The 144,179-nt window shown below is 25.6% G+C and overlaps 17 protein-coding genes across 29 annotated transcripts; 7 read left to right on the forward strand and 10 right to left on the reverse strand.

Moving 5' to 3' along the window:
- Positions 1-1,931: 1,931 nt before the first annotated feature.
- LOC122720487 (39S ribosomal protein L52, mitochondrial) lies at positions 1,932-2,583 on the forward strand (the record flags this gene model as incomplete). The annotated part of the gene is made up of 3 exons (XM_043947245.1): positions 1,932-1,996; positions 2,092-2,224; positions 2,293-2,583. Coding segments are annotated over 3 exons (342 nt in total), but the record flags the coding sequence as incomplete, so codon positions are not given.
- LOC122720486 (39S ribosomal protein L13, mitochondrial) lies at positions 2,513-3,901 on the reverse strand. Its single transcript, XM_043947244.1, has 4 exons — positions 3,766-3,901; positions 3,205-3,328; positions 2,881-3,035; positions 2,513-2,790 (listed from the first exon to the last, which is right to left on the reverse strand). The coding sequence occupies exons 1-4, from the start codon at positions 3,787-3,789 to the stop codon at positions 2,557-2,559; spliced, it is 537 nt and encodes a 178-aa protein (XP_043803179.1). The 5' UTR covers positions 3,790-3,901; the 3' UTR covers positions 2,513-2,556.
- Positions 3,902-5,856: 1,955 nt separating this feature from the next.
- LOC122720413 (rho guanine nucleotide exchange factor 11) lies at positions 5,857-43,059 on the reverse strand. 7 transcript variants are annotated; one of them, XM_043947133.1, is made up of 28 exons: positions 42,999-43,041; positions 42,656-42,893; positions 38,151-38,386; positions 37,123-37,172; positions 36,816-36,873; positions 31,844-32,076; positions 31,029-31,250; positions 30,154-30,402; positions 29,145-29,426; positions 28,985-29,074; positions 28,761-28,874; positions 28,575-28,673; positions 28,400-28,492; positions 28,122-28,315; positions 27,710-27,999; positions 27,418-27,597; positions 26,875-26,931; positions 20,015-20,150; positions 19,528-19,609; positions 19,257-19,309; positions 10,293-10,564; positions 8,822-10,114; positions 8,431-8,547; positions 8,130-8,306; positions 7,771-7,991; positions 7,511-7,661; positions 7,354-7,400; positions 5,857-7,139 (listed from the first exon to the last, which is right to left on the reverse strand). In XM_043947133.1, the coding sequence occupies exons 3-28, from the start codon at positions 38,320-38,322 to the stop codon at positions 7,035-7,037; spliced, it is 5,037 nt and encodes a 1,678-aa protein (XP_043803068.1). In that variant the 5' UTR covers positions 38,323-38,386; positions 42,656-42,893; positions 42,999-43,041; the 3' UTR covers positions 5,857-7,034. The 7 variants fall into 7 exon arrangements, 6 of the variants coding, with proteins under 6 accessions (XP_043803068.1, XP_043803069.1, XP_043803067.1 ...); XM_043947134.1 differs by lacking the exon at positions 42,656-42,893 and having other exon boundaries at positions 42,999-43,059; XM_043947132.1 differs by having other exon boundaries at positions 42,656-43,046.
- Positions 43,060-46,129: 3,070 nt separating this feature from the next.
- On the reverse strand, positions 46,130-46,975 carry LOC122720500 (B9 domain-containing protein 2). The gene is made up of 3 exons (XM_043947262.1): positions 46,777-46,975; positions 46,433-46,693; positions 46,130-46,358 (listed from the first exon to the last, which is right to left on the reverse strand). The coding sequence occupies exons 1-3, from the start codon at positions 46,862-46,864 to the stop codon at positions 46,180-46,182; spliced, it is 528 nt and encodes a 175-aa protein (XP_043803197.1). The 5' UTR covers positions 46,865-46,975; the 3' UTR covers positions 46,130-46,179.
- Positions 46,976-47,599: 624 nt separating this feature from the next.
- On the forward strand, positions 47,600-50,055 carry LOC122720430 (trafficking protein particle complex subunit 13). The gene is given in 10 exon segments (XM_043947157.1): positions 47,600-47,754; positions 47,878-48,046; positions 48,305-48,415; positions 48,493-48,594; positions 48,673-48,796; positions 48,886-48,982; positions 49,064-49,290; positions 49,363-49,463; positions 49,598-49,745; positions 49,841-50,055. Coding segments are annotated over 10 exon segments (1,215 nt in total). The 5' UTR covers positions 47,600-47,711; the 3' UTR covers positions 49,934-50,055.
- Positions 49,983-51,325, reverse strand: LOC122720428 (GPN-loop GTPase 2). The gene is made up of 5 exons (XM_043947155.1): positions 51,190-51,325; positions 50,898-51,103; positions 50,712-50,826; positions 50,433-50,628; positions 49,983-50,328 (listed from the first exon to the last, which is right to left on the reverse strand). Exons 1-5 carry the CDS (start codon positions 51,308-51,310, stop codon positions 50,091-50,093), a joined length of 876 nt encoding a protein of 291 aa, XP_043803090.1. The 5' UTR covers positions 51,311-51,325; the 3' UTR covers positions 49,983-50,090.
- An 11-nt stretch (positions 51,326-51,336) lies between these two features.
- Positions 51,337-52,011, reverse strand: LOC122720429 (proteasome assembly chaperone 3-like). The gene is made up of 4 exons (XM_043947156.1): positions 52,008-52,011; positions 51,837-51,915; positions 51,571-51,678; positions 51,337-51,499 (listed from the first exon to the last, which is right to left on the reverse strand). The coding sequence occupies exons 2-4, from the start codon at positions 51,899-51,901 to the stop codon at positions 51,337-51,339; spliced, it is 336 nt and encodes a 111-aa protein (XP_043803091.1). The 5' UTR covers positions 51,902-51,915; positions 52,008-52,011.
- Positions 52,012-52,349: 338 nt separating this feature from the next.
- Positions 52,350-59,785, forward strand: LOC122720434 (PAX3- and PAX7-binding protein 1). The gene is made up of 17 exons (XM_043947164.1): positions 52,350-52,462; positions 52,667-52,845; positions 53,429-53,607; positions 54,311-54,470; positions 54,976-55,075; positions 55,199-55,356; positions 55,428-55,510; positions 55,679-55,878; positions 56,040-56,229; positions 57,271-57,394; positions 57,640-57,828; positions 57,996-58,195; positions 58,269-58,419; positions 58,530-58,725; positions 58,827-59,025; positions 59,177-59,295; positions 59,484-59,785. Exons 1-17 carry the CDS (start codon positions 52,359-52,361, stop codon positions 59,533-59,535), a joined length of 2,583 nt encoding a protein of 860 aa, XP_043803099.1. The 5' UTR covers positions 52,350-52,358; the 3' UTR covers positions 59,536-59,785.
- Positions 59,786-60,463: 678 nt separating this feature from the next.
- Positions 60,464-67,107, forward strand: LOC122720422. 2 transcript variants are annotated; one of them, XM_043947148.1, is made up of 22 exons: positions 60,464-60,528; positions 60,887-61,122; positions 61,254-61,499; positions 61,612-61,770; positions 61,935-62,077; positions 62,190-62,337; positions 62,428-62,612; positions 62,692-63,011; positions 63,109-63,284; positions 63,352-63,569; positions 63,672-63,888; positions 63,969-64,170; positions 64,254-64,470; positions 64,557-64,714; positions 64,793-64,935; positions 65,001-65,134; positions 65,234-65,360; positions 65,450-65,632; positions 65,702-66,031; positions 66,173-66,428; positions 66,567-66,846; positions 66,912-67,107. In XM_043947148.1, the coding sequence occupies exons 1-22, from the start codon at positions 60,516-60,518 to the stop codon at positions 67,081-67,083; spliced, it is 4,263 nt and encodes a 1,420-aa protein (XP_043803083.1). In that variant the 5' UTR covers positions 60,464-60,515; the 3' UTR covers positions 67,084-67,107. The 2 variants fall into 2 exon arrangements, with proteins under 2 accessions (XP_043803083.1, XP_043803084.1); XM_043947149.1 differs by lacking the exon at positions 66,912-67,107 and having other exon boundaries at positions 66,534-66,709.
- Positions 67,108-67,610: 503 nt separating this feature from the next.
- LOC122720501 (DNA-dependent metalloprotease dvc-1) lies at positions 67,611-70,086 on the reverse strand. The gene is made up of 5 exons (XM_043947263.1): positions 69,893-70,086; positions 69,625-69,785; positions 69,409-69,517; positions 69,189-69,308; positions 67,611-69,102 (listed from the first exon to the last, which is right to left on the reverse strand). The coding sequence occupies exons 1-5, from the start codon at positions 69,995-69,997 to the stop codon at positions 67,669-67,671; spliced, it is 1,929 nt and encodes a 642-aa protein (XP_043803198.1). The 5' UTR covers positions 69,998-70,086; the 3' UTR covers positions 67,611-67,668.
- A 665-nt stretch (positions 70,087-70,751) lies between these two features.
- On the forward strand, positions 70,752-74,163 carry LOC122720442 (coatomer subunit delta). Its single transcript, XM_043947179.1, has 8 exons — positions 70,752-71,084; positions 71,263-71,302; positions 71,720-71,943; positions 72,085-72,473; positions 72,551-72,721; positions 72,864-73,177; positions 73,294-73,610; positions 73,729-74,163. The coding sequence occupies exons 1-8, from the start codon at positions 71,082-71,084 to the stop codon at positions 73,816-73,818; spliced, it is 1,548 nt and encodes a 515-aa protein (XP_043803114.1). The 5' UTR covers positions 70,752-71,081; the 3' UTR covers positions 73,819-74,163.
- A 641-nt stretch (positions 74,164-74,804) lies between these two features.
- Positions 74,805-76,395, reverse strand: LOC122720525 (DNA-binding protein RFXANK). The gene is made up of 6 exons (XM_043947291.1): positions 76,368-76,395; positions 75,896-76,157; positions 75,677-75,809; positions 75,356-75,576; positions 75,151-75,298; positions 74,805-75,070 (listed from the first exon to the last, which is right to left on the reverse strand). The coding sequence occupies exons 2-6, from the start codon at positions 76,148-76,150 to the stop codon at positions 75,003-75,005; spliced, it is 825 nt and encodes a 274-aa protein (XP_043803226.1). The 5' UTR covers positions 76,151-76,157; positions 76,368-76,395; the 3' UTR covers positions 74,805-75,002.
- Positions 76,396-76,789: 394 nt separating this feature from the next.
- Positions 76,790-79,151, forward strand: LOC122720617 (probable arginine--tRNA ligase, mitochondrial). The gene is made up of 5 exons (XM_043947414.1): positions 76,790-76,825; positions 77,133-78,288; positions 78,427-78,554; positions 78,637-78,860; positions 78,959-79,151. The coding sequence occupies exons 1-5, from the start codon at positions 76,790-76,792 to the stop codon at positions 79,107-79,109; spliced, it is 1,695 nt and encodes a 564-aa protein (XP_043803349.1). The 3' UTR covers positions 79,110-79,151.
- Positions 79,152-79,297: 146 nt separating this feature from the next.
- On the reverse strand, positions 79,298-101,747 carry LOC122720627 (transient receptor potential channel pyrexia-like). Of its 4 annotated transcripts, XM_043947435.1 has the most exons (13): positions 101,368-101,747; positions 101,059-101,210; positions 99,177-100,912; positions 96,740-96,866; positions 96,473-96,576; positions 96,157-96,330; positions 95,997-96,082; positions 95,825-95,900; positions 95,625-95,750; positions 95,483-95,525; positions 95,178-95,293; positions 80,593-80,755; positions 79,298-79,508 (listed from the first exon to the last, which is right to left on the reverse strand). In XM_043947435.1, exons 1-13 carry the CDS (start codon positions 101,532-101,534, stop codon positions 79,417-79,419), a joined length of 3,162 nt encoding a protein of 1,053 aa, XP_043803370.1. In that variant the 5' UTR covers positions 101,535-101,747; the 3' UTR covers positions 79,298-79,416. The 4 variants fall into 4 exon arrangements, with proteins under 4 accessions (XP_043803370.1, XP_043803367.1, XP_043803368.1 ...); XM_043947432.1 differs by lacking the exons at positions 79,298-79,508; positions 80,593-80,755; positions 95,483-95,525; ... (7 more) ...; positions 101,059-101,210; positions 101,368-101,747 and adding an exon at positions 88,222-91,624; XM_043947433.1 differs by lacking the exons at positions 79,298-79,508; positions 80,593-80,755; positions 95,178-95,293; ... (8 more) ...; positions 101,059-101,210; positions 101,368-101,747 and adding exons at positions 88,222-91,624; positions 93,199-93,478.
- On the reverse strand, positions 81,314-85,205 carry LOC122720626 (transient receptor potential channel pyrexia-like). Its single transcript, XM_043947430.1, has one exon. The coding sequence runs from the start codon at positions 84,565-84,567 to the stop codon at positions 81,580-81,582; it is 2,988 nt and encodes a 995-aa protein (XP_043803365.1). The 5' UTR covers positions 84,568-85,205; the 3' UTR covers positions 81,314-81,579.
- A 1,779-nt stretch (positions 101,748-103,526) lies between the features above and the next one.
- LOC122720502 (serine/threonine-protein kinase VRK1-like) lies at positions 103,527-108,040 on the reverse strand. The gene is made up of 10 exons (XM_043947264.1): positions 107,872-108,040; positions 106,501-106,671; positions 106,089-106,214; positions 105,811-106,007; positions 105,486-105,723; positions 105,190-105,390; positions 104,779-105,002; positions 104,464-104,714; positions 104,237-104,370; positions 103,527-104,129 (listed from the first exon to the last, which is right to left on the reverse strand). The coding sequence occupies exons 2-10, from the start codon at positions 106,664-106,666 to the stop codon at positions 104,056-104,058; spliced, it is 1,611 nt and encodes a 536-aa protein (XP_043803199.1). The 5' UTR covers positions 106,667-106,671; positions 107,872-108,040; the 3' UTR covers positions 103,527-104,055.
- A 1,003-nt stretch (positions 108,041-109,043) lies between these two features.
- LOC122720357 (RNA-binding protein 25) lies at positions 109,044-118,603 on the forward strand. Of its 3 annotated transcripts, none has more exons than XM_043947001.1 (12): positions 109,044-109,190; positions 109,822-109,964; positions 110,849-111,203; positions 111,542-111,736; positions 111,843-111,958; positions 115,658-115,869; positions 116,152-116,770; positions 116,988-117,405; positions 117,481-117,702; positions 117,797-117,972; positions 118,069-118,215; positions 118,284-118,603. In XM_043947001.1, exons 2-12 carry the CDS (start codon positions 109,857-109,859, stop codon positions 118,374-118,376), a joined length of 2,661 nt encoding a protein of 886 aa, XP_043802936.1. In that variant the 5' UTR covers positions 109,044-109,190; positions 109,822-109,856; the 3' UTR covers positions 118,377-118,603. The 3 variants fall into 3 exon arrangements, with proteins under 3 accessions (XP_043802936.1, XP_043802937.1, XP_043802938.1); XM_043947002.1 differs by having other exon boundaries at positions 111,846-111,958; XM_043947003.1 differs by having other exon boundaries at positions 110,879-111,203.
- Positions 118,604-144,179: the final 25,576 nt, after the last annotated feature.

Below are 144,179 nucleotides of genomic sequence, written 5' to 3' on the forward strand. Positions count from 1 at the left end.
GCCATCTTTAAAAAGAATTACAAATAAAATTATAAACTATAACATAATTATAATTATAAAATATAAACAAGGAAAACAAATAATCAGAGAAGGACAGAAATAGTGTAAAAATATTGAAATCAGCGCCATCTTCAGAGTGCCGCAAATGAAACTCACGAAAAAAGAACAGAAGATAGTAGAAAAAGGATAGAGATAGAATAAGAATTGGTCAATGGTGCCATCTCTTAGATACGAAAGATATCTTTCTCATTTTTAGAGTAAGGAACATTCAAGAGATGTCACTATATTTGATTTCTACTCAACTTTATCTTTGTAAAATTTTAATCAAAATTCTATTAAAAATAAAGATATTTAAGTTTTTAATTAATGTTAATTTTGTTTCGATTCAGAATTATTGAAATAGAATGTTTCAAACCATATATTATATTATATTTAATTAATATTTATATTTATAATATTTATATTAAATTTTTTTTTAATATCGCATTTATTTTTTACGATCATACATTAACAGCTTATTATGTTTTTCAATGGAAAATAAAGAATATTGTTACAATTGCTTTCATATTTTAATTAATAAAATAAATAAAATTTCAGTCAAAAATAAAGCTCTATTAAAAATAGACATTCAATCAATAGGTTAGACGAAGAGAGGAAATAGATAGAGAAGGACAGAGATAGGATAAAAATATTGAAATCAGCGCCATCTTCAGAGTGCCGCAAATGAAACTCACAAAAAAAGAACAGGAGATAATGGGAAAAAGATAGAGATAGAATTAGAATTGATCAATGGTACCATCTTTCGAGTATTTCGAAAACTTTTATTCAAAGTTCTTTTAATACTCAAAAGATGACGCTGAATTTCGATTCCTAGTCTACTTTATCCTCTCTTTTGAAAAAGTGTCTTTGGTGCCTGAGAGATGGCGCTTGCAATCAATTCTTATTTTCTATCCTTTTCCCATTATCTTCTATCCTTTTTATTTGTGTTTAATTTGCGGCACTCTGAAGATGGCGTTGATTCCCGAATTTTTATTATATCTCTGTCTTTATTCTATTATTTGCTTTCCTTGTCTATATTAATTTCTATAATATTCTAGAGATGGCGCTGCTTTTAACTCATTTCTATCTTTCTTTTACTATTTACTCTCCTTGTCTTACTTTTGGCAAATAATGTTTTTGGTGCATTTACAATATTAATGATAATCATATTTTTTTTAAAATTATAATGTCTTAATTTTTAAAAAATATAAATATTATATTCTCAATATCTTCTTTAAAACAATGATTTTGCAAAATATAATATATCTTGATATATAATTATATGATGATATATTTTAATGCAAATATTTAGTTATAACATTTAGTTAGTGAAATTTAAATTTTATAATAAAATATTCTGTTTCTTATTTGTAATTTTACATTGAAAATATTTTCAATTCTAACTATTATTAATATTGCAATATAAGATATGATTCTAAATTTCTAACTAAATCGGTAATATTGAGAATAATACTAAAATGATTAGAATGTAATATCCACGAAGTACAGAAAAATGTATTGAATTGTATTTAATCTATATTGTATATTATCTATGGTATTACTTTTATAAAATATTATAAATATTTGTTAAATATTTGAAATAATATGTTATTGTTTAAGATTAAAACAATATTTCAAATAAATCGGCCTACAAGTTAGTATATCATAATGTTTTAATTTTTATAAATTAATTTAAAATATATAACTATAAAAAATTGATTTTTATCCATTAAAATTTATTTAAATATAAAAAAATAATAAAAAATTGTAATAATATTATTTGTATTTTATTAGAAATTTTAAGTTTATTTTACATCATTGAAATATTTACAATATTTATAATATTTACAATATTTAAATATATTCTTAAAGCATTATATTTTTTAGATTTGACTGTGTTTATTAATAAATTTCATACATCTTTTATAATATATTTAAATCAAAACTGGAGAAAAATGTAAGAAAAAATTTTATATATAAAATATAGATTTATAAATTGTAATTTGTGTGTAATGTTCTAAATGAGATATAAAATGATTCTAATAATTATAGGAAAGGTTTATCAGCAAATCCAAATAATAATGGTTTATTGGCAAATTCAAGTGATTACTCTTTTAAAAATAACGAACCTGTTCCATATGGTTCAGGACAATTTAAACGTATAAAAAAACATCAAGATTTTATGGTACTTTTAAATAAGTTTTTATATTTAAATTTTAAAATAATATAATTAATAAAATATTTAATTTACAGAGAAGAATTATTAAACTAGTTGGTGAAATTGATTATGCAGTTGAACGACATGCTAACTTAATCAAAGAAAAGAAAGCTCAAGAACAAAAAATTTTGGAAAGTAGATTGAAACCTAAAGGTCAATTATCAATAAATAATGAATAATTATAAACAATTTTATTCATTTTTCAATACTTTTTTCATAGTTTAATTTGATAATTTATTAAATTGCAAAAACAAATTTTTTAAAATATCAATTATTTTATTTTAAATTCATAACTACAACTATTTGAGCTGATAATCAATAGGATATTTTATGAGTCGTGGAATTTTATCTCTTTCCTCTTGTGAAATATCACATAATTTAACAGGGACAGGTCTTAATTGCTTGATCTGATTGGTAACATTTTGTAACATGTCTTCAGGAACATTTTCATCAGGAAAAATGTGTAATCTTTCCATAGTATATCTTCTTTGTAAATTTCCATCCATTGCAGAATAAATTGCTTTCTTAATAATCTATATATTATCATAAATGAAATATAGATAATAATAAAACATACTATAATCTTTTAATATATTTATATTTTATAAAAATTTGATAATTACCAAAGTAGGATCTTTACTATGTAATTCCCAAGCAAGTGTCCAAGAAGCACCACCAATGTATGTAGTATGATGAAAATACACCCGTTTTTGCCATTCATCTCCTCGTAATGCAATATTTTTACTATTTATTATTATTACATGATCACCACATTTATCTATATAAAAATATAGAAATATTTTATTTATAAATGAAAAATATAACATTCTATTTCAAAATATCATATAAGTTAAATTTATTTATTATTTATACTATAGTAATATATTTGATATATATGTGTTACGTAGATGAATATATATAATGTAAATATATGTAATTTTACTTACTCAATGGATGATATATAGGTTTGTATAATCCCATAAGATATTTTTTAATTAAAGGTGCACTTTGAAATGGATCTTGCCAAGTTGCATCAAATATATGCCAAATAATAGAAAAAGTACCCCAATGCTATATGTAATATAAATGGACCATAAGAATTAAATAAAGTCATACATAAAAAATTTAAATCATTTTAAATTATTATAATTATATACTATATAACTATAATTATCAAATTATTTAAAATTATTTATTATTATTAATTAATCAATATTATAATCAAAATTATTTATTATTATTATTAATCAAAATTATAATGTTAAAAAGGAATCTCTATAAAAATATTTTAAATGTTTTTACTAAAATTTTTTTAAAAAATATGAAGAATATTCATTAACCTAAAATTTTTTGCAAAACATAATAAAACTTAAATTATTTATTTTATGTAATGAATTTTTATAAAAATAAAGTAAATTAAAAAAAGTAAAAAAGTGCATTATGATATAATATCCAAAATATATAAAACAATGTTGTAAAAAATAAATAAATTATTTAAAATAATATACCTGTCCTTTGCGAAGAAGAGACATTGTAATTCTTATTCAAAATTCAATTTAACGTGTAAATAATAATATATTTTTTTAAAATAAAACTAAACATTATATATTTATAATATTAAATTCTTATATCAAATCTATGAGATTCTGATAACGAAAATAATATTGGTAACACTGTTTGATAATACCAAAAGTCATTAATCTTTCTCAAGTAAATACGCGCGCGAACATAATTTTTAAGTTATTTTTTTTATATGTTTAATATCATATACATTTTAAATTAAATTATAACAAATATTAAATTAAATTTAAATTAAAAGGAATTACTTAATAATGATAATGAAACTATATTTGAAAAGTTGAATTAGTTTATTAGCATAGACGAAATATATAATATATAAATTGTTAAAAGTAATTTGCATAAAATATTTAAATATAAAAAAAGTTAAAGCCATAACAAATTAAATTATTTAAATCTTCGCTTCGTATGTTTTTATGCATACTTTAGTGTAAATTTTTAAAATGTAAACTTATAATAATATATATCGAAAAATTTTAAATTGTAGCAAAATTAAAAATATTAGGATCTGTTCGTGCAGGTATACTTCAAAAGAATATAAAAAATTACAAGATAATTTACAATTTAATAAGTATTTTAATGTAATAATATTATAATAATAATATCAACTAATAATGTTATTAAATACTTTATACATATACATAGTAATGTATTTATAATTATTCGCATTTTATTATTAGAGAATTATTAGTATTTAATAATAGCAAAGATTTTATGTAAACAGATAAGTCTTTTTTGCACGATCAGTCCTTTGTTATAAAGTATAGTACATGTTGTTATTCCAACTGTGTTTTCTAATTAATAAAAAATTTTATTAACATATCAACACTAGTATTAATTAAACAGTGGTAAACTATTTTTTACGGTATATTATCTATGCGTGATTGTACATATTTATCTATCATAAATTTATTTTGTAAAAATGTTTTATATATATTATTATTTTTTCTTATTTGTGAATATTAATAATTTTGAAGTTACCAGTCATGTTCAGGATTCTATAAATAGTATATAAATTTTTGATTTCTTATTTCTATTTTTAAATTCCATTATATTCAAAAGAGGAACTTGATTGTTCATTTAGGCAAGTATAGCACCAAGAGGCAAAGATTGTTTTTTTAAAGCAAATGCCGTTAATTATTAATTAAAAAAGTTAATAAGATAAATATAAAATTATTATTTCATTCAGTAATTACATTAATTATACAATGATGTTTATTACATTTAATTTAATGTGTGTAAATTTTAATGTATTATTTCAACAATATTAATTTTTCATAATTATGAATAAAAAACATTATTATTGAATGTAGAAATAATATAAACATTAACTTTCGAATTTTTTAATCTTTCTATAACCAATAAATTTTATTTTATAAATTAATCTTCATTAAAAGTGTACAAATTTTCTTGTAAAAACAATAATAAAAGAAATTCTTTTTTTTTTTTCCTTGAGAGATTCAAATCATAAACATGAAATTTATAAATAATTTTCATAAATATATATTCATAATTCTTTATATTTTTTAATGAATTAAATACTTGAATTTTATTTAAATTATTATTTAAAAAAAAAAATCGGATAAATCAGGAATTGAATAAGAAAATATTAAAAAACAACGAAATAAAATTATAACTAATAACTTGCATTAATATATTGTACAAGAATGATAATAAAGCATATTGCACAATATTAATACACTATATAAAAATTTTAATCATTTAATTGTTTTTTTTTTAAATTAAATGTACTTTTTAATTTAAAGATAGTTACATTGTTTTTAATACGCTAATATAAATTATATTAATAAAAGTATAGAATTGAATAATTTTTAATATTCTATGAGATTCAATTATTTTATTTTATTTTCAATAATTTCTTTTAGATTTTAATTGGTTTTTATATTACGGTTGTTATATTGTAATTACTGAATTGATATATGAAATTATTAAATTAAGAAAATAATACTTAAAGGCAGCAACAATTTTAATTATAATAATCATAGTCATGATGATAATAATAAATATTAGATTTCTATTTTATATAATATGAGAGAGAGAGAGAGAGAGAGAGAGAGAGAGAGAGAGAGAGAGAGAGAGAGAGAGAATATATATTATGTAAAAAGTTTCTTCTTTAATTCATGTAGTCGGCATTTGCATTTTTGGATTGAATATCCTGAACATATGGTCATGAAATATAAGGAAAGTATATCTAAAAGCGTATTATTTAATAATAATGCATCAAAAATCATTATTCTGCATTAATATATGCTTCGCATTTCTTTACATATATTGAAATATCGACGCATCTTCTGATTAAATATCTTTATATATATATATATAAATGCAAATTATGTTTCATGACTATTGAATTATTATAATGACACAGTTGGTTTCAAATATATCATAGCAGATCACAAAAGTTATGTTTCTTGGGATGAACGACTAAATTGTTCTAAACGCGTATAACATATTTATGTAAATGTTTTTGTATAAAATGCATAATAAGTATTTCAAAGTAATTTCGATAAAATCGACTTCAATTTTTTTAAAAAATATCTTAAGGAAAAATTTTCGATATACAAATTGATGTATATAAAACAATATTATAGAAATCGATGTCATTCCAGACATGATATAACAATTTTTATACAGTAATACCTATTATAAGAGTACTACAGTGTAGATTTCAAAATAATCTACAGTAAAAAAATTGTTCTATATGCATATAAAACTTTCATTTAATTTATTAATTTGTATATTTATGTATCCGTATATTTATTTGTATAGAGAAAAAAAGAGAAATATTAAATAAAAATAAATTTAGTAATCTATTTGGAATTCTCTTTACTTCTTTCAAAAAAATTTCCTTCACCATATTATTTCAGAAACTGTATCGTTATATTATTAGCAATAAAAAATTTATGTAATTTCCAGTCATTGATATAATATGATGTATACGCGTATTCGCTGTTACATCATGTAAATCCAGTTACATAAAATCTTTGGCAAAGGTATGATTAATCATCGACCCATGATTCTGTAAATATGTATCTAATATTATTGTATTCCATAAACAGCTACTCGCCATTTGTCATTTTTTACATAATTTTGATTTCTTCCAGTATGAGCATTCGGAAACGATCTTGCTCGTGAAATGCATCTAGTTGACAATATTTAATGCGTTATCTTGCATCTTTCAACCGACACTATCTCCCATTCTTCCCACTTCTGTTTCTGTTTCGTGTTCTGTATATTCCAATTCTTCGTTTGCCTCAGATTCACCACGTGCATCTACAAATTCCTGTAAAATAATATTAAATTTATAATACGAAAATAATATAAGAAAGAGAAAATAAAAGTTAATATATTATAATTTATGAATATATGAATATATATATAATATATATATGAATATAACAAAATATATTTGTAAGAAAATTAATTAAAGTATCTTATTATATTTGTATCTTAAAAAATTAATCAAGTTAATTTCGTAGTAAATTAGAAACTCTTACATCACGAGTGGGATCGTCAATACTGCTATCCTTATTTAAAAGTTCACCTGAAAATCATAAAAACAAAATTAATTATCATATTTATGTAAAGATGTACTGATTATGTACATCAATAAATGTACATCAACCTACATTCTAAAAAAATTGAAAAACTAACTGGGTTCTGTTTGTGTTTGACTTGATGCGGTGCATGTTTCTGAAAATTCACGACGTTGTATATCTGCATCAAGGGCATGAAGACGTTCTCTACTTCTGCGTAATTCTTTTCTTAATGTCTCTCGTTCTTCTTCTCTCTCTTTTATAATTTCCTAAAATTTATAAAATATTTAAAACAATTTTTATTAAAATTATTTATTTAAAAATTATTTCTTTGAATATAATTATAGAAATTAATTTATGAAAAAAATAGAGTCTTACCAATAATTGTGACAATTGAGAAGTTAAAGAATGACAAATTGGTTGTAAACTTGCAATTGATATTGCTGGTTGTTGTGGATGAAGATGCATTCGTGGTGATGGACAACCAGTTGCCTCACAACTTGGCGGTGTTGCTAATATCGATGCTCCACGTGATGCAAGAATAGTTTCCGTTTCACTTACATTTAATGCAGAATTTAACATTCCAACCAATTGATTCGCTATAATAATAAAATAAAATATAAAATTTTTATAAAAATATAAATATTTTTTTTTAAACATTTTAAAAATTATATTTGTACATTTAAAAATTTTGTAATAATAAAATAAATAAAAATATGGTCTATTAATAGAAATACCTTGACTAATAGCAGCAAGTATAAGTTCAGCAGGTTCTTTTTCTATACTTGATGGTTCAGATGCCATGTCAGCCACATGTTCGAAATCTTCTTTTGGAATATTTAGTATATCTGCTACCAATAATTGTTTCTCGATCAGTGCTTGCTTAATAATCTCATCCTTTCTTCTAAGACACTCTGCAAAATAAAATAATCAATCGTTTATGAACTATTTATTTATGATCTATTTAAAAAAATATATACATTACATTACAAAATAATAAAATATAATATAATAAACATTAATAAATAAATAATATACCTATTGGTGTAAGCACTGGTTCTGCAACATGTACAGGTGGTACTTCTACATGAACTTCAAGCGGATCAATTAATGATGCTTGTGTACAAGTAATCAATCGTAATGGTTCTCCTGTACCTAATTAAAAAAATGTAGTACATTGAAATTTATATTTAAATAATATTTATAAAATTATACGATTATTTTTTAATTTGGGAAATATATGAAAAAATTATTTATCTAAGAAATGTTCCATGATATAATAACAAAACTATTTTTCGTTAAAATAAAAATATACTTCTTGAAATTTTATAGAAATTTCAAAATTTATCATAATTTTAATTTCATTTGTTAACAAATATAAAATTATTTTATATTTCTAATTTTTCATTTACAACAAAGTATGTATTACCTGTGTTTGAAGGTTCGGATGAGTGTTGTGGCTGTTGCTGTTTCGTTTGTTCAATCCTTGAGATCTCAGGTCCAGAAATATTAGGTGTTTCTCCTTCTTGTTCCATGCTAGTGTCTTGCGTAGATTCCTTTGTTTCTGATTCTTGTTCTTGCTCCTGATCTGTTTTATTAGGAATATTGTCATGTTCTGTCGAAGAAGAATCTTCGATCGTAGGTCCAGGTTCTTCTGGCAGTGTAGTAGGTGGAGTAGGTCTTCTACCTTGTTTATCACGAGCCTTATATGCTTCAGCTGCTTCAGAGATGTGTTTAAACCATTGTTTTCGTTCTGCAGGCGAGGCTGCTACTAAATCATAGATCTGCGCTCCATTTTGCGATGTATTAACCAGATAGAGAGAATTTTTATCTACGGCATTATGCCTGACAAGAACAGTAGATACTTTTACAATAGGACTCAATACAGAGTTCGCTTGATTTGGATTGATAAATTTTAACAGGTACTTTTCATCTTGTCGATGCAACAGGAGTATCGTATCGTCGAGCAATACCACGTGTAGATCGACCGGTTTTGCTCTATTCTGTTCGGTTCTACGCCATTGTAACGGACCTTCATAGATCAATTTACGTTTCGTGATGTCTAGATTCTTGAATTCCTGAACAGTTGGATGATCAAATTTATCAAATGCAGATCTATCGATGGTACGTTGGATCTCTGCCAATCTCTGATAATCTTCTGCCTCGCGTACCGCTTGATTAACACAACTAAGAATTTCCTTACTTCGATCGAGACTTCGCAAAACCGCAGCTCTTTCCTTTTCGTTACTTTCAGGCGTGTATTTTGCCAAATTTTCAAAGAGCAAAGGATATTTTGTCAATCGGAGCATCCCCGTCAATATATGATCTTTGAGCTGTAACCTTCGACAAAGAGGATTAGCCTCAATTTCATTTAAGAAAGAGTTCAATTTCGGATCCTTCCGACGACGATCTCGCAAAGCATCCAGAGCCACTTGCTGTTTCGCACAGTAAGTAGATGCAGCTCTCTCAAAGGTTTCTCCATTCTCGCCATCGAACATGTCTAAAAGAAGATCTCCGACATCGCCCACGCATGGATTCTCCTTCTTCTTGCGCTTCATCGCTTGATTGAAGCGCGAATGAATTGTTACCATCTCATCTAGATTGGAAAATAATAATTGTATTTGGTCTAACGGAAGTACTTGTGATTCGAGGAGCGGCTTGTGGAAGACGTGTGATAGCACTCTCAACGCCCGCACGTGAGATCGCTCCGTGTGAAAGAGTTCTGAAAAATTAAAATTATTTTCGATTATAGATATATCTGATATTAAAATAAATATTCTGTTTTCTGTTTCATTAAAAAAAAAATTTTTAAAAAAAGAATTTAAAAAGAAATTTAAAAAAAATAGCGAATAAAATATTTTTAATCGATTATGAAATAAGGACAAAAGAGAACTACCAACCATTGATAACTTCTTGTCGTTTTTTCTCCGCATTGCTGAGCCGAGCGAGGACATCCTCGGCAACGCCTTGACTCCAATCAGGAGGATCCGGTTCAACATCAACATCGCTGTCCCACGAGGTCGATGTGTTGGCCGCGGAGGTAGCTGGATGTACCTGCTCCAGGCTGGTACTCGGACTGTCCAGACTTCTCGTCGATAAGCTGCTGTTCGACGAACTGCCCGCTGAATTTCCGGGAAATGTCCCGGCCGGTTCAGAATCACTGAAACCAGCCCTATAGTCAATCGTTAGCGAATGAAGAATTGTACATTTAAATAATACCGGCTACTGCAGCCATTTTCAATACCTATACATAAATTTGTTGATGTCATCAATAATACTTGCTAAGATTCCCTTGGAAATTAGACTATGTTAAAGATGACAAAGGATATCTATTTTTAAGATTTTACACTTTGTTTTTGTTTTATTGGGATATTTCATAAGTTTTGCTTAACATGATTTTAGAAGGAAAAAGTTAATATTAAATTTGTAAAAATTATCTGAATAACAAGAATTAAATTTACAATAGGATGTTTTGATAGCTATTTTAAAAGAGAAATATAAAATTTATAATTTGTAAAAAAGTAATAAATAATTTAAAGTAAAGGGAAATATTACTAATTACTATTTGTTTATTTGTATTTAATATATGCATCGAAAAAATTGAATTATTAATAGAATGACTTAATATGTGTAACATAATTAAAACAGGAAATACATCACACTCTTATCGATATTGAATCATTGTAGCTAGTGAAGTAATGTATTGTACAGCTTCAAACCATATAATGAATAAAGTTCACATTTTTCAATCACTTATTTGAAATAATTCTCAATATTCTTCGAAATTCAAAAAGTTTAAAGTTCTCGAACTTCTCGAAAACTTTTTGCCATTTTTACCATTCGAAATTTTCAAAACCCAATAAAGATTAATAAAGATTAATTTAATATAAATAACTTACAATGACATAAATTTATTTTTATTTAAATTGATAAATCCGAATGAATTTATTAAACTTAAATTTATTTTAGTTTCGAGACTATTACAAGAAGATTTTAGATTTGAATTTTACGAATTTAAAAATTAAGTTTCTATCTAAAAATATCGTAACTGAAGAATTGTACCTCTCAGACCTCGTACGACGCTCATTAACACCGCGTCTCTCGTGAGTGGGGGTGTCGGAAGCGATGGGTAGTTCCGAAAGACGTTCCTCCACGTTCGAGCACCCCGATGAAATATCGTTCGACTGATCAAAGAAGGAAGACGGTTCCGTGGTGGATATCGGACTAGTTAAGTTTTCGTTGCCGCGAGAATTAGGTCGAGGACGGACACGTCGAGAACCGCGTTGTCTCATCTTTTATATCTCCTTAGCCCTAAAGGGCTTCCTCGACGTAGTAAAGCTGGCAGGCATGTGCCGTCTCAGCTGCAAACGTAACGTTACGTATTGCCTTTGCGAGGATTTCCTCAACCAACGAATATTGTATTATAGAGACGAATAATTCCACTGATTTTTATCTTTTTCTTTTTCATTTAACGAGATGTGTGCGATTTAAATCTTAAATTTAAAGAAGTCCTTAATATATTCACACGTAATTTTATTGAAATTCTGAAGCAATGTGAAATGTATTAATATACTTTTAAAAGGATAGTATTAATAATTCTATTCTGGCGCCTTTTTATAATCGTTCTGAATCTTGATGGAAAGGGTGCAAGCGAAATAATAACTGTGACAATCTAGTTAAAATGCCAACGTACTGTTAGTCGATTATTTCTGTGAGAAGAACGAGTAACCTTTAAGCAAGTAGAAGTATTTTAATATAATAATTTTAACATTTTTCTAACAATCAATTTATGAAATTATTATATATATTTATTTTCCCTCTTGAATTTTAAATAAAAACTGTTTAAAAATGTACTTTAAAACTTCAATCATTGTTAATGATTCGTTAGTAAATTTTGAGACAAGAAAATTGATATTAGATTTTAAAATGATTCAAATCTCTTTTGATTATCAATAATTCAATAACAATTTTCATCGGATTTCCCAGATTTTTCTTTTATTTAAAATAATACGCCCAGCAAGGTTCTAACTATAAACGAGAACTTAATCGATGTCGATCAAGCTAAACCTTATCGAAGCCGCTCCTTCATCACTTTAATCAACCCTCTAGATATAGAAGAGACATCGACTTGCGGCTGATACACTGCCTTGTGCATACAGTTGTACGTAACCATCAATGATACCTGTATTCTTCCTTTGAAGAGTAAAAAAATCGACGTACTTCTTTGTCTCGTTCGCTGACACCTCCTTTAACAAACGTTTGCTCAATGAAATTTTCTACAAACAGATCCATGAAACTGAACTTCTCCGTCAACACAACAAATTTTTATGAATTAGATTTAGATTTTTTAAATAAATTTTTCATATTGATTATAATATTATATTAACATTCTATTATAGATGAAATTTCGTCACAGCGAATTTTATTCTAAAATGATTTGACGATATTTTTTAATATTAAATAAAATTTGTAAATATGTATCAAGGATTATTAAGCAAATTTTTATAAAATACACGAAAAATTGACGCGTGTGTAGAATTGGCCAACGACAAGGAGGCTGGAAAAGAAGCTGAGCCTATGGCCGGTGTATTGATTCGAAAGTATCGATTGCTTCAAAAATAAAGGGCAAGACATCTATCTGTAGTCTGATATCGCTTTGGTCCTCGTTTACACCCGTGTACACGTACTATAAACCGGATCGATACAAAACGGATCGGTTTCTTTTTCCTCCCCATTTACATGCATCGATCTTTTTAAAACCAGATGCATTAGCCGGCTAATTCATGCGAATCGTACTAATAGCAGTGAGGTATTAACGATTACACTAAAAATGTACACGTGGCGTAAAGAGAATAAATTCTCTATTACGTTGCATTTATCTTTAACCCTTTAGAAATAACAAGTTTCCATATATACAAAATATATAATTTCCTTCACTTCTATTTTTTTTTCTTAATCAAAATAAAAACTATGAGATTATAATTGCTTAAGAAATTTATCATTATAAAAGATAAATTAATATTTATTATAATAAGATAAATGATTAAAATTAGCATATTTTATACAAAAAATATTCTAAATTCTTTGAAAGATAATGCAAAGTAAAATGTAAAATAATATGTAAAATTTTTAAATTCAAAATTGTTTTGGGCAAGGAAATAAGAAAATTTGTCAATACCACGTATATTTTTTAATCGTTTTATTTTCTAATCTAATCTGTCGATTGATTTTAATTGCAATGAATGTAGATCGCACATTTATTCCCAGAAATCTAAAGCTTTCATTATACGAATAACCTTCTTGTTAAGATAATTTTTAATGAATTAATTGCCCTCAAATCGATTCATCGTGCATCATTAAATGAATGAATGAAAATTTTCTTTTTTAAAATTTCTTTTTTAAATTAATAAAAATATAATAAAGATAAAATTTTGAGAAGAAATGTAAAATTTATATAATATAATGCAATAAAATTGTCATTTTTTTATAACTAATAAATATCAAATTTTTTAGCATTATTTGATTAAGTAATTATAATAAAAAAAAAATTTACGATATATTCGATTTAAAATTCTATTTAATATAAGAATAATAACTATAAGCGCATAATTTTTCCCAATGTTTGATGAATATAATTAAATGTTTCGATAAAAAAAAGTCAACGAAGAAAGCTATGATAAAAAAACAAAAGGAGTCGCACCGTTGTTTGCGGTAAAAAAAACCGTAAAAGAATAATTAATTATAATATAATATTATATACGATGAAATTAAGATTGAATGCATTCATCTGCATATTCTATCGAACAATCATAAAAGATCGTTTGTTTCTATTATTTAGCACTTAAACAATACCGTCGAATCATCTTCAAATATTATTTCAACAGTAGAATTGATCAAAATTCTTTAAATTTTCCACTGAACTGGATTTCTTCATATTTAATTTGATTAAAAAATTTAAGAAAAAGGAAAAATTGATCACATCATTTGGAACTATTGCATATTAATAAAAAAAAAAAATTATTCATTAATAATAAATAAATCCTTGCAAACATTTAATCTAATGACTTTGAGTACAATTTTACTACTATAAATCCACAGAATATTCACCATAATTTTTATACTTGCGAGAATTCAATTAAATTTCAACATTTTATCGTTTAAGAAAAAAGGACACTGACCGGTGATCTAAAAACATTGGGAAAAATAAAAGTTAAAGTCCTCCTTTAAAAATTATGAGAAGAGAAATAAAGAGATTTTCATCTTTTTTCTCTCGAGAGAAGATTTATAACATTTTTATTCCCAACGCATGCTTACATGGTGTTTTACGTCTCTCACGCTCGAGATCATTAAATCACCAATACATTAGCCGCGAATCTTGCTACACGTGTATTTTTATCAAGAAGAACGAATACATGCCGCAGCTTGATTATTAATGATATCACGAAATTACTATCGTTCACGTTTCTCCAGAAATAAACGCACGACAATGACGAAGTTACCACCATGGGTTATTTATTTATCGAACCCCGGGCTTAAAGAGTCACAATGCAGTTTCATGCTTCATCGAGTAAAAGTGAACTTTGCAGTTTCTCAATGAGGTCAATAATCCCGTATAATTTAAAAAAAGAAATGCAATAAAAAAAGGAACAAAGAAAAGAAAAATCGAAAATATATCAACATTCAAGGAGATTAACGAAATTTGTAAGTATAATTCGTTACGAGATCAATCTCTGATTCATTGGATTCGAATTTAAAGCATTAGTCATTCTTCCATCTTTTTGCTGAAAATTGTTACAGACTTTATTGGTATTAGAAAATTACCGTTCACGAGAGATACTGTCGTTGCAATTTTGAATCAATATGAGAGATTCTATTTATATTTTTGTTTATATTACTTATATACATTCATATTTCTGCATAATAAATATCGCATTCCAATAAAATTTTATTTCAATCATTCTATATTCTGCATTTGTATTTGTTTATGTGTTATTCTATTTAAAAATAATATTAAAAATAATATTAATTATATTATAATATTAATTGGGACGAAAGTAACAATTAAATTTTTATCTTTGCCAATTACCAAATTGAAGAATTATAAATCAACGAAATATTGAAAGTATTATTGGCATGCATAATTTTAAATATTGAACATTTTTTCACTGAAGAAATTCGATGAAAGCTGAATACCGATGAAAGAATAAACACAGTTCTTCTGTTATTTTCTTTAATACATTTTTTGTTGATGGAAAAATAATTTTGAATAAATAAATTTTAAATCTAATTTAAAAAAGTTTGACTAAGATGTTTAAAAATAGTAAATTCCAAATATTTTGATCTGTATTTACGTGGAATATCTTTAAGAAAAAATCTTTCATGAAAGATTCACTTTTGTCGATTATCATTAACCACTCTGATAATCCATCCGTAAATCCTGCCATTAATGACATATCATAGATATTAAAATGAAATGTTTTTATCAATCAAAAAAACATGTTTATAATGTTTCATCATCACCCAAACTACATGAATTCAAAAATTCTAAAAAAAAACAAAAATTAGATTTAATTACAATTGGTCTAAGTTATGCGATGATTACAAACATTTTCAATCATTTTATATTTTTTATATAAATAATATATTAAATATTAAATAGCTATAATAATAATTAATGATAAAAATAATTTATATATATTTAAATATATTAAATGTAGTGTAGATATATAAAACCCTTCCACTGTTTAATATACATTTATTTTTATTTATGAACAAATTAAAATGCATCTTAAACGCATTATCACGTTCATTGATGTAGCATCACTGATGTGAAATTACTATATCCTTCGTGTGCACCTATTCTTATTCACAGATAGTTGATAGATTGTCGAATAACCCGCGACAAACAATTTAACTCGTTTAGATTGCTTTTTTGCAAAAGATAGGATGAATAGATTTGTATTCTGAATAAACGAACTATAATATGGAAAGAAGAAAAGTTCAGCTAATTATAAGATAATAATTCCAATGATACTATCGTTAGAAAAATAATAAGTTTTAAAAATTTGAGACTATAATAAAGACAATATGATAAAATGAACGAATTCGATGAATTATTAATATACATTTAATGTGATAATATAAAATAAATTCTATTTTATTTATAAATGATTGTGAAAAGTTGGTATAATTTATTCCTGTATTTTAATATTGCAATTTTATTATAATAAAATTTTTCCAATTTTTAAACTGATTATTTCTCTTATAATATTATACTTTATTTATAGATATTTTAAAAATTTAATTTTTTGTAAATATTTCAATATTATTGAAATTACGATTGAAAAATTTAAAATACAATGTATCGAGCAAGTGATATAATATTATGCACAGTTAAAACTAGTGGCATCCAGATGCGGAGAATACGAATAATTTCAGCTTCCTTTAATTTTGTTAATTTACATATTTTTAGTCCATCGAATTAATGATCTCTACAATTACGACCATACATGTTTCATTTTTTAAATTTAATCATCTAAAAGTTAAACATAAATTCAATTTTCACTTTATAACATAATAAACATACGATAAACTTATCACATAACGATAAATTTAGAACTAATCGTTTAAAAGATTTCAATATTCATTGTCCGAACAAAAGGCATTGAAATCACTGGAAAATGAACTTTAATTTTCTAAATTTAATCATTATCTTCTTGTTGAAATTAGATTTTAGTGTAAGTTTTAAAATTTTCTATAAAACTTTTTTATCTTTCAATTTGCCAATTAACTTTTTCACTATTTATTCTTGAATTATCAATAAATCAAATTCGATATCCTAAACGATCAAGTTTAACAAAAAACCCGCAGCGAAACCCACAATAATTACAAAATTATATAAATTCCTCTGCGCATTTAAATATTGCCAACGTTTCACAATCATCATGTTTATTCTCCAATTAATGAAAAACCTTTTCTCGTTCCCTCCAATATTCCAATGTCAGTGGTTGTTACTGTTTAATTACTGCCGACTAAAGTTCCAATTAAAGCGATCATAATTCCCATTAAGCGCCAACAATTGTAACAATGATATTAACGAAATCGTAACCACTTCTTCTTCTAACACACGAGTTTAAGGATAATGGAAAATTGAAAATTCGTCCCGCATAAAAGAGGCGAATCCTCGATCGATAGACACGAGGATCGAGAAATCGACACGCTGACACGCTTCAGATGCCGGTTCTTCGCGGGAAATACGAGTGATCGATCCAACCGGAAGTCGTGCCGGCGTCAACAGGAAGAAATCGCGAAACGAGACGGTCGGATCGGTGTTCGATGTGTTTCGGGTGAACGCGTGGGTGTTTCGCACTGTCGAAGCGACGCAATATCCATCCGCGGAATTGAACGTTTAACGTCAGACTGAAGGCCTTCTGGCTGGCATACACACCTTTGCCAGAGGAAGAGGAACGAGTCGAGTCTGCGCCGTTTGCACGTGTACGGGGATCTAGAGCGTCAAGAAGCGAAAAGTCACCGGTTAAGAAGCGTAGGACCCTGCCAAAAATCTATACACGGTGTGTCGGAAAAATTCCAGGGCCGAGTGAAACGCCGGGAATAGACGTTCCAGCTGATCTCTTGAACCGCGGCCGGATCGGTTACAACAATTGCAAGTTGGTCGGGTTGGTCTGATACACATAGTGAGCGAATCGGAGGAGAAGAAGATGGATTTACCAATAAAATCGGATTTTATTAGATTTTTCGAGAGATTTGAGCGTGTTGAAATTTTTTGTTTAAAAGAGCAGCCTTGAAAATGATTAGAAATTATTACTAAAATAATATAAAAGGAAGTACTCGTGGCTTTATTTTTTATACGAGATGTAGATTGTATGATAGTGTTATATAGTATTTTAATAAGTGGATTTTAATATTATATTAAAGTGAAATGTATTAAAAAATGTATCAAAATTTACAGGTAAAGAACTTTTCTTTTATGATCCTTCATAAATTTTGATATAAAGATTAAAAATTAGTTTAAGAAGTCTTAAAAATCTTGAGTTAGTTTTAAAAATATTTAAAATAAATCTTTAACAATTCAATTATAATAATATTATTGAATTTCATTCTATTATTTAAAATTGTAAATTATATTATTAATATCTTAATATTGTTATTTCAAAAATATTGAAAAATATTTCTTAATATTTTTAAATAACAGATTTAAAAATTACACTTAATAATACACTCTATAATAGAATTCAAGGGTAAAGAATTCATTATAATGCATTAATTAAAACTATCGCTTTATGAATTTATAAAAAGTTTTTGCGAAATGAAATCTTGTACATCGAATCCATATTTTTCGGCAATTATTCATCGCGATATGTAAGCATCAATGTGAAATCCAAATTCGTTTGAAAATAGTGCCGATCTTCGTAATGTTTCTATTTTGGCAATTATACAATTGCGTAATATAGAAGCAGTGACAGTTTGACAGAGCAGTTGAAAACAGTTTGAAAAATAGTTTATTATTTCGCATCGACATAAGAGTGTGAGTGTATTTCGTTAAGAAAATTTTTTTATTGAATTTTTTAAAATAAGTCATATCTACGCTTTATCAATAATGAAAAATTAAAGTTTAGAATAATATTTTATTAGCTATTGATTGATTAATTAATTAATAAATTAAAATAAATAAGGAAAAATAAAAATTCCCTCACTTTTGAAAATCATAAGCTACTTCAATTTTTCTGGATAAAAGTATTTTTATAATAAATATCTTCATAGGATACTTAGGAAACTTAGACAGTTTATATAACTATATATACTTATCAATTATCATGCATATATCAAATAAAATATCTACTCACTTCGTTTTAGAGAGATTTGGGTCGCTGGTCTTTCTCTTCTCTCGTAGCTGTCGCTGCAATGAAAACAGTTACAGTGATACTAAAAGATGCATACTATAGTGAATGCTAAATTAAGTTATCCGACATGAAACCTCGTTTCATTGAAATTTATTTAAAAATAAATTTCGCGAAACTCGACCGATATCTCGCGTGTCTCGAAATTTTAATTCGTTCGTTGAATCATCAGTTTACGCTAGAGAAATTTTGGAATAGAAATTTTTAGAATTCTTACCTTGTGATGTATCCGCTCCTTGTAACTTTCAGACCTGTTTATGTTTGACGTCTTTGGCTTACTGGAAATATTTTGCTGCACCCTAAGTAATCGTAATTAATGAAGCGTAAATTAATATCTATAACAGAAATCAGCTAAGCAACTGCGATAAATGAAATGAAAATAACGCATAAATATCAAATATACTTTGGGAAAAAGATATGACGTTCGTAGTAGAACAATTTTTTTTAATCGATGATAAATGTGTATTAAATTAAACCAATCTTACTGTAGAAATAAATAAAAAAATCACACGAAATAATCATCAAGATAAAAAAAATTGCTGTGATAAAACACGGATAAAAAAGAAAATAATAATTTCTAAAAAAAACTCTTAAAAGATGCGTATATTTTTTACTACGATTAAAAAAAAGAAAAAAGTTGACGAAATGATTAAAAAAAAAAAAATATTCCTCTTAGCGATTTCATGCAAATACGAAAAACATACATTTCTGAAATATCTTCCCGCGAGGAAGGATTGTCCATACTATCGCCGTGATCGGAGACTCCGCTGTAAGCGGAAATGCGTCCTCTTTCGCTACTACTACGCGCGTTTCCGGCTATGACGCCCCCGCGATGTTCTCCTGAAAACACGAAACAAATTAATGCATTCAATTATTGTTTCAATACATACATTACTCTAAACACTTCATTAATTAGTAAATATTAATATATAATTAATTTTTATAGGAACAAATGAAAATTAAGATATAATTTGAGTATCAGGTATAGAGTTAATCATATTTCTCTTTTTTCTTGTGTTTTGTATTGTTTAAAATTTTTTCCATATAATTTTCAAACAGAATATCGATAATTTATTTTACATTATATTGGAATATTAAAATACATTTTAGGGATTTCAATAAACTTTCGATATAGCGTTAAAAGAATTGCTTTCAATGTGGATTTATTATTATTCCATTTTTATTGAAGAAATGAAAAATTCTAACAAAGTAGAAAAAAAAATTACCGTAATAAAATCTGTGACATAGTGCAGTTAAATTATTTTGATTCACACGAATACTTTACAAAAAGGCCATCACAGGTGTGTTACAAGCGAACCTATCGATTTTCGATATTATACTTTCGATATTATACTTTTGCTTACTTTCCCTCCTTGGTCAGAATGTTCTTTAGAAATGCATGAAATTTATAAAGAGTGGTTTGGAAAATGTAAACGAATTCCAACAAATATACGAACAACGTGTTACCGATATACTTCAATCTTAAAATAAAAGGTAGAATTCCACGTTAAAAATAATGAAAAAAATATTTTCAAAAAGGATTCAAAAACAAGTTATAACTTTTATAAACAGAGAAACGAAACTTCTAATGATATAAAAATATTGGAATTTGACACAAAAAATTTGCTACTAATATTAATTATTAAATCTTAATGCTAGAAATAACAATGATATTTTTTCTATTTCTATTGGAAGTTATAAAATTATATGTAATTTTGAAAATTAAATAAGAACATTCTTCTTCGCCTTAGCCATAAATTATAAAATAATTATAATTACAAGATATATATCTGATACAAATATATAAATTTTATTTAAAAATTACACGTAATAATACGAAAGAACTAGTTTATCTCAATGATAATGGAAATGAAACGAATATTTCGATTTAACTATTTGATGCGAGCGGGCATCGAATTAACACGGGCCACGATGTCTGGCATTTCTCCAACTATCCAGTCTTATGTGGAGGCTTATCAGGTAAGGAATGCGGCTCAGGGTAAAAGCAGATCATGAGAGTGTGTGCAGAGAGGGTAGTAACATTTTAATCTCAAGCTAAGCAAACATACAAATCAAAATCGATTTATTACATCAAAAATAGGTCGTAAATCTATCAAAGAAATTATATTTTTGCGTTCTCTAACAACAAAAAAATAAATTAAATTGGCAAAATTAATATTTTTATGACCAATATATATTGCACGACAATTTTACATTCATCCGTGATTGTCAGTTTGAAATTGATCGAAGAAAATTTCGCGACCATTCGGTTGTGCGAAGAAAAATAACCGATTATTCGATAATAAGTAAATTGTTTTGCCAACAGCTGTAGGGGCTAAAAGGCTATCACTTGCTAAATTAACATTCGACAATATAAATTCAGCCGATTATTGTAATATTTCTTTTTTTATCAATCTTTCTTAAATCAACGAGAAGGAACGAATTTAATGGACCGATATTAATATCATGAATTAATCACAGTTAATCGAGCAAAATTTAAAAATTCGATCGATAAAGCAGATAAATTGGAGCGAAACTGTCAGTGATATCATCAAAGGCCACGAATGTCAGCATTTCACTAACTGGGGGAAAACTTAAATGGCTGAATAAATATCCAATGAAGGTTCGTAACACCTAAAAATACCATCGTAAAAAAGTTGGTGCTCTTGAACCCCGTAAGCAGACAGATAGTTATAGATCAGCAGGGGTAGGTATGCTGAGGGGATGCAACGAAGGAAAAGCCTAAAGTCTCGAGTATTTTTAGATAGGGCGATGTAGGCGCGTGTCGCAGAGGCCGGAAACCGTTTTGTGGACCCCTCCTTCCCGTTTTCTTCTTCGTTGTCGTTGTCGTTGCCGTCTGCGCTCGTGCCGCGCGAGATCTATCTTATTTTCCTTCCTTTCATTCCAATGCATACTTGGCATATAGTTACAGCAACGACAACCATCATTCGTCAAATAAAGTTACCTAGCCAGAAAAGAAAGCCCGACGATTGAATTATTGGAAAAACTTTTTCGATACAATCCTTCCCTTCTTATTTTTCTATGTAATTTAAAAATCTATATCTTAATATGCGGATAGAAAGAAAAAGAAAAAGAAAGAGAGAGAGAGAGAGGATTTTATCTCGTGCATTTAATCAAAAATATTACGATTTGATATTTGAAATAAAATAATAAATAATAAATGTTAATAACATCATGCAGGATTTTTATATATATATATATATATATATATTTTATTATCACTGTATTGTATCGATACAGGACCAAAAAATTTTATAAGTGGAGTAAGAAAATTTAAAATTTAAAATATATTTTCATAATGCAAAAGATCCATTCCTAAAAAGAAAAAACACGACGGAACACAACTTACAATTCATTTATATAGACACGTACGATTTCCAATAGATCCTGATCTAATTTTGTCTAGATATATACTATTTGTACAATCGCAAGATTCTGTTTATGAGATATCTGTCGGATGAACGCCAAAAATGCAAAGAGAATGATCATCAATAAACTGTACGAAGAGACGGCATATAACTGTATAGATATAAGGAAAATTTATGAACATATCTGGCAAAATATAACACTGACAGCAAAAAATTTCCATTGGCTTGTCAAATCTTCAGATTCAATTTTTTTTCTGTCATTCTATCGAAACTTTCTTTCATACAGAAGAAACATCTGAAGAAAGTTCGAAACTTTTGACGTTATTAATAAAAATTCGATCAATCAGTTTACCAATGTCCAATCAATCGAAACTTTTAAAATGTATTTAATTTTAAAGAAATTTTAAAGATTGACGCATAATCTAACAAACTTTTCAAAAATATTATTACTCAAACTTGTAATAGACATAAGATCTAACGAAACTTGATTTCGAAATTATTTTTAATCTTTCAAAATGCAAATCAAAGTCCTATATTTTTATACGATTAAATAATATGAAATGTAATATTACTTTGTATCATTTCATTTATCAAATGGAGAAATGAGAGAATTGTTAAAAACAAACCTGTTTCTTTTTCTATTCCACTAATTTCCTTCGTACCGGTATTTTCAGACTTGCTCGAAACATCAATCTCATTATAGAATGCACTGTCGTTCAAGTTTTCACAACACGTCGATACATTGAGACGATCTAAACCGACTATCAAAGCTGTCTCTATGATGTCGTTTGATTCGCGTGTCTTTCTTACAGCGGCAAAAGTCTCCCAAACTTTGACGGCGGCTTTGCTCATGTGTGGCACACAAGTTCTCTGTTTGATCGTCTTCAGTTTCGTTTTCTTCGCAACTTTATCCTTGCTGACTTTCTCGAGTACCACAGTTGAACCTAATTCGATAGATAGATTTTTTTTCTACCGTTTCTCGCGATTAAATATTTATAATCCACTTTAAATTCGAAGAATCTCTATCGCATTTAATAAAAAAAAAAAAAAAATCAAATAAAATTTATTTCAATTATTTTATTCTGAAAATTTTCGTAATATTTTTCTATCGCTTCATTTTTACGAATCATAAAATAAAGCATAAGCTTATTTTCATTTATGATTGGATTAAATTATTCAAATCTAAAGAATTTTCCATTCTAAAACTAATTTATCTTTATCTTTTGTCTTCGCAAACAATTAATACATAAGAATACACAAATTTCTTAAGCATAATTGGTTGTTTCAACTATCTTCGTATTTCTCTATAAACGTTGCGATAACGCGATATCAAAACGACGATAACGAATATTCGGTGAAGAATATTTAACCACTAGTATCACATAATTGCCCCAAAAATAAAAAAAAAATAAAAAAAAATCGTCTAAACCGTTTTGAAATAAAACGCGTCTACAGGAGCTTCTTCGATCCAAGCAGATTATTAGATATTCACGCGATCTTTACCGTCACCCTTCAGCTTCCGATTGAATCTGTTCCTGCATCTCTCCGAGGAAAGCCTGAAGCTAGCAAACCCGGAGATCAGGGGTGAGGGGTTAGTGGTCGTTGGGTAAGGGTTGCAATCCGGTTCCCCCTCCAAGGGATCACGCAACTGTTGCACCTCGACCATGTGCACACCTCGATGTTTCACTATCGAGAAAATGATAATCGACACGGTGTTTCTATACTTCTCGCGGCAACAACCGAGCTGATACTAATTTCCCTCGAACCCGCGCTCGCTTCTTTTCCGCGGAGACTGCCGTTGGTTTCCGGTTAAAACCCCACCAGAATGATCCCCCGCTCGTTTCACAACCACGTTCAACCGCGTTCGTATATTCACAAATGTATGCGGTATGCGTGTGATTCTGATTTTCGAAGGCCCTCCGATTTAACCCTCGGAGAACATCAAGGACGATCTTCGCGTTCAAGATATTGATGTACTTAAAGTCATTCTTAAAGGGTAACTCTCCCTTTACAACACGAGGAGGTGTTACTTGTCAGATTCTTGATTTCTTCTGTTTGTTCTATATTGATTCGATGGCCGTAGAAATTCTGACGAGGAGAGTAATTATCGAGGAATCCTTGCTGATTTTTTTGTTAAATCTCTTTTTTCAAACGTTTTAATATGTATGCTCGTTAGTTTTATGAATGGAAATTTTTATAAAATTCGCGTATTTAATAGATTGCGCTAACAATATTATATATGTAAAAACTTTCTAAAGTATTAAAAAATTTTGAAATATATTATAAAATTTGTAAAAATTAAAGTTAAAAGTTATAATATGAAAGAAATAAATGTCAATGTAAGTCGATTTTTATGCACAAGTAAGAAATTTTACATTAGAAAATAATGAAATTATATTATATAGATATTTAAATTTACATTATATTTAATATGAATATGATAACAAATTATTAATATATTCTGTGAATATGAATCTATGTAAAATATCTATATAAGTGAGATTCTAAGTTTGTTTCGTGGTTTCCTCTCCTCTATTCTTCCTTCCTCTTCTCTTTTATAAATTCATTAGCACAGCCAACACACTCGTTTTGCGAAACTTCCTTATCGAAGAACGCGATTATTGTAACAATAGTGCTTGATAAAAACCACCTACACTCTGCTTCAAGCACATAAACTATTGATTATGTATTTCAACATTGACACTGTTCCCTTTAATCTTTCGATTTAAACAATGAAATAAATATTGAAAAACGCGAAAATATCCTTCATTAATATTTATAATTTCAAATAATTTAATTACTACTTGTAGTGAAATTCGTAATGCATGTAGCCATTACAAATTGAAATGAAATTCTCAATATTTTTGTAATGAATCGATATATATTCTTCAAAACATATATATTTTCACGAACAAAGTCTTATCAAATTAGCATACTAATAGTTTAAAAGACTGAAAAGAGAATGTCGATAAAGAACCATTGAAAACCATGACAAGCAACTTTTCTCCAATATTTTAAATTATAATTTTTACTAAGATGTATACACTTTCTTCACCACTATAATTGTTTTGATTTATTTTTTTTTATTTATTAAAAAAAAATGAGATTCACTATTGATTTAAAACAAATATTAAATGCTTCCAACAAGACAAACAATTGTAACAATGGCTGACAAGTGACCTACGTTCATCAAAGAACGCCTCGATCGAAATGAAGACAGTAAACTTTGAGATAATGGATAACGAAAAGAAGAAAAAAAATATACGACTGTACTTACATAGTTATACAAGCATGCGTAATTGCGAGTTGTTATGATAAAGTACAATATAATAAAAAAATATTGCAAATGGATATGGATATTGTCGCATCAAGAAAACTTATATTTAACAAGAAATTGAATATGTATTCTCATATATTATATGAGAGAGTATATAAGAGAAAATTGATTTCAGACTAATGAAATTTGAATAAATGAATAATTTAAGTTTTTTTAATATTGTAATATTATATTATTTTTGATAATTAATTTCTATTTGATTAAATTTTTGAGATAATGCATAATTTTAATATAATATAAATAGTAAAGTATAAATTTTAATATAATAGTAAATATTTACAATTTAAAATTATTTATGATACATCATGCATAAAATTAGTAAATTTTGTTTTGAAAAATATATTATAATTAACGACGCTTAATAAATTATGTAGAACAAATAAACTGATTAATATGGATAATATGGATATATTTTTATCATATATAAAAAAAAATTTTTATTACTTATTTTTCATAAATTAATAAATTATAAAATTATCAATACTTTTATTTAAAAAGTAAAAATTTTAAAATAACTTCAGAATATATTTAAAAACAAAATAATAAATTTTATACTATGAGATACAAAATTTATATTCTGTGAATTTGATTTTAAAATTATAAAATTATAATGTGTTAAAATATGAAACATAGGACTGCTTATATTTTATATATGACACAAATTATTTAATAAAAATTGCATAAGTAATAAATAATAATTTTAATATAATATGTGTAATTAAAATTTTCACATATTAATTATATGATATATAAAATAAAAAAATGAATAAAAATATTTTATTTAAAAATATTATTTCTAATGTTATTTGATTTAATAATTTAAAAATAAATAACTTACCATTTTCACCATCTGTCAATGCACCAGTATCTTCTTCACTTCTTTTAATTTTATCAACTGTAACATTAAATATTAAGAAAATAAATTATGTAGAAAAAATATGTTTATAAGTTTCATTTATAATATATGTATATATAAAAGGAAAGAAAAAAAAATATTTCTAAAATGATAATGTTCTAAATTTATAGTTCACAGATCCTGGAGATTCACTAAGTTTTTATATATTAAATGAGAAAAAATGTAATATTCATCATTTTTTTTATTTATATATATATAAAATATATATATATAATATATTTATATATATTATATATAATTTATATATATATATAAAACATATTTATAAATATAAAACATATTTTTTTCTTTAAATTTAAAAACTGTTAACAATCAATTTAAATATTTATATTCGATATTATAAATTTAAATTTTTAAAGATTAACAATAATAAAAAATTATTTAGTTCATGATAAAAAATATTTTAAGCTATTTTAATTAATTAATTATATTACATATAGAATATATTACATCTGAATTACTCACCATGAAGCATGTGATTTTGAGAATGATGATGATGATGTGATGATGGTGGTTTTCTTTCAGGTCTGATACGTTCCATCAATTTGCTTATACGATCATTGCCTCTTTCTTTTCTAACTAATGGTCCTGGACAATTTTCTTCTACTACACGAACACATTGACGATGAACACTTAGAGAACAATCTGTAATAAGAAGAAATAAGAATAAAGAAGAAATTTTTTAAATTCTATTCATGCCTATAATGTATATATTAAATTAATATTTTTTAATTTATGAATATAAAACTTTATTTACCACTACATAAGTATCCTTGAGGTCCAATTCCACCAATGATAAGTTGACAATGATTACAATAGGTAATAGTGAAGTATTGATGAGCTACAAAATGATGACCTCTGATTGATATTTTTCTTGTTTTTCCCGTAAGTAAACGCGCTTTGAGATTTGACTTATCTTTTGCGACAAAAGTAGGTACTCGGTCAAGTGATAGTGGTCGGACTTGAAAAATTTTTGTTAATATTGTTGCCAGACCAGCTGCTGTTGTAAATTGTCGCAAATCTACATGTTCTTTTTCAATATCTTCTCTGAAACATTATTTAAAAAGTAAGTAACATTGAAACTAATAAGTATAAAATAATATAAAGTAAATGAAAACATTATTGAAACACTAAAAATAATAAATAAAATTCTTTATAAATAAACTTACAAATAAGGCTCCATTTTAGGTAAGAGGTATGTTTCTATAATTTTTGTTTCTCGTGTCTTATCAGATGCACTTTCATCCAATTGAGCATCACTTGGACCAAATAATGTACCTAATCCAGCAGTTCTCTTTTGTTGAAAATCTGTTAATTGTTCATTTAATTCTTCTTTTGCACGTGTACGTGCTTTCCAAAAAATCTAACAAAAATGTAATATTTTATATATATATATATATATATATGTATTGTATTAAATAAATATCATGTATAATGAAATACATACTTTTCGTAAAATTTCTTCCTTATCAGATTCTTTCAAAAGAACATCATCTATTTCATGTGCTACATTTTCGTCTACATTATGCAGACGAAGAGGCTATATAAAAAATAGTTTCGAATTAAATATATATTGCTCATATAAAAAAATATTTATATTATATTTTTATCAAATTACTTACTGCACCAGGTACTAAAAAACTAGAATGAATTTCATATGCCCATTTCCTCATTTCTTTTGCATTACCTTCTTTGTACAGATCCGTTACTAAATAGAACAACTAAAATAATATAAATCATTTTAAATAAATTTATATGATGAAAATAAATATTTAGAAAAGCTCTTAATGTATGTATACAATATTTACCAGACTGGAGGGATCACTATTTGATAAAACATAATTAATAAATACAGCAAGATGTGCATGATGTCCCCATAATCGGGATAAAGATTTGAATGGACCATGATCTTCTAATTGCCCCTAAAATGCCAATTAATTATAATAAAGTAATCATAAACTACTATACTTGAAATCAAAAAGAAATATATATGAATATATAAATATAAGAAATATATGAACATAAAACTCACAACTTCTTGATCACTCATATCATCATCTTCCATTGACATGATTGGCTGCTGTAATGTTGGCAATCCAGGAATACTTTCATTTAATATTGTCTAAAACAGGAAAGCATATGGATAATTAATATAGATTATTTAAATATGTCATTTATGATAAAAATCTTACATCATTGATAGTAGAGCCAGAAGTATCATTTCCTGGACTAGCAACTGGATATGGTGGAGGTGGAGTTCCCGGAGGAGTGATATGAGGTAATTCATCTATGTCAATATCACTATGCCTTACATGCCTTGGAGGAGAAAGATCGTTCATTGATTCTGATGCTATTAAACGTCTACTAGCTTCTGATGGAGAAATAGTTGTGGTTCCCAGTTGTTCTGGACTGGATTTTGTTCGTTGGTGCTTATTAAGTGAATTTGAGGAACCCAAATTTGCACCCTGTGAAAGCTATAAGAAAATCAAATATATATTTATTAAATAATAGATGGAATTTTATCAACAGTAATAAATATAAAAAATGGAATAAATATTTAATTCATTATGCAAGAATAAACAATAAAATATACTACATAGATTTCATTACATACTTAATTTTACATATATAATATAAAAAAAATTGCTAAAAATACTGCAATCATAATAATTTAAATAAAACATATGCTTATTAAATAACATTATTAAACAAATATTTAAAGATACATACTACATGAACATTCATTTTTATAAAATCACAAACTATAATATTCAATACATATCGCAAACATATTTAAAAAACATTATTTAATGAATTACTTAAAATTATTCTAGCAACACTTTGGTAAATAAGCACAGCTTCTGAAATATAATATTTATCATGAATGAATGAATTTTTAATATAATTACACATAAAATAAAGATATTTGCAAATGAAGCATAATAAAGTATTAACGTAACATACATATAATATTTATTTATCATTTATTACAATTATCATTAAATATATTAAATGAAATAAGAAATTTGATAAAATTGATAAAACATCTTTAAATGTATAAGAATATAAAAAAAATAATTGTTCAATAAATGAATAAGAGTTATTTGTAGAAGTATACATTTCGCGATTATGTGATACTTCCATTTTACCATGCATTTATATAAATTATTTATTTAATGACTTAGCGATTAGACTACTTACAGAGTTAGGTATGCCATGACTGGTGGTTGAGGGCGTTAAATGAGTCAACAGTTGACGCTCCAGCTCCAACTGGGCTACGTGGTGCATATTTGTAGTAGGCGGAGGTCTGGGAGGCAATGGTGGCGGAGACAGGCTTTGCATGGACAAGGATTTACGAGATGGTAGAGGCGGTGGTACATCACCACTGCAACTACTCAAGGGTGAATAATAACCCGGGGAACACGAGGTGTTTGTTACCAACGAGCAAAGCTGTAAGACACAACAAAAGCTGGTTAGATAAAGTTAGCAAAAGCTTAAATACATCCCTATATGACTGCATTTGAAAATTTCAATCATAATACAAGCACATATTATATAAAAATTGTATTCATACAATTTAAAAAAGTACACATAACTTACAGAAGCAGAATATAGGTTTTTTCATTTTTTGTTGTTTAACTATATTTTTTTTTATATTGTAAACAATTAATATAAATCAAAAGTTATTGAATTAATTGATATTCAATTAAAAAACTTATATTCGTACTTTTATCATTATGCTTTTATTCATAAAAATAAATATTTCAATAATATCATGCTGAGCAACTATTAAATACACTGAACAGCATAAACTGTAATTGTCGAACATTGACATAAAAGCAAGGCACAATAAAATATATAAGGATATAAATGTTAATAAATATAGCATTAAAACTAATTCAAATATTCATGAATAAGATTATGAATAATAACATAATATTTATGATATAATATATGCATGAACAACTATAATTTACTGATATAAAATCGATGCAGGATATTAGTGCAATAAATAGAAATTTTCAAAATAATTTGAGCATATTATTAAAGCACGCTATAAAGGAAAAATATCATACCTGTTCATTGGTAGTTATTGCAGCTAGTTGTTCCTGCATGGTGCGCACCCTTCTTTCAGCACCCGCCAATTCTGTTTGTAGTGATACAACATTAACATTACCACTACCAGTGCTGGCTTTCGCAAGTTCACTACGAAGCTTATCAACGTAACTTTGTTCTTTCTCCAACATAAGCTGGAATGTATGAACGCGCTGAGTTTCCATTTGCCGCTTTTTCTCGTGCTAAAACAAGTAAAAAAATATATAAAATTAATATATTTATTTATAAAAATTTAAATTATTAAATGTATATTAAATTTATAATAAAACATTTATAATAAAAATTTACATTAATATTTACAATTAGCATTTTTTCTTTTTTTTTTTTCAATTATAGTTTTTCAAAAAAACTAAAAAAACGTAGATATATAGAAATATATATATAGAATAATATATATATAGAAATATATATATATATTATATATATAGAATATATATAGAAATATTATTTCTTTTAAAAATTAAATATTGAATATTAAATACACAAATAAAGAAAATAAGTATAATTAATACATTTCATATATACATAATAATGATATATTAAACTATTTATTATTATATATATCATATCATTTTAGATAATCAAATAGATGATAAAAAGTAAGAATTAATAAATTAAAAAAAAATATATTAAAAAATTTATTTTTTCAAAATACATTATTATACAGAGTAAAAAACTCTCATTTAAGTATTATATTATAAAAATATCAAAATATTATTTATAAATTAATGTATGAAAAGATTTTTCCTTCTTTTTATAAAAAATTTTAACTTACATCAACGGGTTGAGGTCCTGTGATACGTGCATTACACGGTGCGCCTGGAGCAGTCGACGCCCTATGTAAAGAAGTCGCTGGTTGCGAGGGTGATACCATTGTGGTGCCGGCTGATAAACTAACTGGTCTCTGATGTCCACCCGCAAGACCAACTTGTAACCCTGTGGCCGTCGTCGCCGCGCTGCTCGTTGCAACTGGCTTCTGCTGTACCGTCAGTACCACCTGCGTCGAAGCTGCAACAAGAGTTCAAGGACGATGATTAGTCACCTTTCGCATACCTTTGCCGGTCCTTCCCCCGCGTTTGACCCTCCACCTTTCTTTTAAGAGTTGCTCGAACGGTTACAACTTGTATTTTCTTTTAAGATTTAGTCTTCTCTCGATTTCTATACATGTTCTATCTCTGATCTATGCCTCTTAGAAATATTTTATACTTTTTGATTTTTAAGTTTTATATTATCTTAAAATTTAAAAAAAAATTAAATTTTTTTAATTAAATTAAAATCTTTTTATATATTTCTATGTATAATAAAAATTATATGTATATGTTTTTTCCTTTTTAATTATTTTTACGTATTCGATAAATGATGATTCGATTTGAAGAATATGAATTTTTACTGTACACTGTTGTATTAATACAATTAAGAAATTATAAAATTATAAAACAAATTTATCATCATCGTATTAAATTTTGATCATTTTTATAATTTAAATTTTTTATATAGAAATATATAGAAATATAATATAATAGAATATAAAAAATCAAATATCGATAACGAATTATTTATTTTAAACTACATATTTAAATATATATCGTGTGAAATTCCTTATTTGATCTCATCAAATAAAAAAAAAGAAAACATCAGACCATTCTCTCACTCAGATCACAATCACGAATAAAAGTACAAGTACTTTTAATAAAGTATAATTGTCATTCGAGTAGAATAATGTTTACATGCTATAGCTATACGATAATTGCAAATCTAGTTTCTCCTTACACTACCAATGACTCATTCCTACTGTTAGTTAAGACATATGACGTCATCTTCTTTTTCTAATTCTGGAAATCCATGTTTGTGCCAAAAAATTAATTAACCAAATTTTAAAGATGAATACGCAATTCGGATTTCGAAAACTGAAATGTATATCTTCCTCATATTTGCTTAAACGAGCACTCTGAAAATATGCAAAACTTCCCAAATATTTGTATTTTTGGAGAACAAGGAAATATAAATATTATTCGAGGAACACTGCGATTCCACACAATTCGTAACAGATACAATTTTGTATTTTTCTTTTATAAGAAATTATGAAAAATAATCGTTCGAAAAGAAATAAAATTCCAATGAACAATAATCTGTCTCTTAACGATAAAATTATATAATTGTGAACATGAAATATTTAAGCTGCAGCTGAAAATACCAGAATATGCTTTTGCACGAGCTTTCTTCCAAGCTTGCCTCAGGTCGTACGTGGTTCGCCTCTTCATATAGATACACAGATCGATGAGGACAAACACATCCGAATTGGTAATAATCAATTCGAATAAATTTTCGTATCAGAGATTCAAGGATTTAGAATTTCCTCGGCGACATATACCACAAGCATTGAGAGCTGTGTCGTACATGAAACTGCGTAAAACGATCGGTGACGACCGAGGCGATCCAAGGAACAGTAAAGACATTCGTACCGAGAAACTTGGCCCCAGGTGCGTGTATTAATATGAATGACGAGATTCTTATGTTTACACGCGCGTGTACGACTAATCTCCGATATATGACCAGGCCTCTCGTCATTTGACGATACATTGCAATAACATAGTAAATCCATTCTAATATTATCATTTTTTTTAGATTTTACAAGATTTCGATTAGACGAATTACTAAGAAATGGAGGTACTTCTATTGTTTTTAATTTTCCTATTGTAATACATACACGAGATCTCTTTTGTATTCATATTTCTTGGCAAAGCATATCTCTTTATATTAATTTTTGTTGTGTATATTATGCAATCATAATTAAGAATTAATAATTATTTAAATAAATTATTTAAAAGAAAAAAAATTTATGCATTTATTGTTCATATCCTGGACTTCAACTTTTTGATTGCAAAATTTGCAAAATTATAAACGATTATTTTTATAAAAACTTTTATTACAAATGAAAGAAATAATAAGACATAAGTAAATTTTATAATAAAATAATTTGTGAAAAATAGTTAAATAGCTAAATATTTAAAACATTTATAATTTAGAATAATGACTTTGGAAAATCCCGAACGAAGAATTGACTCAGCTGTAAATGACTGTGATTTAACGATCAGCTGCGAATCTTCTCGTATTCTGCATATGTACGCTTTTCCTCATAAAAACTTTTTTTATTTATTTTTACAAGATAAAATTTACTTTAGCAAGTAAGATGTTCTAACATGGTTCATATCTATTAAAACCTATTCCAGTAAAAGCTTATACCATCTTATTTCCTACATTATATTTCCTACATCCTTATTTTATACATTTGTTCTTAATATTTTCACATCGAAATTTTTTATTTTTATATATCTTTATATATCTATATATCTCACATATATAAATTATAATTTTAAAATATAATTTAGCATAGATATGAGATCTTTATTGTTTACACTTATTGAAAAATCTTTGTAAAACTATTAGAAATATATAGAACTTCGTAAAACTGATTTCAAATATTCATAAATCCAACAAAATCTGAATACAAATTTTTGTTATGAAGTAATTATAAATATAACAATTAGTACACTTTAAAAAATTATAAATTTAGATAAAAATATAATAAAATTATTTCAAAGAAAAGAAAAATTAGAACCTTAATCACTATAAAACTTTTTCTTACAAGAAACTAAATATTGTAATCTATAAAAACTTCAAAAATACTATTTTTATAAAAAAAATGTTTTTTTATTAAAGTTATATATTTAATTTATATAATTTATATATATATAATAAATGTTTATATTACAATTATATTACAATTTATATGTTTATTTAATATATACCCAATATATACCCAATATGATAAACATTTTACTATGAGAAAAATATGATTTTAATAATATATGTATATATATATATATATATATATATATATATATACACACATATTTTTCTCTTAAATTTTTTTATGAGTTTGCCATACATTCTATACATTTTGCTATACATTCTAATACTTTTTAATTAACGTTTAATAATGATAATTAAAGAATAAAAAAACATAGAATATAAAATCGAAACTATTTGCTTTTTAGATAAAGAAAATTATTTATTATTTTACTTCATCTCGAGAAATCAATCAAAACAAAAGACAAAAGAAAAGAGATAACGACTTAGAATAACTCTCTCATCTCGTATTCTCTATATACTTAAAATGTAACAAAATTTTATGAATTATAATATAATTTTAGTGCAATGAAAGAAATAATCATTGTGTTATACCTGAATTGTTAGAAGAAAGAAGATAACTCTATAAACGATCATCGCTATAAACTCACATGCTTACATCACTGAAAACATCATCATAGAAGCTACATTTATGTTGGTGTATCTAATATAAAACCATTGATAATCATTCAATCTTTATAAATGTATTTTTTTGCAAATATAACAAAGAAACAAAAATTCTACATTTTTTTTTTCCATTTTATAATGTATATAGTATATTAGTTATATGTTGTTATATTTATATATTTTTTTGATTTACCAGAAAAAAAAGAAAGATTAATCAATAAAATTTAAATATCATGCTTATTTAAACATCAACAATCTTTAATTACATATAGAATTTCTTTTCTTCTTTGAAAATTTCTTTTTTTAAGTTAGATACAATGATACAGCTTCAAATTAAATTGCATTGTCTAAATCGATCAGCTTTACGGCTCAATTTCGATAAAAGCTTTCCAGACGTGGACATTACTTCGACAATATTTGATTAAGCAATTTGTGCATGAAAAAATAAAAAAATTGTAAAGCAATATGATTCTATTTTTATTCGATTTCGCTTAATTCAAGAAATTTTTGTAAGAACTAAATGAATTATAATTTAATTATCAAATAATTATCAAAATATAATTTAATTCAATTAGAAAATCATTAATTTAAATAAAATACTAACTTAATAATTCATAATTAAAATGCTGTTAATGTAGTTTCATTAAATATACAATAGTTTGTTCAATTTACTAATTTTTGTTTCTTTCCATATTTAATTAATTTTTTAAATTTTTATTATTTTTATTATTTTTATTATTTTAATATATATTATTCATAAAATATTTTTATTATTATAACAAAAATATCTATTTTATTATTCTTTTTTATTTAATTACTTTATAAACTTTTTAATACATAACATTCTTAATTTATTTATTTTTATAAAATACAGGTTAATGGCCTATAGTATGCTAGATTGAATTACACCCTTTGCATCCCTTGTGATTATCAATGACACATAAGAGTAGTTTGCAAAGTATTAAGCATCCTATGTGTACATATATTATAAGCTTACTAGAGAGACTATGTGTACAAAAAAGCTCAATCGATAGGAAAATCCTGTCATGGAGAAAAAATTGCTTCCACTTTGTATTTATTAATATATGAAAGAATTATTATAAAAAAATTAGAATAAAAAATAATACGAATAAAATATTAAATAATAAAATTCTATAATTACATTGAATAGTAAATATTATCAATAAACTGAAATATTCAAAATTACTAAAAAGTAATCTTTATACAATGAAACTACATTTTTTTTATAAGAAAGAAAAAGGATACTTTTAAATATTTTAAAATTTACACAGCGTTCCATTCTATGTCGGTTTCTTTGTATAAGAATATTTATTCCGTCTCGTTGCCAAATAACATGTCTATATCTTGGAAATAAAAGAGAAAAGAACAAAAAAGAGGCCGTAGAAAAGAAAGAAAGTATGTAAACTTACACTTTATGAGCTGTACAACATCCGTATGCGTGGACTGCATTACATTCACGCCGTTAACCTGAAAATACCAATCATGGTTATAAATAGTGAAAATATAACGTGGCAAATATATGTTTTGTAAACGCGAATAATTTAAATTCATATGAGCTATATATATTTGATTATTTAAATTTAAAAATTACATTTATAATTTAAATTTAATCAATAATTTCATGGGGATTAAATTTAATCAATAATTTTATATATCTTATTATTACTTTATATCTTGGTATTACTTTACAATAATGTAAATTCGAAACAAACTCACCTTGATGATTTTATCGCCCGCGTGAAGGCCTGCTCTTGCGGCTGCACCACCTACAATATATTATTATTATATAATTCTTTTTTTAATAAATTAATAATGATAATAATTGTCGTTTTGTATAAAATTTAGTAACAAAAATATGTTGATTTATATTTATTAATAATTATTATAAATTATTATTATAAATTTTATTTTTAATACATCTAAAATATATATTTACTATGAGAAATAAGATTTATTATTATGAAAAAATATAGATCATAATCTGAATCACATTATAATTTTCAAAAATATAATAATATATAAAATATAAAAATATAATTTTGTTATTATTTAAATAAATATTAATGTAAATAAAATTGTTTTAAAATCTTATTAAAATTAAATGCAATATATTTAGTAATCAATGTGTTAAATATTTAAAAGTTACACAATGAAATGTTATAACTTTATATTATTTAGAACAATTAGTTATATTATTTAGAACAACTATTTTAAGTAGTAATAAATATATCATTATAAAATGTTATTCGAAGAAAAAAACTAAAAATTTTGAAATTTGATTATAAATTTATAAAAAATATTATGAACTTATAAAATGCAAAGTAAAAAAGTAGAAAATAAAATAAAATTTTTAAAATATAATAATAAAAAATATATATATATTCAACAGAAAAATATACATATGAAATCTAATTCTTATATAATTTATTAAAATTTTTATAAAAATATGAAAAATAAAAAATCATACAAATATAATCACATACTAATAGCTATATTAATTCCTTATAATTACAACTCAAAATATATAACAAAAATATATTTAATTTTGTGATTATTTATTAAAAAGCAGAATACATTTACACTTTTAATTTTTTAAAAGATTTAAATGCCTAGAATAATCAATTGATCTAATCAAGAGGATTTTCACATTTATCTCGATTAATGTATTATCACAATTTTATGTTATGTTTTATAGCAAAAAGAAAAGAGAAAGATGTTAAAACACTGTTAACACAATAACACACCTTCCTTCACAGATTGAACATAGACGGGATTATCACCGGAGACTTTCATCCCATATCCGGCCTCGTCTTTGTAGACGACGAGGGTGGCGACGGGTGCTGGTTCAACGGTTCCACCCCCGGCGGCGCCTCCGCCACCCCCGACGCTGCGTCGCAACGCCGCCGTTCCATTCATCCCTTCTTCGATCTCCGCCTGGCCTCCCCTCACCTCTGCCCCGGTTGCAACGCAATTGTATGACCTGCAAGCAAAACGAAATAACAATACGTTGAAATTCAAATAATTGTTAATCGATAGACAATTATTTTTCTTTTCTTTCTTTTTTTCTTTTTAATTTGAATATTCTTTTTAATCATTATGGAGAAAATAAAGCTTCTGCGCGAAAACAGAAAATATAGTTCTGACGAGAAACATCGATTTTATAGACCTTTATCAAGAGTCTTTTCGGAAATAATAATATAAGTTTTACAATTTTTTAAGAAATTTAATTAATTTTAAGAAAGTTTATCAAATAAAATCATCAAATAAACATAATATTTTAAAGATAGATCTCAAAGAATTATATGCTTCACCAAGAAACAAATCATGAGATGTTAAATATTTATAAGATGTAATTTAAAAAAGATAATTCAAATTAATAATAACTTAATTTGTAATTAGTTGAAAAATCAATATTGATTTAGAAGAATAATAAAAGATTTTTTAAATATTTAGAAAATTAAAAAGTTTTGAATTGATGAATAAATAAATTATCGAAATATAAAAAAAGATTAAAATGATTGTAAATTTTTAAATAAATTTTTTTAATATCGAAAATACAAAGAATATTCAACTTTTTTTCTAAAATCTATAATTTTCTCTTTGAACTTTTTTTTTGTTAATATTAATATTGTAATAGTTTATCGAATTATGAACTTTTAATTTTATTTTACTTGTAATATTATTTCAATGCAAAAATGATGGAATACGAAAATCATTTAATATATTAAGTATTATTGATGTTTATCTAATTAAACTATAATGTTATTTGATATACATAAATAAAATAAAATTTCTAAAAAAATTAGTAATAATGATAAAATATAATAAAAATTATTTTCGTTTTTGTTCTATATTTTTTTAAATGTATAACATTTTAATTTAATGAACGGATAATTTAAAAGATAAAAATGAATCTCAATTAAAACAACTGTTATGTTAAGAATAATTACTTTTTAACGAATGCAGGATGTTTGATCATTCACCGCGTATGAAGCTAATAAATAATTATGTCCCCCTTATCAAAGGAATTATGTCTGTCATTGCTATGTACTTTTACAAGCTTATAATCATATATAATTTACATTGGTATTTAATTATTATTTACTGTAATGTTTTTCATCAATATCTCGAATTTATAAATCACGTGACTTTTAATTATTTATTATTTATAAAAAAAAATTATTTATAAAACAAAAACAATCTTTTTCTTAAAAATTCTTATTAATTAAATAATACAATCAAAAAAAAAATCATTATTAATTCTTTAATATCAAGATTTTTTTTATATTTTAAATTTTAAAAGTATTAGAAATATATCTAAAAAGATAAGATTCAAAATTTTCATTAGACAAAAATTCGTATTTCTTATATAATAAATTATCTAAACTTGTATTAACTATTTTATATAAGTACGTATCATTGCAAAATATTCGAAATCTACATTTCGATAGCTATTCTAATTGTAAAATTATACTATATTTTAATTATAAAACCATACAACTATAAAAGCTTATCGAAACATTGATAAAACATGATTAAAAAAAGTTAACGATTTGCATTATGTATATCGTAATGCTACAAAAAAACCTTGATATTGAGATATTTATTGCACTCATATTTTTACAGATGAAATCCTAACATCCAAAATTTAATTGTCTTTTTTTCCTTTTTTTCCTTTCTTTTTAAAGAAAACATTTTTATATAAAAAATTATATTAAGATATATTCAATTCATTTATATTCAATTATATTTATATATATAACATAAGATCTAAATGCATATTTAATTCTTATCCCAGTAAAATATTTTAAGAATATATCCAATTGAAATTTATTCAGTGAACAAATGAAATAAATCATATAAAATATTTCAATTTTTACAGAAAACATTTTATTTTTTTAAATATGAAACGCATATAATTATTTAATTTCTTAAAAAATTCAATATGATATGTATATAAATTTGAAAATTGTTTAAAGTTTTTATATTTTATATTTTATATTATAAATTATATAATAGTTTTCATATAAGATAGTTGAGTATAAATTTTCAATTATATTCCATAAATTAGATATTTCTTATTTATATACATATATTATATATTTCTTATTATTATATAATTTCAACAAAATAATAAATATAAATGATCCAATAACAATTATTTTTATATTACTATTTATTAAATCAAATTTTTATTTTTTATTTCGTAATTGCAATAAAAATATAAATAAATCATAATAAAATTGATAAATTATATTACCATAAAAATTGTTTCAATTTTTTGTTAGAATTCAAATTTATATGTTAGAATTCAAAATTTTTTTTAGTTATACTTTAAAAAAAATTTTTTTTTATTCATAATATTTATGAATGAATAAATAATAATAGTATATGATATTTAAAATATTTAAAGATTATTTGATTAAAAATAACATTTTGTTAAATAAATAGTAAAACAAAAATTAAATGATAATTAATTCTATACAAATGTAGACTATGTTCATAGTTAATATACTTGCTGCTTAGTTTCATCAAGGACAGTTAATAAGTTATAATATGCAAATAGTAATAATAAACTATTTATCTATTTAAATTCAATTAATTTTATTTTAAAGTTACATATTTCATTTTTATACAAAAAAAATGAAAGCATAAAATAAAGATTTATTCTTTATTATTATTCTCTACTATGTTATTCTCTACATCTCGATTTATTTGTTTTAATAATGTTTATAACAATAATAATTACAATGAATAATTAATTTAATAATGCGAAAAATAAAAATAAAAATAAAATTATTTTCTTCTGCAGTAATACTCCGAATTAAATCAAAATTTCATGGAAAATTAATATAAAATTCTATGATTCTTTCATTAAACAATTTAATAAAAATAATAAAAATTAATAAAAAAAATAAAATGCGAAGAATAATATTTTAGAAATTATTCCGACGAAAATAAAAATAATATATTAATTTCATAAACGAAATAAAATTTTTACGAAACTTTACGAGATTGTTTTACTTTGTTTAAAGTCTACAGCCATTTTTATATCTCAAGAATATTTTAAAAGTATTTGTCGTAAGTAACAAATATGCCCATAAAAAAATTTAATTTTATTTAAAATTTATTTTAAAATATCATCATTTTATTGATTTAATATTTTGGAGATAATTTCAATATCACATTTGTGATTTACATACTTCGTGTCAGATGTGAACTGTGAATTATCTTACAGCAAATTTTGAACAAATCATATACAATAATATTAACATTTTAATCAATTTTTTTTAATTTGTTAATGTATTTTTTGTTAATATATTTAAAATGATATTAATATTATTGATTTATTACATTTTTCTTTTAAAACAAAAATATTACAATTTTTAAATACGCACTTGAAATAATAGATTTTTAAACTTAAATAAATTTAAGTTATAGATTTATAAGTTATGAATATATTAGAAGTAATAAAACAATATTTAATTAAATATAATATTTTTTTTAAGATCATATGAATATTTAATATTAATATTTCTAATATACTACTATTCAATTTATTATAAATTTATTAATATATTTATTATAACTGTTACTTCTCAAGAAAATATTTCATCTAATCAATATTTCTATTAAATTATATATAATTTAAAATTGCACAAATAATTTTATTTAATATAAATTGTATACTTAATCAATAGTATTTTAAAATTTCTCTCATTTTTTTCAAAAAACATTGAAAATAAGTAAAATTTTAGAGAAATCAGATTAAAATAAAATATCATTTCTTAACACGCTATGATTAAATTTCATTACCAATGTTACTGCCATGTTTAGTTTGCTTATTCTTGTGCCTAACTTACTATAAAACTTTTTTCATAAATATATTATAAACAATAAAATTTAAATGAATAATTTAATTATATTAAACTAATGTTAAAAGTTATGTATTTATTTTAATTACTCGTCGATAGTTATTAAGAAACATATATCTAGAAATTGTTCAATTCTAAGAAATTGTAAAACAATGACAGCGACTAAAATTCAAAGAATATGTCAGAGAAAAACTAAGAAACCATACATGACATCATGTTAATCGATATAACAGGTTAATAGGTCAATCGGTTCTTATACTTTGTAAGCATGAGGAAATAAAAAAAAGACAATCGAAAAAAAGAGAAAATACACGGATATAAGATTTCAAGAATGTCTCGTGAATAGGCGTACCGAAGATAGAGTAAATACATACCTTTCATTTAATCTATTTCGTAGTGAAACGAATCTTGTACAAAACACCAATAACGGATTAGAAGAATAACAAAGTGAAATATCACTTCACCTTGGCACTATATTTCACAGGAATAATACATATCACAATTGTCATAACAAAAGAACACATATGAATATGGCTGGTGACGGATAATTATTCTGTCTCTAGCACTTTCACGGTACATTTTGATGACTCCTGATAATGCATGATAAGAGAACTATTTGATAAAAAAAGAAAGACCACTTCTTTACTACTTGTACAAACATACACACACAATACGTGCATGAATACGAAGGCACTGATTTTTTTATAAAATACTTACACATTCGATAAAACGAAAATACACTACTAACAAGTGTCAGCCATCTTGTATTGGAGCGAAGCACAACCCAACGTCCCATAGTGCATCACGACAGCTGCAGAAACTCGTACCAAGTTTATAATGGTAAGATTTTAAAGAAGAAATGAAACACTTTTGATTGGTGAGCGATTTAAATAGATTGTTCCTATTGGTTAGATTATATTAGTGAATTTTCTTCCATATATGATTCTTTTGAAATATATTTAATGCAATTTTTAACCAATCATTTACTATTATTCTGAAATATTACTGAATATTTTACGTTATAATTTTTATAATAATGCATAAATAAAAATAAAAGTTAAATTTAAATAAGTGATAAAACTTCATGTAATTAAACTTTTTCAAATTAATAATATTAAATAAAATTATAGTCATATAAATTTAAAGATAATAATTTTAAAATGAAAGTATCTTTTCACAAAAAAAGTAAAATTTATTATTGCATATTTTCTATTTATTTATTTTTAAACACAAAATAAATTATGAATAAAATAAATTATAAATATATTATGAATATTTATATTTTTAAATTTATGAAATTTATAATTTATTTATAAATATAAAATTATTTTCACTTCATTTATTATACATAGTTTATATTATTAAATAAATATTTTAATAAAATATATAATTTAATGCTATGTAATACAGTAATGCATGTAATAAACCGTTATATATAATTATGTTATTTGAAATCAATAAAAAAATTATGCAAAGTTATATTCAATATTATACTAATTAAAAATATACTTGATTTAATACAAGTTGAACTATTTAAAAAAGGATAAAAAAAATCATATGGTAAAGTAATATCTAAGTTTGGTCCTCCTACAAAATAATATTTGGATGGTTTTGATATATCATGAAATGTAACATAACTAACAACATCTATTTTTAATATATCTATACACTTTTCAGATGTACACTTTGACCAAGATATATTAGATCCTGCTGAAAATATAATACTAATACCTATTACCTTATAATTTTTTAATGTTTCAGGTTTTGTTAAAGCAGAATACAAAATATTTAAATGTATAGATGTTATTAAGTCTGAACAATATAAACGATTATTAATAAGCCATCCTACTATAATATTTTGTGGTATTCTATCCAATAAAATTTTTGTCCAATTAGTAGTATCATTATTAGAAAAGTTACCTAACTTGGCAACATAAATATTATATTGATTTATCTGTGTAACATTAAATAAAGTATCTTTAAATAAAAAATGCATAATAAGATTTTGTAATTCTATACAAGATGCTGTACTAAAATTATTAGTACGTACAGATACAGAGCACTTCAATTTAATATTTTCTCCAAAAGCAAGAGCATACCTATTAATTTCATTACATTCACCAGTTTTTGTAGCTATAGGTAATGTCAAAAAACTATTAGTTTTATTAAAATTGATGTATTTAGTTTCTATATTATTAGTCTTATTTATTTTTAAAGTACCTATAATTAATGGTTTTCCAATAATATAACCAGGATTACCACTGAGAGAAAAACTTTTTTCTTTATCTAATTCTGCCCATTCATATGTTACTATAAACTGCTGATAAAAATTTTGAGAAACATTACCTATATTAAAATATACATCAATATTATTAATTCCCATGGAGCCATTGTGAACAATTAAATATTTTACACCTGTTACAATATTGTAACATGTGCCATTAGAACAAGATCCTAGTATAGTATTATTACTGCATGTTTTCCAATAATGTTTACAATAATAACTATTTAAAGTTAAACATACATTTTTAGGACAAATCTGCAAATTATAAAATTAAATGTAATTTTTTTTAATGTAAAAGAATATTACATACACATATTACATATTATTTTAAAAACTATTATTATTTTTTATATACCTGATCCAGTATCTGAATATAAGTTTCATTTAACAAATGAGGAGATACTATAATTGTAAAATTATTAAATGTTGCAGGAAACAAAAATTTATTTGTGTCAATTAATTCAGTTTGCAAACATTGTTCTTTCCATTCACGAAGATATTTTAAAGTTTTCTTAAAGGAGCATAGTTCAGTAAATCCAGATTGTAATATTTCTAAATTTATAAAAAAATCAGTTAGATAAAATATTAAATATGCTAATAAATATAACATAATATATAAATACCAAAGGGTTGAATATAATTATTATATACTATCCATATAACATCACCATCTTGATAAGGATTAGAAGTATTATATTCAAGTTGATAAAATTGATCATTCCATTTCCATGTCAATCTGTTTAAATTTATTGTTTTTCTTAAATCTTCTTCAGTTTTTATATCCTATGTGAAATTAAATATATAAAATGATTAATGATCTTATATAAAGAATATAATTTATAAATAATGTTAATCTTACCAATTCATTGTTAATACTGTAAGTAGGTGGAAGATTATCATATAAAATACAAAAAAGATTATTTGCCAATTTTTCAAGTATAAATGGAGTATTATTTCGTTGTATAAAATTTCTGTTATAACAATAACGTTTATCAAATAATTCAGGTTGATAATTTTCACAATATGAAAAAACAGTTAAATGAAAATCATTACAATCTTTGTCACAACAACAATTAATATCGCAAGATGACATCTATATAATTTAAATAAGAAACTTTGAATTAATCTAAAATTATATAGTTTTTAACATATTAAATATAAAATGTGATAAAAATTTACCATTAAGTCACATTCACATATATCAGAATGGATTTTATGTACATTTTGATTTCGTGATTTTTTATTGTATTTAATTTTCTGAGGCATTTGTTTGGTAGCTATTTGAAATTTTGTAGATTGAGTTGAATATATTGAATTGATAGTAGTATTAGTTATATTATAAATATTTTCAATTGTAGTACTTAAAGTTTCTTCTAAAATATCTTTCTCTATTAATTCATCACATTCTGTTTCATTTACACATGTAAATATCTCTTCAAGTTTCTTAGCATATATTATTTTATTTAATATAAGATAAAATAATATTAATATAAACTTTATTATAAACATGTTGATAGTTTTATATATATATATATATTTTATAATTTAGGATATATTTATTTTTAATCTATATTGCAATGTATTAACATAAAATATAATATATTGCAATAATATTTATATATGACATCCATATTTTTCAAAATTTCGGGTAAGTATATACAATTCAATTTTAATTGTACCCATACTTTCTGTAAGTAATTCAAATCTATCCAAAGAATTAACCAAAATATTTGGTGATTTTAATTGTAAACTTATTCCCAAAAACTTATCTCTTAATCTATCTTTCCAATTACCTATGGATTAAGAATAAAATATATTGAATAAAATAAATTTATGCCAATAATTTTTTAGAAAAAATTTAAGTTACCAATTGGTTTCCACGTGTGACACTTTATAGAATGCAATCCAGGAGATAAAGGAATATTACAAATACCATAGGATCCAAATAATATTCTTCCATGTGTATCTCTATGAAATATTTGTAATAAAATTTTTGGTGAATTTTGAATAGTTTGTGTTGTATAATGTAAATCTATGGGATGATCCCAAACTGGTTCATTAGTATATAAATCACAACTTTCTTGAGTTTGTCCTTCTTCATAACCATTTAATACTTTCCATCCTCTACCTATAAAAAAAAATTGAAAATATATATATGATAAAAAAATAATAAATTTTTTATCATAATTTTAATGATAAATATTTCATTACCGGCATGAAAACTCCACTTGCATAAAAGATGTGGTTGTTTAAAATCTTTCGCAGACGAAATTCGACCTACAATATGCAATTCGGCCATTCCACAAAATCATATCATTTTATTGAATAATGTATTAATTGAAGTTCTTTCTCTTTCTATGAATGAATTAAAATATATTAGGATTAAATAATGTTTGTATTTTATGATAAAAATTATGATATAATTATTATGATGACATTGTGTTAAAAATTAATATATATTATCCTTTTATTTGTTGAATTAATTATTTGAATATGAAAATTACAAATGACGAATTGAAAATATTAACTTGAATGAAAAATATTTAAGAGATATTAATTAAAATATATCACAATTTTTATTGTAATTTAATCAAACAATTGATAAATATAAACAATCTTTATGCTATAAACATATTACAATATGTATGTCAACTGTTGACTCATCAATCAACATAACGTATTATGTACGCCCTCTTGTGAAGTTTGAATTGCTTTAGGCATTATAAAATTTCCAATCTTATTTTTTAATGTTACATACAGTTTTCTATAATTAAATTTAATTCTGTTTTCTATTAATCATTTAAGATTACTTTTTTATATGTAATTCTTGTCATAAATCTTCTTAAAATTTGAAATATTATATTGTTTAGTTTCAGTTCATATTTTATTATATAGTGTAATTATGTACTGCTTTTAAATTTGCAAACTAAAGATTGAAAAAATTAATAAAACATTTTAAAAATTGCTTTTTTAAACAAGTAATTTAATAATTAGTATTTTGTATTAAATATTTAACTTAATTCATCACATCGAATAGAATGTTATTATGTATTATAGGTTATATGAATTTTCTAACATTTGACAAATCTCTCAGATTTTATTAATAAAAATTTATTTTATGAACTTCTTTGTTGCTTATACTTTAAATGGAAACTAAACCAAAAAGTGAACATTTGCTAGAATTAAAAGGTAATAAATATTATTTATATATAATTTTAAATTTTTAAAAATATAAATTTGTTAAATATTATTAAATATTATAATTATAAATATGATATTGAAATAATTACATTTTTATATATTTGTTTTTAGTAATGAGATTAACAAGACCTATGCTTGCAAGTCCAGTAGTCGTTACTTGTGATTCAACAGATCTTCCTGGTAATACTTTAAATAATGAACTTAAAAATGATTGTACTGCTTTACAAGGAATGGAAACTCTCGCAGTAGGACAGTTTATGGTATTACCACAAAGTTTTGGGTATGTATATGAATATATATTAAAATTTAAATTCATTTAATTTTCAAACCATATTTAATTAATTTATATTTCATATTTATTTAAATTTATATTAATTATATATAAATTATATATAAATTAATTATATATAAACAATGATAATTGTTTATATAACAATATAACATTAAATATTAATATATTTACTTATTTAAAGTTATATTTAAATATTTATATTTAACTTTATAGAAAAATAATTTAATATTATAATTATTTTTACAGAAATATTTATTTAGGTGAAATATTTTCAAGTTATCTTTGTGTACATAATGGTAGCAATCAATTAGTAAAAAATGTTATTGTTAAAGTAAGTTAATATTAAATTAAATTAATATATATAATTAATAAATCAATAATCATATATATTATTTTTATTAATGCATGTATTATTATATATATTATATGTTTTATATATAATTAATANGTAATAGTGGAGAAATGAAAGATTTAGCACCTGATAATACAGTTGATGAAGTTATACATCATGAAGTAAAAGAAATAGGCACACATATGTAAGAATATTTTATTGGTAAAATTTCAATTTATGTAATATCTTTGGTAAATAATTAGTAATATATATAATTTTCTAGACTAGTATGTGAAGTTAGTTATACTCCTGTAAATTTAGGTAATACTGCACAATCATTTAGAAAATATTTTAAATTTCAAGTAGTAAAACCATTAGATGTTAAAACAAAATTTTATAATGCAGAGGTAATAATTTGATAAAATATTATATTTAATCAATTACTTATACATTTGTTTAAAATAATATTTTTTGACAATTTTAATTTTTTTTAAAGTCAGATGAAGTATATCTTGAAGCACAAATACAGAATCTTACAGCTGGTCCAATTTGTTTAGAAAAAGTTTCACTTGAATCATCTCATTTATTTAGTGGTAAGTATAATTTTTATGAATGATTTTTTTTTTAAATATTATAAATTTAAATAAATATGATAATCATTTTTATATTTTCAGTATCAACATTAAATACAAATGAAAAAGGAGAGTCTATTTATGGATCAGTTAATATATTAGATACTGATTGTAGCAGACAGTATTTATATTGTTTAAAACCACAAATAAGTTTATTGAAAGATCCAAAAATGATGCATAATGCAACAAATATTGGAAAATTAGATATTGTTTGGAGAAGTAACTTGGGAGAAAGAGGAAGATTACAAACAAGTCAATTACAAAGAATGGTTTGTTTTTTACAATTTCATTTGTTATTTATTTTGTTTTTATCCTTAATTTAATCTTTAATTTAATTTTAGGCACCTGAATATGGTGATATACGAGTTACCATGAAAAATATTCCTCTTACAGTTTATCTTGAACAAATGATGAATTTTAATTGCCATATAATAAATACATCGTAAGTATTTATATCATATATGTATGAAAAATTAAATTAAAAAAATGATTTAGAATTCCATTTAATATTAATCTAAATTTCAATATTTTAATTAAAATTATTAATAAAATTAAATTTTATTTCATTATTATTAGTGAAAGAAGTATGGATTTAATGTTAATTTTGGAATCAAATAATTCTATAGCATGGTGTGGAATATCTAATACAATGATAGGAACATTAAAACCTGGTGTTTCAATAGATATTCCTTTATGTTTAATTGCATTACGTAGTGGTATTATAGTAAGTATTTTTATATAAATATTTTAACATATTATATTAACATTTAATATATTATAAATATTTTAATATATTTAATAATAATATATATATTTCAGACAATTTCAGGATTAAAATTAAAGGACACATTTTTGAATAGGGTATATGATTATGATGATTTAACACAAATATTTGTTAGCCAAACAGATTAGTTATAAAAAATTAATAAGTGTGTAAAAATATTTATTAATTTAATTTATATTTTATTTAATATATAGCAAAGTTTTATTAATATATAATAGAATATACAGATATAATAATGAAATTAATTGATTTTTATAAAATAAACAAAAAACTTAAAAAAATATTTTAAAAATATGTATCTATAGTAGATATTTTTTCAGTTTCACTCACTGCTCCTACAGCACAAGCAAGTAAAGTTTGAACATCTTGAGGTTCATTTCCACCAAATATATATCCATTAGCTTTATCCACTGCATTTTTTATTTGTAATAACAGTGCTTGATTAGAAATATCTAATGGTATAAAACTGACAAGACTATAATCCTCTATTAATGACACAAAAGCTGCATTTAGTTTCTTGTATCTAAAGTTATTAAATATTCAGAATATATTTTTATAGTTGAACTTATTTATACAAATTTATTAAAAATAAATATTAAAATTAAAATACTCAATAAGCAATCTTACTTTGATGTAAATGGATTTTCATCTAACTTATCTAGCAAATATTTTAAATCCAATACTTCAGTATAAAAATCTATATTAAAATCTAAGCAATGTTTAAATTTTTTCATTTCATCAAATTTGGTCATCACATTAATATGAGGTAAACCTAATTTTAACATAGTCGTTGTGCAAAGAATTAAAGAAGATAAATATTTACCTGTAATTCAAAAATATAACATATTTTAATATATTAAAAATAAAATAAAAGTTTGTTCAAAAAATTATGATTATAAAGATTACCGGCATCACTACAGTGATGAGAATCAACAAGATGTACACTACATAATCTTATTAAATTTTGTCCTAATTTTTCTGCAATTATACTAATTGATTTATGATGTGTATATAATTCAACCTGTAAATAAATATTAACAATAAATGTGAAATATTTTAATATAATATTTATATATGAATATAAAAATATACCTGTCCTGGACAATCAAATATAAGATAATAATCTTTTAGATTTAAAACTTTTGTAATTAACCACTTAATATTAGCTTCTAAAAATTCCATACAATAAACTAATGCGCCATTTGGACCAAGTCCATAATGTGACATCACTTCTTCATGCTTTATCAATTCAGATATATTTATTATAGGTGAATATTCCATGTTTTCATTTGCAGGATCTAAAAATATAATGTTGTCATTTAAATATTTTAAATATTTTTTAAATTTATATTTTCAATTATAATAATTATTGTTTGTTTTTTACCAATATTAATAATAGCTACTTTTCTCCCAAGTTTTTCTAAAAATTTAGCCATTGCATGACAATATGTAGTTTTTCCACTTCCAGGTGGACCTATAACTAATTGACCAAATATTAAACTCATATTTAATTTATTTCTTTATAATATTATTATGCTATCATATCATTTATAGTTGTAACTATTGTTTTCAAAATATTTGAATCATAATTTTTCAAAGATATTGAAATTAATAATGGTTTATCTGTATTAATCTGTTCTGTTATATAGCGGGCAGCTGCTATAACTTCAACATCATCTTTTCCAAATAATACCCTAAAATAAATTATTTAATTTAAAATAAAATAATTTAAAATTATAAATATAATAATAATAATAATATTTACTTAGTAGAATATATACTATTATTATATTGATTAAATGAAGATCCACGACTTATAGATATTAGTGATCCAAATTTTTTAAATTGTGTTACAATTAACAATAAACGGTTACTAAAAAAAACAAATATATTAATATATTAATAATTTTAATTATGGATTTAAAAAGTTAAGTAGTCTAAATTCATTGTTTTCTTATATATATAAATATTTGTTTATAACTTATTATGTATAATAAACTTATATTGTATTATATAAAAAATTAATATTACCTGTAAACTTTCAAAATAATATCGGTATGATGACCGTGAATATCGACACACGCATGATCTTTCATATTTATTATATTATCTGTAATATAAATTATAAATATTAAAATAGATAAATTTTATAATATATTAATATATTAATTAATGCAAAATAAGTAAATAAATAAAACATACTTATATTAAAATGTTAAATCATTTTTGTTTCTTTTATATAAAATGACTCTTCATATATTGTTTCTAGTAAATTTTAAAATAGTAAAAGTTGTCTACACTGATAATACTATAGTATTTTTTTTTTTAAATTACATTTACTGTTAATAAAATCTAATATAAAATAACTGAAAATTTAATATAAAATAATAATCTTAATATAAATAAGAAATAAACATTTGTAATGTTATAAAATTAAATTAATTACAAAAAAATGAAAATTTATTTTAAAAATTAAAAGTATATATTTATATATATTGTAATATATATAAAGTACAAGAAGACTGAAAGCCAATCAGTAACTCAAACAGTGAAATGCAATTCATGTATACAAGTTTTAGAAGCTTAACTTCGAAACTTCGAACTTATCTTACAACGTTTCATATTCAGCATATAATTCATATCACAATTTCACAAAGGTGTTGCATTTTTTTGATCAATCTCATATTTATAAGTTTAGTATCCGTTGTGTGAAGACATAATCACATATTTTATAATATTTTTTGTTATATTAGCTTATATGCTATGAAATTTCGAATTATTTTTTTAACATTAGTCATTTAAGAAGTTAACCTAAGAATAGTATATGTGCAAATAGTTTAAACAGACTGGTTGATGTTAAGGACAATGTCATTATTTAATAAACCGAAGAGAAACATCCGCCGTCGACCTTTCAACGACGACGATGAGGATAATGAAAATAGGATGGAAGTGGAGGATACCCAGCCTATAAAGTCAAAAACAAAGAAGAAGGATAAGCCAAAGCAGACGCTCCTCAGTTTTGGAGAGGAGCTAGAAGAAGGTAATTTTTGAAAAATTATATACATATATATGTATAAATATACTTATTATAAAATATATAAAATATGTATTTTAGATTTTTTTATATATAGTAACTTAATTATTTTTAATAATAATTTTACTTAAGGAAAATAATTATGATATTAAAATTAAAATTTTTATATTTATTAAATTAAAATCATAAAACAGAAAAAATGTTATTAATTAAATTAATAAATAAATTAATTAAATTTTCAATTTATTAGTCAAATTAATAGTAAAAATGGATAATAGAAATATTATTATTTCTAAAAATGATTGAATAAATAGTATATTTAATAATATAAAATTATTATATTATAATTTCTTATAAGAAAAAATATTTTTTTGAATAAATAACTTTATTTTTAATATTACAAATTAAATATTATATTACATTATATAATATAACATAATGTAATATCAATATTATATTAAACCATTGTAAAATTTTTTAAATAGGTTTAAAATATTTTATTATTATTTTGTTTATTTAAATATATCATAATATATTATATTTTTATATTATTTATTTTCGTAATAAAATCTAATAATTTAATTTTCAGCGGATGATGGAGAAGTTTTTAAAGTGAAGAAATCATCCAGGAGCAAAAAATTGATGAAACAACTAGATCACGAAAGGAGAAAAAAGAAAGGTGAAGAGAAAATGCAAGTGGACTCTGAGCAAGCGAACATGTCCATTAAACAGGAAAAAGATTTAGAAATAAAGACAGATGATCTAGTAGTAAGCTATCTCTATGATGTTTATTATTATTAGAATTTTTCAAATTTAAATCGTATTCTCAAATTAATTTTTGTTATATACAACATTCACTGAAAATATGATATAAATATTTATTTATAATTAATATATATTTATGCAATTGAGAGATTGATTCTTTCAGGTCAAAACAAATATAATAATAAAAGTTATTATATATATTTATATAAATATTATTAGGGCTTATTTATTAAGTTATAAGCAATTTAAATTTATATTAGATGAAGACAATAATAGAATAAGATAATTTTCATTTATTCATCATAACATCATCTTACATTATTTAATGTAAACATAAATTATTTATAATTTAATAAATAAATCTCAATTAAGATTATATCAATTTTTCTATTTGTTTTGATCTCTAAAATTGATCTTTCAAAAGTGTTCAAATATATAAGTCTATATATATATATATATATATATATATATATATATNTTAGATTTTTTATAAAAAAAATTTTAATATTACATTTAATAATATTTATTTTTTTTTATATTTTTAGAAAAAATTAAAATTAAAAATACTTAAAAAAATTTACAATATTATAATAAATATACCATTTTTTCAGTATAATGTAAGATTAATTATGTCTATAGTAATTTTTTAATTAATTAATTAATATTTTTTTTTGTTAAAAATCTCATTAAAATTTTTTATTATTAGGTTAAAATAAAAAATACAGGACCTTTAATTCTAAATGGGCGAGCTGCACTTGCAGCTGGAAAGGATGATTACACATCTGATGAAGAAGAAGATGAACCACGCAGTCATAAGTTTAGAAGAAATACAGATAAAGCTGATACAATGAAAATTCTTCTTGAAAGTATGTAATGTTTTTATTATTGTATGTAATATTTAAAGTTTTTTATTATATTATATTATATTTAAAGCTTTATTATATATTATATTTATTTTCTCTATTTGATTATTAAATACAAAGTAATAATATATTTATAAAATAGTTTTGGAGCTAAATTCTAAAGATCAAAAAAATAGAAAAAAATATTTAAGTAGAAAATTTGGTATATAAAAATATTAGTTGAGACTTATAAGCAATTAAAGTTTAAAATTGAAGCAGAATTTGAAATCGCTCTGTCTCTGTTATATCGCCATCGCATTCTGTTTTCGTTTCACTTATTCAATAAATAAATTTTAATAGACATTTTTATATGTCAATTTTTATTTTGGTCTCTAGAATTGATCCAAAAGATGTCATACAAATAAGTATTATTAACATTCCATACATTATATACCATTTATTAATATTTATATATATTTAAAACGTTTTAAAAAAATATTTTAATAAATATTATCTTATAATTAATAAGGTGGTTGCATACCTGATGCTGCAATGATCCATGCAGCTAGAAAATGTAGACAAAAGGCAAGAGAATTAGGAACTGACTATATTCCTATAGAAGAACAAAGGTATTATTTTTTGTAATATATTTAATATTTTTTAATTTAAATAAAATGTTATTTAATTTTATTAATTACTATTATAATTAGATTTTATTTTGCAATACATTTTATAAATACATTAATTTTTAGTGATGATAAAGGCAAATCAAGACTTATTAGAGAAGAAGATCATGATAGAAGTGATGATGATGATTCGCAAGATCGAATTGATATGACTGTTAACACTGAAGCACGTGATAAAGAAAAAAGACGAGAAGCATTTCTTGCATCACAAGTTCCTTTAAAACGTTAGTTTTTAATTATTTATTATTAATAATTTACTTGTATAATAAATGATTACATTATATAATTTTTTTAGTTTCTGATGATGAAAGTGAACATGAAAATGAGGAAGAAGAATGGGAAGCTCAACAAATTAGAAAAGGTGTAACTGGTGCACAGGTAATTTTTTTTATTTATAAATTATAATTAAATATTTATTTAATATTAATATTTGATTATTTATTTGATAATTATTACAATGATTGATATACATTTATTTATTTTATTTTAGATATAAATGATAAAAGAAATTATATAATTATATTTTTAATATACAAAAATATTTAGATTGCAGCAGCACAACAAGATTCCATGATGCAACAACAATATTCAATGGGTATGAATGTAAATACAATGATGGGAAGTGGAATATCTTTGGAAATGGTAATGATGCCAGCCCCACCACCTCCTCCAGCAATTCAACCACCAGATCCTACAAAAATAATACCTATTACTCCTCAAGAAGTTGTGACTAAAATGCGTGCGAGGTGATGAAAATTGAATTAAAATTTTAATTGAAAAAATACAATAAATAACATATATATATATATATATATATATTATAATGTATTTCATATACATTTTGAAAATTTTTATAATTTAAAATATTACTTATTTTTAAAATTAGAGTGAATAATATAATTTGTAGATTGGACAGTTTAAAAGAAGTACATCGACGTCATGAATTAGATCAGGACCGTTTAGAGCAAGAGTTAGGACAAACTGTGAAAGAACTGGATGATGGTGAAATTCGTGCACCGCAGCTTGCGCAGCGCTTCAGATATTACCAAGAGTTGCGTGGGTATGTCACTGACTTGGTAGAGTGTCTTGATGAGAAGGTGGGTTTATACGCTGTCACGTTTTTTTATGTGCACTGGGGTTTTCCATGCAATTTTTGGCTGTCATTATTCAGCCATTAAAAATAATGCATTTTTCTTATTAAATAAATTACTTAATAAATAATTTTTAATATTTTTTTTTTAAATATTTGAAAATATATAATGATTAATATAATTACAAATATATTTCATTAAAATATGATTAAACTTCTTATTTATTTTATTCTATTTTACATAATTTTACATATTTCATATTATAAATTTTTTATTTATCTATTAATAGAATAATAATCATTAAATGTTTAGTTTTAATTTATATATATTCAAGTAAAGATATAATTTTTTTCAATAATTCAATAATAAATATTGAAGAAATTATTAATAAATTTGCTATATTGAAATATTAAAACATATTACAAATATATTTCTAATTTCATATATATTGCAATTATAAAACACTAAAAGAATTATTAAATAAAAAATAAAAATATATTTTTAAATATTTTTATATTACTTCTTTTAGAATTTTTATTATTTTATTTTTCACTTATATTATTCCTGTACTTATTTTTTTTTTATATTATATAATTTAAAAATAAAGAAATAAAGAAGAAAAATGCATATTAAATTAAAAATAAAAATTTAGAATGTATGTATATATATATATATAATATAATGTATATTTGCATTGCCGGGGGTCTGTGTCTTCTCTGTATAAAAAAATTATTTACACTGTGTAGTATTATTTTTAAGTATTTATAAGAATTGAAAAGATAAATTAATATATGTGGTAAGTAAAATGATATTAATTTTCAAATTCTTAAACAAAAAATATCCAATGGCTATGGAATTACAAATCAAATTCCAGCAAATATTAAAAATATATTACTTTATATTATTTAATTATAAATTATATATATTTAATATTTATATATTTAATATTACAAAAATTTGATATAAACATTTTCTGGAATAAAAATAATTCCCAAAGTCATTGAGTTAATTCATTGTGTGAATGTTAATATAAAACTTTTTTGTTAGCTGCCATTGGTTGTTGGATTGGAGCAACGCTGGTTAGAGCTTTATAGCGAACGTGCGATTGAACTGATGGAAAGAAGACGTCAAGATACAAGGGATCAAGCAGAGGAAATTACAACAGCTGCAAGTCAGTCATTTTAGTATTAAATATACATAATAATATACATATATATACATATATGTATATATATATAATAATATACATATACAATATAAATATACATAATAATATAATTTGTATTTGATAAAATCAAAACATTTTATTTATTTTTGTTATTCCTTTTATAGTTATATTATAAAATGTTAAAAATATAAATAAAAATATATTTTTGATTAATGTTACTTAAATGTAAATTGTATTTTAAATTATAGGAGGACAGCCTATACGAAGAGGACCAGAAGTTGAAGCTCGTATTCGTCGAGCTACAGAAAGAGAAGGAAGAAGAGCTCGTCGTAGAAGAGCTAGAGAATTAGCTCCTACATTACCAAAACATATTGATGGAATGTCTAGCGATGATGAAGTTACTGAGCAACAAAATCTTGCGTTTAAACAAACAAAAGGTTGTACTTTAATGCATTTTATAAAATTTAATTTACCAAAAAAATAAAATTATATTACATATAATAATATTTACAATTATCCATCAAATATAAATTAATATATTCATTATATATTAATATATATTTATATCTTTTATATAATAATTTTTTTTTATACTTATTTTTAGACGAAATTGATAATGAAAGTAAAGAAATATTTGCTGATGTAATGGACGAATATTGCACAATAAGAGGAATACTTTCAAAATTGGAATCTTGGAGAGAAACTGATAGAGATGCTTACATGGAAGCTTATGTATCTTTATGTATACCTAAAATCATTTCCCCAATTATTAGATTGCAATTGTTAACATGGAATCCTATTATGGTACTTTATATTAAACTTTCATTCATAAAATATTAATTACGAATAAAAATTGTATATTATATTTTATTTTTAGGAAAGTGCAGATATAGAAAGAACAAAGTGGTATAATACATTACTCTTGTATGCATTAGATAATAAAGAAACAGAAGAATCACTTAAAAGAGATCCAGATGTTAGATTAGTACCATTTACAGTAGAAAAAATTGTTATACCTAAATTAACATGTAAGATTATATTATTTATTATTGAATAATATTTATATAATATATTTATAATTATTTATTATAAATTTTGAATATTGAAAATTTATAATTTACAAATTTTTTGTTTATAGCTATAGTTGAAAGAATATGGGATCCAATGTCTACATCACAAACATTACGACTTGTAGGCACAGTAAATCGTCTTATTAGAGAATATCCAAATTTAAATGATACAAGCAAACCATTAGAAACATTATTTAACGCCATATTAGAAAAAATTAAATCAGCAGTTGAAAATGATGTTTTTATACCAATTTTTCCTAAACAGTTAGTATATTTTTATTATTAATTTTTATTAATTTTTATTCAAGATTGTTAATAATTCTATAATAATAATGTTGATATTTTTTTTTATATTAATATTTTAGAGTTTTGGATACCAAACATCAATTTTTTCAAAGACAGTTTGCAATGGCTGTAAAACTTTTACGAAATTTATTAAGTTGGCAAGGTCTTCTTGGAGACACACAATTAAAAAATTTGGCACTTGGTTCATTATTAAATCGATATCTTTTAGCAGGTTTAAGAGTGTCTATACCAAATGATGCTTTATTTAAAGCAAACATGGTATGTTTATTCATTTGAATATAAGTTTAATATAGTGTTTTTTAATATCTTCAAATATAATCTTTAAATATAATTAAATATTTTAAAAAAACATTAAACATTATAGAAAAAAAATTATTTCTTTTATAATATTTATATTTCTATATAATAGGTAATGAGTACACTTCCTCGTGCATGGTTGCAAGGTGAAACAATAGAACATTTGAGAATGTTTGCTACACTCATTCAGCAACTTAGTGAACAATTAGATCAAGCAAATCCAGCGCATAAGTAAGTATAAATTATAATATATAATATATAATTATAAATCAATGAATAAGAAATTATAAACACTATTATTTTTTTTTAAATTTTCTATATCGTTAATAAATTATTTCTATATACATATCTATTTTATTAAAATAAAATAAATTTTTGCGTTTTAAAATATATTTTAAATTAATTATTCATTTTTACAGTGAAGCCTGGGAATATTCGAAGTCCATTTTGAAAATAATCAAACCTTTGTAATGTATTAATTATATGTGCATTTCTTAATAATATTTTATGGTATTTTTATTTTATGGTATTCGTTAATAATGCCTATCTATAATTTTATACACATACTGAAAAGATCTTGTATATGAGAAAAGAATTGCAGTACAATTAGATGTATAATATATAAAAACGTAATTTTGTATAGAAATAAATTAAATAAGATTCTGATATCATATGATACAATTTCCAATAATAATTGTAAATAATAAAAATAGAAGTATGACAAAATAAATATGTAAATATAAAATTGTGTTTAATTTTTCTGTTACAACTAAAGAAAATAAAATTAATATTTTTGCTATAAATACTTAATTTTATTTATTAAATTACATATTAATAATTAATTATTATTTATATAGTATATTTAATATTTTTATAGAAATTAAATTTATAATTAAATCAAAAATCAATATATAACTAATTAATAATTAATAAATCATATTTATCTTGTAGAGAAAAAAAATTTTATTTTATTTAAAATAAAATAAAAATTATATTTTATCTGTTATTTAAAATTAATATATCTATCTACTTATAATCTATTTATAATCTTATAATCTATGCATATTTGTAAACATTTTAGAAGTAAAATTATATATAATTAAAATCTATTAGAAAAAAAATATATGTAATTAATTTGTAGTTTAAATATTATTATATTTTAAGTTATTAATTAAATCATTATTAAAAATGAAATATATATGTTGTATGTGATTATTTATATAATTAAAGAAAATTATGTTATGTGATTTATATATCAAAATTTATATATAAAAATATACAGAGAAAATGTAATAGGCTAATTTATATGATTGAAGATAATTTAGACAGGAGATAAGTTTTACTCACACAGATAGTAAAGACGTATTCATGGGTCACAGAGATAGACAGCAAAGGTCATCTCTTGACTTCTATGAACTGAGTTTACTTTTGTTAAGCTATTATTGCACACCATGAGATTCACAGGTATAAAATAAACATTTTTACTTATACTTAATTAGAATTATTAATTAAATTAATTAAATAATACCACTAAATATTTATTATTATTGTATTATAAATAATTTTAATTATAAATATTAAATTATAAATATATTAAAATAATTTAATTTGTACAATTTTTTTATATAATATGCTTAATTTAACATAGCTTAATTAGCTTAATAGTTAAATTAATTTATTAAAAAATTTATTTAAATATTATGCTATTCAAAATAAAATAATTTAATATGATTGAATTTAAAAAAATGAAATTAAATTACATAATAAAAATTATAAATAAAAATATTTTCTTTATATATTAATTTAAAAAATTTATTTACAGATTTTAATTATGTATTACAAATAGTAATGTATAAACCAAAGGAAATCATATTTCTATTTTTCTTACTTTATAATAATAATGTTACAAATAGCATATTTCAATCAGGAAAAGAATATATATATTCATATAATGCTCTTTCAAGTTCTGGTGTTTTGTTACCATCTGGTGCATCATCCTCATGGGGTTTTAATGGAAAACTTAAAATTCAAGCAGAAGAAAATATTGCAACAATGCAGGTACATTTTACAATTGATACACAATCTAATATAAAAAAAAAAAAACATTAAAACATTATTTTTAAAAATATAATATAAAATTGATAAATAATTTTATTAAAATGATTATAACTTAATATCTATATATTTAGTTTGAATCATTGAAAATGACTATATGGAATGGTAAAATGCAAGAACAAGGAGAAATTCAAGATATTCCTGAAAATGTAGCTGATTTGCTAAAACCTTTTCAAATCATATACAAAAATGGTCTTATTGAAAATTTTACTACAGAAGCAACATCACCATGGTCTGTAAACATAAAAAGAAGTATTGCAGGAATTTTACAATTAGATCTGTCCAATTTACAAAAAGAAGCAGCTTTTCATTCAACTGAAGTAAATCATATCTCAAAATTTTTATAAAGTTTTTTAAATTAATTAATATTAAAAATAAAATTTTACTTTTATTGTTAATATTATGTTAATATTATTATTAATTATATTATAGAGAAATCATTATGGACAATGTAATATTGAATATGTTGTCAATCCTGAACAAAAAAATGAATGGTTAATAAGAAAATTTTTTGATCCACGAACTTGCATTGGACATCCTCATTATACTTGGTCAAATGTTCCTAATATGTTATGTCCTAATGGTGATCAAGTACGTATTCTTTATAAGATATATTTCTAATATATTATATTTATAAGAATAATATTAATAATATTAAATTATTTAAAATTAGAAAATATTATATATATTCTAATTTATTTTGTTAATTTATACAATATAATAAACTTAATATGAGAAACTTTATATATGCTTAGAATCCAATTCTAAAGTCCAGTGAAAGATTATATAAAATTAAGGTAAATGGATCCTTAAATGATATTTTATTTGTTAATGCCTCTGGAGGTATTTATGTCCAACCTTTTCAAAGTTTTGGAGAAGCTCATTTTCATTTTACAAGGTATATTTAAAAAATAAAAATTTTTTTACTTTTTAGAAAAAATTTTTTTTAAAAATAACTCTGCATTATTAAAATATATGTTATTTTTATATATTTATTTTTTAATGTATAGACAAATTTTTAAATTAATTGTGGTAAAAAATATAGTAAATAAAATACTTACTGAAAACTTATATTTCAAAGTTCTACAACATGAACTTCCAGAAGTTGATCTCACCCAAGGCAGAGGTACTCTTGATAAAAATACTGTTTTTAAGTCTGTAAGTTATTAAGTTATTTTTTAAATTTTTATATGAAATTAATATTTAATAATATTATTATGAATTTTTAATAATATTTGTATATTACAGATAGGGAATTTATTAGATCGATTAAGTCAAAAACTTGAAAATCCTGGTTTAGATACAGAGACTGATAATTTACATAACACCACAATTACTGTATTACTTTATTACCTTGGAATGTTAGATATTGTTGATTTACGTAATGCATACACAAAAATTTCAGGAACAAGCTATAAAGAAGAAACAATACGGTATTAACAAATTTTTTATTATTTTAAATATTTATATAATAAAACATATTACATTATTTTTCTTCTTATGTTATTATAGAAATATGTTTCTTGAAGCTCTTCCACAAATTGGTACTAAAGAAGCCGCATTATTTATATTAGAATTAATCCAGGATAAAAAAGTTTCGGATATATCTGCAATTCAACTTCTTACTCAATTACCATTTCATATACGAAAACCTGATGTTCAATTATTAGTAAACTTACAAATATTTTTAAATTTACCAGAAAAAATTTCTGTTGAAGTTCAAAATACTGCCATTCTTACATATGGCACATTAATTTACAAGACTTGTTTATTATATTGTCCATATGAAATGCTAGATGATTATGTACGTTTATATCTCGATAAATTTACAGGTATGCAAATAATAAATATTAAAGAAATTTCGTATTTTCGTCAAGTTTTAAATTTTTGTTATTATTATGTGTTCTTATAATAATAAATAATTCATAGAGACAAAGGAATATGAAAAGAAAATGATTTGGTTAGAAGGATTAGCAAATATACAATTAGGAAGAGTAGTTGAATTTTTAGAACCTATTGCAAGTGGTAACAATGCAGAATCGCGTCATTTTCGTGTTCTTGCTGCATGGGCATCACTTTCAACTGCACCTTTAAGACCTGATGTTGTAAGTAATTTTTTTATTCTAATAGAAGAAGTTATTAAATATCATTTTTTTAAATTTTATATTCTAGATATATCCTGTCTATTGGCCAATTTTAATAAATAGAACTGAGCACTTAGAAATGAGAGTAGCAGCATTGACATTACTTATTGTTTCTAGTCCTACACCAAGCAGATTGATATCATTATATTGGTACATGCAAAGTGAACCTAGTCAACATTTATATAATTATTTTTATACTATTTTAAAATCTATGGAACATACCACTCATCCCTGTTATGTTCATATGTATGTAAAAAATATTATATTTATTATATTATATATTTATAATAGTTTTTTTTATAATAAAATTTTCAAATATTTTTTTCTTATGTAATTTTATAATATCAGAGGCATGATAGCTGCACAGTTTACACGAGTACTTCATCCAACTAAAAATCAATATTTAATTACTGGTAATTATTTATTTGACTATCAAGATACATATAGAAAATTTGGTGCAATGATACATGGTATTGTGATTGCTAATCCATTAACAAATATACCTGAGGTTTTATATGTAACTGTAAATACTTATGGAAGTGGAATCAATATTAATCATGTATCTGTAAGTATATATTTATTTTAAAATGATTTAATTTATTTTAAAACTAATTTTTTAATATATTAAATATTATGTTCATGTAGTTATATATTAAAGCTGAAGGTCTTTTACATTCATTATCAACACATCTAGATGGTCCAACACAAATAAAGGATATATTAAAAAAATTTAAATTAGATCAAAAACAAAGTGGATCTGTACATTTAGAAATCATTGCACGTATTCAAGAAAAAACAGTTTTATGTCTTCATCTTAATGAAACTAATATTATTAAAGGATTTAAATGTGAGTTTATAAATTATTTTTGTTCAAAATTTAAATATATTTGAATATTTATTGTTTTATATTTTTATATATAATTCTTTTAGATCTCTCTTCTTTGCCTGATAATATATATAATATATATCAAAACATGGAGTTTCATGTTAATCAACAACGAATTAATGTTCCATTAACAATAGAATCAGTACAGGTTACAGATCTAGGAGCAAATGTTAGACTTGCAATCATTGCAACATCATTATTCTCCATGAGAGGCAATTTTACACATATTTCAATTGGTCGTAATAATCATGTTATATTACGGTATGATAAAATAATTTATAATTATATCTTTATAATTATATCTTTTTTTTTACAATGTTTTATGTTTATATAATTGATATTTTTAGAACATCTATTCATAAGTCAGAAATAATAGAAAATTATAATCCTTTTATTGATACATGGCATAGTGCAGAAAGAGCACATTCTATTCATGGATATCTTCCAATCAACATTACTCTAGGATTTGAAAATCGTCCATTTATTTCATATAATACACCTGGAGGTATTGCATTAATAATATTTAAATAGGATTTATTATTATTTAAAAATAGTATATTTAGTATATATTTTATTTTTTTAGAACATCTTAAAATGGGTATTACAGCTCATGCTAGAACAACAACTAATATAAAAGGATTGAACATTGAAACGAAATTACATCATATTTGTCCTACTTGTCCTCAATTATTTAAAGTTACAAAATCACCAACATATAAACCAAAGGTAGATAATAATTAAATAAAAATTTTATTTTTAATTTATAGACAATAACTATATTTATTTTATAGACAACAGATATATTTCAAATTGAATTAGCAGAATTAGGGGGACAAATGTATATAAAACTTTTTGATTGTGAAAATGTAATATCGCGAGAAAAAATAATTCGAGATGTGTTTTCTTCACATCGAGCCAATTATCCGTGAGTTAAATATTAAAAAATCTATCTATATATTTTTTATTATAAAAATTATTAAATAATAAATATTATTTGTTGTACTTTAATTTTCGATTGTTATAGTATCTGGCCATTTCTGGAGTTTGCTTTAACTGCCCTTCATTTCTTAGATTATTGCACATATGTACCACCAAAAGGCAGTTGTGGTATAGCTGCTTATATTAATACAATTGATGTACAACGTACTCAAGTTAGTATATTAATATATAGTATATTAATGCTACTATACTATATTCTTAATTATAAACAAAATAATAAAGAAAAAATATAATTTATTAGGTAAAATTTGAATATATTAAAAATCCAAGTCATCATGTATTATCTTTAACACATCGTAATGCAGAATCATTGCAAATTCTACAACAATGGAATATAGCTGCACTTTATGAGATTACTAGTTGGACATCTGATATGATTAAAATTAAAGCAACTAAAATTATACCAGGCCAAAAAATTTTGAAGGTACTTTATATATAATAGTGTAATTGAAAGAAAAAAGATAAAAATAATATTATAATCTTTATTATTTAGTTTTGTTTAGAAGTTGAAAAAGAAATACCTTGGGAATGGGATTTCTTAAGTATTAAGCCAAGTGAGCCTGCTAAAATTGCATTAAATGCTGTTTGGGGATATTCTGATACAGCTAAAGGTAAATGTAGTGGATCTTCAATTACATTAAATTTACTTGGTGAAATTAGTGAAAATCAATTAGAAAATGCTAAAATATCACAATGGCCTTATGAAGAATGTCGAATACAATCTGAAGGAAAACGTTTTATTCCATTTTCTGATGCTTGTTATGAAGTTTCAAGAGAATTATCAACCTTAAGAAAATATCAAATTATTGCACAATATGAAAATGTAAGTTTAATATTTTATTACTATTTATAATGTATTATAATTTATATAGATAAAAGAAGAAGAATTAAAATAAAAATAAAATAAGATTATATAAATTTATATAACAAATATATACATATATAATTTTAAAATTTTAATTAGATACCAGAAAATATAATGAGATTAGCTTGGAAGTTTCGAGCTTTTTATGATTTAATAGGAGGAAATAGTACTTCAGATTCCATTTCTAAGAAATTTAATGTGACAGCAATATTTCCAAAAAAATCAGATACTGGTGAATTATCACTTAACAATGATAAAATAATAATTGAATACAATTATAATCTTATAGATTACTTTTTAACTCGAACTAGAATTCATAAATATATAGATTTATCTATTTCAAAAACCTTTTTTGGTAAGTAATTTTTTCTTTCTCTTTTTGTTTTTTTTTTTTTTTTTTTTTTTGTTTCATAATTAGTTCATTGTTTGTATCTGCAGAATTCATTCTATTTGATTACAGTACCTTACCTGTCTTAATCACTTCCAAATTTAGGCACATGTATTGTGACACCTGACTATATAAGATCAATTCACAACGTCACTTATTCTTTTCATGACAAGCCTGAAGTTCTACTGCTTGGTCATTGTTATAGTGAAAATCCAAAGTATGCATTAACAGCAAGAAATGATTTATATGGTATTAACATTAATATATATGATGAAATAGATACAGTACGAATCATACCTAATCAAACTGGAGGAACATTGTATAATAATACAATGTATATTCCATTGCCACAAAACTTCATATTTCACTCATTAGGTTCAAAAAGGTAATTAAAAAAATTAATATTTTTAAATAAAAAAATATTTATTGTATAAATCATATATGTTTCAGAGTAAGATTGGACGATAATACTATTGATATTATAATTCCTAATCTCTATTTATATATGCATTGGACTCAAGAACAAATTCTTTTGTTTTTTCCAACATATTTATTAGAATTTAGTTGTGGTTTATGTGTATTAGACTTTCTTGATATTAATAATTTATATGAAAAATTATAATTTATATAAAAAAACTATATTATAATATTTTATTTATAAAAAATATTAATATAAGAAGGATTTAATATAAGAAACTTATGTTGATATGTATATATATATATATATATGTATATCAATACTCAATATTTTAAGTATGTTTATTAGAAATTTTTGTTTCTGGCAAATATAACTATAAAAAAATTAAAATTATGAAATTGTACAAATATTATATTGCTATTTACAAATATATATTTTATTAATATTTTCATTGTAATTTATTTTTCAGAATGTAACAAATTTAATAATAGAGATATTGTGTCAAGAATTTAAAAATTAAAATGAATAGTTCAGATTACATCTATATATATCAAAAATATTTTTTTATTTTTATTATTTAATAAAATATATCTTAACAACAAGATTATTTTATAGAAAACTTGTTTAATAAATAAATAATACAAAACATAAATATAATAAAAGGAAAATTAATATAATTTTAATATTTATAATACATATTATAATAAAATTCAAATTACTCAATATTTTTTATTATATCTCAATATATTATTATTTTATTTTTATTACTTAATATAGAACTTATTTTATTCACGCAATTGTAAGACATACATCTAAATGTTGATTCATTTGAGATTCTATTATTAATTGCATACAAACAGGACAAGGATATTTAGATTGTTCAATTGATATTTCTGAAATTACATTTGATGCTTCGTTATTATCATAATCAACTAAAAATGAATCATCATTAAATACATTTCCAATACAATCTTCTAAATGATCACTTAAAGATACTCCAATAGGAATAAATTCATTACAAACTAAACAATTATGTGACATAATATCAGCTACATTTTCTTTAAATTTTGTATTATGATCAACATTTTCAATAATTGATAAATCATCACTAGATGTACTACTAATAGAAATTATACTTTCATTTACATTTCTATTACTTTCAATATCATCTAATATAATTAAATTATTATTTTGTTTATCTGTTTTTAAACACTTATCAATATGTTCATTTATATTTATAAAATCAAAACTCTTGGTACAAATAGGACAATTTGTTTTTTTAAAATTTTGTATTTCATCTAATTTTGATTGTTTATTTGAAAATATAATTGAATTATCTTTTCTTTTTTGTGCAAATGAAGAATTATTTGATTTTATTTCAGATTTTATAAAATTATCATTATCATAATTCTTTATTGTAATTTTTTTATCATTTTTATTTCTTTTTGTATTTTTTGTTATTAGACAAAAATCTATATGTTCATTTATTTTATCATTTAATATAAAATGATTGCATATTGGACATTTTACAAGTTTTCGTATTTCATTTAATGATTGAGTATTTGCAATAGATTTTTCAATTCTTATGGTATTAATTGGTGAATTTATTGTCTGTTTTAATGCAGTATTTTTATTCATATCTTTATTATGATCAATATTATATAATTTATTCAATAAATTACTTCGTCCTGTATTAGAACCACCAACCACTCCAAAAGATGAAAATTTAGGTGTATTAGAAATTTTATTAGTACTAGGACTATGTTTTTGTGAATTACTTGAACTCTTTGGACCTCCTATACCCCAACCATGAACATTATTTGTAGTATTTCCAAGTTTTTGAAATTCATTTGTATAATTTTGATTATTTATATGATTATTTGATTTAATATTCTTAGGAATAGATGTAGATAATGGTTTTGTAGATGGAGAACTTTTTGAAAGCCAATTAAACATATTATTTGATAAGTTATCATTTTTAGACTTTATCTTTTGTTTATTGCTTGAAGATTTTGCTTTAAAATTTTCTGGTTCTTTAATTTTAATAAATTGACCGCCACAAATTTGTTGATGTTCTTTCCACCAAAAATCAGTTGGACCTGGTGCACGATTCATAGCCCTTCGTACTGTTCCAAAATATGGAGCTCTCTTCTGACAAGGACCATTACATCTCCACCAATGTTGTTGATATAATTTAACTTCATCATGAAAATTGTGGTATATCTATATATAAAAAACAAAAATTTTAAAAAATGAAAATTATTAAAATTATCATAAATTATTATATTCATTTTATTATAGATAATTACAGTTATTTTTGTTCCAGCTACTCTATTTATTCTGTGCATATGTTTGCAAAATTCTGGACCATGTCCATCTCTGTCACGATTATTATTTGTCAGAAACAAATAGCCATGAATCATTTCATGCTATAATATATATTTCAAACAGATAAAAAATAATAGTTAATTGTTAATAATTAATAATAGTTAATACTTAAATATGTAATTATTATTACAGAAATCTTACCAATAAAGTTTCAACTAGATCTTTTCTGGGTCTAAGTTTTAATAATGGTGCACTAAGTGAAATTATACATTGTCGATTTCGAGGATGAAAAGTGCATATACCTGCACAGCTATAATATATAAATATACATAAATATAAAATATATATATATTTATATAATAAATCATTAATAAATTTTAAAAAATAATCTAAAATTTTTTAAATAAAATGAATTACCTTGTCATTCTAGGACTCCATTTAACTTCTACAGAAAGTAAAACATTCCAGAAAAAACGTTCATTAAATTGCATAAACAATGTATGAATATTAGGTGTTGGATCAATTAACTCTAAAGTTTGATCAATTAAAGTTCTTGGTTTATAATTTTCTTCATCTTTCTAAATTTTTTAAAATAATAATATAAATATAAATATATATATATATATAATTACATATTATTATATAATAATAATAAAAAAAACTATAACATCAAAAAAAAACTTACATTTTTTGGTAAAACTGCATTTTCTGTTAATCCAAAACAATAATCTTGTTGTTGTAATTCATAAGCTAATTCAAAATCACGAGATTTTTGTGACTTTTTCATCATAATTTATAAATATTGATAAAAACAATATAAAAATTCATAGATACAAATAAAAAATAAAGATGCAAATAAAAATATATTTAATGAATTTGTCAAATTTATATCATTAAATTTTCCGTTTAATCATAATATCAATAACACATTTTTTTTTTCAAATAAAAATTTTCTGTTTATTTCCTTCTGTTATTTTTTCTTCCTCACCTTTAAATATAAAATAAAATATAAAATATAAATAAATATTCAATTATTAATTATAATTAATTTAAAATTATTTGTTTAAAATTATTATATTTATTTATTTATTTTTTGATTATTATATATTTATTTTTTTTAGAATTAAAATGTACATTTTTCAAAACTTTCCAAAATAAATATCAATATAAATATTTAAAATATATTTACATAATACTTAATGTTATTAAAAATTGAAAATAAGTAAATATGCAATTAAACAATTATTACTATTTTAATTTATTACTATTTTAATTATTTAAATATTTAAACAAATATTATAGTATAAATATATATGTAGAATTATATAGTTTTTTTTATTAAATACGTGTGTGTAGTTTTATTATATATTTTTATTTATCATTGCATATATATAATAGGATAATATAAATTTGAAATTTAATTCGAAACATTGAACGTGAATTTGTATTTAGTAATTTTTGGTAGTTCTTATTTTTTTATTCTTTTATTTTTATCTATATTTTTTACTTTCGTTTTTTTTTAATGTATAACAGTATATATATATATATATTGTAGATTGTCTGTTATTGAAATGAGATACGATTTTTTACAAATCTTATTATTACAAATAAGACAATATCAAAAGAATATATATTATAGAACAAATATAATGCACGACATATAAGTATACATATAAGAATATTCAGAAACGTCCCATTCTTTTAAATGTTCTAATTCGTGGTTCATAACACTTCGTCATGCCACACGTCAGCACAGTACGCCCTCTGCTTGTAATCTCATATTTGTATATATGATGTGGATGGAAGATTGGCTTATGTAAAAATTATATTAGGTTAATCGTACAATATATATCGTGTCAAAATAATTCAGCAAAATGGTAAGTATTTATTTATTAATGATTTGAATCATTGACAATATATCTAAATTGTAAAAAATATTTATTATAAGATCGTATAGTTAAAGTTATCACAGATGTCAATCACCTCTCGTGATTGATATTAAAACATAAAAAGTTATAATGTCTTGTATTACTAAATTATTTGTTACTCTTTAAGGTACTTATTGCTGCAGCAGTTTGCACAAAAGCAGGCAAAAGTAAGTAAAACTTATTTTTTCTAATCGTACCTGTTTATGTATGTATATATATTCTGTGTTAGCTTGATATTATACATGATTATTTTTTTAATTGTTAGATGATTATAATTTTCTTCTCTTAATATACATATATATATATATATATATATATATTCTATTAATTATATTTTACATATTTCTAACTTTTCACATTTTTTAGTTGTAAATTCTGTTTCTAAATTAAACTAGATATTTTATATTATATATTGCAAATAATATTTTTTATGATAATTTTACTTAAAATACTTTATAATTATCTGAAATATATATATTTTTTCATATGATTTATGTATATATTTTTAACATATTAATTTGTTTATATTTTATTTATTGTTAATTATAATTAATAAATAAAATTTAATAATTTATAAATTTTAGCTATTATTTCTCGTCAATTTGTTGAAATGACAAAAGCTAGAATAGAAGGTTTACTTGCTGCATTTCCAAAGTTAATGAGTTCTGGCAAACAACATACATTTGTAGAGACAGAATCTGTGAGATATGTCTATCAACCTTTGGAAAAAGTATATATGTTATTAATTACAACAAAAGCCAGTAATATATTAGAAGATTTAGAAACATTAAGGCTTTTTGCAAGAGTTGTAAGTATATAATAAAAATTCTTTTTTTGCTTTTTCATTTTTTATTCATTTATCATTGAATTAAAAATTGATATTTGCTATTGATATTTATAAATATGAATAAATGATTTGATTAATATATAAGTTTACATAAATTTATAGATTCCAGAATATTGTAATTCAATGGATGAACTTGAAATAGCTGAAAATGCATTCAATTTGATATTTGCATTTGATGAAATAGTTGCATTAGGATACAGAGAAAGTGTTAATTTAGCACAAATTAGAACATTTGTAGAAATGGATTCACATGAAGAAAAAGTTTATCAAGCTGTAAGAATGACTCAAGAAAGAGAAGCTAGAAATAAAATGCGTGAAAAAGCAAAAGAATTGCAAAGACAAAGAATGGAAGCAGTTAAAAAAAGTGGTATTAAAAATCCTGGATTTGGTAATTCTTATGGAAGCAGTGGTAATTTTACACCAACACTTAATGCAAGAGATACTATTAATTTTGTACCAGAACCAGTTAGACCTTCATATACACCAACACAGTAAGAAATAATATAATATGAAAATAATTTTAATAAAAATTATATTATAAAAATATTTTTATTATGTATATATATAGAAAACCTGTCAATGCTGGACCAGGTGCAATGAAATTGGGAGGAAAATCTCGTGATGTTGATTCATTTGTAGATCAGTTAAAAGAAGAAGGAGAAAATGTTGTAACAACTCCCTTACCTACAACAGGTGCAAAACCAACATCACTTACACCACAGATAATCAATACTGAACCGTAAGATATTTATTTATTTATTATTAATATTTATTATTTATTATTATTTATTTATTATTTATTAACCGTAAGGTATTTATTTATTTATTTTATATGTAAATATATTATTAATAAATTTTATAATTATTTGCTTTATATTAAGAGTTCACTTACGACAAGAAGAACGTCTTAACGTCAGAATTGGTCGAGATGGTGGTTTACAACATTTTGAATTGCATGGTTTAGTGACATTACATATTTCGGATGAAAAATGGGGTCGAATTCGTGTACAATTAGAAAACAGAGATACAAGAGGGGTTCAAGTACAAACGCATCCTAATGTGGATAAAGAATTATTCAGAACACGTGGTCAAATAGGCTTAAAAATTCCTACAAAACCATTTCCATTGAATACTGATGTTGGAGTATTAAAATGGCGATTGCAAGCTCAAGATGAGACAGCATTACCTATTTCAAGTACAAATCATTTACTGAATACAAATTAATTACAATTAAGTTAAATTTTTTAAAATATATTTTAATATATATATAATATATAATAAATAGATAATTTTTTTTATTATTTAAAATAGTTAATTGTTGGCCATCTGAAAATGGAGAAGGTGGATGTGATGTGAATATAGAATATGAATTAGAACAGATTAATCTAGAATTAAATGATGTTCAAATAAATATTCCATTACCTATGGGATGCAATCCTATAGTAAGCGAATGCGATGGACAATATACACATGAAGCACGACGAAATACACTTATATGGTCTTTACCAGTAGTTGATGCAACAACGAAATCAGGTTCAATGGAATTCTCAGCACCTTCTTCTACTCCTGCAGATTTTTTTCCTCTTCTTGTTTCATTTTCATCTAAGACATCATATGTCAATATTAAAGTAAATTATCTTTTATTCATATTATTTATATATTATTTATATAATTAAAAAAAATGAAATAAGTTTCAGTATTGATATATGTATATAATTAAACTAATTAAGTTTATAATTTTTATAGGTAACTGAAGTCTTACTTGTAGAAGATGAAAGTCCTGTTAAATATTCAGTAGAGACAGTTTTCTTTACTGATAATTATGAAGTGGTATAAAATATATCTATTACATAATAAGATAATTGCTCGTGCTAAGTATGTACAAAAATACAAAACTAGCACTGTCCATTGGAATTTCAAAGATAAAGATTTTCAGCTTACTTATCATTCAGATTATAATTTTATTCTCATACAACCATTATTTTACCAATGGATACTTGAATGAATTTCAAGCATATACATATATACATATTAATTGAACAATTAGTTTCAATTTAGTACATGTCTAATATTAAACTATTACAGGAAATTGTATACAGATATTTTATAATTGGTAAAAAAATATTACCGAAGATTTTATGAATTACACTTACTATTATCAACATACAAAAATTATATATATTAATTTTATTTTAATTTTTTCAAACTGTTTCTTTACGAATTTTGTAGTTGCAAAACTTTTTAGTAAAACTGAGATACATATATTATTTACAAAATATGGAAATATTTTTTTCATACATACATACATANACACAAACATTACATATAATGGAATAATATGGACATAATCTAAGTTTTTAACAGAATATTAATTCACTCTTATATTTACATTCATTTGTTTTTGTTATTTTCAATAGTATTATTAGGTGCATTTATTGTTTATATTTTTTTCATCCTTAAAAATGCAAAAATATTTTTTATTTTCAAAGGTAGTATTATTATATATACCCTTTGAAAGTTATGTTTATATTTTTTCATTCTTGAAAATGCAAAAATATATTTTATGCTTAAGAACAAAATTATTATATATCTTTTGCAAATATAAATAAAAAATTATATATTTCTGAGAAATAAAAAAGAGGATGAAATTAATATAAGATATTATAAATATTTGTACACATATATACAAAATATCTCATATTAATAGTTTTAAAAGAATTTTATTTGCACTTTTTATAAGTAAGCAAAAATTTATTTATCATTTAATTTACTCATTGAATATGTATAAATATAATTGACAAATTTTCTGTAAAATTTTCTGTTCATAAAAATTAAAAATATAAATTTCATTCACTAATAATGCATTTTTTAAAAATATTTGCTATAAATAATTGTATAGAATTAAGAATAAAAACTTATTGAAATATTCAACTATTAATATCTTTATGTGTAATATTCATAACCTTTTAAAACCTGTTAATATTAAAAAATTATTTTTATATTATTTGCATTATATTATTTTATTGCAATATATCTGGTGGTATATTTATCACTTGTTGTATCAAATAATTTTCAATAACTGCTTTAGCTGAAAAATGATTGATTGGGATAATTTTTTAATATTTTATATAATTTGCTAAAAATGCTTAATATTTGATTTTTGCTTACCAGTTAATGAATTATTTAATATTGCTGCATGATAAGCACTTATATTGTACATATTACGATGTGTTATATCAGCGCCTCTGGATAATAATTCATAACATACATGTGGATGATCACCATATGCCCCATATATTAAAGGTGTATTTCCTTCCTTTATTATTATTAAAAAAAAATTAATTTCTATTTAATAAAAATTATGAACACATACCTCATCACTTGCATTGGAATCTGCATCATGATTTAATAATAATTTTACAAGATCATGATGTCCATAAGCAGCTGCTAAATGCAAAGGTGTCTCTCCATTAAGACCACGATAATTTTTATTAGCACCAGCTTTAAGTAATTGCCGTGCACTACCTAATTGTCCATATCCCGCAGCCCACATAAGACCAGTTAAACCTTTTTCATCAGGTGTGTCTATAGTATCTTTATAATAATTTATTAACAATAATTTAATTATAATATACATTTATGTATATAATCATTTTTATCTATAAAAATATTTTATATACATAATATAACATACTTGGATGTATATGTTCAGGTGTAAGTTCACCTTGACCAGCTAATGTATGAAATGTAATATCACTACCACTATAAAGTTGAGGTATTTCTGTTTGGGTATTACCTCTTTGTAAATTAGTAAGTATAGTAGGAGGCTAAAAAAAATATTAGATTGAAGATGCATTTATATGTATATTTTACTTAAATATTTTAAACAATATATATAAAAAATTATATAAACCTTATATGGTTGAAAAGCACTAGTTCTTGTAGCATCTTGCCATGCTCCTGGAGCCCAATGCCACTTGGTTTCTATAGGTTCAGATTTACATCCAATATTTACATTTTCTGGTTTACAAATTAATGGTCTTGGTCTGATGCCAATTGTTGATTCCCCATCACAAACAATATTTTTAGTTTCACATTTTTGTTCTTTTTCTTCTTCTTCTTCTTCTTCTTCTTTTATAATTAGTTCAGAATGAATTTGATTTTCCATATTTTTACTATATTTCAAAATCATATTAAATAATACATAAACAATAATATAAATAATAAGATATATGTACATTTTTAAATTAAAAAATATTCTAATAGAAATATGTGTAATATGTATATTATATTTATGTTTAGTTTAAAAAGTTTTATCTAATAAATATTATTACATTCAAATGATATAATATATAATTGATTTATTTTATCTAATTACTACTTACATTATTTTAACTACATACTATAAGCGTTATTAAAATTCATTAAAAAAATTTTTAAAAGATTTGTAACTATTTTTATAGGTTATATGATATTATCATTATTAGTGTACATTTTTTATTTTCACGATAATTTCTATAATATATTAAATATAATTAATATATACATTATATATAATAAATATAAACATTTTTATAAGAATTAAAATTTTTATGAAAAAGATATTTTTTACTATAAATGCTTGTTTAGAAAAATAATACACTGACAACATACTGCACTGACAAATTGTCCATGATATATTATGAAACAGAAATTTTTATAAAATTATATATTTATAAATTTTAATATATTTTACATATTAAAACTAATTTTAAGTATTATAAAAATCTTATTTTAAATAATATAAAAATAATATTATTATTACAATATGAGTAACTTTATAAGAAGTATAATATTTAAAAAGGTATTATATGTTAATTTTATGCATTTAATTTTTAGAAAGTTTAAAACTATATAATATTTAAAATCAATTTGAATTTTATAATTCCAAATTTCTAATATGTTTATAATAAATTTTTTAATTATACAATAACATGTAGGTTAAATAATTTTAAAATTTAATATATAATACTGGTTATTTCAATAACTACAAATATAATTAGCATTAACAAATATATTTATTAAAAATATTTATATTATATAAATTATATTTAAAAAATTTGTGAATTTATAGAAAATTTGTTAAATAACAAAAATGTAATTTGTTTTAGGTTATAGAACCGTTACAAAATAAAAATAATGCATATCGACACAAAATTATGTCTAATTTATATGTCAAATTTAACGAAAAAATTGGCACATATTCTTTTATACTTCCTTTAAAGACAAAAGATTATAATTTAACAAATGAAATTAAAAATATAAACAATAATTTAAAAGAACCTTTTGATAATGTAATAATAAAAGATAATATCATATATTTTCATATATTAAGAGATAAATATATAAAGAAAATTTTAGAAAGTAATTGTTTTGGTATTACGCCACCATTACTCATAGATAATAATAAAAATATTATAGTAGAATTTAGTTCTCTAAATATTGCTAAACCTTTTCATATAGGCCATTTACGTTCTACAATTATAGGAAACTATATAGCTAATCTAAATAGTTTTTTGCATAATCAAGTTACAAAAATAAATTATTTAGGTGATTGGGGTACACAATTTGGTTATATTTATCTTGGAATGAAAATAGCAAAAATTGATAATATAGAAATACAAACAAATCCTATTAGAACATTATATAATGTTTATGTTGATGCTAATAAATTAGCTGAAAAGAATCCAGATATGAAGGAACAAGCTAAAAAGATATTTCAACAATTAGAATTAAGAGATAATGTAATTCATAAAAATTGGGAAACAATTAAACAGTTTACTGTTTTAGAATTAGAAAAAACTTATAAAAGGATAGGTATAATTTTTGATCGATATGATTGGGAGTCTATGTATACTATTAAAAATATAAATAAAATAATTAATACAATGGAGCAAATGCAATTGTTAAAACTAGATAATAATAATAGGAAAGTAATATATATAAATGAAAAAAAAAGTGTTCCAATTTTAAAAAGTGATGGTACAACTTTATATTTAAGTCGAGATATTGCTGCTGCCATTGATAGATTTGAAAAAAACAAATTTGATGCTATGTACTATATTGTAGAAAATGGTCAGACTGATCATTTTATAAATTTAATTCAAATTTTAAATAAAATGAAATTACCTTGGGCAGATAGATTAAAACATGTCAAATTTGGAAGAATACAAGGTATGAGTACAAGAAAAGGGGAAGTAATATTTTTAGAAGATATTTTAAACAAAGCAAAGGAAATTATGAGACAAAAACAACTAGAAATAAAAAGTAAGTTTATATTATGATCATAAATAAAACAAAAGTCATAACTCAATAGTTAAATAATAATTAGTCAAATATTAAAAAAATTATGTTTAAATCATTATATCATATTTATAAATTATATTTTAAATCATTATATTTTAGCAACTAAGGTTCCTTTAGATCAAATTGATGAAACTTCTGATATTTTGGGTATATCTGGTGTAATTATTAATGATCTAAAACAAAATAGAATGAATAATTATACATTTCACTGGAATTCAATATTGGATGTAAGTTATTTAAATAACTTTAAATTAAAAATTTTTAATTATTTATTAGTTAGAAATATATTTTAATATATTTTAATATTAGATAAAAGGTGATTCTGGAATAAAATTACAATATTCTCATTGTCGTTTATGTAATTTAGAAGAATTATGTGGTACTACATTAGTAACAAAATGTGATCCAAATCTTTTAAAGGAAATACAAGTTGATAATTTGATTACATTAATTAGTCAATTTGATGAAATTATACTTAAGTCTTATAAAGAATTAGAACCCTGTATATTAACAATTTATCTTTTTCATTTATGGTTAGTATAGTATATAGTTTTATATATATATATATATATTCAAATTTTAAGTATATTAATTTTACGTAATTTTGTGTATATTTATAAATTTTTTTTAGTAAATCAATCAATATAGCTTGGCATAAATTGAATGTAAAAGATCAACCAAGTGACTTAGCAAATCAAAGATTATTATTATTTCGTGTAGCAAAAATGATTCTTGCTCAAGGTATAAAATTACTTGGTTTAACACCTTTGGAAAAAATGTAAAAAAAATTTTGTATAATAATAAATAATAAATAAAGACAGAAATATATTGCAAAGATTTTCAACATTAACTTATCTATATATAATTTGAATCTTTTAAATATATTTATTAATGTTTTTTTTAATATTATAGACAATAAATAATTTGTATAATTTTAATTAATAATTTTTATTGATCATTTATCTTTTGTTGCATTTTTTCTACAGAATTTTATAATAACATGCATTCTATTTCAAAATGTTTAATAAATTTTATATAATTTATTCAAATTTAATATAGAAATTTAAATGCAGGAAATTAAAAGAAAAATTAACGTCTCTTCCATGTAAATTTTGCACGAGCTCCTTCCTGACCCCATTTCTTTCTTTCACGCCTCCTCCAGTCATTTGTTAAAAGGCCAGCTAATAAATAAATTTTTATATATTATATTTTTATTTTATAAATACAATTAAAAAATATTTTTAGTAAAATATTTATACTAATTTGTATTTATATTATATATATATACTTGTTATATAATATATATAACAAGTATAATATAAATACATATATTCTTTATATTTATATAAATGAAAATAATATTTTATAATATTTTCTAATTCATGTATTTCACAATTTCAATTATCGAAATAATCGATTTTATAAATTAATTCAATTAATGTTTAATATATTATATTCTAAATATAAAATTACTATTCTAATTAAAATTCTAATTAAAATTAATATTCTAAATATAAAATACGATAAATTCCATTAAGTATTTTCTGTAAAAGTATTGTCTATAAAAAATTAATTTTAATTTAAGAATATTTTACTATATTATTATATATAAAAAATATGAAAAATAAGTTTTGCTTATAAAAGATTTTATTATTATGTTTTATGATTGAAGAAATTGCTCAATTTTTATGTATATTGCATTTAATTATATTATATATTCATTATTGAACTTAACAATTTAATTATATATTTTTTGATTTAATTAAATAATTATAAAATATTGATAAATAAATTTAATAATTGATTATCATTATAAATGTAAGAATGATGACTTTAATAAAGGTGTGCAATTATAATTGAACAATAGTTTTTATCATAAACTTATGTTTTAAAATATAATTAAAATGCTACTTGTACTTTGGGAAAATGAATTTTTTATTTAATAATTTACTATATATTATTTTTTATCGAATATAATAATGTTGATAAGTTATATATTAGAAATTAATTAATTTCAACATAATTATATTTTGATATCAAAATAATATCAAAATAATATTTTCTTCATAGAAAAAAAGTAATAAATATGATTTGAAAAAAATTGAATGCTATTTTTCATAAAATATTTAAAAAAATATAGATTTTACATTTATAATGATTAATGATATATTAATCATATTAATGATTAATGTTAATTAATTATTTCTTTCAAAATTAAATTTAATTATAAGAAATAAATAATTAAAAAAACAATATTTTTCTTACCAAGTTTCATTCTTTCTATCATGTCATTATCGACAAAGCTTCGAAGCCCTAATGAAATACCTAATCGTATAACACCAGCTTGTCCAGAAAACCCTCCACCAGTAACATTTGCTTCAATATCAACTTTGTCACACATATTCGTAAAAATTAATGGAAATATAACCTGTAATTTAAAATAAATTCAGTTAAAAATAATTAATATTTCTTTGAAAAATATAACAAAATTTAAGCGCTTGTTTAAAACGTATATGTAACGCTTAAACAAATAATATTTACTGCTATCAAATTTTTAGTTGAGAACATATTATGATAATCTTGTTCTCTCTTAAGAATTTGTAAAAAAGAAATAAAAAAAGATTAATTTAATTAATTAAATATTTTTTATAGTAAAATGTTTATTAAGAAAATGTATTCATTTTTTTCCTTTCTTAAAAATAATCATAATGAAGTGTAAATATTTGTGCTTTAAGAAATTGAACAATATCGAAATATCAATTTCTAAATTTTCTAATTATCAAATACCTATTAAATACGAACATTTTTTTATATTATATATGTATAAATTATTTTTTTATTATAGTAGTAACAATCATAAAAATAAATCATAAATATTCAAAGACGTGAAAAATTTTTATGACGAAAGAGGCTAATCTAAAAAGTATAAAAAAAAAAGCAAAAGTTAGTACCATTAGTCTTAATGCCATCGTTACTAAACATGTGTATTTTTTTTTCTACGTTCACTTTCACTTCAGGTTCCGCCACCCTTTTCCCATAAGTCACTCGTTACAATGCTTAAAATAATATTTATATAGAAAGTTAAATCAATCGATTTTATCGGATTTTAATTGATTTATTAAATATTAAGATGTAGTTTCGATTATTTGCAATCGTTCACGTGCACATTATTAACTAACTACAATTAAGTTTCCTCGATTCTCAATTAACAAACTATTTTGTAATTTCAATCAATCAAGTATCTAATCGAGCTCAGTTATTCTTTTCTTTTGCCAGACTTTTCACAACACTCTCCAGCATTTTATTAGTATCTAATAATTGTTCTTTCAACGACTTGATCATATCTTCGTAAGATTGTAGTTTGTTTGCTAAATTCTCAATAACCAATTGCAAATTCGAGTCGAAATATTCCTCGCTATGTTGTCTCATTCTTATTACGTGATCGCTCAAATTAATGTTTTCGTCGTTCATGAACGGTATGTTTTTCTGTGCTATTTCATAAGCAGCCTTCAGAATATCTTTTGGTAGTCTTTTCTCCAAAGGATTCAACGGTTTCACCACTAAGACTCTCCTTCTATTCTCCACGTTAATCTTATGATCGGACATCCATTTCCGAAAAGCGTACGGAATCGAACTGTTGTGCAAGACCATTTCCGTGAATAGAATCAATTTTGTTTGACGTACAAGTTTTGTGAGGCCAGCATGATTTCTTAAACCTTGAATGTCGTGAACAGCTATTCCAACCAGCAAATTCATCAATATAACCGTGACAAATACGATGAACAGAGTGAAGAGGATCTGAGAGCACACCGATAACGGATGATAAATAACAAAAGGTCCATCGGATTCTAATCCTTGATCGATTTGCGTGATAAGCCCTTCAAAGTCCAATTCTCCAGCCATCATTGCTAATACTTTGATGAGTCCCGTGAAAGGATTACCGAAGGACGGTTCTCCGACGAAAATGACGCAAAAGCTGATAGTGAAGCCTATCAGCAATCCAGAATAAGCAAGCAGTAGCTTAGCAAATTCGAATTGTATGTGAGTGAACATTGCCACGTACGTGCCAAAAGCCGGTAGCTGACCAACCATCAGCATCAAGTTTGTCCAAGCGCACAGTATCGCAAATGCTCCGACGTAATTTTGCCAATCGTATGTGCGTCCCGTGTACACGAATGACGTGACGAAAACGCTGATTATAACAACACCGTCCAACACATTGTCGATATTCGAGAAGTATTGCTTCGCGGACGTGTATACCATGAAACCGAATATCTTCCTGGGAATAGAGATACAAGTGAATATTAATAAAAGATACCATTGAATTTCGATCACCGGTCGCCTGAATAAGAATCCAGAGATACGTTTGCTGCTGCAAATCTTCGAGCTGTTCGCCTCGTCGTGGTTGTAACATTTGTAAGCTAGCGCGGTGAGTACGTACGTGGTCATACAGATCACGGTCATAGCGTAAACTAGAATTCTGAGTAAATAGAATTTTCTAATCTTCTCCCATTTCAAATGCAGGAAAGCCATTACCAACGGATGGGACAGCAAATCTTTACGGCGTTCCTGAACGAAAGTGTTGATGAAACTGGTCTCGCATTGATTCCCACTGGGAAAGAGTAAATCGAAGTGCAATCTCATCTCAAACTCTCTATTGTGAGGCACGGGTCTTCTGAGCGTTATCGAGGCGTCTAATCTTTGTCGAAATACTTGAAGAGAATCTGGTATCTTTCTGAGGATAATGTTCAAAGCGGAAAGTCCCGCGCTGGTGGTCGCACTGACGTCTGCACCGGCCCAAATTAATACATCCACACAATGAGATTGTTCGTTTAATGCCGCCACATGAAGAGGAGTGAAGCCAGTTTTGTCCGCCGCATTCACCAAGGCACCGTGTTTTAACAAAAGTTCTACGAGCTTCGCGGAGGAATAAGTGGTCATCACGGCAAAATGAAGAGGAGTTCTATGTGCCCGATCCACCGCATTGACATTGGTACCGGGCGAATCTAGAAGTAATTCAACGCATTTTATTGATTGAACGAAACAAGCTACGTGAAGCGGTGTCTCGCCCATGTGATTTTTCTCGACGATGCTTGCTCCTCGTTCCAATAATAATTTTACTATTTCCACAGCCCCTGCTCTGATAGCGCAATGCAAAACTGGTTCGGCCACCTCCTGGTAAAGATACGTGCTCGGCTTTGCACCGTTATCGAGCAGTATCCGCGCTGTATCGGGCGAATTTCCTAAGATAGCGAAGTGAAGAGGCGTATAATGATTGATCGGATTCCGGTAATTGATATCGACGCCTCTTTTTATCAGATGCTCGATGCAAGCCACGCTACCACTTAACGATGCAGCTAGGATCGCGTTCATGCCCGTGCTAGGCTCCACGTAATCTAATTTCACGCCTGATTGTTCCAATTTTGGTAATAGATGCGCCAAATTGCGATAACAACACCACATGTACGCTATATTTCTTATTCGTTCTCCTGCCGGTATCTCTGGTAACGCGTTACACTTTTCTAGCTGAAGTAATATTTTCATTTCAGCCGTAGTGACGATTGACCACATGATCGATCTAAGATCGTTGCTGTTGATCTGCGATTGTCTGAATACGTCGAGATTATCGTAGAAGAGAGATTCGTCAACCGGTGGAGGTGTACCGGCATCGATTTCCACGTGATCGTTCGAGGAATCTGCCAGAGGAATATCATCGATCACGATCTTCTCCGAATTACTCGATTGTCGATATCTGACGGATCTAAAAGTAGAAGTCAATCTGGTGGACAGAAGATCGTTCGACGGATCGTTGAGATTCGACAACGAACAGTGTATCGTTCTTCCTTCACGAGTCAATGGTACTCTTAACGTTTGCGTCGTTTTATCGTTGACAGTCTCGTTCACAACCGTCTTCGTTAAGAAATTTCTGTCTTCGTCCGTATACAGACAAGAACGACGATTTTTTGATCTAGTCAGAGAATAATGTCTGGTTCTTTTTTCATGATTGGCGAGTGGCTTCATTTTCAATTGCCACGTTTTGTCGACATTTTCATGTGCTTCAACTTCTCCTTCTACCGTCCTCCCGCATTCGTTTTCGTTTTCAAACGGGAGACGATGATCTTTTAAACTGGTTAACGAGTAACGCCGCGGTCTTTCGTTGCCAACCGTAATTGTCGGAAGTTGCAAGCTAGCCTTCGGTACGTCGGTGGAGTTCTCGTATATCTCGTATTTATCGTCCATTATCTGTCCAAGAAATTCGTCGTCGTGAACAAGGATGATGAAGAAACTGCGACGTAACACTCTCTACTATCGTGGATCACCTCGAAAGAACGTTCCAATCGTCATACCTCGGCCTCACTCTTTTCTTCGTTTATCACGTCACGTCCCAAAGTCATTTAGATCACTTTAAGAGAATGCTCTCGTCATTGCAGCACACGCGACTACCGGTGTCACTCGCCCGAGTGACTTATATTAGCCGACTCGTATGGATACATTCTATATATAAGTTCAGAGGAAAAGACATGCTTCCGTTGGAGAAGCCAGTACTCCTTCGAACAGGGACCTTGAACTTAAAACTTAAATGAGATGGGAGTCACATCGAGGCAGACCAACCGTTGCAATAAACAAACTTTCCCTTGCTCAAATTTTTAAACAAATAATTTTTTTTTTCATTTTTTTTTTTCCATCTCTCCTCGATCTTCAACGGATTGATTAATTTATAATTCTTGACAGAACTTTCTTCGAGTTTCTTCTTGTTCCTTTAATGCATGATAATTTATTTTAAGTTTTTAGATAGTTCAACTTATTTTTAAGAAAAGGAAGAAAACAATTATAAATTATATTGTATTAATAATTAATTATTTTACAATGATACCGATGTACAATTATCGATAATATCAGATTATGCAACAGTGTAATTATATGTAATTATTAGTGTTATTATTACTTAGAATTGTTTACTATCATTATCATCATCATCGTATAATATGAATAATTATCGATTTTTTAATAATCTATACATATTTACATTGTGTTAAGACTATAAAAGGTATAAATAATAAAATATTAAATATTAAAATGTTAAAAAAGGAATATGGAATATAAATAAATAACATTAAGAAAATATATCACAAAGTAGAAATACAATGACAAAAAGATTTTATTGAAATTTTTTATTATTTTGGAAATTAAATATTTAAAAGAAAAAAAGAGAAACTTATTGTTTAATTTTTATTTATACTTTATTTTTATATTTTTTTAAATCTTTCTTTCTTATTTATATTTTATTTTACAAAATTATTTAGGCGTATTTTTAATTTTTAAAAAATAACAATCTTCTTATTTTTATATAGAATAATAATTATTCATAAATTGATAAAGTTATTCTTGCAAACTTTTTTTCACACTGAACATATTTCACTTATTGTTCGAATTTTTTCAATTGTTTCTTCGTTGTTGTCAATTTAGTTCTTTCTTTCAGTCAAAATAAGATTTCAACACATAACAATCAAATATGGAAATCAATTTTCCTTTATTGATTATTTCTCATTTTTTTATTTATAAAATATACTATTTTAAATGCTTTCCTTCTGTTACATTCATATCAAAATTTGAACTTCCATTCTTCTATCCATTAATTTGTTACAAGTTTCACCAAAAAAATTCACCAAATCACAAAATGATCTTCAAATTTCATTTTTGACAATTGAAAAAATGATAGTCCACCGATAATATATTCAAACACTTTCGCAAATTAATAAAGAGAAAGCCGGTGTCATGGATGCTTGTACGCGATATCGTATGACGTTCTCCAATGCTGAAACGAGCAGAGTCAGTGCGGATGTGAGTCTTTTTCATAGATTCACCGGTCTTTAAAATGTTCTCGTAAAATCTTGATGCTACGCACTTGAAATTCTGCGTCCTTGTTCAATCTCGTCGTGACCGGGAATTGTATTCTATCGTTATACATATAGGTTGTTACCTGGCTTTCAGATTCCGATTTCTTACGAATTGGAACCGGTTTCATCGTTCTTAACCATTTGGCGAATATCAATGGGTTAAATTTGAATGTGCCCAACGAAGTGGAAGCACATCGTTACCTGCGGCGATTTTTACCGAGGTATATTACAAGATTTAATATGTCAATCGTGTTCTGAAAAAAACAAAGCTGTTCTCCTTTTTTTATAAAATCAAAAGTCAAATTCCCAGAAATGATTGTTAAATGTTTTCGTGGATAAAATCATTAATGATCAAAAAAAAAAGAAAGGAAAAGCAGTTGTTGAAATTTATGTTCATGTCAATGCAAAGTTGAAAAAATTCACTGTCATGTTGAAAACATTGATATTTTAAGAGATATCGTGGATTGAATTAAAAAAGATGATGCGAAATATATGATAAGAATAAATATTTCAAATATTTATTGAAAACTGTAAAATCATATTCATTAATATATTGATTTGCATTTCATTTCCGTTTGAAATTGTTCTTTTATGGTACTTATATATCTTGCGAAACGTGTTTAAGCTTATAGAAATGTTGCCTCTCCAAGGTATCCACAAGAATGTTGGGTAACAACACGTTCCATGAAATTGCTGGGTAATGCAAAATACAATCGTAATATGCGTTTAAAAGTGAAAATATATTTATTTATCAATTTTTTCCAAAGCGGAAATACAATTCACTTTTTAATTGATTCGTATAAAATAATAAAACATTTTTTAATTAATAAAAAAGATGAGATTTGATGAGATTATATTGAATAATTTTCTCATTTAAATTCAAACAATATAACGTATTTAAATTATAATAGTTGGATAGCTACAGCTAAGAAAAAACAAATAAAAAACTATGTATACATGTATAAAATTAAAGTCATTAAAATCAAGTATAAAATTAGAGTCAAAAGTAATATTACTTTCTAGAATAATGAAATATTATCACAGTTGAATGTTATCGCGAATTCCAATCATTAATGAACAATTATATTTACGTTTGAAGCTGCAAAGACAATAGACTGTATATTATGAACAATATGATTCTTATATCAAAAGGAATTCAGTTCGAGTTACGATCATACAACATGGTATCCACATCATAATTACATTTTCATTACCTATTGCAATATATTGAAGGACAAAAGTAAATAAAATTAAAATTATTAAAATTAAAATAAAACTATAATTTAATATTATTAACAAAATTAAATTTTCAAATACCTAAAGTTGAATAAGTTATTTTAAAAGTTAATAATATTTTTAGTATACGATAAATTTAAAAATATCAATGTTTGCAAAAGAAATATACCTGGATGAAAACTATTCAAAATATGATTTTTATACTTTTTTTATGACATTATTCCTTTTAAATCTGAAGGATATTATTATCTCTTAGTCTTCTCTTTTATAGATATATTTAAGTATGAATAATTTCTAAGCACTTATCATGTAAGTTATTTCCATATAAATTTTTTTCTTCTATATAAAAAATTAAAATTAGTATTATTATATAAAGAATTATATTTATTTTATTTTATTTTAAAAAAATTATTTTTCTTTTATTATAGTTTCAGACTATTAAGTAACAAATTAAAATTTTCTATAAAAATATACATTTTCTAATTCTGTCGTATTTACAATTTGTTTACATTTACAACATTCATATAAAATATAAAAATAAATAGTATTAAAATTTTTAGCTTATCATTATAATAATATTTAATTTTTCTTCATATCATGGACGGAATGTAATGTATTATAATACAATATTTTACAAATATTAAACAATAAATTTAGATTTCAAAGATTATGTTGAAATATAATTATTAAACTTTTATTTAAATATTTATTTTCATTTCTAATTTTTGTCACAAATGTATAAAAAAAAATTATATAAATCTTTATGACGTTCTTAACGCATAAAGAATTGAAAATCACCTGCCAAGGATGATTAAAATTAAAAGAAAATGAGATAAATTCAGAAACTAAATTGCAATGTTTTCATATATCTTTCATATATCTTTCGAATTTTGTTTTATAATATGAAAACATATGAACATACGTTTTTTTTACTCAATGATTTTAATCATTCGGATTTTTATTTCAGAAGATTACGTCATAAAATTCTGGAAATATCCCAATGAACAATAGAGATTCAGTATTGAATAATATCTAGATAATTTTTTCAAACTCTTTAAGTGTAAAAAAATATGATATCAAAATATGCATTAAAATTCTTTTGCATTATGCAATATAATCTAACATCTCTAATATTCATATAGCGATTCGTTTTTTAGATCACTTATGTCCTTGCCATTTCCAAGAGATTATGATTCGAAGAATTTCCAGATTAAACTTAATTATTCTCATCCTGTTCTTTATTCGCGCTTATCATTCACCAACATCAACACGATATCCTGAAGAAGTTGATGATTTCTCTCGCAAATCTTTTTCAATTCTGCCAATTCTCCTTTAATCGCGTAATCATCGACCGTGGAAATTTCTTCTTCTGGAAAATATCGACGAAAAGTCGAGTACGGCTCGCTTTTCAAACACGTATACACGGTGGCGTTGCTCTTTCTACTGTACAAAGTTCCAGATATACAATTTTTTCTTTCCTTAGCGACCTTGTGCGCCGCGGCTAACAAATCGCGAGGCAGTCTACTCTCTCTCGGATTCAGGGGACGAACGGTTAAGACAGCTCTCAAAGGTGATGGTAGAAGCAGAGCGGTCCATCGTAAAAATTTCATTAATCTTTTTGGCATCAGACCCAAAAAAAGTGCCGTCTCGACGTCGCAGATAAGCTTCGTCTGGCGAACGAGTTTTGCAAGTCCTGCCGTTTTTTGTAGTCCCTTTATATCGTGAACCGCGATTCCTACCAGCAAGTTCATCAACACGATCGTGACGAATAAAAGGAACAGGACGAACGACAACTGGGCGGAAACTTGCAACAAAATCCAAGATGTACTCCCCGAATCGATCGTTTTCCCGTCCTCTTCATGAGGAAAGAACAGATCCTCGAAATTTAACTCTCCGGTCATCATGACCAGAACTTTGATCAGGCCGATGTGGGGGCTACTGAACGATTTCGATCGTGGAAAGATCACGCAGAAGCTCGCTGTGAACCCTACCAGGAGACAGGCGTACGCCAACAAAAGTTTGAATACTTGTGCTTGAACGCTGGTGAACATAGCCACGTATGCTCCGAATATTGGCAATTGTCCTATCATTAACATAAGATTACTCCAACCGCAGAGCACCGCGAATGCTCCTACGTGATTCTGCCACGGATACGTTCTACCCGTGTAGATAAAAGAAGTGGCGAACACGCTTAATATCACACACCATTCGACCATGTTTTCGGCTTGTGTGAAGAATTGGCGAACGGAGGGATACGTTGGAATGCTGGTCAATTTGCGGAATACTTCGAGAATCGTGAGCACCATCAATGCGTACCATTCAACCTCGAGTAAAGCTGGATGTCTGTAAAGAAAACCATTGATACCGGTTGTATTGGTACACAATGGTGGCTGACCGTTGTCTAATTGGCCATGCGACTCGTTGTAACAGTTATGCGCCAGAGCGGTCATTACCCATCCTGTTAATATGAGAACGTAAAACAGGTAAAAGATCAGCCTTCCCACGTAATATTTTCGAATTTTCTGCCACTTCAGATGGAGGAATGCCTGGCAGAGCGGATGTTCCAATATTTCTTTGTATCCTTCCTTCACGAACGTTCCAAGATATCTTATTTCGCCTTGTTGTTGATTCATAAGCAAAGGATGGAAATCGAGACGAAGCTCCGCCTCTCCAGTTGCCGATCCATGCTGATGAAGCGTTATCGATGCGTCTAATCTCTGCTTAAAGACATTTAAAGACGTCGGTGTTTTACGTAAGATAATTGACAATGCACTAGTTCCACCTTTCGTTCTAGCACTAAGATCCGCTCCGTGTTGGATCAAGATATCCACGCATTGTGATAATTCGTTTAAAGCAGCGATATGAAGCGGCGTGTAACCGTATTTGTCGGTTTTATTCACGTTTGCTTTCCACGTGATCAAAAATTCCGTCACGTCATAGGCTAACAATGATCTACCTAAAGCGAGGTGCAGAGGCGTTCTTCCGTCGCTGTCTTCAATATTAGGATCGCATCCACCTTTCTTTAACAATATCTCCACACATTCCAAGGAATGGGAACGAGCAGCTATGTGAAGAGCTGTTTGATCTCTGTGATTTCTCAAATGAACATTCGCGCCTCTTTCTACCAACAAATCAACGTTCTCCACGCAACTGGCAGCAGCTGCAAGATGCAGCGCAGTGTCATTCTTCTTGGTCGTTAAATCTAGTTTGCAACCTGCGTCTAGTAATATCATTAGGCAACTTGGATCTCCTCTGTCTGCTACGTGATGTATGGCAGCGTATCCATTACAATCTAAATTATCCAAAGTAGGATTATTAGGTGCCAATAACTTTAACACGTTGTAAGCATCTGACCTGGCCGCACTGTGTAACACAGTTTCCTCCCCGTAACAAGATTCCTGACTGATACCTAGTTGAAGGAAATATTGAGTTACTTTACAAGCATTTCCAAAAGCGGCATAATGAAAGGGTGTATGAGTTCGTTCCAAATGAATATTGGCTCCGTTATCGAGCAGATATTGTACTCCTTCCAAACAATTACTGAACGCGCACAAGTGCAGCGGAGTTAAGCCTTGTCCTTGTTCCGAATGATTCAAATCCGCTCCGCATTTGTGCAAACTTTTAATCGCGTCGACATGACCCAAGAAGCTGGAGTGAAGTAACAAAGCGTTTATCTCGTGTTGTTTATATAATTTCGCGAAATTCTCGGGATTCTTTAGATCCATTTTATTTTCTTCCAAATCATCGAGAAGTTGCACTCGACCGCCGATGTGTCTCATATGCTCTACTAACAGATTCTTAATTATATCCTTGTTCACCTGCAATGTGCAATTAATTTCCTCCGTGCAAGAGGTTTCGCTGGCACACATGGAGTAACAATGCGGCTCTTCTATGGGTGGCGGTGTGCCGTATTCTAAACTTCGATCGTCGGAGGACCAACTTGTCTCTGCATTCGTACGAGTCGAGCTTTTTGACGCCAACCATCGTGTTAGGAGCAAAGAGGTCATGGTCGTACGCTTTGGAGTACTCGAAATGGATACCGTTACGTTCTCCATATCCACGTTTCTCTCCACGTTTGTACTTTCTTTTTGGCGTATTCAAGGTCTGTGAATGATTCGTCTCTATCCTTCTCGGCTATCGCTTTACTCGATTACATCATTGATCTACAAAGAGTATTGTCGTGAGTAATAAAGGGCTCGAGAGATATTAATTCATGAATGAACTCGTGAATATGCATTGAGTAGACAAATGATATGACGTCACTTCGCTTATTCGATCGATTTGTCGAAGCTTATTTGTCAAACACATTGTCTGTGTACGATGGAAAAAATGTCATTCATGCTTTGGATCGTTCAAAGATTTATTAATAAAATTGAATTTTGATATACTTCATTTTTGCAATATATTTTTAATTAATATATATGTTTTATATATTTAATTTTTTTTTTAATATAGTATAATTGAAATAAAGAGTCATCCTTTGATTTTATCGATAATCAGTAATTTATTATAATGTATTTTTTAAAATAAATTTTTCGAATAAATTTATTGTTTTTTTCTTTTATATTTTTAATATTTTAAATTTGCTTAATATAATTACATTAAATTTTCAATATTATCTATATTTATGTACACTTAATCTAAATAATTCCGATATCGTATAATGAAAGTTAAAAGGTAATAATATCATGATTTCAAACACAAATTGTTTCAATTACGTTATTAAGAGACTTATAGTACTTAAAAAACTCCGAGAAACAAAAAATCTACAAAATTTATATATGGTAACTCAAAAAACAAGTAATTTTCTAATTAAATGAAATTATCTTAATAAAATTGATTTAATTTTTAAAATATATCATTTGAAGTTTTGTTTCAGTACTATCAAGAAAATAATAAGATGATCTTTGATGACCTCTGATTCTGCATCGCGTGAGGCGCGAATGTCAATTGGAAAATCGGGCACATACATTGATGACAGCAAAGTACTACACCGTTACCTTTAAATTGATATTATTTATATACAGTTCGAGTCCTTCGAAGATACGAACATTTTCAACATACCAAGTCAATTTCGAAAACATGATGAATGTATTCGGAATGACGTTTTCGCATATTTCGCATTTTTGAAAGATTACAATCGAGAATGATAGAAGGAACATATAACACATAAACTGTATAAAGTTTTAAATAAAAATTAAAGAAACAATTTTTGAAATCGAAGAAATATAAATATATTTGATAAGAACAAACATAATATATTTTTCACTTTAAAAATATCAAGCACTATAAAATGATTAATAATAAAATTAATATAATTTTTTCGAAAACATTGATTTTTTAACTTATGAAGTTATTTATGAAAATATTAATATATGTAAATTAATCAAATGTTTAAAATATTACAAAATTGAATTTTATTTAAAAATCTAAATAAATAAATTTTAAAAAGTTTTCATTATTCATTTTCAATATTCACCATTCGAATATTACATATGTTCACTTTAAGCAGATAGTATTAAAATTTTTTTGCATTATCACAAATTCAATTATTTTATTGTCTTTTCAATTATTCCAAAATTCATAGGATGACTCTGTAGGTTCGAAGAAGAAAATTTCTTTGATTTTCCATCATATATAATTATTTCAATATTTAATATAAAATAAAAAAATTTTGCAATTTTGTCTTATTACCGGTAGTTTAGATAATGTAGAATAAAAAATCAATTTAACTAACAACTAACGATTTTTCCACGTGCGAATCCAATCAATTTGATTAAACAAACAATCCGTACTGTTCAACGTGTCAATGTTATGATTACAACACTTTAAACCTGTCGTACTATCGGACGACTCGATTAATACTGAGCTGGAATCGAGCTTCTTACACGCATTGTATGTTTCGAGATCGCGAAGATCACGATAAATTATACATCAGAAAAATCAACAAATCGCATAGACTTACTTCATTTTATTATAATATAGATTTTCTCATCTTTGTTTCTTTTCATCTCATTTTGCATTTAAATTTTATTTAAAAAGTCTATAAAATCTTGATTACTTAGAATACTTTGATAATTGAATACTTAAAATTATGAAAGGTATTATTCTTCTTGTAAAAATTTGCTAATGTTTCTTTTGTAGCGATTAAAATGAAAAATACAAAATAACATAATTTCGTAGGAAATTATTTTAAATAATTATTATAAAATATTATATTAATTATAATAAAATATTTATTATAAATATTGAGATCTCAAATATTTTTATATTTTTATATATTATCTTATCAATTTATTTCAAATATAAAATTCGATATTCTTATTTCTATATTATTATTTCTATATATTATTTATATATCAAGAGAAGAAAATAAGATGTAATAAAAAAAAATTATGAAAAATAAGATAAACTGAAATTCTTATTTATATTTCTTTTAAAATTATTTTTCATAATGGCAATACATATTTCTCTATACATCGTTTTGATATAATAATTCTACAATAATATATGATCTTATTGATCATCAAAAAAAGAAAATAATTTAAAATATATAAAGCTGATTTTTTTAATATAGATAATTTTAACATAAAAAGTTTGAATTTTTCTTGAAAATGTATAATAAAGTATAAGAAATCAGTTATTATATATTTTTGATTTTTATTATTTTATATAAAATAAATTCGAATTTATTATATTCACGCAGCGCTACTGAAATATTATATTATTATGATTATAAAAATAATTATCTTTTTTTAGATTGAAATTCGAAATATCACAATAGAAAATATAATTTTAATTTTTGTATAAGAAAAATAGAAAATGATGATAATTAATCATAATTTTCGTAATTATCTTAAAAATTTTACAAATTCGTACAGATTAAAATATCGTAATTAAACTAATTAACTATATAAATATAATATAAATAAACTATATAAATATCGTATAAACTAATTAAAATATTAAAAATAAATTAAAAAATATATTGTATATATCTTTTAGAATTATTTATTCTTAAAATAATTAATTGAGTGAATCTATCTAAAATTAAATTATAGATCTATCTAAATTAACGATTAAATTTGTATGTATATTGTGATTAATACTTTTAATTTTAAATGTAATATAAAAAAAATAATACAAATATAATTCAATAAAACTTCAAGATTAAAATTAATCTTATTTTTATATATCTATTTAAATAATATAAAAATATATAAATACTTAATGATATTTTTTATAATAATGATATTCTAATATAATAATTTTAAAATGTTTTTATGTTTTTATTATTATATTTATTATTATTTTTAGATAAAATTATTTTCAGCGATAATTTATAACATAACATATTTATAAATATTTATAAATTTTATAACATAATTATACTTACCTTGATTATATAAACAATATTGATTGATAATTATCTGTAAAACTTACTATTTTATAATACATATAATAAAATGTATTAGAATAATATATATTATAATTTTAATAATAATAATTTAATAATAATTTTAATAATTTTAATTTTAATCATTTGTTTTATGTTTCATAAAATAATTTTTTAATTAAATTTTGATTATTCAAATATAAAAAATTAATAATGTAATATGAATATATATATCATATTTCATCAAATTATTTTATCAGCAAATTATTGCAATTATATTTTAAAAATTAAAATTATTTAGATTAGTTTTTTCAACTTACCTGTTCACGACAATACATATCGCTAAAATATGTGATATCCTGCCCATTAATAGTAATATTTCCAGATCCATTTCCTATTACTTTAACCTGACCTATTGAAGTTTTCCTTTGACATTCTATAAAATATATACAATAATATATAATTTAATATGTATAATTTAATAAAATATAAAACAATAAAAAAATTAATATAAGAAGTTCAATATTAATAAATTGAAATAATCGTGAAATAACAATAATAAATTTTTTTAATTTTAAAAATATTATAAAACAATATTGATATTGATAATTTATTTTATACTTACTCTCAATAAGTACAAAAGGCCTATTATCACTATCATATTGAAGCTGTAATAAAACAAAATTATTTTTATTGAGAAAAAAGAAGAAAAATATAAGTAAATATATATAAATAATAAGTAATAATAATATTTGAAATATACATACTTTTGGCAATTCTATATTCTCATTGATATTTATTAATATTTTTCTATATTTCATAATAAATGATTCTACATGTTTTGATACAGGATGATCAGCTAGTCTTTGCATACTTTTTATAAAGTACTCATACTAAAAAAAATTATAGAATTAAATAAATAAAATAAAATATAAGTAAAATATAAGAATCATCTGTTATTTATTACTTCTGAATCTGACAATTTTTCAAGCAATATATTTTCTAATTTAGATTTTTCTAACCATTCTGATCCATTTAAATTTCTAAAACAATAAAAAATAAATAAATTAATAAATGACAATCTAATTAAATTTTAAAATTAGATAAGAACATAAATATAGTTAAAATATATAACTTACATTTTTTTCTCTTCTCCAATTATCGGATTTGTTACCAGAAGCTGGTCTTCTATTTTATTTAAGTAGTTTATTGATTTTACAATTGTCTACATATAAAAATATTGAAAAATATTATACTGAATTATAATGAATAATAAAAGAATTTTAAAAAAGAGCTTACATGAAGTATTTCGTAATAATTAGCTTTAATAGTATAAAATAAAAAATGATGTGGTCTACCATCTTCATTAAATTCTGCTTCCTTTTCACGTGCATATAATTCTTCAGGATTAGCCATCATAGGACGAGCTTCTTTGTCATATATTCCAGATGGAAACAAATAACGTATTGCATTCTATTAAAAATAATATAAATAATTTTTAATATTTTTAATTTATTATTTACATTTTTTATTTTAATAATTTTAACAGCCTAAAATTTAATAAATTTTTTTCTCTTATTATTATTATATAAATAATATAAAATATTATATTTACTTTAATATTTTCTTGTGTGAAATTATCAGGATCTTCACCCATCATTCTTGCTAAATTTCGTTTTCCAATATTATATTCCAATATTTGTTTTTCCATAAATTGCTCTAAAATAATAACATTAATATTAATTAATATTAATTTATATATCTATACATTTTAATGATTAATAATATTATAAATATTATAAATTAATAATGATTAATCATTAATATAAAATTTGTTGTAAAATAAAAAAATTATTTGTATTATAATATATTTATAACTTACTATATTCTCTAGATCGTTCCAGATATGCTTTCATAGCTTTATTAATTTTTTTTTCTCCCATTTTCATAGAATTATGAAAAGAAATATTATCATTGACATTTATACAATATGATTTAAAAACAACATCCTAAAATTATTAAATTTTTAAATCATTTAAATACTATTTTATTTTTAAGGTTATAACAATTATTTGATAATTAAAAAATATTTAAAAAAAAATTAATCAATATTTTAAATATATTTTTTGATTTACCGAACATTGTACAATATTCCATATACTTTTAAGAGAACCAAAATTATTATTATTTATTGCATTTTGTATATTTACAAAACGTGTAAATAGTGCAGCCATTTTTATTAATGAATAATTAAAATTAATTTTCTAAATAATTTTTTAATGTGCTAAGAAAATATAAACTTAATAATAATATTGAACTCCTTTTGTTATTTTTTTATCACATATTTTATAAATATTTCATTATTATCCTTTCGTCATTGATTATATATTACTAGTGGGAAAAGAAGATATAACAAAAATTAGAATCAACATTATCTTCAGAATGTCGCAAATCAAACTAAATAAAGAAAATAAAGAGAATAGAGATAGAAATTATAAGAATTGACAATTAGTGCTATCTTTTAATAAATCAAACATATTTTTTCAATTATGTTTTTAAAACTACTCAAAAAATGATTTTAAATTTTAATTTTTATTATATATCATTTTGCGATTTTGGTTTTGGAGAGATATCCTTAACTTTAAAGAAGTGATGCTAATAATTAATTCTTAATATATCTCTATCTTTTTTTTAGTTATATTAGTTTCGAGATACTCTGAAGATGATTTGATTTTCTAATTTTTGCTATTTCTATTTTTATAGTTTTTTCATTATTTACTCTCTTATTTTATATTAAATTACGCGTAATCATATATGAGATATCAATTAAATATATTTCTCTTTTCAAACTGTAATTTTAATTTTTATGTAAAAAATATAGATATTACGGTTTTACAATGTCTTTGAAGAACGAACAATGTAATATTTTGATTATAAATATTTAATGATTTCTGATATATGATACGAATGTTTTATTATTATTATCAAAAGTACCAATAGTGGGAATTTTAAAGCTTTGCTCTAACAAAAGAAGTAGAAAGAAACTTTCTACATTCTACATCTTTAAAGCATTTTATCGAAAACCGACTCTATCAAAGATTTATTATTCATTTTATTATCAAAAATTTTGATTTTACATTTATAGAAGAATATAATTTGAAAAGATGTGGCTTTGAAACTTTTCTATTTTCAAAAATTAAATTTTTTTATAAAATATAGTGTGCATTTATAAATTACTGTATAAGAATTTATTAAAAACAGATTTTTACATTCTTATGTTTTATTGTATTTTAATATGTGTATTTAATGTATGTATTTTAATATAAAATCAAACAATCTTTAATACATGATTAAATTGAATATATAATAAAATATTATATATCTTAATATTTCTTTAATAATTTAATATAGAGAATAATTATACAAATTTAGATATTTATAAATATATTTGAAATTGAGATATAATTATCATGTTTTTGTCAAAATAGTTTTAATGTGAAATAAAAAATGGAACATTATTTAATATGTGTTATTTAATATGTATTATATCTATTTTTATATTTAAATATAAAATAATAAAATCAATATATAATAAATGTGAATAGTAAATATATTGTGTATGTAAAATTGAGATCATTTTTTTCTTATACATATTTTATTAAAATTTTTCATATATATGTAAATTTAATTATTATTTTTTAAGATATGTACACTTGATATGTGAATAATAATATATTTTTTTTTTATATTTTTTTAATTATTGCAAAATTATTTAATCTTTATCATTATTTTTAAATTTAAAGATATAAGATATTTAAAAATATTTTGTTATACTATATTTGTTTTTTTAAGTACAAATATATGTTTGATAAAAAGTATAAATTTTGTCAATTTTGTCTTAAAAATATGGACGGAAAAATTTATCAATAATATTTATATAATACTTTGATTTGACTAAAAAAAGTATAAAAGTAAAAAATAAAAATATAGTGTAAAAAATATTATAAAAGAAAATATAAAACATTATGTATATAAATTACATACAATGGTAACTATAGAATACATAAAAATAAATTTTTGAAAATATTCAACAAGATTGTTATGTACAACATAATATCATGTAAATAAAAAAATATTAAAATTTGTTTATGAAAGAAATTAATTTAATTCTAATTCTGGAATATATGGTTCTGTAATTGCAGTGATTGGACAAATACTTAAGGTTTCCTGAAAATGCAAAATAAAATAATCAAAATAAGAAATAAAAAATATTTTATTTTTTTGTATTTTATGTATTTAAAACAAAACATAATACTTACTAATCTTATTAATTCTGTAAATGTTGGTCTTTCATGACTTTCAGTGTTCCAACAAGATGATATAACTTCATAAAGTGGATCAGGAACATCTGATAATTGTGGCAGTCTAATTCCTTGTACAATTGCTTCTTCTACTTCACTATCAAGTGACAAGTTAGAATATGGTGTACCACCCATACTAAGCATTTCCCATAAAAGTACACCAAAAGCCCAAACTACTGCTGGTTGATGTTTTTTTTTATTATCAAGACATTCAATAGAAGTCCATCGAATATATTTCATATCTTCTAAAGCATATTTGGATATTCCATGACCCATTACTTTAGGTATCCATTCATTTGAAAGACCTATACTACGTGCACAAAGATATTCATGTATAATTTTATAATTTTCAAGATGCTGCAAAGCAGATGCTATCATAGATCCTATAGATAAAATTTTTTCAACAGGAAATATATTTCCAGATCTGGCAGCTAATAGACAATTTTTTAAGGTTTGTGGTGGTAATTCAAGTACAATATGCAATGTATCATGTGTTTCACATGTTCCTACAAGATCTGCAAGATATTTCATAGGAGATACTTTAATACAAACATCTAATTCTCGTAACATATGTCTTTTGTCAGATGCTTTTAATAATTTATCAGCTATGCTATGAATTGCTACAGTAGAAAATTTGCCATTTTCTTCAATAGCACCTGTATGTACTGTACCAAATCGACCTCTACGTATTACTGTATCATTGATTGTCAATAAATTTTGTGGTATAATCCACACTTTTTTCTTTAATTCTTGATAATGATTTATCCTTTCAGGAACATCTTCTGGAATATATGCTAAATTGTCAACTTCATATAATGGGCCTTGTAATGTAAGTTCTTGTTGTTCTGAAAGTTTTCTCATCTGAATTTTTCCATGGCGTTGTCGTAATATAAAATAGAGTATTATTGAAGCTATAAGTAATGTTCCTAAAAGACCAATTGCAATGCAAAGTATAATTGTTATTGAATTCATATTATCATTTTGATTCTCATTATGATTAATTATTTTATTGACTAAATTTGAATAAGCATACTGTATTTGTCTTTGAAATTTAGAAACTACTATTAAACCTATTTGTGGCATTATATCAGTATTTAATGGTGCATTATAATATGTGCCAATCATTTTTCCATCTCCTACTATAAATTTTTTATATTTATAAAATTCTGAAGATTCAAATTCTCCTGTAATATAATATCCTAAACCTTCTTCCATTGATATTTTATAATTATAGTAAGTTACATTAGGATCTGATGGAGGTATTATACCAAATTGGCAAACAAATACTTGATAAGCACTAACTGGACCAAATTCACTACTTCCTTCTGATAATAAAACAGTTACAGTAGTACTTGTTTGTTCTATTACTTTTGGCATTATTGGTTTATTAGGTGGACCTATTAAAGTCCATCCCAAAATATATACAGATTCGCTATCTGTTTGAGTATTTGTTGCAGTAATTGATATATTATACTGTGTGCCTGGTTGTAAACCTTGTAAAATAGTACTATTTGAAGCTCCTTGAATTTGACTTTCTACAGCTGGTATTGAATTTGAAGCAAATGTTTGTACAACCATTGCTTTTAAAGTATAATATGTAATATTTCCATTGCTAATATCAGGTGGTTCCCAAGTAATTTGTAAATTATTAAATCCATTGTGAATTATTTGAGCACTTCTTGGTGGACTAGGACCTAAATTATTTTTAAATTTTAAGATAATTACTTGAGATATATATATACATATATATATATATATATGAGATATATATATATATATATATATATTAAAATACAATATAAATATATCAAATTTTTAAAAAATATATTTTAATAAATACCTATTTGTCCAGTTGAATAAATACTTATTGCATATTTATTACCACAATAATTATTTGGATCAGTAATACAAAGAATACAGGAGGTAGATATACCTTTTCTACCATATTTACTACCGCAAAAACATTGTTGACCATTCATTAATCCAGCAAACCTATTAATAATAATTTTTATTCGAATTAAATTTTAAATATTAAATATTAAATTTTAATTAAAAATATATAACATTTATAATATTTATAACAATTTATATATAACATTTTATAATATTTATAACAATTTATAATAATTATAACATTAAAATAACTTACATATAATAACGTGAAATACATTCTTTAATACATTTTGATGGTGAGTTAGTATGATTTAATATTAGAGTTGGTAAATCAGGATCTAATGCCGAACTTTGAAAACAACCCTCGTATTTTTGACTAAGTACATAATTACAAAAATAAAAAAGCAGAGATAATATTATCATTATTATGTAATGTTTTATATTACAGTTTTCACAATTTAGTTTTTATTTATGCCAATTGTAAGTACAAACATTTATTAATGTAACATTCTTTCAAAATAATTTAAATTTGAATCAATAAATGACTGGTGACATCATTATAAAAAATGAATAAATGAGGTTAATTGTGCACTAAACTTTCTATTCTAATTATTAAAGTAAAATAATATTGTTTTTGATCATTTATCATTTTTATTATTATTGAAAATTTTTACGAATTTTTATAATAAATGAACATTACATTTACACAATGGGTGTGATCATACTATTTACTAGTCATCTATAGTCATACTGTATTAAATATTCATTTCTTTGTGGCGCTAGTAATATTTAAAATAAAATATTAGTTTTAATAATCTTGTTTTTATTGAATAATGTTAATTCTTTGTAAAATATAAATTTTTTTTATTCTATATTTTAATTTTTTAAAATAAATTAATTTGAATATAATTTAAAAAATAAATTTTATAATGAAAAAATATATAATGTTGTTGAAAAAATATATAATAATCTCTTTTTATTAAATATAATCAATTATGCAAATTTTTTATAGTAAAAATATAATATTAGATTAAAAAATTAATTTTTTATTTTATTATTAGGTAAAATATAAATGCAAATAAGTTATTTATTATATGTATATTATGTTTTATATTTCTTCAAATATACAATAATATATAAAATGTGTACGATAATATATTCATACAATTAAATTCTATACCTGATTTATATGTTTTATTTTTATCATTTATTTATTATTCACTTACATTATTAATAGTCATTTGATTATAATGTGATACAACCTAGCAAATAAATTTTATTATATTCTTTTTCTAATAATTTTGTTGACAATACTTTAAAAATCTTGTGCAGTGCTGTTAATAAATATTTATGTATTGTTTGCTTAATATAATAAATATTTAATTACATATTCTATAATTAAATTAGAAAAATATTAATAAACATAAAAAGCTCATATCGTAGATTCATGATATATGATAAACCAGAATATATGATGAAATCTAACATAGAAAAGATTACAAATGCATATGTATATTTTTCATTACAATACATTTTTAAGTCTTTAACAACACTGCTTTTCTGGCACAGGTACATGTAACTTAAAAAAATACAAATTAATTATCACAAATTTACTGTAAATAAATTCTCGCTTCCATCTATACATGTCTCTTACAATAAATATATACAAGTGTTATGTAAATATTAAATCTGAATCAATACAAATTAGATTAAAACGACACGAGATAATATTATATGTTGATGTATTGCAAAATGTTAGAAACATAAGATTGTATTTTTTAGCTACATGTCATATATAAAATCTAAAACTAAATTAAAATATTAGTCGCTTTTTTATGCTGCACACACTTCTTGTCATTAGATTATAAAGTAACAAACATAAACTGTTATATTTTAATCATATATAAGCACTTAAAGGCTCAATACTGGTCTGTTGAACTAATAACAGTTCACAGTTATTTTTACTTATATTTCACAATTTTTTGCAATATATTGAAGTATACTACAATTTTATTTATATTATAGACAATATTTAGAAATTCTATTCTGTTTGAATATATATTTTGGTATTTTAAGAAAATTATTTAATTTTGATTAATACATCAAAGTCTATATTTTTTTATGAGATTTAGAAATGACTATATTCATAAAATTAAAATATTATATTAATAAAGGAACAAAATATTTTATTCATAGTTTTAAGAAATATTAATGAGATTTGTAAAATAATTTATAATTATATATTATATATAATTATATTATATTATATAATATAATTATAATAATTATAATATATAATAATATATAAAAAAAGATGAATATAATTTAAATATTTTAAAAATTACAAATTATTTTAATAAAGAAATTTAATGAAATTTTAACATTATTTATGAAGAGCATATTGTGCTTTTTTGAGCTATTTTATAAAATAAACAAATGAATTAAAACAATTTTAAATTAATATTCAGATCATTAATCTATCATGAAATTAAACATTACATATTTTGTCTATATGTACAAAATATGTAATATTTCTACTACTTAGAAATAGTGATGTTTCATTACTGCATCTATTTAATAATCTTTCAATTATATTGAAATTACATTTTAAAAGAAAATAACTCATCTAATTATGAGCTGAATTATTTATAAATCTTTGTTCGCTATATAGTTGTTAAAAAGATCTTATATTAAAGGCTTATTAAAGAACAAATCATGATAATGAAGCAGTCTTACAAAAGTTGATGTAGTACTAAATACATCCGAGGCATTCCTAATAAATGAAATTTTGTCCTTTAAACAGGAGTTTAATGAAGAGTATATTCTTACAAAATCTAAATAAACTAATATGAAATAATACTTAATTATATATCCATTATTTAGATAATTTGTTAATGATTCCATTGTCCAAGGAATGAAGACATGTGATATTTAAAGAAATTTATCATACTTCTGTTGATGTACATTTTCTTCTTTTCTTGCTTTGTATTCGTTTATAAGATTTTTCATTTCCAAGTCCTAACAGATATGTAATTAAATTAAAAGATTACAATTAACACACTTCATATATATTTATAAAAAAATAATCAATTACATAATTTATAAAAAAATACATAAAAACTTACGTTTTAATTGAGCTCCACGGGATCGTGTCATACATGGTGAAGATTTACGTAAAGAAAGCGCTGTTAAAGAAGTTTTCTTTTTTAATTCAACTACTTGTTCCATGGCTGGTGTCATCCATTTTGTTTTGAGTTCACTGTTTTAAAAAATATATAATTGTTATATTATATTTTTATTATATTTAATATATTAAAATATCAAATAATTAATAAATTAAATTGATATTTACTCTAGAGATTTTGGTAATGATTTGTGTCGAAATGCACCTGATTGTTTCTCTTTCATTCTTTCAATTACTCTTAACATGGCATATGTAGGCAAGGATGGAGGAGGTGGAGATGGAGGTGGTGTAAGTGGTGAAGGTGGAGTTTGAATACTAATTTTTGCAAGTTTATCAGGATGAAGTGCCAATACAGCTTCCCAACAAAATTCTTTTTGTTCAACTGGATATTTCGGTTGTGTATTTCGCGTCACACGTATCTAAAAATAATATTTATTATCATAATGAAATAAAATTTAATATTAGAGTATAGTAATAAAATACCTCGCCATTAACAGGTCTGCAAGGTTTTCTTTCTCGTAAGTATGGTCGTTTGAAAGATATGGGATAAGAAATATTTTCGTTAGATTCTCTTATATTATGTAAACATGTAGGAACATCAGTTTTTTGCCTAGAACCAGACTGAAATAAACTACGTAGATAGGAATAATTAGGTTTAGTTTCAAATCCCAATTCGGTAATATATTTCATATATTCCATAATGGCAGCTAATAAAAAATATTAATTATTAATACTTAATTTAAAATCATTCTTTAATTTATAAATTATTAATATTTCTAAAATAGAATTTTATTTAAGATAATAAAATAAATATACATTATTTTTTTGTGCTTAAATAAAATTAAATTTAAAAATATTATTATAGTATATTTAATAAATAATTTAATAACTTACCAGGAGGTTCCTTTTTATAAGGAAAACATTTATGCATAAATAATGGTAAATTTGAAAGTAAAATTTCTTTCTGTGTATGAACTTCTTCTGGATTTATTATTGATGTTGCATTATCATTTTCTCTTTCCCAAGGTAATTTACCACACAACCATTGTAATATGTTATAACCTAATGTTTCTAAATCTCCTCTTCTTGAATGAGCTAATAATAATAATATTAATTTATCATCAAACACAATGATTTAAAAAAAAAAAAAAAAATATATATATATATATATATATTCACAAGAAACTTACTTCCATGATGTGCATCTCTTGATGTGAATTCTAATGTTCCTTCATGGGCTCTTCTTTCATCATGAACAAATGGCTTATGTATACCTGCATTTGTACGAAAACGATATGCCAAACCATAATCAACTAAATAAACTTGAGATTTTCTTGTAGTACCATCTTCTTCACTTAGCAAAATATTTGATCCCTTAACATCTGCATGAGCATATCCTTGACTATGAATATATTCAAGGGCATCCAACTATAGATGTGACAAATTTTAAAAATTATGAATTATAGAATATTTTTTAATTCAATTTGTAAATTCATTAATTTTATAATTAAATACCATTTGAACAGCTAGCCTGTTAACAAGTTTGGTTGGTAATTTTCTTCCATTTGATACAAATAATTTTCCAATATCAATGCCATATCTTGGAATCACTAAAAATCTATATTTTTGTCCTTGATACATATGAGAACCTGATCCTTCATATGTTGGAACACCTATTCGTCTTTTCCCTTGAGATTTACACCAGCTATCAACTAAAATTTATAATAAAAATATAGATATAAAATATAAGTTAAAAATATATTATACATATATTATATAATTTAATTACTTACTCATATGCTTACGAGCTGCTCTTATATAAAAATTCATTTCAACAAATAATGGACCATTATTATGTGGTTCAATTTTTATTACATATTTTGCATCTTGTTCAACAGGAACATTAATGTTATTTGATGCTATAATATAGAATTTTAAAATTAATAGTAAAAGATATATAATATATTCTTAATTATTTATAATATAATGATAATATTATATATATAATATTATGTATATAATATTTAAAAATATATTTTAACAAAAATCAAAATACATTATGTATTTTTATTTGAAGTAAGTTTTATATTATTTTAATAATATATTATCTTTTAATATTATAAAAATAATTACAATATATTTTTTGTTTATTATTATTATTATTATTTTTATTTAAAAAAAAAATATTATAATGATAAATAATACCTAAATATATATCACCAAATCCTCCATATCCTATTGTGTGTCCTAATCTCCATTTCTTCTGTGTAATATCTATTAATATTTCTCCAGCTGGTAATTGATCAGGTAATTTGCAACCTAATGCTGCTACTCTTTTAACAGGTATTTCTTCAACTCGTCTTGGTGCCATTATCACTATGTAGTTATTTACATAAAATTCAAAAATTCATTAATTTATACATTACATATGATTAAAATATTAACTGAATTTATTAAAACTAAAAGATTATATATTTTTTGTAAATTATTTTCACATTCAGACATATTTTAAAATGAAATAAAATTAATTTTCTTCTATATATTTCATTACATTTTATATGTAAGTTCAAAAGAAATTTATAAATAAAAAGATTAAAAATATTTTCAACATTTGATATTTAATTATATATCATATCATTTGTATTTCTGTATATAAAATATAAATAATTAATTAAAAATTATTTTATATATACATTAAAACATTACCTATTAAAACATTAAATTTAAATTTAAAAAAAATAAATTATATTTTACATTTCTATTTATATTAATTTTATATCTATATGTATATAATAATAAAAATGTTTAATATAAATATAATAATTAAAGAAAGATATAATATAATTAAAAATCTAAAATATAAATTAATGTATATATATATATAAATATATATAAATAATATATATATATATATAAATAAATTTATGTATATGTATATATATAAATAAATTTATGTATATACATATGTATCAAATCATTAATTATGTAAAAATATTTATGTATTAAAAATATAAAAAAATAATTTTTTTATAAATTTTACCCATAGAAAAGATTTCATTACCTGCATTATATGAAAATTTTTAAACTATTACATCAGAATAACATATATTTTGAAATTAATAATATTTGAATACATCCTATTCTAACAAATAATTTATTTTTCATAATAAACGTAAATTTATAATTTATTTATTTTTTAATTAAATAACAATTTAATACATGCATTACTATGTAATAATGAAATATCAATACTAAAATATAAAAATAAGAAATAGAAATGTGCATTCTATGTTATTATACAATAATCGTTACTAATATAACAGAAAATATATATTATTTAAATACTTATAAGGTTATTAATAAATTACATAAATATTACTATAAAAATTACTATATTATTATTTATTATATTTTTTCAAAAGTTCATATATAATTCATTTAATTTATTTTCAAAATAATATTATTTTCTATCCTTCTAAATAAGAATAAAAATCTAATTTTAAGGATTCCATGTTCAACTGTCAACTAAAATAATTAATGAAAAACACCAATACAGTTTCATTTTAGCTCGTATACCTCAGAAGAGAAATTAGAGGACATTGCACACAATCTCTTTAATTATCTGGCACATTGGAATCTTCGATAATTTAAAGTATTTCTTTTTTGTGTTTTGAAACTTAATGCTCGAAAAGATTTCACCTAGCGTAAGAATGCACCACACTGCCATTTCATGAACTAAGGTGTTTAACGGAAACCGATTAACTAAAGAAGGCGTCCTTAAATTCATATTATTTTGACCAAATATTTAAATTTTAGAAATGACAATTAAAAATAGTCTATTTTATTTTACAATTATGTTTTAAATTTATAAGATTTTAAATATAGAAAGTATTAAAAATTATATTAAAAACGTTAAAAATTTTCAGGATTTTTATATAATCATTTTTATTAATAATTTTATTAATAATTCTTTAATTATTTCCTGATATATTTAATTCATTTTCATAAATATAAAGAAAAATGGATTTACATATACATGATAATGAAATTTTATGCACATTTAATGAATATTTTTTTCTAATACAATTATTCATAATTAATAATGTTAAATAATCAATCAAATATTTACATAAATTTTTATCTGAATAAAGAATTAAATATTTTAACTAATTCCATATTAGTTTTATGCAAAGATTTTTATTTAAATATTGAATAACGATGTAAAATTTTTATAATTATTTTTTATATTCCAAATTTGAGATAACTAAAAAATAATAAAAAAAAAAGAATTGCAATTATAAATATTTAATAAATTTTCAAATAATATTATATATAAAAGCTATATAAAAAGATTGATGTAATTATAATGCAATTTGATACATAAACCGGTTTCTCTGGCATTAATATACGTAAACATAGATTTATTATATTACATTGTAATGATACTTTTTATAACATACTTTATATAATAACAAAATACATGAAAATTTGAATTAAAATTAAGTATTCTTACAAAAAATATAATTAATAAATAATATATATAATTTAAATCATTTAATATTAATATTAATATATTTTGCATTAATATAACATAATAAATATTTAACAAATTATGAAACAAACGTATAATAAAATAAACATATATAATACAATTTTTTAAGATGAGTTTTTGAACACATGGGAAATGTACCATCAACCATAGCCTTCTAGAAGCAATCAGCGCATGAAGCCGTAATGGGCGAAAAGAAGTGATTACAAGCTGACGGATTGTGAAAGTGGAAGTTTCAATTTATGTGTTTATTGTAATATTTCTTTATCTCTAAAGTTCTAATAAAATGACGTAAATATTTTTTAAACGATGGTTGATGTTTTATTTCTATTTTCAAATATATTATGTAAGTATGAAATTAGTCTTTCATTACGATTATTTAATGGTTAGAATACTAAAGCATCCATTAGTGTCTTGTCTAGTATCTATAATTATTATTATGAAAAGTATGTTTTTATATAATAAATTTATCGAATAATATTTATGTATTTATACATAGTTCAAATATTCGTTATGAAATATTAATTAATATAATGTTGAATTAATGTTTGTATTTAATTGTATTTCAAGAATACTTAGAAATATTGTTATATATTAAAGGTTATTTAACGATAATTTTTAAGACACTTTATATGATATTTTTATTTTGTAAATATAACATAATTAAAATATATACATATTCTTAACTATTTAATACAAGTACAAATATTAGGTTTCTAACACATTTAGTAAATTTTTATCTTCATCATTTTATTATCTATATTTTATAAATTAAATTATTATAATTGTAAGTATAAATTATAATAATTTATTAAATTCAATAATAAAATTTATTAAATTCAAAATCAAATTAATCTTTACTATCTTTTATATTTATATATATTATTATATATCTTTTATTATACATATTATTATATATCTTTTATATTTTTTTTTATATTAAATCAGATATTAAATTAATGTGTTATATATTTTAGTGAGGACACTGCCATAGTATTATTTAAAATAAGAAATGTCTTATCCTGGTCAACCTCCAATGGGAATACCAGGCATGCCACCAATGCCTTACATGGTTGGCGCACCTCCACCAATTATTGGTGGTGTAATGCCTATGGCACATGTAAGTCAACATAAAATTAATTTTATCTAAGCATGATATTTTTCGTGTTTTTGCGTGGTATTGGTAAATTTTTAATCTTCTGTTAAATATCTTCTATGCACTGATAAATTTATAATCTTCTGTTACATATTTTCTATGCACTTGAGATAAGTTAATAAAATTATTTTCTTAATTAAAATTTTAATATAAAATAATTTAGAAAATATAAATTTTTATTTATTTTTATAGAGAATAAAAATATACATAATATATTTTTCAAATATTAATCTCTTAATACTTGATTAAATGTAATTAAAAGTCAATATATTATAATTTATTTATATATATATATATATAATATTAAACTTGTTTATTTAACTTGTTTTTTAAATAAACAATAAAAATGTATTTAAATGTTATAAATTTTTATTAACAAATAGAATATATATCTTTAGTTATATTAAAAAATAAAATTGAAAAGCATGTAATATTTAATTTTGTTAATGTTGTGCAAATAAATGATAACATATGTTAAATAAAAGAAATTATTACACAGCTTTATATTTTCAACTTTATATCATAATTATAAATTTTTCTATATATTAATGCAATTATTTTGTATATTATAATAACATTTTGCATTTAAATTATAATGTTAAAGAATGCATATTAATTAACTATTTATGCTGTAGAATTGAATGGATTGAATTGATTATTTTTTAAATTTATGTTTTTCACAGAAATTTTTTTCTTCAGTTCTTTCTATTTAATATATGCATGTTTTGCTTCTGTAATAAAGAATAATAAAAAGAAAAAGATTAATATGCTATTAGGGGGAGGGGAGGTTCTGGACTGCATGAGTAGAGATGTGCATTATTAAGAATACTACCATTTATAAAACATAGATGATTCCAACACCCGTATCTGCGATGCAGACCTCAGCTCCAGCTGTGCGGTATGCACGTAACCAAAACCGTCATGACAATAATCGTCGTCGTGAAAGAGAATCTGGTCCACCAGTTACTGTATTTATTGGTAACATTATGGAAAGAGCACCTGATGTAATGATTCGACATATTCTGGGTGCATGTGGTCATGTTCTTTCATGGAAGAGAGTTCAAGCTTTTGGATTTTGCGAATATGCAGGTCCTGATGCAGGTCTTAGAGCAGTTAGATTACTTCATGATATGGAAATAGGTACAAAGAAACTTGTTGTCAAAGTTGATGCAAAAGCTAAAGTTGTTTTGGATCAATTTAAAGGTAAATTTATTTACATATATATATATATATATATATGTAAATAGAATATTTGTGTAGATATACAGTAGTGCTCACTGAAATTTTAATAAATTGGAATTCGTATTACAATTCAAACAAAACAGATAATAATTTTTTTTTAGAAATACATTCAAATATTTTTTTTCATTTTTATCATATATATTTGAGTTATATTGAACTTGAAGCACAAATTATATTAGAAAATATTGAAATTGAATTATTATAATTTAGTTCAAATGATTTTATTATGAATTTAAGCAAGCACTATTGTATATATGTATATGGATATGTTTTTGGATTTTTTATTTTTTCCATTACAGCGGAAAGAAGAAAAAAATTAAGAGGAGGTCAGTCACCTTTACAAGATGAAACATCAATTGAAGGAACAGAAGGAGAAGAAGGTGAAGATTACATGGATGAGGGTATGAGAGTAGTGGATGCAGATGCACTAGCACGTATTAATCAAATTATAGCTGAACATGCTGCTGATCTAGAAATGGCTCAAACTGCTCCTGGTAGCGTATTCATTCTGTTGGTAGCAATATATTTAATTAAATTAGGGAACTATATAATATATTTTATATATATTATATATGGTAATAAATATTTTATATGTTATAGAAGAACATCAAACGAAAATGGTTGCAAAATCTTTAAACTTGGATGATGCAGAAATAGAAGAAAGTAAAAGAGACTTGATTACCCGAGAAATTGGAAAATTCAGGGAAGTTATGAAGGTAATTATTTTTATAATTATTTTATAAATTTTGTTATGTTATTCCTATTTTTCTGCCCTTCTTTTTGTCATATTATCAAATATAATATATTAAAATATTAGAAGGTATTAAGAATTGTGGTCAAATAGGATTGGATAAAAAATTTGCAAAAAAATTTAGGTATATAAATAAATATTAATAATTGTTATAAAATTATTAGTGCTATTTATATAAATTTTTTATGAAGCATTATAAACATTATTCTGTAAAATATTGTAGTTTTTCTTAAAAAAAATTTACTATTTTCCTATTTAACATAATAATGTTACATGTTTTTCATTTTTCATTTTTAAAATTTTTTCTTTGAAAAAAAAGTTTTTAAAACAAAACTGTAATATATATATATATATATCAAACATATATTATTATAATCCTTTTTTTGCATTTGATTAATATTTAAATGTTAATAGAAATTAATAATTATTTCTCTATTTTTTTTTTGTTTTGTATAAATGATTAAGAATATGTTTGTAATACTTTGTAATATTTATTCTATTATCTTAAAAACATATGAATAAATATAAATGAATTTTTTTTTGTTTTTTCAAATAAAAAAATAAAATTAATCATTTTATAAATATAAAGAAATAACAAAATGTTAATATATTTTTGATGAATAATAATTAGTAAAATTTATACATGATAAATTCTCAGATATTTTTATAATTTAAATAATATAATGTGATGTAAATATGAATTTATAAACATTTAATGCGTTTAATTTTGATTACATCTATAATTCATGTTAGACAATTGTTTGTTGAACTCGCAGCATATCTATATAAAAAATTAAATGCATTTGGGCAGGCAAAAGGGGATTACAAGTGCATAATTATAAACTTTAGTTTTTAAGTATTTTGTGATAAAGTGCGTGTGTGCTATGTTAGCTCTAAATAATTGGAGCCGTGACTCGTTGCTATAATTATAATAACAGGCAGCGTGCGTCGCACACAGCAAACGCACACGCCTAGGAATGCTGTGTGTGGGGACCACTCTTTCACTCACTCATTGGCTCTGAAGGGAGTCAATCACAGCACATCCCTCGTATTTTCGCAGGCAGCTGCAGCCTCGTCGGTAAGTCAGAGTATATCCAACCAACAAAACATGAAAAAACAAGAAATGTGCAATATTAAGACGGGAGAATCTCGTAACTCTACAACATGCTGACACCGTATAGCCAATATATCTGTTTCTATTGGAACTCCATTTTCTTAATCGTCGCATATAATTCTGCGTTATACTAATAGCATTATTGCTATTGTATTTTGAATACAACTTATTCCATACAATCAAATTTCTTTATCTACTTCTATACTTATTGTGCTAAATTGCTAGCACTGATAATTATATAAAGATATAATTTATTTTCTATTTTATAATATTTAAAAAAAAAAATATTTTGAAGAAATAATACAAATATTTTTGTAATGATACAGATAAAGATATATCATGGAAAATAAATAAATATTATGATATTTAATTATCAAAGTATTAGATTGATATATTTTTAATATATATATAATTTAAAAAAATATTATTTTATTAATAATAAATAGTATTGATTTTCTTCTTATATAATTAATTTTATATTTATTGTAAAATTGTAGAATATTTATATTATTTTTTAAAATTATAAAATTCTTTAAAATTATTTTATTATTTGTTTAATTTTTTATACTAAAAATTATGCGTATTATTTTATTTGTAATTCATTTTTATATTTATTTTAAAGTCTAGCAATTTAGTACGAGTATATAGAAGATCAGTAAAGTACCATTTCTAATTTTTACACATTGTTTAGGATTAAAAATCAAAATATCATTTTGAACAAAGAAATTTGACGCTGACATATTTTATAATATATTCTTAGATAGATTATTAATAGGATCGAGACTTTCTGAATCCTACACACAATGAAATGATTTTGTCTTCACAATGGCGACTGTTCAGTTGTTGTCTTTATTTTGTGTAAACAGCTTCTGTCAGCGTCTCGATCAGACATGTAGTACCTAGGTGCGCGCTCCTCCATTCTCCGGTACCACCACACTGACTGACCAAGTCAACTTCACACCGTGAGTAAACTCCACAACCATGAGCCAACACAACCATTCGGTTCTTGTAGTTTTGTTAGTGAACTGCCCATCTGAATACCTATGACCACTGATATTTCATGTTTCAACAGTCTGTTTTTTTCCTCATATGTGCATCTACTTTTATGCACTCAGTTACTCTATCCTTATTAGTTTAAAAGATTATGGGTTATTGTATGGATATCTAATCTTAAAAAATAAGAAAAAACAATTCATAATTTTGAATGTTTTTTCTTATATATTATAATTTTATGTAAATTTATATAGGTATGTATGCTATATTGATAATGTTATAAGCAGAAAGGAATAAATTAAGTTAGGCTAATTTTGTTACAAAAATAATATTCATCAGAGTCTATGATTTAGGACTCTCCAAGCAATAACCCATTATTGTTATTATTATATCAAGTAAGGATGAACCATATTAATTTATTTCTAAGACGTTACGTTGATAATACGGGACGATAAGGGTGGGCAAACTTTTGTGTATTTGATATCCAACAGTTTGCTGCATCAGCTGCATAGCCAGAAGAAAACAAAGTTGACAGACGTGTGACAGTTTCTTGGCAAAAGTGAAAGATGTTTTGGTGGAATCCCTTCTTCGTGATGACTCCGCTTCTGATTGGTATAATACTTTCTAATAATTATTGAGTATTGACAAGAAATCTAAATATTCACCCCTTTCGACTCTTAGTCTTATATAGCTTTAGACACTATTAATTTACAGGCACATTCGCAATGTTGTAAGTACATTGGGTGGCCTCTACAATGCGTCTGTTAGCATTAAGGTATCTTAATCTAAGTAGAGCTTAAGAAATTTCTTATGCTTGTTTCCAAAATTTATACCTGCACCTAGGTAATTGATATGTAAACAAGATTTCGTGTAAGATGCTGCTGACCGAGAATACTCTAGTGGAGTGAGTATACTACATTGAGATGAACAGAATTATGATACTTGATATGTGGTTAATTTTTGTGCAACTAGTAATCGTTCAACATTGCAATTTATAAAATGTTAGATATTAAAATTATTTATATAAAATTTAAAAAATAAATTTTTAAGTTTCTCGTTTTTCATAAGGAATTGAAACTTCCGTATAATAAAATATTTTATTCCAAATAGTAAAATTTTTTTAATTTGTCGATAATATCAATATACTTTTTATATACTTCGATATTATTTAGCAAAATATATATGTATATATATATATATATATATGTATATGTATAATATATATATATATATATATATATATTACTTTTTGAACAATACAAATTTTTTGTGTGAATATTTTATACGAGATATTTCATATTTCATTAATATGCATATGTATTTGGGCATCTATATTTTGACTTAAAAAAGTAATAATACTGCACTATTATAGTGTAATGATATTACCACTTTTATATACATTAACTAACTTTACACTTACAGTAACCTTTTTCTACCCTTTAATTTTTATAACTCAGGAGGATACGATTGCTAGTTTTTGCGTTTTATTATCACAGCCTGATAAGTTTTGTATTAATTATTTAGTCTCACCTATTTTTTTATTTTTGTGTTTTATAGAAGCAGGAAGAGGAAAAGGCTCAAGTAAAACGGAAGAAAGAAGCTGTTGAAAAAGAAGAACGAGAGAAACGGGAAAAAGAGCGACGAGATAGGCGAGATGGCAGTAGTACTAAAGACGACCAGGACGGTGATCTTGGTAGTCCTACATCTCATAAGGGTCGTAGTAGTAGTACTGGAAGTAGTAGAAGAGATAAACGACGATCTAAATCTAGGTAATAACATTCATAATGATTTTTAAAAGCAATTAATTTCATTTTAAAATTTATATATATAATATGCATTACATAAAACGTATATTTATTATATATTATTTATTACAAAATAAATTATATTATCTAATATAATGCATAAATTTAATATTTAATTATTATCTATATGTTTATAATTTTAATATAATTAAGTAGAAAATAAGTAGAAAAAAAATTAAACTGATACTTAAAATTTTACTATTACGATCAGATTTAATAATGATTTTATATGATTTATTATTTAAGATCTAAGGAACGAGACAGGGATCGTCAGAGAAGTGATAGAGAGCGTGATAGAGATAGAGATAGAGAAAGAGATAGAGAACGAGAACGAGAAAGAGATCGTGATCGTGAAAGAGAACGTGAGCGTGAACGTGAAAGAGACAGAGAAAGGGAAAGAGACAGAGAACGTGAAAGAGAACGTGAAAGAGAAGAAGCGAGGAAAACTGAAAGAGAAATTATGCGTGAAAGAGAGGAAGAAGAAGAGGCGAAGGAAAGAAAAAAAAACGAAAGAAGAGCAAGAGAAAAAGAAGCAGCTTATCAAGAACGTTTGAGAGCATGGGAAACACGGGAACGTCGTAAACAAAAAGAATATGAAAAAGAAGCGGAAAAACGTCGAGCAAAACGGGAAGCACGAGAAAGAGAAGCAAAACGATTGAAAGAATTTCTCGAAGACTACGATGATGAAAGAGACGATGCTAAATATTACAAAGGTAAAGAACTTTCACGTCGTTTGGAAGAGAGAGCACTTGAAGCTGAAGCTGATTCACGAGATCGTTGCGCCGAGCGTCAAGAACTTCAACGTCTTCGCGATAAACTTTATGCTGATGCTTCTCATCCAGATCCAGCAGCTGAATTTGAAAGGGTACAATAATTTTAAATAGCATTATATTTAGATTTATGATTTATCATAATATTGATCAATCAAAGAATTATATCATTTATTTATTTTTCTATTTGAACAAAATATATTTTTTTATATAATTTATATATATATATATAATTCATTGTTTATTTTATTATTATATAATTTTTATTATATTATATAATAAAATAATGTATTTGTTATTGTTTAATTTTAGTTGAAAGCTGAAAGGGAGGAACAATATAAGCCTAAACCGGTTATTACAATAATTGACGAAGAAGATGAAAAAGTAGTGAAAAAAGAAAAGGAAGTTATGCCACCTATAGAAACTGAACCAATTGAAAGTGATAGTGACGAATGTGTGCAATTTGATGATGCTTCCCAATCAGAAGTACCATCTAGAACGCCACCTAGACATCATCATCATCATCGAAGACATCATCGTCATCATCAAAATCATCATCGTGATGGGGAAGAAAATGAAGAAATTGTAGAAACGGATAGAGAGAGTGTAAAGGGTACGAGATCGTCACCTTCGCATCAAACAGTAACAACACCAGTTCAATCCATTCCACCCACGTTAGACGAAGATTCACGTATGTCTCTTGTTAGTGAACCAGAAAAAACGGGTAGTAGTGAGTAAATAATTAATTTTTTAATTTATAAGAAAATATATATTTTTTTTGTGTATCACATTTATATTGCTATAGGTAATTTTATACCATTTGCCATGGGAAGCGGAGGAAATCGTGGTGGTGATCATGGAATTGGTAATAAAACTCCTGCTAGTCCAAGTACAGCTGTTAATGTTAGTTCACAACAAATAAATCAGAATAAAAAGAAAGGTCGAATTGACGTTAAAGATGTATTTAATAATGACGATGATGATGATGGTGCTAATAATGCAAAGAAACGTAAACTAGTTCCTTTAGGTAATATATAAGTAGATAAATTATTAATTTATTTTTTATTTAAATAATTTTTTATATAATTTTATACGATTTTTTAATACAAATTATATTTTAGATTACGGCGAGGAAAAAAAGAAAAAATCTAATGAAGAAGCTCCTAAAGCTGGAAAAGAAGAAAGTACAAAAAGTCAAGAAGAGAAACGAAAACACATAAAATCCCTTATTGATAAAATACCTACAGATAAAAATGCTTTATTTGGATATCAACTTGATTGGGCAGTAATAGATAATGTAAGATATATTTTTAATATTTTTAAGAATGTGTTTTATTATTTTTATATAATATTATAAATAAATAAAATATGTTAAGTTTTTTTATTTTTATAGACATTAATGGAAAAAAGGATAAGGCCGTGGATTAATAAAAAAATTATTGAATATATTGGAGAACCTGAACCTACATTAGTAGATTTTATTTGTAGTAAAGTAATGGCTGGCAGTTCTCCTCAGGGCATACTTGATGATGTACAGATGGTAAATGATTTTTGTTCTGTCAAATGTAAAATATTAATTTATTGATTTTATTACGATATATATTATAGGTATTGGATGAAGAAGCAGAAGTTTTTGTAGTGAAAATGTGGAGGTTATTAATTTACGAAGTTGAAGCTAAAAAAATGGGCTTAGTTAAATAAATGAAATATCAATTAAAGTACTAAACTCGACTTGAAAATTTATACTACACATCAAACTCCTTTGGTTAAAATGTACTATTTAGATTATATATCCTAATATACAATTACTTATGTATAATTTGTAGGATTTTTCGCTAGATGAAAAACAAGGTGTTGCTGATTGATAGGTAAACTAAATGTGTAGCAATTGAAATGTTAAATACAAATTGTAATTACGATTTATAATATTTGAGTTGTGTTTTTCTAAATTTGCTTATCCATAGTTTTATAAAGAAACCTTTTATTAATATGTTCATAAATAATAGATTTTTTTTTAGATATTTCAAAAAAAGCTTAATAGATATAAATTTTATTAGATAATTATATAATCCTATAAATCATAAATATTCCTACAAATTGCAAAGCAGTTTAATTTGTACATGGATATGGTAAAAATAATTATTTTTCTTAAGACATTTGTAATCTTTTTAAATTAATATTCTATGTTTTATATTGAGTTAGTTTAATAAGGTAGTTATTAAAAATATTATTATAAATTTTCTATTCAATGAAAAACACGATATTTAAAAAAAGGAACTATTTTTACGGTAATATAATTAATGAAAAGTTATAAATTAATAGTAATATAAAAAAAGTATGTGTATGAAATACATTTTTTTATAAGAGAGGTAAGTAGGAATTAGTAAAAGATTTAAAAAAATCTATTGAAAAAGATAAGGTAGTGATTCAAATATATTACGCTATTAATGTATTAATTAAATAATAAATACATAATAATAATAATAATAATAATAATAATATATGTTGTTATATTCTTATATATTCTGAATATTTATAATTTGATGTAATAATTTTTTTTTATTCAATTTTAATTATAGTATTTAATACTATGTAAAAATATGAATTTGAGTATCTTATATTTTGTGATATAATTTTATGAAAAATTCATATAATTTGAATAAAATTTGAATAAAATAAATATACCTTCCATTTTTTTTTTATAATTTTTTAAAATTTTTCGTTAATGTTAATTTATTTTAGCTTATCAATGTTAATACTTTAACTTAACAATTTAACTTGATTTTTCATGTAATAGTTTTCAATGTTGTTACAATAAGTTCTAAAATATTATTTATTTATGCAAATGTTAATTATAAATAAGAATAGTATTTTCAGATCTTTTTTATATTTTTTATAATTAATCACATAACTAATTATTATTCATTCGAAAACATTAAACTTTTTTTTTTTCCTTATAAAATATTCACAATTTGCAAGATTCGAATCGATATCAGATTCAAGATTAATACCAGAACTATCGATCCTAAATATATTATAAATAAACAATTAAAAAGAAAGCATATTTATAAAATTTCATTAAGATTTTGCAATGCATAACAATGTATAATTTTCTTATGAATATATTAATTTTGATTAAAATCTTAATTTCAAAATATTTGATGCTCTCAGCTATCAAAGAAAAAACAAACACAATTTCAAATGATTTCTAAGATTATTTCATTGAGATGCAAAAAAGAAAGTTGATGATTATCGATTTTAATTAAAAAAAAAAAAAAAAAAACAATTCCAAACTATTATGAATTCTATTTTGCAGGTGATGAATCGTTACATGTCTGTAGTGGAATCTGTAGAAAGTTAGCGAGACGGGTGTCCCGGCTGCGTAGCACTACTTCTCATATTATTTGTCGTTAAGTGCATGAAAGCTTTTTTCGAGGGCTTAATACAAGCTCTCGGTTAATAGCGGAGCATTATTGTGTTCACGGGAACACGAGTGCGGCACAGCTTAGAGTCGCTCTCCCAATCTCCTTTCTCTCTTCTCTCTTCTCTTCGACACTATACGAAAAACGTAGGCAGCCCAACCTTTTATGGATTCTTTGTCGCGACGCGATTATGTACAGCCAGTCTTCTCGTCGCCACCTCTTTTTCCTGCCTTTTTCTTATGTATTTATACACACGAATTTCGCTGAAACGCGCGTATTTCCTTTTAAAGCGGCCTCGATGCAGTCTTACTGATGCACGCTCGGCTGCGACCAATTTTTACCAACAAGAGACAATGCTTTTGTGCGCGAAATGCATCCTGGATGGGAAAGGAGAAACGTATGAATTGATGATTGAACAATCGCATTATATGTATATGAATAAATGATAAAAATCCGTTAGCGTGATTAATTTATACATTTTATACGTTTTAAACACCAACAAATTAAATTATCAGTGTGATTAACATTAATATCATCTTTCAAATTTTATATTCTTCAATTATTCAACTATAAAGTATGCATGATACATTTGATAAATCTATTATTTTGAATTTTTAAGAAAATTCAATAATTTCATTTCATATTTTCCAGCTGTTGTAATATCTTGGTAAACAGCGTGGAGAGGTAGGAAAACGAGCAGTGCAAGCTCTCGGTTTACCACGGCCAATTCAATGACTATAGTATACTGTACAAAGCACATTACCTGCAACAATTGCATTATCCATGCCAGACTATGTATTGTGTTGATACCACATCCACATTAGATTTGAAGATGCTTCGGCTTAACGAATTTTATCGATGATTTTGGAATGGCCTCTAGTTAAACGTTTGTGTATATGTTGGATAATTTTCACGAGAAAGCACGAGAAAGAAAATTCGTGCATTATGAATATAGAAGTATTCCAGAAGAAGAATTTAATCCTGACGTCTAATATTTAATTCACATATTTATATATTTGATTATAATTAAACCTAACTTATATCGAACGATTGTCGGATTATCATTTTATAATACCAAAAAAAAAAAAAAAAAAAAGATTCACTATCGATGCATACATACCGAAAGATATTAAAAACTGGATTTACACAAGGAACAAAACCGTCAGCCTCGACTCGATGCAGAAATGAAGAAGAGAAATTGCCTGAAGCAAGTATCACCCACAGGAAGAGAGAAGAAGAAATTATGTATCTGAAATTAATCGTGAGCCCGTTAACGAATACCCGAGGACGATAAGACACGCGAAACACACACACACACACACACACAGGGTCATTGAGAGAAGTAGCGATAATGCGAAACACAGAGCACAAGAGGAAGGGGCGCGCTTGAACGTTTTACAGACGAAACGTGCCCGCCAGACCGCCGACGATCGACGAGCAGAGAGGAGAAAGAAAAAAAAAAAAAGAATCGGCGGAGGAGGATGGTGCGCAAAGGGGTGTTTGGGTGGAAGGACTCAAGGAATCGTCGCACGTATCTGCCAGCAGAAGATGAAACGGTAACGAGTGTAGTTCACGGTAACTAAATATTCGCAGGATCGCATCGGGGGCCAACGGTGGAAAAAGGGGGAGGCGAATGCTCGTCGCTTTCGTCGCGGCCCTATTCGACGTCGCCATGCTGTGTGTATGCAATCGTCGTCGCCGCTCGTGGAGACAATTTATTCTCACGGTTTCGCGCGCAATTTGCCACGGGCACGTGTAACGAGGATAACGAGAATCATCGAATGAAAAGCCAACGTCGCGGCTACAAATTGCATTTCACGCGACATTTGCTATAACACCTGCCGCGAATATTTCTAGCCGGCCTCTTCCTCCTCCTCCTGCCACGAATCCATCTCCTTTTTCGAATATCGATAAAGAGATCAAGCGTTCGACACGTTTGTTTAATTCGTTTCCTTCTCTTTTATATTATTCTTCCGTTCTTTGTATGCATCTTCTATCGATTTATCCCGTTTTAATTATTGGATAATCTTGCGGAGACTATTAGTAGAGGGATAGTCGTGGAATCGTCGAGGGTGTTGCTACTGTATCATAACAGCTTGCTTTTGTGCAGTATAATGGAACAATTTTATTAACAAAGATTAAAAGATATCAACTTTTTGCGTTATGAATTTTTATCAATGTAATAAGTTGTTACAAGATAAAAAAGGGAGCATTGTTGTTTATTTCACGCAGCAACGCGTGATATATCGTTCCAACCTTTCTTCGATTCCTCTTTCCACGACAAGTATAAACGGTTTAAATAATTTGCAAAAGCTTTAACCTGTTTGAATAACACGGGGGGAATGAAATTTCCAATTAACTTTTAATTAAATTTTTCTAATCGATTATCATCGTTTGCACGCCACTACGAGGAGGAACAATTAACCAGAACATTCCCAACAGCAGCAGGAAGTTATTTCACTCGGTATTCTTACCAAAGTAAAGCGCGCGAGCGGGGGGATGAAAGAAAGAAAAGAAAGAAGAAAAAAAAAAAAAAAGGGAAGAAGGGAACGATTAATGCTCGCGCCAAGTTTTTATTGCGGGAATTCAATTTCCAAAATAAACATTTGCGAAGAGAACAACTGTTGACAAGTCCATTCTCGCGCGAGTTTCAACATTTACGCCGAACGTTTCTCGACATTTCGCCTCATATATTTCGCCGTTTCCACCGTTTCATCGGCAACGATCGATACTACGGCTATTTTTCCTCCCATTCCGAGTCAATACTGCATCGACACTCGCATAAAAAAACAAATTAAATCTCCTAGACAAGAATTTTCTTTGGTTGAGAGTAGAGAGCAAAAAGAGCAAAAAGAGAGAGAAAAAAAGGGGAAGAAAAATAAATAAGATAAAAAAAGAGTAGAATTAAAACCATTATAGACAGAGGTATACTGGCGATCCGGTTCATTTTTGAAAGAGAGTGTCACGTAAAGCCGGAAAAGAAAGTGGCTGCGACAAGGCTATTCAAATATTTGAATAGTTTTCTCTCGGTTGCGGAAGAGCTTTATGGTGAAATTACCGTGTCCGACTCTAGATATAAAAAAACGGTCGTAAAAGGAATAAACGGGCTGAGTTTCAGGAAATGAAATATATACGTAATACCTCCTGCGTGACTCGATATTTAACTATGATATCGTTCGAAGAAACAGGATCGTAGATTGATCAAAAAAAAAAGAAAAGAAGAATTTATTCAATATTCAATAATTTATAGAAGCAAGTATCGACGAATGACCAAGACCATCGACATTTGAATTTTTATCGATAATAAAAAAAATAGATGAAGATATAAAAAACCTTTTTGTATTTATGATCATGCATATGAGCTATACATATCGATTCTTTAGAGTCTGTTCACGTGAAGATGCGACGAAAGGCAGCAACTAATTTATCACTCTGAAACCTCCTGAAACCACGATCCTAATAATCCTAAATTAACTCTGTCTCTCTATTTATACTCTAACTGGCCGAAAACTGCTTCTCATCGATGACAAGTACGATAATACGATTTCGAAATTCCACCAAGAGCCACGAACTCTCTCTCAACTGTGGAAGGGGACGGTGACGACGGGGGGATGGCTGATAGAAGAATGGTACCCGCAACACACCGGTGTAGGTTCGCATCGCGGCTAAGTGACGGGGGTGTAGGACGGCTGGAGGGATGGAGAATGGATGCGGATCGCGGCTGTGAAAGAGAATGACGCAGTGGCGGGCGGTGCAACCACATAAGCGCGAAGATGAAGAAGCAATTATTCTAATGGAGGCTTTGGGAGGATTGTAGCCGGGACAAGTGAGGTAATCCATGAATAATACCTGTACCCTTCTCTCACCCGTTGCTACTCTCCACCCGCCACACTCTCCCATCTTCCTCCCGTCGCCCTCGCGTCGTCTGCCTGTTCTCCCGTCTTCCCCTCCGCCCGCTAATATTATGCTAAACTCCCGTAATCCTCGAATACCAGGCCCGGCCACAGATACACAGTATCGCTATCTCGAACCGACTCGTGTCCCACTCGAGGCCGTCTAACATCTTCTCGCCTCTTTTTTCCCCTATTTTTCTCCCTTCCTTTCTATCTTCTATCTCGAACGAGTTAATTGAGAGTGTGCATAAGAATCGAGAAGGATGAGATTTGAGAAGGACGATGAAGGGAGAGGAGAGATCGAGAGGTCGAGCCGGGGATTGAAATTCGGGAAATTTTCCATCCGGTCTGAATATTTCCCGATCTTCGAGGACCCTCTCGAGGATACCTCCTATTCCAGCGCTGTACAGGATTTTTTGAACGAAAAGGGAACCCATCCGCTTTTATCCGGATCCATTCGAGAATTTTGAAAGAATGATACCCCGGGCCAAGGAGAGCTTTATTTACGTATATTCATGTATTTAAGCTCGAATTTCACGAGCCCTATTCTCGAAGAAAGCCAACGCAAATAACGCTTTCGCGATATTATAGATTTTTTTGTATAAGGATTATCGGTATCGGAATGGAGATGAGAAGTGTATTTCTTAAGCTTGGAAATATTTTTACCTGTCCTGATTTTTTTATATTTCTATGCACGATTCTACGTACAAATGCGTACGTGCATGCTTGAACGAGGAAAAGTTATTCATCACATCCACCGTATTTGCATATGTTATTTGTTTCTTTCCAAACATTATAACTATTAATCAGACGATATATTACAACGGGGGATATATTCTGTCCAGCAACATCAAAGAAGGTTAATTAAAATAGTCAAAGCAATTCGGACAACGATATCCCTTTTAACGGAGCCACCGTCCTGGAACGAAACACGTGATATTACAGCGAACGACGCCGAACTCTCATCCGTGTAATATTACCGCGAGAACGCGAATCCAGTTTCCTATTTCTACATCCGAAAATAATACTCGCTGTTATGGAAATTTCAACGTTACTTTTATGGAAATATCCGTGGCATCCGTTCGTCGTTTCGTTGCTCGGACGGGACAGAAACACATTTTATCGCGGTTATCCTCGAATTAAATGAATTATTATTCAAAAATATGATCGCATCTAAAAACATCAACAATGTGATACGATACTTTTTTTTACCAATCATTTTTCATCGATCGAAATTTTACTCTATAAACCATATAATTAATTTCGATATTTCAACTCGAATCATCCCGAGAAGAGGATAAAATGATTCAGCAAAAGGATAAGGGAAGAAAGGAGTTACAGAATTCGAGGGAGAGACAATATTCGGAAATATTTTCGGCCCCTCCACGATCTCGTTCTTTCGCGCGCCTCCCCTTTCTTCCTTTCGCGCCGCGGAGAAGGCTGTGCACTAGCAGAGGCTGCACTACTTTTTATATTACTATTCTTTGGGAAACCGTGGCCGTACACCACCACAATTTCTGCGTCTAGGATAAAATCGGAAGTAATCACGAGAAGTGGGGATCCCGGGTGCGCGCGCTCGGCCACGCGCTGGAATTGAAGCCTGGGACGAGGGGTGACGAGGGAAAGGGGGTTGAAAGGGAATGAACGGAGACGGTGAGAAAAGCGTGGACCGGTGAGAAAGAGGCCGCGGGAGGGAGAAGGATGGAGGAAAAAGTAAGCGAGCCCCGGAGTGCAGCGTATCAGAGCTCGTGCAAGGCTGCATCAAGCGGCTGACGATGCACTTAGGGATATTAGTAAAGCCCTGTCGAATGAGAGCCGGCTCTGGGACTGCGTCTTCGTCTATCGCCGAAATGCTGCTTTTAACTCGTTAATCGCCGCTCCTGTTGCAAGGAAACAAGGTTAATAATCGGAGGAGATGCTTTTTTTTTTCCTTTTTCAATTGCAACCATCTTTTGCGATAATCCAAACGAATTTGTGGGCAAGAATTTAGGTATTTCTTCATTGACGTTCTTGATTGACGTTTATCCGATACGTAAGTGACACGTATCCGTATATAGTCAGACATCGAGTATTTATGTAATTAGAATCTTCAAATAGTGGATAAAGATTTCTTGTTCTTATTTTAAAAGAGATATTAATAGATTGCTTGTTAAGTAGTTTCGAAAAGATGTTATTTTTACGAAGATAATATTTATTCGTTACTTAATCACTTTAACGTGATAGAACAATCAAGACGCCCCCTCGTCCGTAAACACGGCACAATGACGGGCTTTGCTTACGTGCCGATTATTCCTCCGACCATGAACGAGAATTACTTGAGAGAATGATAATTACAAAGCGTCTACGGGAACGAAGTTATATTCACCGGAGTTGGTGGGATTAAATATTTCATTTATGTCTGCAGGTCCGACTTAATCGGTTTACGTTCTTTGGGAGTTGGAAAAACCCCCTAGCCCCCGGAACTGGTAGAAAGATTTACTGCCGCTTGAAATTCTGCAGCTTTATACGTGTAACACCCGTATACCCGAAGAATTTTCCAAACCGATCGTTAAGAAAGAACTTTTTCGTTTTTCGCGAAGAAAAAAGGAAATAAATATTCGAATCTTATCAATCGAATTTTTTATTAATCGAATCTGGATATTCTACGATGAGATTCGATAATTCTTGCCAATGTATATTATAAAATTGATGAAACCATGTGTCCATCCAAGTGTTTTAGGTACCTTGTCGTGTTTTGCAAATAAAATATTTTTGACCGAGAGATAAACCAAATATGAGTATCGTTTGATTTTTGCAAAATATCTTTTAATAATACTTATAAAAAAAAAAGTAATAAAAGATATATTCGATGGTAAATCGTTCCCTGAAAAATTCGAAAGGTTAAAAGTCTTTTCTTTTTTAAAAAAATAATACAAACATATATATCTCTCTGTAATAAATATATATATATTTTTTTTTATTATACTTGCTTTTTTCTTTTTTAGAAATTGATAGATTTCCAAGATTAATTTAAATTCTATCTCGATGCTGTATTAAGTACTAATTGCGGTTGGTATTTGGCCAGACTATTGAATTTCGCCGTGACTACCCTCGAACGGCATAATACATTGTGCGTTCGAGACTAATCGAGACTCGTTAGTCGATTAGGATCATTATACCGTTTCTAATGCGAATTACCAAGAATCGTAAATTTCAACCATTACCGGCCCGCTAAATCGGCTGTATAATACCGTTTTAGCGGCTTTTTATGAAGCTCAAAGCGCGAATTAGAGACACAAAATTCGTAGGACTGGTTCCTGCGGATTCATAATCTTTTAATTTTCTACCGTACGAGCATTGTTTTACGAGCACTTTTCCTATATCTTATGATAAAAAGTTGTAAATTAAGGTTGAATTTAACGTCGAGATTAAATTATGAAATCTTTTTATTAAGTTGTTTGCTAGTAAAAAAGTTGGTTAATGAAAAGATAATGGTGATAGTTTGTTTTTCTTTCGCAAAGTTATATTTAAGTAAATATTAAACTTGCGGAGATAAAATTAAATAGAATTTTTATTATTATTATTATTATAGAATATTTAACAGATATTCGATGGTTTTTTTGTAAAATATTTTTTGTCTTTTTTTTTTTTTTTTGCAAAGGAATTGAAAAATTGAAAAATTTTTATCGCGGAATTATACGAAACGATAAAATGTTCTATTTTAAATTTTTCAAAAGTTTATTTAAATATCATGTTTCAAAGTATGTTCAATAACGATAACTGAATTATATTGTTGTTTTATCGACCAGAAGACGAAATATAATCCATTGACACCTAAAATTCCGGGATTTAACAAAGCCGACGAATTTCTGTAATAATCGACACCATCTCTGTGCAATAAAATGAACTGTTTATTTCATAAATTGGTCATGAAATCTGCGGAATCATCGACGCGAGGGCGAAATTGATTTAATTTCATCGCAATTGAAAAGATAATTTCTATGTTCGTTTACCTAAAATTTCATCGTTCCATCATCGATTTCATCTACCAATTTCATTCATGTTCACTACAAATATTCATTTATTATCACATCTAGACGAATCATTCACTCTCTCTCTCTCTCTCTTCTTTTGTTGTTTTCTTCATTCGATAATAATATCACAAATAATAATATAATAAAATAACGTAAAAAATTATATCGTGCTTTTTGTTCATGTTACGTGCAACATGAAAAGTAGCAATTTTCTCCAAAAAAAATATCCTTTCTCTATAATATGAAATTTTGAAAATGGCTCATCATATTATTTCTTATCGTGGTTAAAATGTAATTTCACGAAATTCAATTGTGAATCATATATTATTCGCGCGAAAAAGAATACGAAGATTAAATTTTTTTTCTCAATTCAATCATTTTATTATTAATACGCGATGATTCTGTCGAAATTTCAAGTTTCGAACTTTCGATACTCGACGAGGAATTGTTTCGCCTGCTCGAATTTCCGTTCGATTGTGCGATTGGTTTCGCGCCCCTCCGCCATTTGAAATCGTATATTCGTTTCGCATGCTAAAATAGGTAATCGGAAGTCTGCGAAATGAAAGGAAGCTGCGACCCTCCGACCACTACCTGTTGCTATCGTGGACAGTAAGTAACAGGAGTGCCGGTGGATAGATTTCATTTCATTGGCTGCTTCGAATTTTAATGAAATTTCTCTCGACCGAAAAGAGGAGTGAAATAGCTGCTTCGAATTATTATGCATTTTAAGAGATTTAAAATTCTATTTGGAGTTTCTATGGTTTCCTCGATTAACAAATTTCGCGCATTCATAGTTTTCCTTTCTTTAAAATTATCCCTTAAAAAGAAACAATATATACAATTTTCTGATTCTACGATCACAGTTTTACGTTTTTTAGAGAATTAAAAATACAAAGTAACAAATTTGATCGATGAAATTTTTGAAAATATATTTTTATCAAAAATTAAATTATTTTTACATTATAGGATGTTTAGCTTGAAAATTACAGAACTTGTTTGATTAAAATATTTAAACCGTTCAAATATATGAAAGGGAAATCTGAAAAAGAAAAATTTTGGGAATAATAAAACTTTCCTTCATCTAATTTACGTACGAAGTAGAAAAAAAATTAAGATAAAGATCAATTTACATGTTTTTTTATACAGTTCAATCATTCTTATATGCATGACAACAAATTCGCTCCAACAATTTCAAGCAGGGGCGAAGTCAATTTTGAGTTTGACAGTGATTCTCCCGTTGAATGCGCGTTTTGGACTGATTTAACGTTACATCTTACAGCCAGTAGAAACAGTCACAAATTGCACGCGGACCCGCGATGCACACAGAAATTGCGTCCTTCCGCTCGCGCGTTTCGGATTCCACGAAACTGGAATTGACGAAAGCGAAACACTACGGATAACTCAGGAACTCAGGTTCCTGGGTCTTGAGCAAATTCGTAGAACAGCCATAATCTTGGCTAATTGCGAGGAACACAAGAAAACCGCGAGGCAAATACCCAAGTTTTGGTGGTTTCAGAAAACTTTTAACTTACCTTCGAATCGAACGGAAAACTGACCCGCCATTTCCGAAATTTTTCATGACCATTGTCGCCGCCTCCATTGTCGTCCCAGTTCAAACAAATCAGGAACAGATTCGAAATTTTTCCCGGATATTTTGCCGCGAGATTCTCTTTTAACGAGAATTTAATTTATCTCATAATTCTTCTAATTCTCTTTTTGAAGGGAGTTTTTTTGAGAAAAGTTGCGTGCTAATCCTGTGAGAGAAATTTTTTCGAAAATATTTTGGATGTATATATATATATCATAGATACCAATAGGAAATGTATATGTGAATGAAAACAAAGTATGTTGAATGAAAAAAAATGGAGATTCTCTGAATTGATATAAATACGCTAAGTGGAAAAATGTTCCGATTTTTTTTTGATATTTCTATTTGGAATTATAACAATTTAATACGATAGAAAATAATGTTAGCAATATGCAAATAGATGACATATCGTGGAATAAAATAAAAACTTAAAAACGATCAGACATCAAATCTAGAAGAATAATAAATTATAAAATACTTACCACTTATACAAAAAATTCCAAAGATGATCGTTTCAATTTCAATTCTATAATAAAATTTCTCGTGCACAAGAAATACAAAAGATGGATTCTGCATAATTCGATGTTTGAATGAATTTCAAATCCGACACGGAGCGATAATGTTTCGATCGACAGGGGTGAGGAAGTTATCTAGAAGAAGAAAGAGTGGTAAGTTTCAATCTTCTGTTCGCCTCAGCACGGGAGCAGAAAGTGCACGCTCTGTTACCCCTGACATAAATACTGGCGCTGCTCTCGTGGCAAAACTTTCGGGCCACAGTCCAGAGAGTTCGTTGACCAAAAGTCTCCAGCTTTCGGAAAGAGGTGCCTCTCTACCATTTCCCCTTTCCAAGGGGAAGGAGAAGAAAAGAGGCGAGCACAGGAAATTTCTTCTTTCCTCCCTGGTTTCGGGCAATTGGACTTGTACGCGCGCTTAGAACCGCGACTAAGCACGCTATCTCTTCCGCCATTTTTTCTTTCTTCGTGGCCATCGAGCACGCATACTCGAATTCTTAATGATAAATCAAGACTTGTCAGCGAGCTCGAGAATAGATCGAATAGCTTCGAATGTTTGAAGAATAATGTTTTTAAGAATAATTGAACGTATACAGCTCTATTGGTGATATTTGGAAATTTTCATTAAGTTTAAGAATTCCTTAGAGAGGCCTATCTATTTCTGCAATTAAATTTCCAATTAAATTTTTATTCCAAAAAGAAATGAAATGTATACACACAAAAAGATACTCACAAATTGTATATAGATTTAAACTAAAATTATTTTTGATTGAAAAATGTGGGGAGGGTGTATTAGAATGATGTCGCGCCGAAATGTTTCAACCTTGGTATATTTAATAGAACAGGGGGAGGGGGTGGACGAAATGGAGTTTTCCTTACGGTTATTTCGTATTCAAGTGTCAATAGGGCGAGTGCGCATCGAATCGCAATATAGGGGGTCGAGTGGCGGCGACCTCCTCGGTTCTTAGGTAACGAGTTGCCCGATTGGACTTCCTGATACTTTTCCCAACCATTTCCGCGGCTACGGAAGTCGAGGAACTTCCACGCTGGAAGAAAAGTATCGGTCAATAAAGATGCATAGGCCAGACACACACTCCAAGATACCAATAAGCGACTATTATTTGCGTTAATTCTTGACGCGAGTTTCGAAACTTTCTGCCTACTATTGTCCATTCCGGGGAGGGTATTCCAGTTGCGCGATATAAAGGAGGGATTTTTCTTCTTCTTGACACTATTCTCATTCTGACTTTAAAGATATAACGGAATTACCTATAAATAAATAAAACAATATTATTATTAAACGAACGAATTGTAAAGATTTTACAATATCTTACAATAATCTCTGTAAATCACTTTGTCAAAATTAATTAAATTGTTAATCTTTTTTATTAAATTAGATGGATATTTATATATATATAACGAGAGAAATTCAAACGATTACTTTGAAGAATTGCGGATATCGAGTATAATATTAACGTTTAAATAATATTACAGCCAAGTTAGGATATCTCTATAACTATCTCTTTATTTAAAAAAAAAAAAAAAAAAAAAATAGTTTCTAGAGATATTCATTCAATATTACTTACCCAATCTAATATTAACCCGAGGCAAGCGATAGAGGGGAGCCTGTTGATTTATATCTCGATCGGTTGTTGTGGATACAGCGGTAAAGTTTTAATTATATTCTTGGCCACGACCACGCATCCGGCCGTAACCATTGCAGGTAAGAAAGGTCCGCAGTCCAGCGGAGATAGCCAACGTTTCTCCACCGTTTCTCCCCTCCGGCCGATATCCCCGGGACACGAAAATTAAATTTGCTCCATCGTGCATATCGGTACGGCCTCGAAGCCGTCAATATTAATCTCACGGCATGCGCTCACAGAATTCCAAGAAGGGAACGTTAGACGGAAGTTTCCTCGGTGGGTAGATTTCAACCGGGGAATATTAACACTCGAGCCATGCGTTTTTCAACGTTGCGTTTCAGATTTCTGCATTTCGAAGTATTCTTTGCATTTGCAAATAAGATCTTGATTGAATTGTAGCATATGAGAGAGTTGTAACGTAACTATAAATTGTATGCAATGTTTTCATAAATCGTTTATTAAACGATCTTTCTTAGGATTTTAGATATTCATAGAAGTTTTCAATTTGAATCGTAATTATATATTTATTAGGCAATAGGGAATTACTTCTTTTTGTGAGATTTTCATCTTAAATTGACTCTAATATTGGAAAGTATTTAATAAGATCGTTCAATATCGATCTTGATATATAATATACTTCGAAATATTTTAGATACCTTACACCTAGAATGCTAAATTTTAAGAAAGAAGATTTTTCGATCCTCAAAAAGATCGCGATTTATTTAACTTACGTACGTTTATAATTCACGATGGAGATGAAATAAATTCAACTGTATCGGTGCTCAGTTTCTAAATTAAAAATTAGATAACTAAAGGTAAAGGGGGAGAAGCGTTAATGCAAGAGGCGTTAAATTTATTCGATGATTTGATACGGGATATACGCTTCTTTCAATCTCCCTGTTACAAAGTTTCGCCAGAGGAGAATTTTTCTCTAACATATCGGATGCACTCTGCCCATCAACCTATCAAGTTTTAACAAGCAACACCTCGCGCTGCATAGTTTAAAACTTATGCAATAAATCGAATCTCTCGAGAAGTCTTATTGGTATGCACCCTTCGGTGAGTCGCACAATATTAAGTTGATATGCGACCGGGCTCGGCTCGCGGGTTACTTTCCAATAAATAATAAGATCCCTCATAACTCATCCAACTTCGTTCTCAAGTGCAAGCTAGCGAATTGCTTAATGAAAAGGGTTATTCAGTATCAGAATGAACTCAGAAATTCTCGTCTTTATAATTCCTTCTTCTTTTTTTCCTTTTTTTTCTTCTTTGTTTCTTCTCATTCTTCGTAGCCAAAAATTAATTGACAAACTTTTGAAAATTAGGAAAAAATTTTCTTGTCGAAGTTCGAATAATATTCCGATTTCTGGAAGAAAATTTTTCACGTATTTATACTCACGTTTGCTTGAAGTTAAAATTCTAATCTTTTGAAGAATATTTATCTTATAATTCATTGAATTCCCATTGATATTTCTAATAATTGAAATACTTACAATAAGAATATACCAATATATAACGTTGAATTATTGTTGCAAGTTAAAAAAATAATTAAATTCTGAAAAATTTCAATATCTATCTAATTTTCATCACATCTTCGATCTCGTTAAATTTCGAAATTTTCATTTTTCTCGAAAAATCAATAGAAGAAACCTTAGAAAAAAAATAATACAACGTATCCGGCAATTAAACGGTGGGGAAAGACGTTGGTGCTCGTGGAAGAAATTAGGGCCAGGTAGAATCGAAGCGAGTTCGAGGGGTGGGAGGGAATGAGAAGGGAGTACACGAGCAAGGGCCGTTTGTCATGCAAATACGCTTTGCCCGGCATGCAAAAGTGAGCTGCGCCGATCTGGCCGAAAAAAAGGAGGCTAAGCCTGTGGAGTTTTCTAATTTATCCGAAACGCGAGCAGACGGCCTCGCAAAGTCAGGTGGCTGAGGCAAGAGCAAGAGCAAGGGCAGCAGCAATATCCATTAGCGAGTGCTAGATATCCGCAACTGTTTCGTGAAGAGGAATGGAGAAGGAGGGAGATTAAAGAGAGAGAGAGAGAGAGAGATGGAGGGACGGAGGGTCGTTTTGGTCCTGCAAAGGGGTTGCCAGAAGTGGGAGAATGGGGGGATGAAGTGGAGGTTAAAGGGATAAAAAAAAAAGGGAGCAAAGGTTCGAAAGAGCGTGGCGGGGAACATGGTGGATTGTGTATTATAATCGAGGGATAAGATGTTGAGTATTCCTCGAGACGTCGGGGGTGGAAGTGTATAAAGGGAGCATTGGCGAGGGGAAATATTAAGCAGCCCCGATTAAATGGGCCCTGGCCCGATTGAAAAGTAATCGTGTGTGCCTCACTTGAGAGCCCCTTGTGCTCGTGGATTATAAAAAAGGATGGTAACGCGTGAAATGATGTATCGTATGGTTTTACCCTCGATCGAGGATCGAAGGGGTGAAATTTCTTTTTTTCTTTTTGTCTTAATTTAATATTCTGAAATGAAATTCGAAATGATTTTTTTTAATAATATTTTTATTGATTTTAAAAAAAGAAAATGTAAGGAGAATGCAAATGAATTAAATTTTGAAATGGATTTCGAAATAGTAAGGGGGGAGGTATTTTAATAAATTTGGAATTTTTGAATAGAAGGAGAATTTAATTTTTGCGAATTATTATGGGAATAGTATTATTCGATAAAATATTTTAATAAGCTTGGAATTTCTGGACAAAAAGAGAATTTAATTTATTATTAAGAATTTACTGTTTACTTCCTATTTGTAACAATGAATGGTATTTATTTCGGTATTACGATTGAGATTAATTAATTTCTACGTCTCAAAAAAAATTGAAGTTTAATATCAGGCTTCTTCGAAACATGTTTTTTATACAGAACATTGGACACGTATTAAATAAAACGTGAGGTTCTTCAGGTTTCGAAAGAATCGAGCAATGGGATAGCGTTTTCAGAATATATGATTTTCATCAATGTAATAATTTTGTTTTTAAATAAATCTTACGGATATTTATTTTAATCATTGCATTGCATAATATTTAATTGCAATTATTTTCTCAATTGTCGATTATGAAAATATGCCATGTATATTTATTTGAAATAGATTCTTTGAAAATAATAGCGATAGCTTCAACATTTTCACGGATGAAACGAATCAAACATTTACGATTCGATCCTTTTTACTTTTTCACTTTCTATCCCTCCCGGTTGCACGTTTCTGCGAGATGGGAACTTTTTATTTTCACGTCAAAGTTACTTTCACGTGATTTGCCGATAACTTATGTACAAGTAATTTTTGTTCCGTGATTTTAAGTGGAGAACTTGATTTCGGGGCACGTATCGTGGAAGATTTAACGCTCAGGAAGTGGGAGTCGTTTCTCCTAGCACGATCGTCGGTATGTACATTCTTTGAAAATTCTTTCAACGGAAACAAACCTTAGAAAATCGAATGTTTCGAAAGTTTTTTGATATCGATGCATTTTCCAGAGCAGATTTTCGAATTTAAAGAAAAAGCAATTTTGAGTGAATTCAGTTCAATGTATAATACGACGTATTTCTTTTTGTTTTTTTATTTATTTTTGTTATTCATTTGTATTAAAATAGAATTAATGATTTTTCAAAAATGAAAAAGTAAAAGATTAAATTTAACGTGTAAAATTATTGTTCGAAAGGATAGTAACAGTTACTTTAACATATATTCATAAGAATATTATAGCATAATATAAAATGATATGGTTTGATTAATGAGTGTCAAGATACGCCATCGTTATTCTATTAAAAGTGATATTATATGGAGTAAAAGACCTGAATTTATAATCCTCGTTAAATATAAGTTTATATAAATTAAATCAGTTGCAATTTGATTTATTTTCATTATACTGCTCTCTTAAGAACACTTTCTCGACAATCTGCGTCGAGAACACAATGAATTTTATAAAATGCCCATTATAGAAGTTTTACGAGACTATTCAAGTTTTTTTTAAAAATTCAAAATTGTTGTTGAATAATTATTATTATATCATCTGTTACTAATGTATTATTTTTTTTAATTTTATTTTTTCCACATCTGAAAATTGTTGAATAATTTTATTTAATCTGCATGGAAATATTTTTGTTTGATTATTAAGAGTGCATATTTGATTATTAATTATAAGCTAGCAATACGTTGTCAGAGATATGTTTGTCAAGCAAACTCTCGATCAGCTTGTTATTATAGACACACAATGTGCGTCTATTTGCCATTTTTACTTGTCATTGATCAAGTAAACGTTAATCCATTTTACACACAGGATGTTTGGCCCACACATCGGGTTATACTATTGATCGCCTGTCGAGTTGTACATTGATCCGTACTACTTGCGGCGATTGCCTCTTCGTACTATTCGTCCAAATTTATCATTATCAATCGATCTTTCACAAAATCGTTGCAAATACAATTTTACTCCTTAATTGTATATTATCTTTTCCTATTTATTTTCATACTCACTTCCCCCAATACCATGATAATAATTCTATTTGATAATAATTCTATTGATGAATTTCACTCATCAAATATTTTATTTTATCACACGACATAGAATTCCATGTGTTGCGAAAAATTCTGAAAAATTATTATTCTCCACAAACAAAATACCATCTCTGTTTAACCACCTTCTCTCTCAGCAATTCGCAATTCGTCTCGAATCCATCCTTTCGTCCACCATCATATCATACGTATATACGTAATTTGCAACGTTTTCCTGCTGGAAATACGGTTGATCGAGCGTCTCGTGTAACCGTGTAAAGGGAGAGTTTTCCTCGTTTTTCTGATACGGCGGAGCTCGATGTGATCAAGCCCCGTCTATCTCTCCTTCCCTCTGTCTTTTTTTAAGACTTTTTACCTAACATCTGGGAGCCGGAATTCGAGGCGTTTCTCGTCGATTCAGCCTCGAAGGGAGGTTGGAAAGGGTTGGTGAAAAGTCGTGGTCAGAATCGGAGGCGGATTTTCGGGTGTTGCAAGCCCCCGAGGAGAATGCGAATGAATGGCGGGGGTAGGGCACGACACGGAAAGGGCGGAGGACCCCGAACCTTCGTCTCTCGGTACCCAGACAGTAACGCTGTTAATATGCAAATCTTATCATCGCCGATTTATTCGCGGATCCTTCTATTCCTGCTAAAATACCCTTCCCCAATTTCTTCCTCCCTCGAAATGTTCGCTCGGCTAAATGATTCGAACGCACCGTTTCCTATCTGTGGTTCCTCTATCCGATTCTTTGTCTTCCCAATAGATAGAGGAAGTTACGATATTGGAAGAGTAATTTTTGGAAAAGTCTTATTCTATAGATTTATCCTCGTTTTGTTTCAATTTTTCAATTTCTTTGATTACGAATCGTTGAATTTATTTTTTGGAAACGTTATATTTTCTATATGTATGAGCTTAATATCGTATGTTAAATTTGGATGAATAAACGTATCACGAGAATTTAAAAATTATTGACAATTAATGAATTGAATTACTACTCGTTTGCTATACTTGCTGATATTTTATATCTTCATTTGTTTTTTTCTTTTTTTTTTTTAGAATAGGAATTTTAGTTTTTTCCCGTTTTTAAAATGAAAGTTGATATTAATCAATTTATAAGTCGAATGCAATAATAAATATGCAATTTCAAAGAATCAACTCTTGATCTAATTCTCAATTAAATTAGAAATATTATTTTACGAGAAAGTATGTATGATGTATGTAACACTTAGACATAATTTTTACGAAAGTGAAATGGATTTATTTGACAACGTCGTAGGATAAAAGTATCGATAACCCTGAAAGAAGCTAGACTAAGATTGAATTGGTCCACGGGGATCGTTGGGAGGGACGGGAAAAGGGGAGGAGGGAAAAAACAGAAAGTGCGGAAAAGGACAATAAGAGATCAAATAACTCTTGCCCCTTATCCTCTGGAGAGCACCTAGTAAAGGATGAATATCGTTCTCGTCGATGACTTATCCCTAAATCTTACGTTTGGGATTACTGAATCCCAACGAGGAATGAATTATATCGCCGACCCAGAGAAGAATGTTCATACTTGGACTTTCTTCCAAATTCAGATTTTCATAGCTTTCAGTTTGGCCTTTACGTTTCTACCTTGTCTCTTAAAATTTTCAATTTCCTTCCAGGGATTAATTGCATTTTAGTCATTCGACAAATAAAATAAAATCCTTTTGAAATTCTTCGTAAAATGTTTAATTCAACGCTTCAACTTTGTAATATTTTTCAAGATATGTAAATGAACGTGAAAGCTTTTTTATGTTTCTTGCAATGAAAGGATATTTCTCTATTAAGATTTAATATTATTATTCAAAATAATTTAATACCTATTTTATTCGTCTTACTTCCATACGCATAAAAATTCGAATCTTTTAGGAAGAAAAAAAAAAAATTTACTTCTGCCTTTCGAATCATTTTTACGATCAAGAATATTAAATGAAATAGAGGAATACAATAGAAGAATTTAATATTTAAAATTCCAATTGAAATTTCAAGGAAAATAATGGAACAATTATTAAAAATATTATTCATATTAAAATAATTATTCATACAAAAAAAAAAAAAATAACAAATTTTCTTTTCGAAACGAAATTCTTCTATTCGTAAACGATACCACTTTTTAATTTTCTCTTCGAGTCAAAATTCTGTCCAATATTTATATATTATTGTAATTATTATCATATTTATTATAATTAAAAAAAGAAGACGAAATGTTTAACGGAATTTCCAACTAGAGGGAAACTTTTTGTAAAATGCTCCAAAGGGATCAATTGCGAATCGAAAAAGTTTACTTCCGGCGTGCTCGATATTTTTCACATCGTATAATAAAATCGCGCGTGAATTTGAATGCTCGAGGCGTGGTGAAGAGGAAAGATCGATAAAAATTAATGTAAATGAAGTTTTTTCATGGATGGCGTGTGGATACCCGGTGGAAATATACATCGAGGATTTTGTTTTATTCAATAGAGACAAATGCTTGTTGATACGGACCAGTGTTTCACATACATGGTTAGTTCATACTCGATGCAACTGCATTAGCGATTCTGATGTATTTAAGTATGCACGGTTTTGTCGTCGTTTTTCATTTTTTTTTTCCTTCAAATTTTTATCGAAAAAAAAAAAATAATAAAAGTAAAAAATAAAAAATATAAAAACTCACCTATATCGATATGGGATGGAAAAAATTTGAAAAAAAAATAAAAGTGTTCGTTGCGAGGAAATTTTTATATAACGTTGCAACATTGAAATCATTCGATTCGATTCTTCGATAAATCTGTGAAGTATATCGTGTTGCTTGCGTTTGCTGGAATTATTCGTGTACTTATTTCTCTTTTATCGAAGTCTGAAATTTTATTATTTATTTTATTATTCGAGAACTAGATTTTAAAAGAATATTACTCTTACCTTATTCCTCTCCAATTCTCATATAAATTATTTTATCAATTTTTTAATCATACGATTTTCCCCTGCATTCATTCTTTCTTTAAAATATTTTCTAATCAAATATTAATTATCCTAAGGGCAAACTTTTCGCGAAATGAATTTGTTAAGTTTAATAATCTCGTTCCTCATTCATAAATCGACTATAATATAATTCAAACAATATTATTAGCACGAGAATCAGTAAAGGAAATAAATTTCTATTTAAGAATAATCAAAGATTTGCATACGTTAGCAAAATTAGAAATCTGTAATTAACATTACATTGATGCGTTGCAATCGCATTCCATCGTATTACGTTATATTGAATTTTGTCCCAAACGATTTGCGCCTTTTTGTCTTACTGTGTTAACATTGCATTCCACTATATTCCACTATATTGTATTTGCATTGTGTTATATCGCATTGCATTGCGTGTTGGACCATATTATACGTCTCGTTACGTTACATTATCTCTGACCGCTGTTGCCTTGTATCACATTGCATTCCATTGCATTGTTTATTGTTACTACCTGCTATTACATCAACAATGTATCACACAATGATATTTTTATCATCGTATTCTTCCGTTAAAATTTTTCGTTAAAATTTTCACCATTGCGATTTGACGAGAGGAACGAGAGATATTATTATATTTTCATCCAAGCTGCCTCCCTATAGGCATTAATTCCGTGTCATTTTTCATTTCCAAGTTCTGTGCCCAACACCGATAATACACCGCCGAAATAAATCCGGGTAAAACCGGCGTGCAAAACGAAAAGATTAATCGCCAACTGCCACGAATCATTAGGCAACAATTACTACATACCAGCAACGATCATCAGTAACGCTTTTCCATTTACATAATTGTAGCGTCGTGGGTCAAGAAGAACGACTTTTCCCCCTAACCGTGCTATTATCTCGAGTATAATAAATTTTTTAGATTTTTGCTGGATTTATAATAATATTTCAAGACAGAAAATTGATACCAAGTTCTTTTCAATTATACAAATATTTCTTCGATATTTTCCTTCCTTTATTAATTCGAATAATTCGGGATTAATTTTCCGTTCGTTTTATCGTTCGCAACATTTTTTCCAATATAAATAATCCTCGATCTGAAAAAAAAAAGAAACTCTGATTTATTACTATTCGATCTATTCGTATTCGTACGAAACGATATCGCGAATCAATTATCATCTTAACATCATACGCATACACATACTTCTCACCGTGGAAAATACGCTTCTTTCCAATCCATTAAACTCGACACTTTCATTCTTCGTTCGTTCGTTATATCTATATCTGTACGTACATACGTATTTTCCCTGTTCAAGAGAACTTTCCATCAGATTCATACGTATACGAATGGTAAGACGCGATTGTGTAAGAGACGACTAGTACATACACACACACACACACACACATACATACACACGTGTGGGACATACGCGAGAAGGATGCGAGGTCGGCTCGGAATTAGACCATGTAAGGAATGGTTGATGGGCGTCTCGGTAGCCGGTGAACTAGCCGGTTTTATGGGACGATGGTTTTACGAGCGTATCTAACCCATCCGCCACCCTCTAACATTCTTGGCTCGTACATCGGGGAGGAAAAGGTACATGGAATCTAGCGGAACGAACTTTGCCGAGTTACGCTCGAATCCATTCTCTTCCTCTCCCTCTTTCCTTTCTCTTTCCTTTTCCACCGCACCCCCTCCCCCTTAGTTTCGACTTTTAAAGAATCTTAAGGGGGGGATTCAAGGTGATCCCCGATCGGCCAATATTTCAATGCACGCCCGTAAAAATGGCCGTAAAAAGGAACATATAATCCATGTCCATTTCATATTTTCTTGTTTACGTTTCATTGAACGTTGACGCGTATCACTGCGGCGGCGCCCGATAGATGGCCGACTCGTACTACTACTACGTAGATTCAAGGATAAATAAATCGCGACGAACGATCCTTTGCGCATTGTTTCTTCGTTTTGGAGATATCTTTGGGATGTTTTATTGATTAGTTTCCCTTTTCTTTTTAGTTTCCCTTTCTATGCTACGTCACACTGATTGTTTATAATTGTTATTAGTTGTTAGAGTTTTTTTTTTTTTTTTTTTTCTTTGATTTAGAAATCTTTTCGAGAAAGAATTAGCTCGTTTTCTTTTTCGAAGAGTATTCAACTTGTCGGATCTTTGTAGTTCAACTTTGTAGAGAAGAGACAGTTCTAGGGAAACGAAGGTTTTCCAAAGCCTTTGGAGAGCAATTCACTCGACCCCGGGTTTCGCGCAAAAGATCAGAAAACGAACTACGTAGGTCAAGGTGTGCATGGCCAGAGGGACAAAAGTATCGTGAAATGTCGTGTGGGATGTATCGATTGACAGGGGAGAGCAGTTCGAGAAACTAGGGGAATATAAAGGAGATTGAACGAGGATGCACGATACACGTGTAGAGCTGATACACGTATCTATTCTACTTGTGATATTGCTATTGACTGGCCTCTCTTTGCGACGACGTATGTAAAACTCTTGCCACTTGATAAAATCATAAATTTTTACGTATTTCAATAAATCGTAATATATCGTAACAATTTTAAAAATATGTATATATTTTTATTACTTTGCATAATTAATTCTTCCATTAATAATTTCTATGGAATTGAATTTGTTAATTAAAATTTATCTATCACGTGTTCAATATTAATTTTTTTAAATTAATATGAAAAAAGAAAACGATGCTTTCTTCTTTTCGTCCTTTTGCACTTTTTCCAATCTTGTTTTCGATATAAAATATGAATAATTATCTTGAAATTTCTATACGTTTTCCATCTCTATTGTCAGATGTTATGGCAAAATGTTTTTCCACAAAGCAAGGAAACGAGCGTAGAATCGAATCGCGTCGTGACCACAACTACCAACAGCAACAAACGTCCGTTCTGTGACGGATATGATATTGCCGGAAATAGAAACGCGATTTCCCGTGCGATCTATGCGCCCGTAATGCCGAATACAAATGGGATATGGATATACCCAGTTCGCTGCATGGTGGTAAATTATACAGGTGTAGGATGTGCAGAAGAGCAAGGAAACAACCATTGCCAATGGCGTAGCAACTTGGCCAGTGGATATTCCTATTATTTATGTTATTCGACGATTTGATGATGAATATATTGAAATTGTAATAATCGTTCCATGCACGTTTATCCTATGATCGATTATTATTTTGTTAAATAAAATAGATGGTATTATTTTTTTTTTCGCTTGTTATATAATAAATACGTCTTTTTTAAAAATATTCCATATTAATTTTTTAATTGTTTAATTGCAAATTAAAAGATCATTATTAGTTTCATGTTTATTTATTCGTAGAGTAATAATCTGCAACAGAGAAAAATTAATTTAATCTTAAATCTGTCAATATTTCCTTTCTTATATTTTTGGAAAAAAAGATTATTAATTGTGTGTATACATAACAGAAAATAATAACTATTATTATATTAAATATTTTATTTTTCTAAAAAAAATTTTGTTCTAATATCATATTTATATAAATAATCAATAAATAAATAAACATACGAATTGGTAAAAATTTAAAGCGGAATTTTTAAATCGAATTAAATATTGAACGTAAAATACGATTCAACGTCAAAACGAGAATATTATTAATATAATCTGGGATATTTAATTTGTACCTGTTGCGTCGAAATTAGCACGGAAATAATACAAGGCTCGTTATAAATATTCATCGAGCAAATACAGAGAAATTCAATAATCTTCCATCGAATCATAGTTCCCTCTTATCAATGAAATCCAATTGACACGAAATGAACTAAAACAAAGACATTATTTTAATAAATTCGTAGGATCTTCAATTTTTTACAATTAATTTCTTTGATTCCATTTTTCATCCTTCGTATAATCTCTTCTATAATTCGTTTCATAATTCTTTTCATTCCTTCTATCGATCTACAATCGATTTTCAAAACATTCCAAAATATTCATCATTCTCGAATTGAAATTTATCTTCATCTCTCTTCTTCACATTAATCAATAAATAAAATAAAATAAAATAAAATTATTCCAAACAATTTCATTTCCATATGAAATAAAACTTTATTTCCATTCGAATCAATGTATCAAACATCCTTCTTTTTTCTGACAATTATCCATCATTCCAGGATATAATTCAACTATATATAATATAGTTTTCTCTCTGTCTACGCTATTAACGTTTATACAGATCCAATGCAAACAACATACACGAATAATCGACCGACTGAACTTTGCAAATCGTAACAGTTTCGATTCCATAAAAAACATATAATTTCGTGCTCGCCAGAAAGGAAATTATCTTCAAGAGTTAAGAAGCTAGTTTATACTTGGGGAGGGGGTGTAAAAATACCGAAATTCGATGCTTATTATCATTTAACGCGAGCTTGAATGTGAGAGATGAAACGCGAGGAGGAAAAACTGGAGAAGGGAAGGGAATGTTTAAGAAGCGTATTCAATGTTCGAGGGTATTTTATGGATTCTTGGACTTGAGAATTATATTACAAAGTGGAGAAGAAATTGAAACGATATTTGAGGGATTCCGTAAACGATATTTTCTTCTCTTCTTACATGTGAAAATATCGTGGACGAAAATTAATAAAATTACATTTGAGAAATCACGATGAATCTTTTTTCTAAACAGTAGCAAGAAATATTTGTGTATGGATTTTATACAATGAAGAGGTAATTATGAGAAAGTATTATTAAAGAAAATTTAATATATTACTTTGATAGGAATGATATGGAAATAAATATCTTCTTATAAAATCACGGTAATAAATTTATGAGACATTCATTTGAATCTAAATTCGTGTTAAAAAAAAGAAATGAAACTAACGACGATGATGAAGATTAATACAACACAATTTTTAAATAATCTTAAAATAAATTATCATGAAATCGACAAATTTTATTCACACCTTTGACAAAACGTACGTATCGAAATTTGAAACATTCG

This window comes from Apis laboriosa, unplaced genomic scaffold (assembly GCF_014066325.1).
Source record: "Apis laboriosa isolate Shangri-la unplaced genomic scaffold, ASM1406632v1 scaffold12_cov154, whole genome shotgun sequence".
Taxonomy (NCBI): domain Eukaryota; kingdom Metazoa; phylum Arthropoda; class Insecta; order Hymenoptera; family Apidae; genus Apis; species Apis laboriosa.

What these genes read in the sequence shown, in the direction of transcription:
- LOC122720486 (XM_043947244.1), bottom strand. Translation starts at nt 3,789, where the DNA reads ATGTCTCTTCTTCGCAAAGGACAG. An exon ending in CTCTTCTTCGCAAAGGACAG is followed by an intron (nt 3,329 to 3,765) that starts GTATATTATTTT and finishes TATTACATATAG; the next exon opens with CATTGGGGTACTTTTTCTAT. An exon ending in ATAGTAAAGATCCTACTTTG is followed by an intron (nt 2,791 to 2,880) that starts GTAATTATCAAA and finishes GATAATATATAG; the next exon opens with ATTATTAAGAAAGCAATTTA.
- LOC122720413 (XM_043947134.1), bottom strand. Translation starts at nt 38,322, where the DNA reads ATGAATGGAACGGCGGCGTTGCGACGCAGCGTCGGGGGTGGCGGAGGC. An exon ending in TGTTCAATCTGTGAAGGAAG is followed by an intron (nt 37,173 to 38,150) that starts GTGTGTTATTGT and finishes AATATATTGTAG; the next exon opens with GTGGTGCAGCCGCAAGAGCA. An exon ending in CCAAATCTCTCTAAAACGAA is followed by an intron (nt 10,565 to 19,256) that starts GTGAGTAGATAT and finishes GATTGACTATAG; the next exon opens with GGCTGGTTTCAGTGATTCTG.
- LOC122720500 (XM_043947262.1), bottom strand. Translation starts at nt 46,864, where the DNA reads ATGGCCGAATTGCATATTGTAGGTCGAATTTCGTCTGCGAAAGATTTT. An exon ending in CAAGTGGAGTTTTCATGCCG is followed by an intron (nt 46,694 to 46,776) that starts GTAATGAAATAT and finishes TTTTTTTTATAG; the next exon opens with GTAGAGGATGGAAAGTATTA. An exon ending in TCACACGTGGAAACCAATTG is followed by an intron (nt 46,359 to 46,432) that starts GTAACTTAAATT and finishes CTTAATCCATAG; the next exon opens with GTAATTGGAAAGATAGATTA.
- LOC122720428 (XM_043947155.1), bottom strand. Translation starts at nt 51,310, where the DNA reads ATGAGTTTAATATTTGGTCAATTAGTTATAGGTCCACCTGGAAGTGGA. An exon ending in AGTAGCTATTATTAATATTG is followed by an intron (nt 51,104 to 51,189) that starts GTAAAAAACAAA and finishes TTATATTTTTAG; the next exon opens with ATCCTGCAAATGAAAACATG. An exon ending in GAAAATCCATTTACATCAAA is followed by an intron (nt 50,329 to 50,432) that starts GTAAGATTGCTT and finishes TAATAACTTTAG; the next exon opens with ATACAAGAAACTAAATGCAG.
- LOC122720429 (XM_043947156.1), bottom strand. Translation starts at nt 51,901, where the DNA reads ATGAAAGATCATGCGTGTGTCGATATTCACGGTCATCATACCGATATT. An exon ending in ATTATTTTGAAAGTTTACAG is followed by an intron (nt 51,679 to 51,836) that starts GTAATATTAATT and finishes TGTTTTTTTTAG; the next exon opens with TAACCGTTTATTGTTAATTG. An exon ending in AATAGTATATATTCTACTAA is followed by an intron (nt 51,500 to 51,570) that starts GTAAATATTATT and finishes AATTTATTTTAG; the next exon opens with GGTATTATTTGGAAAAGATG.
- LOC122720434 (XM_043947164.1), top strand. Translation starts at nt 52,359, where the DNA reads ATGCAATTCATGTATACAAGTTTTAGAAGCTTAACTTCGAAACTTCGA. An exon ending in CATATCACAATTTCACAAAG is followed by an intron (nt 52,463 to 52,666) that starts GTGTTGCATTTT and finishes GTTGATGTTAAG; the next exon opens with GACAATGTCATTATTTAATA. An exon ending in TGGAGAGGAGCTAGAAGAAG is followed by an intron (nt 52,846 to 53,428) that starts GTAATTTTTGAA and finishes TTTAATTTTCAG; the next exon opens with CGGATGATGGAGAAGTTTTT.
- LOC122720422 (XM_043947148.1), top strand. An exon ending in TATGTCCTAATGGTGATCAA is followed by an intron (nt 61,771 to 61,934) that starts GTACGTATTCTT and finishes ATATATGCTTAG; the next exon opens with AATCCAATTCTAAAGTCCAG. An exon ending in CAGGCCAAAAAATTTTGAAG is followed by an intron (nt 65,633 to 65,701) that starts GTACTTTATATA and finishes TTTATTATTTAG; the next exon opens with TTTTGTTTAGAAGTTGAAAA.
- LOC122720501 (XM_043947263.1), bottom strand. Translation starts at nt 69,997, where the DNA reads ATGATGAAAAAGTCACAAAAATCTCGTGATTTTGAATTAGCTTATGAA. An exon ending in ATGCAGTTTTACCAAAAAAT is followed by an intron (nt 69,786 to 69,892) that starts GTAAGTTTTTTT and finishes TAAAAAATTTAG; the next exon opens with AAAGATGAAGAAAATTATAA. An exon ending in ATCTAGTTGAAACTTTATTG is followed by an intron (nt 69,309 to 69,408) that starts GTAAGATTTCTG and finishes TATATATTATAG; the next exon opens with CATGAAATGATTCATGGCTA.
- LOC122720442 (XM_043947179.1), top strand. An exon ending in TAAGGCTTTTTGCAAGAGTT is followed by an intron (nt 71,944 to 72,084) that starts GTAAGTATATAA and finishes ATAAATTTATAG; the next exon opens with ATTCCAGAATATTGTAATTC. An exon ending in GACAGCATTACCTATTTCAA is followed by an intron (nt 73,178 to 73,293) that starts GTACAAATCATT and finishes TATTTAAAATAG; the next exon opens with TTAATTGTTGGCCATCTGAA.
- LOC122720525 (XM_043947291.1), bottom strand. Translation starts at nt 76,150, where the DNA reads ATGGAAAATCAAATTCATTCTGAACTAATTATAAAAGAAGAAGAAGAA. An exon ending in GTGCTTTTCAACCATATAAG is followed by an intron (nt 75,810 to 75,895) that starts GTTTATATAATT and finishes TATTTTTTTTAG; the next exon opens with CCTCCTACTATACTTACTAA. An exon ending in ATTAAATAATTCATTAACTG is followed by an intron (nt 75,071 to 75,150) that starts GTAAGCAAAAAT and finishes ATCATTTTTCAG; the next exon opens with CTAAAGCAGTTATTGAAAAT.
- LOC122720617 (XM_043947414.1), top strand. Translation starts at nt 76,790, where the DNA reads ATGAGTAACTTTATAAGAAGTATAATATTTAAAAAG. An exon ending in AAAACAACTAGAAATAAAAA is followed by an intron (nt 78,289 to 78,426) that starts GTAAGTTTATAT and finishes ATTATATTTTAG; the next exon opens with CAACTAAGGTTCCTTTAGAT. An exon ending in ACTGGAATTCAATATTGGAT is followed by an intron (nt 78,555 to 78,636) that starts GTAAGTTATTTA and finishes TTTTAATATTAG; the next exon opens with ATAAAAGGTGATTCTGGAAT.
- LOC122720626 (XM_043947430.1), bottom strand. Translation starts at nt 84,567, where the DNA reads ATGGACGATAAATACGAGATATACGAGAACTCCACCGACGTACCGAAG.
- LOC122720627 (XM_043947435.1), bottom strand. Translation starts at nt 101,534, where the DNA reads ATGATAATATTATCTCTGCTTTTTTATTTTTGTAATTATGTACTTAGT. An exon ending in GGAACGATCTAGAGAATATA is followed by an intron (nt 96,577 to 96,739) that starts GTAAGTTATAAA and finishes TTATTATTTTAG; the next exon opens with AGCAATTTATGGAAAAACAA. An exon ending in GATAGAAAGAATGAAACTTG is followed by an intron (nt 79,509 to 80,592) that starts GTAAGAAAAATA and finishes TTTATTTATTAG; the next exon opens with CTGGCCTTTTAACAAATGAC.
- LOC122720502 (XM_043947264.1), bottom strand. Translation starts at nt 106,666, where the DNA reads ATGGCACCAAGACGAGTTGAAGAAATACCTGTTAAAAGAGTAGCAGCA. An exon ending in TTATAAAAAGGAACCTCCTG is followed by an intron (nt 105,003 to 105,189) that starts GTAAGTTATTAA and finishes ATTTTTTATTAG; the next exon opens with CTGCCATTATGGAATATATG. An exon ending in CCGTGGAGCTCAATTAAAAC is followed by an intron (nt 104,130 to 104,236) that starts GTAAGTTTTTAT and finishes CATATCTGTTAG; the next exon opens with GACTTGGAAATGAAAAATCT.
- LOC122720357 (XM_043947001.1), top strand. Translation starts at nt 109,857, where the DNA reads ATGTCTTATCCTGGTCAACCTCCAATGGGAATACCAGGCATGCCACCA. An exon ending in GTGTAATGCCTATGGCACAT is followed by an intron (nt 109,965 to 110,848) that starts GTAAGTCAACAT and finishes TATAAAACATAG; the next exon opens with ATGATTCCAACACCCGTATC. An exon ending in ACCAGAAAAAACGGGTAGTA is followed by an intron (nt 117,406 to 117,480) that starts GTGAGTAAATAA and finishes ATATTGCTATAG; the next exon opens with GTAATTTTATACCATTTGCC.